We start from the raw sequence: 144,179 nt of genomic DNA, 5'->3' as shown, positions 1-144,179 counted from the left end.
TGAAAAGAAACTTTGTGTTCCCTTCAAGCTAGGTGAAGGACGGCTTTCACACACACTTATCTCTCAGAACTGAGCATGTGGAGAGACGTTCGTTCATCCAGCACAAAGGGAACGGGTTGCAGGAGAAACCCTTACTCTGCTTTCTCAGTCTGTTTCCTAGTGCCGGTTTGAAGTGCCTGCCGTTTTCACTGTAAAACCGAGTTGGAGCTTGTTCCTCCCCATATATATGTATGGAGTGGAGTTGGCAACTGAAAAGAAACTTTGTGTTCCCTTCAAGCTAGGTGAAGGACGGCTTTCACACACCCTTATCTCTCAGAACTGAGCATGTGGAGAGACGTTCGTTCATCCAGCACAAAGGGAACGGGTTGCAGGAGAAACCCTTACTCTGGTTTCTCAGTCTGTTTCCTAGTGCCGGTTTGAAGTGCCTGCCGTTTTCACTGTAAAACCGAGTTGGAGCTTGTACCTCCCCATATATATGTATGGAGTGGAGTTGGCAACTGAAAAGAAACTTTGTGTTCCCTTCAAGCTAGGTGAAGGACGGCTTTCACACACACTTATCTCTCAGAACTGAGCATGTGGAGAGACGTTCGTTCATCCAGCACAAAGGGAACGGGTTGCAGGAGAAACCCTTACTCTGGTTTCTCAGTCTGTTTCCTAGTGCCCCTTTGAAGTGCCTGCCGTTTTCACTGTAAAACCGAGTTGGAGCTTGTACCTCCCCATATATATGTATGGAGTGGAGTTGGCAACTGAAAAGAAACTTTGTGTTCCCTTCAAGCTAGGTGAAGGACGGCTTTCACACACACTTATCTCTCAGAACTGAGCATGTGGAGAGACGTTCGTTCATCCAGCACAAAGGGAACGGGTTGCAGGAGAAACCCTTACTCTGGTTTCTCAGTCTGTTTCCTAGTGCCGGTTTGAAGTGCCTGCCGTTTTCACTGTAAAACCGAGTTGGAGCTTGTACCTCCCCATATATATGTATGGAGTGGAGTTGGCAACTGAAAAGAAACTTTGTGTTTCCTTCAAGCTAGGTGAAGGACGGCTTTCACACACACTTATCTCTCAGAACTGAGCATGTGGAGAGACGTTCGTTCATCCAGCACAAAGGGAACGGGTTGCAGGAGAAACCCTTACTCTGGTTTCTCAGTCTGTTTCCTAGTGCCGGTTTGAAGTGCCTGCCGTTTTCACTGTAAAACCGAGTTGGAGCTTGTACCTCCCCATATATATGTGTGGATTGGATTTGGCAACTGAAAAGAAACTTTGTGTTCCCTTCAAGCTAGGTGAAGGACGGCTTTCACACACACTTATCTCTCAGAACTGAGCATGTGGAGAGACGTTCGTTCATCCAGCACAAAGGGAACGGGTTGCAGGAGAAACCCTTACTCTGGTTTCTCAGTCTGTTTCCTAGTGCCGGTTTGAAGTGCCTGCCGTTTTCACTGTAAAACCGAGTTGGAGCTTGTACCTCCCCATATATATGTATGGAGTGGATTTGGCAACTGAAAAGAAACTTTGTGTTCCCTTCAAGCTAGGTGAAGGACGGCTTTCACACACACTTATCTCTCAGAACTGAGCATGTGGAGAGACGTTCGTTCATCCAGCACAAAGGGAACGGGTTGCAGGAGAAACCCTTACTCTGGTTTCTCAGTCTGTTTTCTTGTGCCGGTTTGAAGTGCCTGCCGTTTTCACTGTAAAACCGGGTTGGAGCTTGTACCTCCCCATATATATGTATGGAGTGGAGTTGGCAACTGAAAAGAAACTTTGTGTTCCCTTCAAGCTAGGTGAAGGACGGCTTTCACACACACTTATCTCTCAGAACTGAGCATGTGGAGAGACGTTCGTTCATCCAGCACAAAGGGAACGGGTTGCAGGAGAAACCCTTACTCTGGTTTCTCAGTCTGTTTTCTTGTGCCGGTTTGAAGTGCCTGCCGTTTTCACTGTAAAACCGAGTTGGAGCTTGTACCTCCCCATATATATGTATGGAGTGGAGTTGGCTACTGAAAAGAAACTTTGTGTTCCCTTCAAGCTAGGTGAAGGACGGCTTTCACACACACTTATCTCTCAGAACTGAGCATGTGGAGAGACGTTCGTTCATCCAGCACAAAGGGAACGGGTTGCAGGAGAAACCCTTACTCTGGTTTCTCAGTCTGTTTCCTAGTGCCGGTTTGAAGTGCCTGCCGTTTTCACTGTAAAACCGAGTTGGAGCTTGTACCTCCCCATATATATGTATGGAGTGGAGTTGGCAACTGAAAAGAAACTTTGTGTTCCCTTCAAGCTAGGTGAAGGACGGCTTTCACACACACTTATCTCTCAGAACTGAGCATGTGGAGAGACGTTCGTTCATCCAGCACAAAGGGAACGGGTTGCAGGAGAAACCCTTACTCTGGTTTCTCAGTCTGTTTCCTAGTGCCCCTTTGAAGTGCCTGCCGTTTTCACTGTAAAACCGAGTTGGAGCTTGTACCTCCCCATATATATGTATGGAGTGGAGTTGGCAACTGAAAAGAAACTTTGTGTTCCCTTCAAGCTAGGTGAAGGACGGCTTTCACACACACTTATCTCTCAGAACTGAGCATGTGGAGAGACGTTCGTTCATCCAGCACAAAGGGAACGGGTTGCAGGAGAAACCCTTACTCTGGTTTCTCAGTCTGTTTCCTAGTGCCGGTTTGAAGTGCCTGCCGTTTTCACTGTAAAACCGAGTTGGAGCTTGTACCTCCCCATATATATGTATGGAGTGGAGTTGGCAACTGAAAAGAAACTTTGTGTTCCCTTCAAGCTAGGTGAAGGACGGCTTTCACACACACTTATCTCTCAGAACTGAGCATGTGGAGAGACGTTCGTTCATCCAGCACAAAGGGAACGGGTTGCAGGAGAAACCCTTACTCTGGTTTCTCAGTCTGTTTCCTAGTGCCGGTTTGAAGTGCCTGCCATTTTCACTGTAAAACCGAGTTGGAGCTTGTACCTCCCCATATATATGTATGGAGTGGAGTTGGCAACTGAAAAGAAACTTTGTGTTCCCTTCAAGCTAGGTGAAGGACGGCTTTCACACACACTTATCTCTCAGAACTGAGCATGTGGAGAGACGTTCGTTCATCCAGCACAAAGGGAACGGGTTGCAGGAGAAACCCTTACTCTGGTTTCTCAGTCTGTTTCCTAGTGCCGGTTTGAAGTGCCTGCCGTTTTCACTGTAAAACCGAGTTGGAGCTTGTACCTCCCCATATATATGTATGGAGTGGAGTTGGCAACTGAAAAGAAACTTTGTGTTCCCTTCAAGCTAGGTGAAGGACGGCTTTCACACACACTTATCTCTCAGAACTGAGCATGTGGAGAGACGTTCGTTCATCCAGCACAAAGGGAACGGGTTGCAGGAGAAACCCTTACTCTGGTTTCTCAGTCTGTTTCCTAGTGCCGGTTTGAAGTGCCTGCCATTTTCACTGTAAAACCGAGTTGGAGCTTGTACCTCCCCATATATATGTATGGAGTGGAGTTGGCAACTGAAAAGAAACTTTGTGTTCCCTTCAAGCTAGGTGAAGGACGGCTTTCACACACACTTATCTCTCAGAACTGAGCATGTGGAGAGACGTTCGTTCATCCAGCACAAAGGGAACGGGTTGCAGGAGAAACCCTTACTCTGGTTTCTCAGTCTGTTTCCTAGTGCCGGTTTGAAGTGCCTGCCGTTTTCACTGTAAAACCGAGTTGGAGCTTGTACCTCCCCATATATATGTATGGAGTGGAGTTGGCAACTGAAAAGAAACTTTGTGTTCCCTTCAAGCTAGGTGAAGGACGGCTTTCACACACACTTATCTCTCAGAACTGAGCATGTGGAGAGACGTTCGTTCATCCAGCACAAAGGGAACGGGTTGCAGGAGAAACCCTTACTCTGGTTTCTCAGTCTGTTTCCTAGTGCCGGTTTGAAGTGCCTGCCGTTTTCACTGTAAAACCGAGTTGGAGCTTGTACCTCCCCATATATATGTATGGAGTGGAGTTGGCAACTGAAAAGAAACTTTGTGTTCCCTTCAAGCTAGGTGAAGGACGGCTTTCACACACACTTATCTCTCAGAACTGAGCATGTGGAGAGACGTTCGTTCATCCAGCACAAAGGGAACGGGTTGCAGGAGAAACCCTTACTCTGCTTTCTCAGTCTGTTTCCTAGTGCCGGTTTGAAGTGCCTGCCGTTTTCACTGTAAAACCGAGTTGGAGCTTGTTCCTCCCCATATATATGTATGGAGTGGAGTTGGCAACTGAAAAGAAACTTTGTGTTCCCTTCAAGCTAGGTGAAGGACGGCTTTCACACACCCTTATCTCTCAGAACTGAGCATGTGGAGAGACGTTCGTTCATCCAGCACAAAGGGAACGGGTTGCAGGAGAAACCCTTACTCTGGTTTCTCAGTCTGTTTCCTAGTGCCGGTTTGAAGTGCCTGCCGTTTTCACTGTAAAACCGAGTTGGAGCTTGTACCTCCCCATATATATGTATGGAGTGGAGTTGGCAACTGAAAAGAAACTTTGTGTTCCCTTCAAGCTAGGTGAAGGACGGCTTTCACACACACTTATCTCTCAGAACTGAGCATGTGGAGAGACGTTCGTTCATCCAGCACAAAGGGAACGGGTTGCAGGAGAAACCCTTACTCTGGTTTCTCAGTCTGTTTCCTAGTGCCCCTTTGAAGTGCCTGCCGTTTTCACTGTAAAACCGAGTTGGAGCTTGTACCTCCCCATATATATGTATGGAGTGGAGTTGGCAACTGAAAAGAAACTTTGTGTTCCCTTCAAGCTAGGTGAAGGACGGCTTTCACACACACTTATCTCTCAGAACTGAGCATGTGGAGAGACGTTCGTTCATCCAGCACAAAGGGAACGGGTTGCAGGAGAAACCCTTACTCTGGTTTCTCAGTCTGTTTCCTAGTGCCGGTTTGAAGTGCCTGCCGTTTTCACTGTAAAACCGAGTTGGAGCTTGTACCTCCCCATATATATGTATGGAGTGGAGTTGGCAACTGAAAAGAAACTTTGTGTTTCCTTCAAGCTAGGTGAAGGACGGCTTTCACACACACTTATCTCTCAGAACTGAGCATGTGGAGAGACGTTCGTTCATCCAGCACAAAGGGAACGGGTTGCAGGAGAAACCCTTACTCTGGTTTCTCAGTCTGTTTCCTAGTGCCGGTTTGAAGTGCCTGCCGTTTTCACTGTAAAACCGAGTTGGAGCTTGTACCTCCCCATATATATGTGTGGATTGGATTTGGCAACTGAAAAGAAACTTTGTGTTCCCTTCAAGCTAGGTGAAGGACGGCTTTCACACACACTTATCTCTCAGAACTGAGCATGTGGAGAGACGTTCGTTCATCCAGCACAAAGGGAACGGGTTGCAGGAGAAACCCTTACTCTGGTTTCTCAGTCTGTTTCCTAGTGCCGGTTTGAAGTGCCTGCCGTTTTCACTGTAAAACCGAGTTGGAGCTTGTACCTCCCCATATATATGTATGGAGTGGATTTGGCAACTGAAAAGAAACTTTGTGTTCCCTTCAAGCTAGGTGAAGGACGGCTTTCACACACACTTATCTCTCAGAACTGAGCATGTGGAGAGACGTTCGTTCATCCAGCACAAAGGGAACGGGTTGCAGGAGAAACCCTTACTCTGGTTTCTCAGTCTGTTTTCTTGTGCCGGTTTGAAGTGCCTGCCGTTTTCACTGTAAAACCGGGTTGGAGCTTGTACCTCCCCATATATATGTATGGAGTGGAGTTGGCAACTGAAAAGAAACTTTGTGTTCCCTTCAAGCTAGGTGAAGGACGGCTTTCACACACACTTATCTCTCAGAACTGAGCATGTGGAGAGACGTTCGTTCATCCAGCACAAAGGGAACGGGTTGCAGGAGAAACCCTTACTCTGGTTTCTCAGTCTGTTTTCTTGTGCCGGTTTGAAGTGCCTGCCGTTTTCACTGTAAAACCGAGTTGGAGCTTGTACCTCCCCATATATATGTATGGAGTGGAGTTGGCTACTGAAAAGAAACTTTGTGTTCCCTTCAAGCTAGGTGAAGGACGGCTTTCACACACACTTATCTCTCAGAACTGAGCATGTGGAGAGACGTTCGTTCATCCAGCACAAAGGGAACGGGTTGCAGGAGAAACCCTTACTCTGGTTTCTCAGTCTGTTTCCTAGTGCCGGTTTGAAGTGCCTGCCGTTTTCACTGTAAAACCGAGTTGGAGCTTGTACCTCCCCATATATATGTATGGAGTGGAGTTGGCAACTGAAAAGAAACTTTGTGTTCCCTTCAAGCTAGGTGAAGGACGGCTTTCACACACCCTTATCTCTCAGAACTGAGCATGTGGAGAGACGTTCGTTCATCCAGCACAAAGGGAACGGGTTGCAGGAGAAACCCTTACTCTGGTTTCTCAGTCTGTTTCCTAGTGCCGGTTTGAAGTGCCTGCCGTTTTCACTGTAAAACCGAGTTGGAGCTTGTACCTCCCCATATATATGTATGGAGTGGAGTTGGCAACTGAAAAGAAACTTTGTGTTCCCTTCAAGCTAGGTGAAGGACGGCTTTCACACACACTTATCTCTCAGAACTGAGCATGTGGAGAGACGTTCGTTCATCCAGCACAAAGGGAACGGGTTGCAGGAGAAACCCTTACTCTGCTTTCTCAGTCTGTTTCCTAGTGCCGGTTTGAAGTGCCTGCCATTTTCACTGTAAAACCGAGTTGGAGCTTGTACCTCCCCATATATATGTATGGAGTGGAGTTGGCAACTGAAAAGAAACTTTGTGTTCCCTTCAAGCTAGGTGAAGGACGGCTTTCACACACACTTATCTCTCAGAACTGAGCATGTGGAGAGACGTTCGTTCATCCAGCACAAAGGGAACGGGTTGCAGGAGAAACCCTTACTCTGGTTTCTCAGTCTGTTTCCTAGTGCCCCTTTGAAGTGCCTGCCGTTTTCACTGTAAAACCGAGTTGGAGCTTGTACCTCCCCATATATATGTATGGAGTGGATTTGGCAACTGAAAAGAAACTTTGTGTTCATTTCAAGCTAGGTGAAGGACGGCTTTCACACACACTTATCTCTCAGAACTGAGCATGTGGAGAGACGTTCGTTCATCCAGCACAAAGGGAACGGGTTGCAGGAGAAACCCTTACTCTGCTTTCTCAGTCTGTTTCCTAGTGCCGGTTTGAAGTGCCTGCCGTTTTCACTGTAAAACCGAGTTGGAGCTTGTTCCTCCCCATATATATGTATGGAGTGGAGTTGGCAACTGAAAAGAAACTTTGTGTTCCCTTCAAGCTAGGTGAAGGACGGCTTTCACACACCCTTATCTCTCAGAACTGAGCATGTGGAGAGACGTTCGTTCATCCAGCACAAAGGGAACGGGTTGCAGGAGAAACCCTTACTCTGGTTTCTCAGTCTGTTTCCTAGTGCCGGTTTGAAGTGCCTGCCGTTTTCACTGTAAAACCGAGTTGGAGCTTGTACCTCCCCATATATATGTATGGAGTGGAGTTGGCAACTGAAAAGAAACTTTGTGTTCCCTTCAAGCTAGGTGAAGGACGGCTTTCACACACACTTATCTCTCAGAACTGAGCATGTGGAGAGACGTTCGTTCATCCAGCACAAAGGGAACGGGTTGCAGGAGAAACCCTTACTCTGGTTTCTCAGTCTGTTTTCTTGTGCCGGTTTGAAGTGCCTGCCGTTTTCACTGTAAAACCGAGTTGGAGCTTGTACCTCCCCATATATATGTATGGAGTGGAGTTGGCTACTGAAAAGAAACTTTGTGTTCCCTTCAAGCTAGGTGAAGGACGGCTTTCACACACACTTATCTCTCAGAACTGAGCATGTGGAGAGACGTTCGTTCATCCAGCACAAAGGGAACGGGTTGCAGGAGAAACCCTTACTCTGGTTTCTCAGTCTGTTTCCTAGTGCCGGTTTGAAGTGCCTGCCGTTTTCACTGTAAAACCGAGTTGGAGCTTGTACCTCCCCATATATATGTATGGAGTGGAGTTGGCAACTGAAAAGAAACTTTGTGTTCCCTTCAAGCTAGGTGAAGGACGGCTTTCACACACACTTATCTCTCAGAACTGAGCATGTGGAGAGACGTTCGTTCATCCAGCACAAAGGGAACGGGTTGCAGGAGAAACCCTTACTCTGGTTTCTCAGTCTGTTTCCTAGTGCCGGTTTGAAGTGCCTGCCGTTTTCACTGTAAAACCGAGTTGGAGCTTGTACCTCCCCATATATATGTATGGAGTGGAGTTGGCAACTGAAAAGAAACTTTGTGTTCCCTTCAAGCTAGGTGAAGGACGGCTTTCACACACACTTATCTCTCAGAACTGAGCATGTGGAGAGACGTTCGTTCATCCAGCACAAAGGGAACGGGTTGCAGGAGAAACCCTTACTCTGCTTTCTCAGTCTGTTTCCTAGTGCCGGTTTGAAGTGCCTGCCATTTTCACTGTAAAACCGAGTTGGAGCTTGTACCTCCCCATATATATGTATGGAGTGGAGTTGGCAACTGAAAAGAAACTTTGTGTTCCCTTCAAGCTAGGTGAAGGACGGCTTTCACACACACTTATCTCTCAGAACTGAGCATGTGGAGAGACGTTCGTTCATCCAGCACAAAGGGAACGGGTTGCAGGAGAAACCCTTACTCTGGTTTCTCAGTCTGTTTCCTAGTGCCCCTTTGAAGTGCCTGCCGTTTTCACTGTAAAACCGAGTTGGAGCTTGTACCTCCCCATATATATGTATGGAGTGGATTTGGCAACTGAAAAGAAACTTTGTGTTCATTTCAAGCTAGGTGAAGGACGGCTTTCACACACACTTATCTCTCAGAACTGAGCATGTGGAGAGACGTTCGTTCATCCAGCACAAAGGGAACGGGTTGCAGGAGAAACCCTTACTCTGCTTTCTCAGTCTGTTTCCTAGTGCCGGTTTGAAGTGCCTGCCGTTTTCACTGTAAAACCGAGTTGGAGCTTGTTCCTCCCCATATATATGTATGGAGTGGAGTTGGCAACTGAAAAGAAACTTTGTGTTCCCTTCAAGCTAGGTGAAGGACGGCTTTCACACACCCTTATCTCTCAGAACTGAGCATGTGGAGAGACGTTCGTTCATCCAGCACAAAGGGAACGGGTTGCAGGAGAAACCCTTACTCTGGTTTCTCAGTCTGTTTCCTAGTGCCGGTTTGAAGTGCCTGCCGTTTTCACTGTAAAACCGAGTTGGAGCTTGTACCTCCCCATATATATGTATGGAGTGGAGTTGGCAACTGAAAAGAAACTTTGTGTTCCCTTCAAGCTAGGTGAAGGACGGCTTTCACACACACTTATCTCTCAGAACTGAGCATGTGGAGAGACGTTCGTTCATCCAGCACAAAGGGAACGGGTTGCAGGAGAAACCCTTACTCTGGTTTCTCATTCTGTTTCCTAGTGCCCCTTTGAAGTGCCTGCCGTTTTCACTGTAAAACCGAGTTGGAGCTTGTACCTCCCCATATATATGTATGGAGTGGAGTTGGCAACTGAAAAGAAACTTTGTGTTCCCTTCAAGCTAGGTGAAGGACGGCTTTCACACACACTTATCTCTCAGAACTGAGCATGTGGAGAGACGTTCGTTCATCCAGCACAAAGGGAACGGGTTGCAGGAGAAACCCTTACTCTGGTTTCTCAGTCTGTTTCCTAGTGCCGGTTTGAAGTGCCTGCCGTTTTCACTGTAAAACCGAGTTGGAGCTTGTACCTCCCCATATATATGTATGGAGTGGAGTTGGCAACTGAAAAGAAACTTTGTGTTTCCTTCAAGCTAGGTGAAGGACGGCTTTCACACACACTTATCTCTCAGAACTGAGCATGTGGAGAGACGTTCGTTCATCCAGCACAAAGGGAACGGGTTGCAGGAGAAACCCTTACTCTGGTTTCTCAGTCTGTTTCCTAGTGCCGGTTTGAAGTGCCTGCCGTTTTCACTGTAAAACCGAGTTGGAGCTTGTACCTCCCCATATATATGTGTGGAGTGGATTTGGCAACTGAAAAGAAACTTTGTGTTCCCTTCAAGCTAGGTGAAGGACGGCTTTCACACACACTTATCTCTCAGAACTGAGCATGTGGAGAGACGTTCGTTCATCCAGCACAAAGGGAACGGGTTGCAGGAGAAACCCTTACTCTGGTTTCTCAGTCTGTTTCCTAGTGCCGGTTTGAAGTGCCTGCCGTTTTCACTGTAAAACCGAGTTGGAGCTTGTACCTCCCCATATATATGTATGGAGTGGATTTGGCAACTGAAAAGAAACTTTGTGTTCCCTTCAAGCTAGGTGAAGGACGGCTTTCACACACACTTATCTCTCAGAACTGAGCATGTGGAGAGACGTTCGTTCATCCAGCACAAAGGGAACGGGTTGCAGGAGAAACCCTTACTCTGGTTTCTCAGTCTGTTTTCTTGTGCCGGTTTGAAGTGCCTGCCGTTTTCACTGTAAAACCGGGTTGGAGCTTGTACCTCCCCATATATATGTATGGAGTGGAGTTGGCAACTGAAAAGAAACTTTGTGTTCCCTTCAAGCTAGGTGAAGGACGGCTTTCACACACCCTTATCTCTCAGAACTGAGCATGTGGAGAGACGTTCGTTCATCCAGCACAAAGGGAACGGGTTGCAGGAGAAACCCTTACTCTGGTTTCTCAGTCTGTTTCCTAGTGCCGGTTTGAAGTGCCTGCCGTTTTCACTGTAAAACCGAGTTGGAGCTTGTACCTCCCCATATATATGTATGGAGTGGAGTTGGCAACTGAAAAGAAACTTTGTGTTCCCTTCAAGCTAGGTGAAGGACGGCTTTCACACACACTTATCTCTCAGAACTGAGCATGTGGAGAGACGTTCGTTCATCCAGCACAAAGGGAACGGGTTGCAGGAGAAACCCTTACTCTGGTTTCTCAGTCTGTTTCCTAGTGCCCCTTTGAAGTGCCTGCCGTTTTCACTGTAAAACCGAGTTGGAGCTTGTACCTCCCCATATATATGTATGGAGTGGAGTTGGCAACTGAAAAGAAACTTTGTGTTCCCTTCAAGCTAGGTGAAGGACGGCTTTCACACACACTTATCTCTCAGAACTGAGCATGTGGAGAGACGTTCGTTCATCCAGCACAAAGGGAACGGGTTGCAGGAGAAACCCTTACTCTGGTTTCTCAGTCTGTTTCCTAGTGCCGGTTTGAAGTGCCTGCCGTTTTCACTGTAAAACCGAGTTGGAGCTTGTACCTCCCCATATATATGTATGGAGTGGAGTTGGCAACTGAAAAGAAACTTTGTGTTTCCTTCAAGCTAGGTGAAGGACGGCTTTCACACACACTTATCTCTCAGAACTGAGCATGTGGAGAGACGTTCGTTCATCCAGCACAAAGGGAACGGGTTGCAGGAGAAACCCTTACTCTGGTTTCTCAGTCTGTTTCCTAGTGCCGGTTTGAAGTGCCTGCCGTTTTCACTGTAAAACCGAGTTGGAGCTTGTACCTCCCCATATATATGTGTGGAGTGGATTTGGCAACTGAAAAGAAACTTTGTGTTCCCTTCAAGCTAGGTGAAGGACGGCTTTCACACACACTTATCTCTCAGAACTGAGCATGTGGAGAGACGTTCGTTCATCCAGCACAAAGGGAACGGGTTGCAGGAGAAACCCTTACTCTGGTTTCTCAGTCTGTTTCCTAGTGCCGGTTTGAAGTGCCTGCCGTTTTCACTGTAAAACCGAGTTGGAGCTTGTACCTCCCCATATATATGTATGGAGTGGATTTGGCAACTGAAAAGAAACTTTGTGTTCCCTTCAAGCTAGGTGAAGGACGGCTTTCACACACACTTATCTCTCAGAACTGAGCATGTGGAGAGACGTTCGTTCATCCAGCACAAAGGGAACGGGTTGCAGGAGAAACCCTTACTCTGGTTTCTCAGTCTGTTTTCTTGTGCCGGTTTGAAGTGCCTGCCGTTTTCACTGTAAAACCGGGTTGGAGCTTGTACCTCCCCATATATATGTATGGAGTGGAGTTGGCAACTGAAAAGAAACTTTGTGTTCCCTTCAAGCTAGGTGAAGGACGGCTTTCACACACACTTATCTCTCAGAACTGAGCATGTGGAGAGACGTTCGTTCATCCAGCACAAAGGGAACGGGTTGCAGGAGAAACCCTTACTCTGGTTTCTCAGTCTGTTTTCTTGTGCCGGTTTGAAGTGCCTGCCGTTTTCACTGTAAAACCGAGTTGGAGCTTGTACCTCCCCATATATATGTATGGAGTGGAGTTGGCTACTGAAAAGAAACTTTGTGTTCCCTTCAAGCTAGGTGAAGGACGGCTTTCACACACACTTATCTCTCAGAACTGAGCATGTGGAGAGACGTTCGTTCATCTAGCACAAAGGGAACGGGTTGCAGGAGAAACCCTTACTCTGGTTTCTCAGTCTGTTTCCTAGTGCCGGTTTGAAGTGCCTGCCGTTTTCACTGTAAAACCGAGTTGGAGCTTGTACCTCCCCATATATATGTATGGAGTGGAGTTGGCAACTGAAAAGAAACTTTGTGTTCCCTTCAAGCTAGGTGAAGGACGGCTTTCACACACACTTATCTCTCAGAACTGAGCATGTGGAGAGACGTTCGTTCATCCAGCACAAAGGGAACGGGTTGCAGGAGAAACCCTTACTCTGGTTTCTCAGTCTGTTTCCTAGTGCCGGTTTGAAGTGCCTGCCGTTTTCACTGTAAAACCGAGTTGGAGCTTGTACCTCCCCATATATATGTATGGAGTGGAGTTGGCAACTGAAAAGAAACTTTGTGTTCCCTTCAAGCTAGGTGAAGGACGGCTTTCACACACACTTATCTCTCAGAACTGAGCATGTGGAGAGACGTTCGTTCATCCAGCACAAAGGGAACGGGTTGCAGGAGAAACCCTTACTCTGGTTTCTCAGTCTGTTTCCTAGTGCCGGTTTGAAGTGCCTGCCGTTTTCACTGTAAAACCGAGTTGGAGCTTGTACCTCCCCATATATATGTATGGAGTGGAGTTGGCAACTGAAAAGAAACTTTGTGTTCCCTTCAAGCTAGGTGAAGGACGGCTTTCACACACACTTATCTCTCAGAACTGAGCATGTGGAGAGACGTTCGTTCATCCAGCACAAAGGGAAAGGGTTACAGGGGAAACCCTGACTCTGGTTTCTCAGTCTGTTTCCTAGTGCCGGTTTGAAGTGCCTGCCGTTTTCACTGTAAAACCGAGTTGGAGCTTGTACCTCCCCATATGTATGTATGGAGTGGATTTGGCAACTGAAAAGAAACTTTGTGTTCCCTTCAAGCTAGGTGAAGGACGGCTTTCACACACACTTATCTCTCAGAACTGAGCATGTGGAGAGACGTTCGTTCATCCAGCACAAAGGGAACGGGTTGCAGGAGAAACCCTTACTCTGGTTTCTCAGTCTGTTTTCTTGTGCCGGTTTGAAGTGCCTGCCGTTTTCACTGTAAAACCGGGTTGGAGCTTGTACCTCCCCATATATATGTATGGAGTGGATTTGGCAACTGAAAAGAAACTTTGTGTTCATTTCAAGCTAGGTGAAGGACGGCTTTCACACACACTTATCTCTCAGAACTGAGCATGTGGAGAGACGTTCGTTCATCCAGCACAAAGGGAACAGGTTGCAGGAGAAACCCTTACTCTGCTTTCTCAGTCTGTTTCCTAGTGCCGGTTTGAAGTGCCTGCCGTTTTCACTGTAAAACCGAGTTGGAGCTTGTACCTCCCCATATATATGTATGGAGTGGAGTTGGCAACTGAAAAGAAACTTTGTGTTCCCTTCAAGCTAGGTGAAGGACGGCTTTCACACACACTTATCTCTCAGAACTGAGCATGTGGAGAGACGTTCGTTCATCCAGCACAAAGGGAACGGGTTGCAGGAGAAACCCTTACTCTGGTTTCTCAGTCTGTTTCCTAGTGCCGGTTTGAAGTGCCTGCCGTTTTCACTGTAAAACCGAGTTGGAGCTTGTACCTCCCCATATATATGTATGGAGTGGAGTTGGCAACTGAAAAGAAACTTTGTGTTCCCTTCAAGCTAGGTGAAGGACGGCTTTCACACACACTTATCTCTCAGAACTGAGCATGTGGAGAGACGTTCGTTCATCCAGCACAAAGGGAACGGGTTGCAGGGGAAACCCTTACTCTGGTTTCTCAGTCTGTTTCCTAGTGCCGGTTTGAAGTGCCTGCCGTTTTCACTGTAAAACCGAGTTGGAGCTTGTACCTCCCCATATATATGTATGGAGTGGAGTTGGCAACTGAAAAGAAACTTTGTGTTCCCTTCAAGCTAGGTGAAGGACGGCTTTCACACACACTTATCTCTCAGAACTGAGCATGTGGAGAGACGTTCGTTCATCCAGCACAAAGGGAACGGGTTGCAGGAGAAACCCTTACTCTGGTTTCTCAGTCTGTTTCCTAGTGCCGGTTTGAAGTGCCTGCCGTTTTCACTGTAAAACCGAGTTGGAGCTTGTACCTCCCCATATATATGTATGGAGTGGAGTTGGCAACTGAAAAGAAACTTTGTGTTCCCTTCAAGCTAGGTGAAGGACGGCTTTCACACACACTTATCTCTCAGAACTGAGCATGTGGAGAGACGTTCGTTCATCCAGCACAAAGGGAACGGGTTGCAGGAGAAACCCTTACTCTGGTTTCTCAGTCTGTTTTCTTGTGCCGGTTTGAAGTGCCTGCCGTTTTCACTGTAAAACCGATTTGGAGCTTGTACCTCCCCATATATATGTATGGAGTGGAGTTGGCTACTGAAAAGAAACTTTGTGTTCCCTTCAAGCTAGGTGAAGGACGGCTTTCACACACACTTATCTCTCAGAACTGAGCATGTGGAGAGACGTTCGTTCATCCAGCACAAAGGGAACGGGTTGCAGGGGAAACCCTTACTCTGGTTTCTCAGTCTGTTTCCTAGTGCCGGTTTGAAGTGCCTGCCGTTTTCACTGTAAAACCGAGTTGGAGCTTGTACCTCCCCATATATATGTATGGAGTGGAGTTGGCAACTGAAAAGAAACTTTGTGTTCCCTTCAAGCTAGGTGAAGGACGGCTTTCACACACACTTATCTCTCAGAACTGAGCATGTGGAGAGACGTTCGTTCATCCAGCACAAAGGGAACGGGTTGCAGGAGAAACCCTTACTCTGGTTTCTCAGTCTGTTTTCTTGTGCCGGTTTGAAGTGCCTGCCGTTTTCACTGTAAAACCGAGTTGGAGCTTGTACCTCCCCATATATATGTATGGAGTGGAGTTGGCTACTAAAAAGAAACTTTGTGTTCCCTTCAAGCTAGGTGAAGGACGGCTTTCACACACACTTATCTCTCAGAACTGAGCATGTGGAGAGACGTTCGTTCATCCAGCACAAAGGGAACGGGTTGCAGGAGAAACCCTTACTCTGGTTTCTCAGTCTGTTTCCTAGTGCCCCTTTGAAGTGCCTGCCGTTTTCACTGTAAAACCGAGTTGGAGCTTGTACCTCCCCATATATATGTATGGAGTGGAGTTGGCAACTGAAAAGAAACTTTGTGTTCCCTTCAAGCTAGGTGAAGGACGGCTTTCACACACACTTATCTCTCAGAACTGAGCATGTGGAGAGACGTTCGTTCATCCAGCACAAAGGGAACGGGTTGCAGGAGAAACCCTTACTCTGGTTTCTCAGTCTGTTTTCTTGTGCCGGTTTGAAGTGCCTGCCGTTTTCACTGTAAAACCGGGTTGGAGCTTGTACCTCCCCATATATATGTATGGAGTGGTGTTGGCAACTGAAAAGAAACTTTGTGTTCCCTTCAAGCTAGGTGAAGGACGGCTTTCACACACACTTATCTCTCAGAACTGAGCATGTGGAGAGACGTTCGTTCATCCAGCACAAAGGGAACGGGTTGCAGGAGAAACCCTTACTCTGGTTTCTCAGTCTGTTTCCTAGTGCCCCTTTGAAGTGCCTGCCGTTTTCACTGTAAAACCGAGTTGGAGCTTGTACCTCCCCATATATATGTATGGAGTGGAGTTGGCTACTGAAAAGAAACTTTGTGTTCCCTTCAAGCTAGGTGAAGGACGGCTTTCACACACACTTATCTCTCAGAACTGAGCATGTGGAGAGACGTTCGTTCATCCAGCACAAAGGGAACGGGTTGCAGGAGAAACCCTTACTCTGGTTTCTCAGTCTGTTTCCTAGTGCCGGTTTGAAGTGCCTGCCGTTTTCACTGTAAAACCGAGTTGGAGCTTGTACCTCCCCATATATATGTATGGAGTGGAGTTGGCAACTGAAAAGAAACTTTGTGTTCCCTTCAAGCTAGGTGAAGGACGGCTTTCACACACACTTATCTCTCAGAACTGAGCATGTGGAGAGACGTTCGTTCATCCAGCACAAAGGGAACGGGTTGCAGGAGAAACCCTTACTCTGGTTTCTCAGTCTGTTTTCTTGTGCCGGTTTGAAGTGCCTGCCGTTTTCACTGTAAAACCGAGTTGGAGCTTGTACCTCCCCATATATATGTATGGAGTGGAGTTGGCTACTAAAAAGAAACTTTGTGTTCCCTTCAAGCTAGGTGAAGGACGGCTTTCACACACACTTATCTCTCAGAACTGAGCATGTGGAGAGACGTTCGTTCATCCAGCACAAAGGGAACGGGTTGCAGGAGAAACCCTTACTCTGGTTTCTCAGTCTGTTTCCTAGTGCCGGTTTGAAGTGCCTGCCGTTTTCACTGTAAAACCGAGTTGGAGCTTGTACCTCCCCATATATATGTATGGAGTGGAGTTGGCAACTGAAAAGAAACTTTGTGTTCCCTTCAAGCTAGGTGAAGGACGGCTTTCACACACACTTATCTCTCAGAACTGAGCATGTGGAGAGACGTTCGTTCATCCAGCACAAAGGGAACGGGTTGCAGGAGAAACCCTTACTCTGGTTTCTCAGTCTGTTTCCTAGTGCCGGTTTGAAGTGCCTGCCGTTTTCACTGTAAAACCGAGTTGGAGCTTGTACCTCCCCATATATATGTATGGAGTGGAGTTGGCAACTGAAAAGAAACTTTGTGTTCCCTTCAAGCTAGGTGAAGGACGGCTTTCACACACACTTATCTCTCAGAACTGAGCATGTGGAGAGACGTTCGTTCATCCAGCACAAAGGGAACGGGTTGCAGGAGAAACCCTTACTCTGGTTTCTCAGTCTGTTTCCTAGTGCCGGTTTGAAGTGCCTGCCGTTTTCACTGTAAAACCGAGTTGGAGCTTGTACCTCCCCATATATATGTATGGAGTGGAGTTGGCAACTGAAAAGAAACTTTGTGTTCCCTTCAAGCTAGGTGAAGGACGGCTTTCACACACACTTATCTCTCAGAACTGAGCATGTGGAGAGACGTTCGTTCATCCAGCACAAAGGGAACGGGTTGCAGGAGAAACCCTTACTCTGGTTTCTCAGTCTGTTTCCTAGTGCCGGTTTGAAGTGCCTGCCGTTTTCACTGTAAAACCGAGTTGGAGCTTGTACCTCCCCATATATATGTATGGAGTGGAGTTGGCAACTGAAAAGAAACTTTGTGTTCCCTTCAAGCTAGGTGAAGGACGGCTTTCACACACACTTATCTCTCAGAACTGAGCATGTGGAGAGACGTTCGTTCATCCAGCACAAAGGGAAAGGGTTACAGGGGAAACCCTGACTCTGGTTTCTCAGTCTGTTTCCTAGTGCCGGTTTGAAGTGCCTGCCGTTTTCACTGTAAAACCGAGTTGGAGCTTGTACCTCCCCATATATATGTATGGAGTGGATTTGGCAACTGAAAAGAAACTTTGTGTTCCCTTCAAGCTAGGTGAAGGACGGCTTTCACACACACTTATCTCTCAGAACTGAGCATGTGGAGAGACGTTCGTTCATCCAGCACAAAGGGAACGGGTTGCAGGAGAAACCCTTACTCTGGTTTCTCAGTCTGTTTTCTTGTGCCGGTTTGAAGTGCCTGCCGTTTTCACTGTAAAACCGGGTTGGAGCTTGTACCTCCCCATATATATGTATGGAGTGGATTTGGCAACTGAAAAGAAACTTTGTGTTCATTTCAAGCTAGGTGAAGGACGGCTTTCACACACACTTATCTCTCAGAACTGAGCATGTGGAGAGACGGTCGTTCATCCAGCACAAAGGGAACGGGTTGCAGGAGAAACCCTTACTCTGCTTTCTCAGTCTGTTTCCTAGTGCCGGTTTGAAGTGCCTGCCGTTTTCACTGTAAAACCGAGTTGGAGCTTGTACCTCCCCATATATATGTATGGAGTGGAGTTGGCAACTGAAAAGAAACTTTGTGTTCCCTTCAAGCTAGGTGAAGGACGGCTTTCACACACACTTATCTCTCAGAACTGAGCATGTGGAGAGACGTTCGTTCATCCAGCACAAAGGGAACGGGTTGCAGGAGAAACCCTTACTCTGGTTTCTCAGTCTGTTTCCTAGTGCCGGTTTGAAGTGCCTGCCGTTTTCACTGTAAAACCGAGTTGGAGCTTGTACCTCCCCATATATATGTATGGAGTGGAGTTGGCAACTGAAAAGAAACTTTGTGTTCCCTTCAAGCTAGGTGAAGGACGGCTTTCACACACACTTATCTCTCAGAACTGAGCATGTGGAGAGACGTTCGTTCATCCAGCACAAAGGGAACGGGTTGCAGGAGAAACCCTTACTCTGGTTTCTCAGTCTGTTTCCTAGTGCCCCTTTGAAGTGCCTGCCGTTTTCACTGTAAAACCGAGTTGGAGCTTGTACCTCCCCATATATATGTATGGAGTGGAGTTGGCAACTGAAAAGAAACTTTGTGTTCCCTTCAAGCTAGGTGAAGGACGGCTTTCACACACACTTATCTCTCAGAACTGAGCATGTGGAGAGACGTTCGTTCATCCAGCACAAAGGGAACGGGTTGCAGGAGAAACCCTTACTCTGGTTTCTCAGTCTGTTTCCTAGTGCCGGTTTGAAGTGCCTGCCGTTTTCACTGTAAAACCGAGTTGGAGCTTGTACCTCCCCATATATATGTATGGAGTGGAGTTGGCAACTGAAAAGAAACTTTGTGTTCCCTTCAAGCTAGGTGAAGGACGGCTTTCACACACACTTATCTCTCAGAACTGAGCATGTGGAGAGACGTTCGTTCATCCAGCACAAAGGGAACGGGTTGCAGGAGAAACCCTTACTCTGGATTCTCAGTCGGTTTCCTAGTGCCGGTTTGAAGTGCCTGCCGTTTTCACTGTAAAACCGAGTTGGAGTTTGTACCTCCCCATATATATGTATGGAGTGGAGTTGGCAACTGAAAAGAAACTTTGTGTTCCCTTCAAGCTAGGTGAAGGACGGCTTTCACACACACTTATCTCTCAGAACTGAGCATGTGGAGAGACGTTCGTTCATCCAGCACAAAGGGAACGGGTTGCAGGAGAAACCTTTACTCTGGATTCTCAATCAGTTTCCTAGTGCCGGTTTGAAGTGCCTGCCGTTTTCACTGTAAAACCGAGTTGGAGCTTGTACCTCCCCATATATATGTATGGAGTGGGGTTGGCAACTGAAAAGAAACTTTGTGTTCCCTTCAAGCTAGGTGAAGGACGGCTTTCACACACACTTATCTCTCAGAACTGAGCATGTGGAGAGACGTTCGTTCATCCAGCACAAAGGGAACGGGTTGCAGGAGAAACCCTTACTCTGGATTCTCAGTCGGTTTCCTAGTGCCGGTTTGAAGTGCCTGCCGTTTTCATTGTAAAACCGAGTTGGAGCTTGTACCTCCCCATATATATGTATGGAGTGGAGTTGGCAACTGAAAAGAAACTTTGTGTTCCCTTCAAGCTAGGTGAAGGACGGCTTTCACACACACTTATCTCTCAGAACTGAGCATGTGGAGAGACGTTCGTTCATCCAGCACAAAGGGAACGGGTTGCAGGAGAGACCTTTACTCTGGATTCTCAGTCGGTTTCCTAGTGCCGGTTTGAAGTGCCTGCCGTTTTCACTGTAAAACCGAGTTGGAGCTTGTACCTCCCCATATATATGTATGGAGTGGAGTTGGCAACTGAAAAGAAACTTTGTGTTCCCTTCAAGCTAGGTGAAGGACGGCTTTCACACACACTTATCTCTCAGAACTGAGCATGTGGAGAGACGTTCGTTCATCCAGCACAAAGGGAACGGGTTGCAGGAGAAACCCTTACTCTGGATTCTCAGTCGGTTTCCTAGTGCCGGTTTGAAGTGCCTGCCGTTTTCACTGTAAAACCGAGTTGGAGCTTGTACCTCCCCATATATATGTATGGAGTGGAGTTGGCAACTGAAAAGAAACTTTGTGTTCCCTTCATGCTAGGTGAAGGACGGCTTTCACACACAATTATCTCTCAGAACTGAGCATGTGGAGAGACGTTCGTTCATCCAGCACAAAGGGAACGGGTTGCAGGAGAAACCCATACTCTGGATTCTCAGTCTGTTTCCTAGTGCCGGTTTGAAGTGCCTGCCGTTTTCACTGTAAAACCGAGTTGGAGCTTGTACCTCCCCATATATATGTATGGAGTGGAGTTGGCAACTGAAAAGAAACTTTGTGTTCCCTTCAAGCTAGGTGAAGGACGGCTTTCACACACACTTATCTCTCAGAACTGAGCATGTGGAGAGACTTTCGTTCATCCAGCACAAAGGGAACGGGTTGCAGGTGAAACCCTTACTCTGGTTTCTCAGTCTGTTTCCTAGTGCCGGTTTGAAGTGCCTGCCGTTTTCACTGTAAAACCGAGTTGGAGCTTGTACCTCCCCATATATATGTATGGATTGGAGTTGGCAACTGAAAAGAAACTTTGTGTTCCCTTCATGCTAGGTGAAGGACGGTTTTCACACACACTTATCTCTCAGAACTGAGCATGTGGAGAGACGTTCGTTCATCCAGCACAAAAGGAACGGGTTGCAGGAGAAACCCATACTCTGGATTCTCAGTCGGTTTCCTAGTGCCGGTTTGAAGTGCCTGCCGTTTTCACTGTAAAACCGAGTTGGAGCTTGTACCTCCCCATATATATGTATGGAGTGGAGTTGGCAACTGAAAAGAAACTTTGTGTTCCCTTCAAGCTAGGTGAAAGACGGCTTTCACACACACTTATCTCTCAGAACTGAGCATGTGGAGAGACGTTCGTTCATCCAGCACAAAGGGAACGGGTTGCAGGAGAAACCCATATTCTGGATTCTCAGTCTGTTTCCTAGTGCCGGTTTGAAGTGCCTGCCGTTTTCACTGTAAAACCGAGTTGGAGCTTGTACCTCCCCATATATATGTATGGAGTGGAGTTGGCAACTGAAAAGAAACTTTGTGTTCCCTTCAAGCTAGGTGAAGGACGGCTTTCACACACACTTTTCTCTCAGAACTGAGCATGTGGAGAGACGTTCGTTCATCCAGCACAAAGGGAACGGGTTGCAGGAGAAACCCTTACTCTGGTTTCTCAGTCTGTTTCCTAGTGCCGGTTTGAAGTGCCTGCCGTTTTCACTGTAAAACCGAGTTGGAGCTTGTACCTCCCCATATATATGTATGGATTGGAGTTGGCAACTGAAAAGAAACTTTGTGTTCCCTTCAAGCTAGGTGAAGGACGGCTTTCACACACACTTATCTCTGAGAACTGAGCATGTGGACAGACGTTCGTTCATCCAGCACAAAGGGAACGGGTTGCAAGAGAAACCCTTACTCTGGTTTCTCAGCCTGTTTCCTAGTGCCGGTTTGAAGTGCATGCCGTTTTCACTGTAAAACCGAGTTGGAGCTTGTACCTCCCCATATATATGTATGGAGTGGAGTTGGCAACTGAAAAGAAACTTTGTGTTCCCTTCAAGCTAGGTGAAGGACGGCTTTCACACACACTTATCTCTCAGAACTGAGCATGTGGAGAGACGTTCGTTCATCCAGCACATAGGGAACGGGTTGCAGGAGAAACCCTTACTCTGGTTTCTCAGTCTGTTTCCTAGTGCCGGTTTGAAGTGCCTGCCGTTTTCACTGTAAAACCGAGTTGGAGCTTGTACCTCCCCATATATATGTATGCAGTGGAGTTGGCAACTGAAAAGAAACATTGTGTTCACTTCAAGCTAGGTGAAGGACGGCTTTCACACACACTTATCTCTCAGAACTGAGCATGTGGAGAGACGTTCGTTCATCCAGCACAAAGGGAACGGGTTGCAGGAGAAACCCTTACTCTGGTTTCTCAGTCTGTTTCCTAGTGCCGGTTTGAAGTGCCTGCCGTTTTCACTGTAAAACCGAGTTGGAGCTTGTACCTCCCCGTATATATGTATGGATTGGAGTTGGCAACTGAAAAGAAACTTTGTGTTCCCTTCAAGCTAGGTGAAGGACGGCTTTCACACACACTTATCTCTCAGAACTGAGCATGTGGAGAGACGTTCGTTCATCCAGCACAAAGGGAACGGGATGCAGGAGAAACCCTTACTCTGGTTTCTCAGTCTGTTTCCTAGTGCCGGTTTGAAGTGCCTGCCGTTTTCACTGTAAAACCGAGTTGGAGCTTGTACCTCCCCATATATATGTATGGAGTGGAGTTGGCAACTGAAAAGAAACTTTGTGTTCCCTTCAAGCTAGGTGAAGGACGGCTTTCACACACACTTATCTCTCAGAACTGAGCATGTGGAGAGACGTTCGTTCATCCAGCACAAAGGGAACGGGTTGCATGAGAAACCTTTACTCTGGATTCTCAATCAGTTTCCTAGTGCCGGTTTGAAGTGCCTGCCGTTTTCACTGTAAAACCGAGTTGGAGCTTGTACCTCCCCATATATATGTATGGAGTGGAGTTGGCAACTGAAAAGAAACTTTGTGTTCCCTTCAAGCTAGGTGAAGGACGGCTTTCACACACACTTATCTCTCAGAACTGAGCATGTGGAGAGACGTTCGTTCATCCAGCACAAAGGGAACGGGTTGCAGGAGAAACCCTTACTCTGGATTCTCAGTCGGTTTCCTAGTGCCGGTGTGAAGTGCCTGCCGTTTTCATTGTAAAACCGAGTTGGAGCTTGTACCTCCCCATATATATGTATGGAGTGGAGTTGGCAACTGAAAAGAAACTTTGTGTTCCCTTCAAGCTAGGTGAAGGACGGCTTTCACACACACTTATCTCTCAGAACTGAGCATGTGGAGAGACGTTCGTTCATCCAGCACAAAGGGAACGGGTTGCAGGAGAGACCTTTACTCTGGATTCTCAGTCGGTTTCCTAGTGCCGGTTTGAAGTGCCTGCCGTTTTCACTGTAAAACCGAGTTGGAGTTTGTACCTCCCCATATATATGTATGGAGTGGAGTTGGCAACTGAAAAGAAACTTTGTGTTCCCTTCAAGCTAGGTGAAGGACGGCTTTCACACACACTTATCTCTCAGAACTGAGCATGTGGAGAGACGTTCGTTCATCCAGCACAAAGGGAACGGGTTGCAGGAGAAACCCTTACTCTGGATTCTCAGTCTGTTTCCTAGTGCCGGTTTGAAGTGCCTGCCGTTTTCACTGTAAAACCGAGTTGGAGCTTGTACCTCCCCATATATATGTATGGAGTGGAGTTGGCAACTGAAAAGAAACTTTGTGTTCCCTTCAAGCTAGGTGAAGGACGGCTTTCACACACACTTATCTCTCAGAACTGAGCATGTGGAGAGACGTTCGTTCATCCAGCACAAAGGGAACGGGTTGCGGGAGAAACCCTTACTATGGATTCTCAGTCGGTTTCCTAGTGCCGGTTTGAAGTGCCTGCCGTTTTCACTGTAAAACCGAGTTGGAGCTTGTACCTCCCCATATATATGTATGGAGTGGAGTTGGCAACTGAAAAGAAACTTTGTGTTCCCTTCAAGCTAGGTGAAGGACGGCTTTCACACACACTTATCTCTCAGAACTGAGCATGTGGAGAGACGTTCGTTCATCCAGCACAAAGGGAACGGGTTGCAGGAGAAACCCTTACTCTGGATTCTCAGTCGGTTTCCTAGTGCCGGTTTGAAGTGCCTGCCGTTTTCACTGTAAAACCGAGTTGGAGCTTGTACCTCCCCATATATATGTATGGAGTGGAGTTGGCAACTGAAAAGAAACTTTGTGTTCCCTTCAAGCTAGGTGAAGGACGGCTTTCACACACACTTATCTCTCAGAACTGAGCATGTGGAGAGACGTTCGTTCATCCAGCACAAATGGAACGGGTTGCAGGAGAAACCCTTACTCTGGATTCTCAGTCTGTTTCCTAGTGCCGGTTTGAAGTGCCTGCCGTTTTCACTGTAAAACCGAGTTGGAGCTTGTACCTCCCCATATATATGTATGGAGTGGAGTTGGCAACTGAAAAGAAACTTTGTGTTCCCTTCAAGCTAGGTGAAGGACGGCTTTCACACACACTTATCTCTCAGAACTGAGCATGTGGAGAGACGTTCGTTCATCCAGCACAAAGGGAACGGGTTGCAGGAGAAACCCTTACTCTCGATTCTCAGTCGGTTTCCTAGTGCCGGTTTGAAGTGCCTGCCGTTTTCACTGTAAAACCGAGTTGGAGCTTGTACCTCCCCATATATATGTATGGAGTGGAGTTGGCAACTGAAAAGAAACTTTGTGTTCCCTTCAAGCTAGGTGAAGGACGGCTTTCACACACACTTATCTCTCAGAACTGAGCATGTGGAGAGACGTTCGTTCATCCAGCACAAAGGGAACGGGTTGCAGGAGAAACCCTTACTCTGGTTTCTCAGTCTGTTTCCTAGTGCCGGTTTGAAGTGCCTGCCGTTTTCACTGTAAAACCGAGTTGGAGCTTGTACCTCCCCATATATATGTATGGAGTGGAGTTGGCAACTGAAAAGAAACTTTGTGTTCCCTTCAAGCTAGGTGAAGGACGGCTTTCACACACACTTATCTCTCAGAACTGAGCATGTGGAGAGACGTTCGTTCATCCAGCACAAAGGGAACGGGTTGCAGGAGAAACCCTTACTCTGGATTCTCAGTCGGTTTCCTAGTGCCGGTGTGAAGTGCCTGCCGTTTTCATTGTAAAACCGAGTTGGAGCTTGTACCTCCCCATATATATGTATGGAGTGGAGTTGGCAACTGAAAAGAAACTTTGTGTTCCCTTCAAGCTAGGTGAAGGACGGCTTTCACACACACTTATCTCTCAGAACTGAGCATGTGGAGAGACGTTCGTTCATCCAGCACAAAGGGAACGGGTTGCAGGAGAGACCTTTACTCTGGATTCTCAGTCGGTTTCCTAGTGTCGGTTTGAAGTGCCTGCCGTTTTCACTGTAAAACCGAGTTGGAGTTTGTACCTCCCCATATATATGTATGGAGTGGAGTTGGCAACTGAAAAGAAACTTTGTGTTCCCTTCAAGCTAGGTGAAGGACGGCTTTCACACACACTTATCTCTCAGAACTGAGCATGTGGAGAGACGTTCGTTCATCCAGCACAAAGGGAACGGGTTGCAGGAGAAACCCTTACTCTGGATTCTCAGTCTGTTTCCTAGTGCCGGTTTGAAGTGCCTGCCGTTTTCACTGTAAAACCGAGTTGGAGCTTGTACCTCCCCATATATATGTATGGAGTGGAGTTGGCAACTGAAAAGAAACTTTGTGTTCCCTTCAAGCTAGGTGAAGGACGGCTTTCACACACACTTATCTCTCAGAACTGAGCATGTGGAGAGACGTTCGTTCATCCAGCACAAAGGGAACGGGTTGCGGGAGAAACCCTTACTATGGATTCTCAGTCGGTTTCCTAGTGCCGGTTTGAAGTGCCTGCCGTTTTCACTGTAAAACCGAGTTGGAGCTTGTACCTCCCCATATATATGTATGGAGTGGAGTTGGCAACTGAAAAGAAACTTTGTGTTCCCTTCAAGCTAGGTGAAGGACGGCTTTCACACACACTTATCTCTCAGAACTGAGCATGTGGAGAGACGTTCGTTCATCCAGCACAAAGGGAACGGGTTGCAGGAGAAACCCTTACTCTGGATTCTCAGTCTGTTTCCTAGTGCCGGTGTGAAGTGCCTGCCGTTTTCATTGTAAAACCGAGTTGGAGCTTGTACCTCCCCATATATATGTATGGAGTGGAGTTGGCAACTGAAAAGAAACTTTGTGTTCCCTTCAAGCTAGGTGAAGGACGGCTTTCACACACACTTATCTCTCAGAACTGAGCATGTGGAGAGACGTTCGTTCATCCAGCACAAAGGGAACGGGTTGCAGGAGAGACCTTTACTCTGGATTCTCAGTCGGTTTCCTAGTGTCGGTTTGAAGTGCCTGCCGTTTTCACTGTAAAACCGAGTTGGAGTTTGTACCTCCCCATATATATGTATGGAGTGGTGTTGGCAACTGAAAAGAAACTTTGTGTTCCCTTCAAGCTAGGTGAAGGACGGCTTTCACACACACTTATCTCTCAGAACTGAGCATGTGGAGAGACGTTCGTTCATCCAGCACAAAGGGAACGGGTTGCAGGAGAAACCCTTACTCTGGATTCTCAGTCTGTTTCCTAGTGCCGGTTTGAAGTGCCTGCCGTTTTCACTGTAAAACCGAGTTGGAGCTTGTACCTCCCCATATATATGTATGGAGTGGAGTTGGCAACTGAAAAGAAACTTTGTGTTCCCTTCAAGCTAGGTGAAGGACGGCTTTCACACACACTTATCTCTCAGAACTGAGCATGTGGAGAGACGTTCGTTCATCCAGCACAAAGGGAACGGGTTGCGGGAGAAACCCTTACTATGGATTCTCAGTCGGTTTCCTAGTGCCGGTTTGAAGTGCCTGCCGTTTTCACTGTAAAACCGAGTTGGAGCTTGTACCTCCCCATATATATGTATGGAGTGGAGTTGGCAACTGAAAAGAAACTTTGTGTTCCCTTCAAGCTAGGTGAAGGACGGCTTTCACACACACTTATCTCTCAGAACTGAGCATGTGGAGAGACGTTCGTTCATCCAGCACAAAGGGAACGGGTTGCAGGAGAAACCCTTACTCTGGATTCTCAGTCGGTTTCCTAGTGCCGGTTTGAAGTGCCTGCCGTTTTCACTGTAAAACCGAGTTGGAGCTTGTACCTCCCCATATATATGTATGGAGTGGAGTTGGCAACTGAAAAGAAACTTTGTGTTCCCTTCAAGCTAGGTGAAGGACGGCTTTCACACACACTTATCTCTCAGAACTGAGCATGTGGAGAGACGTTCGTTCATCCAGCACAAAGGGAACGGGTTGCAGGAGAAACCCTTACTCTGGTTTCTCAGTCTGTTTCCTAGTGCCGGTTTGAAGTGCCTGCCGTTTTCACTGTAAAACCGAGTTGGAGCTTGTACCTCCCCATATATATGTATGGAGTGGATTTGGCAACTGAAAAGAAACTTTGTGTTCCCTTCAAGCTAGGTGAAGGACGGCTTTCACACACACTTATCTCTCAGAACTGAGCATGTGGAGAGACGTTCGTTCATCCAGCACAAAGGGAACGGGTTGCAGGAGAAACCCTTACTCTGCTTTCTCAGTCTGTTTCCTAGTGCCGGTTTGAAGTGCCTGCCGTTTTCACTGTAAAACCGAGTTGGAGCTTGTACCTCCCCATATATATGTATGGATTGGAGTTGGCAACTGAAAAGAAACTTTGTGTTCCCTTCATGCTAGTTGAAGGACGGCTTTCACACACACTTATCTCTCAGAACTGAGCATGTGGAGAGACGTTCGTTCATCCAGCACAAAGGGAACGGGTTGCAGGAGAAACCCATACTCTGGATTCTCAGTCTGTTTCCTAGTGCCGGTTTGAAGTGCCTGCCGTTTTCACTGTAAAACCGAGTTGGAGCTTGTACCTACCCATATATATGTATGGAGTGGAGTTTGCAACTGAAAGGAAACTTTGTGTTCCCTTCAAGCTAGGTGAAGGGCGGCTTTCACACACACTTATCTCTCAGAACTGAGCATGTGGAGAGACGTTCGTTCATCCAGCACAAAGGGAACGGGTTGCAGGAGAAACCCTTACTCTGGTTTCTCAGTCTGTTTCCTAGTGCCGGTTTGAAGTGCCTGCCGTTTTCACTGTAAAACCGAGTTGGAGCTTGTACCTCCCCATATATATGTATGGAGTGGAGTTGGCAACTGAAAAGAAACTTTGTGTTCCCTTCAAGCTAGGTGAAGGACGGCTTTCACACACACTTATCTCTCAGAACTGAGCATGTGGAGAGACGTTCGTTCATCCAGCACAAAGGGAACGGGTTGCAGGAGAAACCCTTACTCTGGATTCTCAGTCTGTTTCCTAGTGCCGGTTTGAAGTGCCTGCCGTTTTCACTGTAAAACCGAGTTGGAGCTTGTACCTCCCCATATATATGTATGGAGTGGAGTTGGCAACTGAAAAGAAACTTTGTGTTCCCTTCAAGCTAGGTGATGGACGGCTTTCACACACACTTATCTCTCAGAACTGAGCATGTGGAGAGACGTTCGTTCATCCAGCACAAAGGGAACGGGTTGCAGGAGAAACCCTTACTCTGGATTCTCAGTCGGTTTCCTAGTGCCGGTTTGAAGTGCCTGCCGTTTTCACTGTAAAACCGAGTTGGAGCTTGTACCTCCCCATATATATGTTTGGAGTGGAGTTGGCAACTGAAAAGAAACTTTGTGTTCCCTTCAAGCTAGGTGAAGGACGGCTTTCACACACACTTATCTCTCAGAACTGAGCATGTGGAGAGACGTTCGTTCATCCAGCACAAAGGGAACGGGTTGCAGGAGAAACCCTTACTCTGGTTTCTCAGTCTGTTTCCTAGTGCCGGTTTGAAGTGCCTGCCGTTTTCAATGTAAAACCGAGTTGGAGCTTGTACCTCCCCATATATATGTATGGAGTGGAGTTGGCAACTGAAAAGAAACTTTGTGTTCCCTTCAAGCTAGGTGAAGGACGGCTTTCACACACACTTATCTCTCAGAACTGAGCATGTGGAGAGACGTTCGTTCATCCAGCACAAAGGGAACGGGTTGCAGGAGAAACCCTTACTCTGGTTTCTCAGTCTGTTTCCTAGTGCCGGTTTGAAGTGCCTGCCGTTTTCACTGTAAAACCGAGTTGGAGATTGTACCTCCCCATATATATGTATGGATTGGGGTTTGAAACTGAAAAGAGACTTTGTGTTCCCTTCAAGCTAGTTGAAGGACGGCTTTCACACACACTTATCTCTCAGAACTGAGCATGTGGAGAGACGTTCGTTCATCCAGCACAAAGGGAACAGGTTGCAGGAGAAACCCTTACTCTGGTTTCTCAGTCTGTTTCCTAGTGCCGGTTTGAAGTGCCTGCCGTTTTCACTGTAAAACCGAGTTGGAGCTTGTACCTCCCCATATATATGTATGGAGTGGAGTTGGCAACTGAAAAGAAACTTTGTGTTCCCTTCAAGCTAGGTGAAGGACGGCTTTCACACACACTTATCTCTCAGAACTAAGCATGTGGAGAGACGTTCGTTCATCCAGCACAAAGGGAACGGGTTGCAGGAGAAACCCTTACTCTGGTTTCTCAGTCGGCTTCCTAGTGCCGGTTTGAAGTGCCTGCCGTTTTCACTGTAAAACCGAGTTGGAGCTTGTACCTCCCCATATATATGTATGGAGTGGAGTTGGCAACTGAAAAGCAACTTTGTGTTCCCTTCAAGCTAGGTGAAGGACGGCTTTCACACACACTTATCTCTCAGAACTGAGCATGTGGAGAGACGTTCATTCATCCAGCACAAAGGGAACGGGTTGCAGGGGAAACCCTTACTCTGGTTTCTCAGTCTGTTTCCTAGTGCCAGTTTGAAGTGCCTGCCGTTTTCACTGTAAAACCGAGTTGGAGCTTGTACCTCCCCATATATATGTATGGAGTGGAGTTGGCAACTGAAAAGAAACTTTGTGTTCCCTTCAAGCTAGGTGAAGGACGGCTTTCACACACACTTATCTCTCAGAACTGAGCATGTGGAGAGACGTTCGTTCATCCAGCACAATGGGAACTGGTTGCAGGAGAAACCCTTACTCTGGTTTCTCATTCTGTTTCCTAGTGCCGGTTTGAAGTGCCTGCCGTTTTCACTGTAAAACCGAGTTGGAGCTTGTACCTCCCCATATATATATATGGAGTGGGGTTTGCAACTGAAAAGAAACTTTGTGTTCCCTTCAAGCTAGGTGAAGTTCGGCTTTCACACTCATTTATCTCTCAGACCTGAGTATGTGGAGAGACCTTCGTTCATCCAGCACAAAGGCAACGGGTTGCAGGAGATACCCTTACTCTGGTTTCTCAGTCTGTTTCCTAGTGCCGGTTTGAAGTGCCTGCCGTTTTCACTGTAAAACCGAGTTGGAGCTTGTACCTCCCCATATATATGTATGGAGTGGAGTTTGCAACTGAAAAGAAACTTTGTGTTCCCTTCAAGCTAGGTGAAGGACGGCTTTCACACACACTTATCTCTCAGAACTGAGCATGTATAGAGACGTTCGTTCATCCAGCACAAAGGGAACGGGTTGCAGGAGAAACCCTTACTGTGGTTTCTCAGTTTGTTTCCTAGTGCCGGTTTGAATTTCCTGCGGTTTGCACTGTAAAACCGAGTTGGAGGTTGTTCCTCCCCATATTTATGTATGGACCATATGCCGACACAAAAGAAGAGATTGTAGTAAATATAAAGTGGCTGAAATCAATGTCCGGAAAACCTAGCTAAGTTTCCTAAATGTCCCAACTTAACTAGCCACAGGACTGCCGCATCAAGAATGGGGCAAGTAGCACCTTCTGAATTTTTTTTAATAAATAAATAATGATCCACTTCCTACCACCGGCAATTATGATAAGACTGAGTATAAGTTCTTACAACAAATAGTGTAGAAATCATAATTTCAACTTGATTCAAACCACTTCTTCTATAAAATTTGAATCTTTTTTCTTCAGACGAATTTGTGCCATTTGACCTAGTGATAAAATTTTCAACTTGCTTTTATTAAAATTATTCACCATAGTGAGAGTTTATTATATCCACTATTCCTTTATGGGAAACCCTTGTGCCTTGTCACTCTGTTTCATAATATTTCCTGTGGAAAATTCAATCCTTCATTCAGGAAAAGTCTGAGCAATATTTCTCATGGAAATCCGTCCTAAACTGCAACCCAAGAAAATGAAATTGACACTGAGCAGCCCGTGAAGCCGGCAGACACATGCAGTGCACTGTTGTGTTCCCGCCTCGTATTTCTGTAACCAGCAGGGAAATTTGTATCTCAAGAAATAGACATAAACAATTTTCAGGACCTGAGCACACAGTTTCCCTTTCAGGGTTTAGTGGGCTTCCATTTAATTCTATGAGAAATGTTTAAAACAACAGGACAACAGCTGAGATAGGGTTTAAAATAACTTTTATTTCAGTGAAAATAAAGCCAACTGACTGTTATCATTTTTACTTTATTTGATCTCACTCTCTTACTTTACCTTCCCAACCTCCTCCACAAAATGATGGTGAACATCCCCTCCTGGGTCAGAAATCTAAGTAGAAATTACCAATCACATTGAGGTGTGCTTTGTTGTTTTATTTTTCAAAACAACCAAGTTTCATTCATATGATTTAATAATTAAGATCAGAAACAAAGTCTACTCAATAAATGGTAGACAACACATGTCGTCATAGCTGCTCATCAGGTTTGGCCCCACGTTACACACTTTTACATGGACATGTGCCATGTGCTGTCATGGGAAACGGTGAGTGGGGACAGGGCCTCTGCTCTCACAGGGCACACAGCCTGGTGGGGCAGGCGGTGTTCAATCATTGCCCTTTTGTCTTTAATATACTTACAAATTATGGGAAATGCTATTTAAAAAGAACAAAATGAGTCACTGAAAGTGAAAAATACAAGGACAGTATTTAGGCTGAGGGAAGACAGGGAATCTCTTTGAAGATCTGACACTCCACTGAGACCCAAAGGACAACTCTGGCACTGAAGGTGAAGGGCAGGGACACACTGATAAAGGGCTGAAATCCAGAATATACCAAAATTTCTTTACACTCAACAAGAAGGATGAATAACCTGATTAAAAAATGAGCAAAATGCCTGAACACACACCTCATCAAAGAAGAAATCTGGATGCCAAAGAAGCCTTTGGAAAGATGCTCCACAGCACCTGTCATCAAGGGGATGCAGACCGAAACAGCGAGATACCACTGCACACCTGTCAGAACTGCCAAAATGCAGAACACTGACAGCACCGAATGCTGGTGAGGATGTGGAGCACCAGAAATTATAATGCATTGTTGGTGGGAATGAAAAATGGCCCAGGTACTTTGGAAGACGGTCTGGCAATTTTTTACAGAGCTAGACGTAATTCTAACATATGATCCGGCAACTGTGCTCCTTGGTGTTTACTCGATGAAATGGAAACTTATGTTCACACACAAATCTGCATACAGATGTTAATAGCAGCTTTATTCATACTCAACAGCATTCAGAAGCAACTAAGCTCTTCTTCAGTAGGTGAATGGATAAATAAACTGTGGTCCCGCCAGAAAATGGACTATTATTTGGTGCTAAAATGAAATGAGTTATCAAGGAATGAAAAGACATGGAGGAACCTTAAATGCATATTACCAAGTGAAAGAAGCCAATCTGGGAAGTTTCAGCAACTGTCTGATTCCAACTGTATGGTGTTCTGGGAAAGGGAAAAACACAGAGACTGAAAGATCAGTGGCTGCCAGAGGCTAGAGGGGAAAGAGCAATGAATGAGGTGCAGCACGGAGCATTTTAAGGTCACTAAGACACACGACTCTGTATGATGCTGTGATGGTGGATACATGTCATTGTACATCTGTCCAAACCCACAGAGTGCACAACACAATGTGTAAATCCTAGTGTCAACTATGGGCTATGGGTGATGATGACATGTCAGTGTAGGTTCACCCATTGTCACAAATGTACACTCTGGTGCAGGTGTCAATATTGAGGAGGCTGTGGGGGCAAACTGCAGTTCATACACCCAATCCAGCCCCAGCCACCGCTGTTAATAAAGCTCTATGGGTGTGTGGACTATCTGGCTGTTCTGGCATCTAAACAGTAGAGCTGAGCAGCTGCACCAGAGATCAGGAGGTTTTCAGACCCTGAAATATTTACCCCCAAGCCCTTGAAAGGAAAAGTCGGCTGAGCCCTGTTCTAAATGAATCAAGATTCACCCTGATGAGGCAGGACAGCAGGGCCCAAACCAGGCATGGTTAATGGGGCTGAAGCAATGTTTTAGTTCCAACACATTTGCTGAAGTCCTGCAAGTCCAGTGACAGACTGTAGCCAGGAAGCGTCTGCAGGAGGAGTCGGGAGCAGGCCTTCCCGCCAGGCTCCGGGATGCCGGGGGCCGCGTGCCGCACGGGGGCCACCCGCTTGAAGAAGGTGGACTTGCAGTGGAAGCCGATCAACTCGTAGAGCTCGGAGAGGATGCTGCACGGCTGAATTTTCTCCTCGGAACGCTGAAGCACAGGGAGAAAAGCAACAAGCATCTGAATGAAACACGTAAGTGAAAAAAGACCCATAAAAATGGTTTTCCCTTAAAACAGAGACCCGATGACACAGGAAGGAAGAGGAAGGCTGACTTAGTGCACTGATGGGACCAGATGCAGAAACGCAGGGAAGCAGCACTGTGCAGACACTCCAGACCCCCTCTGGGCCCCACCTCTCCGCATTCCACCTGTCCCTTTACTAGAAAAGCCCGTATTCCCTGAAATAGAGGAATCTGCTACCTAAACATGGGACACAGAGAAGGGAAAGAGGAAAAGGAAGGGAAAGTAAAGGAACAACAGTTCATCTAGACCCTAGGGTCTGGGCGGGACTTTCACCAAACACACAACTTCTCAAAGCACAGAGCGCACAGGGAGAGGCTGACAGAGTGATTGCGACTTCTGCTCCTAAAGCACCCAGCTACTTGTCAGCACACGCTGCACCCATTACTGAATCATTACAATCATCTCAGAAACAACTACTACCCCGGCTCACAGGCAAGGAAATCTGAAACTCGGGGAGGAATTATTATCATCCTGGACAAAGTCCCACAGCCCAGTAGTCTCAGAGCCTCCGGCAGACCCTGGGCTAAAATGCTCCTCATCACCACGGGCCCTGAGACTCAGGCTGAGGCCACGTCAGGTCTGCACGGGCCCAGAGCACAGTCTGTGGGACAGGGAATGCTCCCACTCGAAGTGCCAGGTCAAGGCCCTCAGGAACTTGTGTAATGAAACCAAATCCCCAAACTCATTTCCAACCCACTGCCCTGTCCGGGAGGACTGCTCGGCACAACTGCGCTGTCACCTGTGCACAGGCTGAGCAAGGGGCCCAGACAGTGATGTGACATCCCAGTGGAAGTGGCTCGGAGACCACTTCATCACAGGACAGATTCTCCCGGCTTCCAACGTTAACTCTCCATTCCATTTCCAACTGGAAAGTAAGTTTAGACTTGTTTTCCTCTCTTAGAAACAAAGAGAGCGGTAACATCAGAGGGAAACTCAAGACAGAGGAAGAGTCTCCTGGTCATTTGCAAGGATAGGCCGGGGAGGGAACAGAGACAGGGATCAGAAAGACCCGTGTTCCAGTCCAAAGTCTGCACGTCACTCGCTTTGGCAGTTTCCTTTTTAATACAGGTGATAAAATCTAATTATGATTTTTGGGAAAACTAAATGAAATAACGTATTCCACTAGCATAGGTGTAAAATCCTCCATGAGTGTTCCAGAAATGGACGTGATCGTGGTTAGTTACTGTCTGCCAATTCTTGTGTTCTCAGCTCACATCACCCAACCAGAGATGTGCGAGAGATTGCCTCACCAGCCAGCAGCCTTCTCCAACTTGGAAACTTACAGTGTCCGAAGAGCAGGCAGTGTTGGATGCTTTGCGGCACTCTGGAGGTAGCACTCCAGTGATGACTTTAAAAAGCTGGGGAGAATTTAGGGGACCATACAGTTCAAATACAGAGTACTCATTCCATGTCTACAAATATTCATCTCTAGCCATGATGAGTAAGAGAGGAAATACATATTCAAACATACATCATTTTCCCACATAAGTGCATCAAAACAATTTGGAAAGAGTGTAACTTTCTTCTCTAGATCACACAGCGGGGATTACAAGGTTTGTACTGACAGCCCTACTTGTAAATCATCTGCAAACGTAACTGGGTCCACTATCAGTCATCATAATTTGAAGGGAATGTTAGAAAAGAAAAAAGCCAAGCTAATACTCTCCAATCTTTTGTTTGGTTACAATGTCACAGAGGAGATGGACAGCTCAATAAGGAACCACTCTGCCGTGATCACGGAGCCGGGGAGCGGGATGTGCGGCAAGATGTATGACGCAGCCGCAACTGTGCCCATGATTCTAGGCAGGTACCCAAAGTCACCTTGACAAGGTGTGAAACGTTTATGCCCACGTCCTCATAACCTGACATGTATTAAGGAGAAATGGAAACTTATAAACGGCCAATACCCTTGGTGGATACACCGTCCAAAGAGCAAAGTCACAGTTTGACAACTGGCCATCCCGGTACCTTGGGATTCATTCTTGAAGAACCTTAAAAACCACTCCTCTGTCCTCAAGAAGTGCTGCCTACTAGTCCTATCTTTGGCTCATGGATACCACATGTTGAAGTGAACTTCAATGTCTGCACAGATTTGACTGTCTTTCTCCAGGTTCACTTGTCCATTCTGAAGAGGCCTGAGCTAAGTCCAAATTCCTTAAGATTAATTCCCTCCAGTGACAACTCAACGAGCCTGTAATTACAAGCCAACAGAACAGGACTGTCCTCAGCGAAAAATGTCACCAACCCTTCACTGCTTTCTTAAACTCCTCTCCTGGTTAATTGCAACATACTAACACCACCCTCCACCAAGTTCCCCAACTATGTCAAATAGAAAGTAAGGTCCATAAAAGAGGAGACAACTCCATAGTCACCTTTGAATTCCTAGCATAAAGTAATGTCAATAAATAGAACTATGATTATGGCTTCTTTCCTTTAAAACCTTTCTGGTTATTTAAATGAGACCATGGAAGGGAGGTGTTTGAGTCCAGTATCTTGATCCAGAAGACTCTGGAGGCCTTTTTCAGAATGGCTGTCCACTGATTCATTCAAAACACACCTTCTCTTTCCGGGAGGAGCTGTGATTTTCTGCCATGGGTTTGTGGTCACTCTCATGCCAGAACAGCTTTAAACTAAATCCTTACTTTGGATATGTTATTTTTCCCGCTTCCAAAAAATTTTACTTTCCTTACTTCCTTGCCTTGAGGAATGCTTTTATTCTTTTCTTTCTAATTCAACCTTTTATAAAGCAGGATTCTCAGGATGTGTTTGGCCTTATATAAGAACAGCCATCCAACTCCCAGTGTGAGAGGCCACAGGCTCACCTCCTGCCCTCCTGCCAGGGCAACTGAAACTCAGTTCAGGAGCCAACCGGCACCCCAGGGCTTCTAAGGCTCACGTATCTCCCAGAATCCCTGCTTTCTGGTTTGTCTTGGCTTCTGAGAATTTCCCCTCACTTTCTTGACAATTAGCTGTGCAGCTTGAAAGATGAGGAAGGAAGGTTTTATTTCTTAATCAGAATTTAAAGGAACTTATGTAATGAAGCTTTTCACGAGTTTCTAGAACCCTCCATTGCTGAGACAGAAAACACACAAGATATTTTCTAAATTTAGCTATCATGTGCATTTTTTCTTTGCTTTTGTTTTGTTAACTGCTAATAGACATTTTTTAATTAAAAAATAAAATAAGGTCCCAAATAAGATAGAAAATTGAAGGGGCAAACAAAATTAAAGAGCAAAGACAGAAAAATGATAAGTACTCTACAAAGTTAATAGAATAAATACACTATGGATCAGACCAGCAATTCTCAGTAACAGCTAATTGAAACCTGACCATGAGGTAAAACGTCTCTCCTGTCAGGAGATGACCAACAGAAAATAGAATTAAATCAACAACCTAAAATTCTAAGTCTGGCGAGGTATAGAAGTCTACCAGCTAAGTGTGTCTTCTTCTGGAAAAGAGGGAGACTCACCAGCTCTTTTCTGTGGAGCCTGAGCCCAGGGGAGGACAGTGAAGTGTGTTCTGTAAGTACCCAATTAGCAAAGTGAGTGATGAATAAAGAGATGTGAGCTTTGATGAGAGATGATACTACTATTCACTTGTCCTGTAAAGTATGTCTTCGCGTTCAGAGATCAATATCTCAGCAGAAAAATGCACAGCCCGGGACCAGACCACTTCTGTGATTGTGACACTGCACTTAGATGTCTCAAGGGCACCTCCAACTCCACCTGCAAAGAGCTAACTTCACGGTGTTCCTCCCATAGCCATCCTGCCCAGGGCCCTTGGTCGGGGGCAAGGTCTCCCTGCCTCTCCCAGCTCAGGCCAATCACTCACAGATGTGACAAGACCCCTCCTTCAGGGGCAAATTTCCTCAGTCAACGAGATCCACCACCCACACCTGTCCTACCAGTTACTCACTGGCACTCCCTCAGCACTGACTCTGTGCTGGGGACCATGCTGCACACTGTGCACACGTTATCTCACTGGATCTACACAGCAGTCCTGGGAGTTCGGTACATCACTGCTTCTATTGATTAGATAAATTGTTTCACTTCCTTGGGTGTGTCATCCAAAGTGACACGGCTACTGAGCCACAAACCTGGGACTGAAAATCACTTGAAAATTGAACACTGCTACACCTCGCAGCCACCCTACTCTGACTCATCACATCACCTCCTGCCGAGCCTTCTAAATGTTTCTAAGCATTCTACAAGACAAAAGTGATCTACGAGAGCATCGCACTAGCCTACTTAAAATCTGTCAATGACGGTCCACTGCTCTTAGGAGAAAGCCCCACCGGGCCTGAGCACAGCCCAACGGCCCGGCATCCGCTTTCCCTGCGCGGCCGCGCCGCCTCACCCACCACGCAGCTCTACACGTGCAGCGTCCAGGACAGGGATGCTGACTCCGTACAACCCGGGGCTCGTCTCACTCAAACAATGATCACCCTCTTCAGTGGTTACCTTCTTCAATACTGAATCTCAGAAAAATATTTTCTCTGGATGAATCAATATCTTTTTCCTTACAACTTCCCATCATTGATAATGAGCTCCCCCCAAAAGAGAGAAGACCTAATCCTCAGTCTCCTTATCTGTAAAGTGCAAATAACAGGGAAATATGAGAGGTTTTATTAGAAGTAATATTCATGTGAGGCTGAGGGACAATTCCCAACATACAGTAAGTACTCAATATGTGCTTACTTAATATTAATAAGAATAGATTACATTCCAGCAACCTTAAATCAATGCTTTATGGCTTTGTCTAAAAGACTACCGACAAACTGTTGGACGAACTGTTTTGAGCAGATCAGCACAAGTGTACTGGGCGAGGTAAGCGCTGACTCCAGTTACAGCTGCAACCAACCAGCACTACGGGGCGGGAGCAGTTTGCTCAAACTCTTACATGTTGCTTGAGCATTTAGTTGTAGTTATTGAATAAAGACAGGTATTATTTACTCAAAGCTCCTGAAACATAAATCTTCAAAGATTGATGCAAATTATGTTTCAAGTACAACACTCTCACTAGAAATTACTTGAAAATTATAGTCTTAGCTCCTCCGCACATCAAAACAGCATTTTCCTAATGTATCTGACTATGTACTCTGAAAGGATTGTTTAAAAGAAATTAAGATGAAGCCATCCTGAATAAGATCTCAGTATCATCTACACAAACCCCACCCAAAGGTCTCATTTCTCACTTCCACATAGGTGTTCAGATGGCTTAAGCTGGGTCTTGGTTTCTTATGACACGGGGGTGGGAAGAATTGTGGATAGATCAATGTAGCAAATATAAACCTAGTGTATTTGCTATGTAGGAATCCTAGAAATAAATAAATTGATATATATAGTCCCACCCTTATGAAGCTAAGCCATTCCATTTACAACTGCATAAAAAATAAAATGAGAGATACATTTAACAAAAGTTTACAAGATTTGTACATTGAATATTTTGAAGTATCACCAAAAAAATTTTAAAATATCTTCATATATGGAAGGCATCCCATGATCATGCAATGGTAGAAAATATTGTTAAAAATGTTAAGACTTCCCAAAGTAATCTACATATTTAATGGAATCCCTATCAAAATTCCAGCTGACTTCTTTGCAAAAATTGAAAAACTGATCCCAAAATTCATATTGAAAGCAAGGGACCCAGGTCAGCCAAAACAATCTTGAAAAAGAAGAGCAAATTTGGAGGACTCACTCAAAGGTTACAGCAAATCTAGAGCACTCAAGTCATTATGCTTCTGTCATAAGTTTGGATGCAGAAATCTATGAGACACAATAAAAAATCCTGGGGGGAAACTTACATTTACAGTCAGTTTTCCAGATATGTGCCAACAACACTCCATTGAAAGTATAGTCTATCCAACAAATGGAGCAGAGACACCTGGGTATCTGAAGGCAAAAGAATTAATCTGGAATCTGGACCCCGTATTTTATATAACAAATATTAATTCAAAATGGATCACAGACAGAAACGTAAAAACTAAATATATGAACTTTCTAAAAGAAGACATAGTATGAATCTTTGTGGTCATAGGATAGGCTATGGCTTCCTAGATACAATACCAAGAGCACAAGTGATAAAACAAAATAGATAAAATGGACTTCATCAAATTAAAATCATTTGTTACAAAGGACAACATCAAGAGTGTGAAATGAAAGGGGAAAGGGGTAGCTCAAATGATAGAGTGCGTGCTAAGGAAGAAAAACAAAATGAATAAATCTAATTACCTCCCCTATAAAGAAATTGTTTTAATGTTTAAAAAAATTAAAGTGAAATGACAATCTGCAGAATAGGAGAAAAATCTTGCAAAGCATATATCTAATAAGAGACTAGTATCCAGGATATAAAACAAATGCTTACAACTGAACAATACAAAGAAAATCGACCCAATTTTTTAATTTGCCAAGGATTTAAATAGATACACAATTGGCCAATAAGCATCTGAAAAGATGGTCAGCATCACTAGCGAAATCAAAATCAAAATGAGATCTCATTTTAAACTCACTAGGATGGTTATAATCAAAACATGGACAATAACAAGTGTCAATCAGGAGGCAGAGAAATGGATACCCTCAATATGCAGCCGTTGGAAAGGGGCAATGGTGCAGCTTCTTTGGAAGAGCCCGATGTTTCCTCAAAAGGTTAGAGTTATGTGGCTGAGCAATTCCACTCCTACATGTAGAGTCATCCTTCAGTGTCCTCGGGGGGTTGGTTTCAGGAACCCCCACCCTGGATACCATAATCCAAGGATGATCAAGTCCCTTTGCAATCAGCCATCTGGATCCATGAAGTGGAAACTACAGATATGGTGGGCCAACTGTACAGCCAACAGAATGGAAATGTATTCTCACAAAAACTTGCACATCAATATTCATAGCAGTATCATTCAGAGTAGCTAAAAGTCACTAAAAATATCCATCCATCAATGAATGGATAAACAAAATTACCAAGAATAGTCCCACAAACTTTTGGTAATTGAATCTTTGACAAAGGAGGTGAGAACATACAATTGAGCAAAGACAGCCTCTTCATCAAATGGTGCAGGGAAAACTGCACAGCTGCATGTAAATCAATGAAGTTAGACTACCCCCTCACAACATACAAAAAAATGAATTCAAAATGGCTTAAAGACTAAAAATTGTAGACAAGACACTATAAACCTCTTAGAAGAAGACATAGGCAAAACATCTGACATATATCTCAACAATATTTTCCAAGAGCAGTCTACTATAGCAATAGAAATACAAGCAAAAATATACAAGTGGGTTCTAATTAAACTTACAAGCTTTTGCACAGAAAAGAAAACAAAAATTAAAGCAAAAAGACAACCTATGGAGTGGGAGAAAATAGTTGCATTAAATGAAAGTGACAAGGGCTTAATTCCCAGAATATGTAAACAGCTTTTACACTTGATAAAAAAGAAAAACAAACAATTCAATCCAAAAATGGGCAGAAGACCTAAAGAAACATTTCTCCAATGAAGACATACAAATGGCCAATAGGCACATGAAAAAATGCTCAATATCATTATCAGAGAAATGCAAATCAAAACTGCAAACAAGTATCACCTTTCACCAGTCAGAATAGCCATCATTCAGAAGTTCATAGACACTAAATGCTGGAGAGGCTGTGGAGAATTGGGAACACTCCTACACTGTGGTGGGAATGCAGTTTGGTGGAGCCATTGTGGAAAACTGTATAGAGGTTCCTCAAAAGACAAAACCTTGGGGGCCCAGATGACACAGCAATCCCACTCCAGGGCATATATCCGAAAGGAAACGTAATTCAAAAAGACAGTTTCACCCCAATGTTCACAGCAGCATTATTTACAATATCAAGACATGGAAACAACCTAAATGTCCACTGACAGACGACTGGATAAAGAGGTTGTAGTACATATGTCCAATAGACTACTATTCAGCAATAAAATAATAATAAAATAATGCCATTTGCAGCAATATGAATGGACCAGGAGAATGACATTCTAAGTGAAATAAGCCAGAAAGAGAAAGAAAAATACCATATGAGATCACTCACATGTGGAATCTAAAACAAAAAAAAAAAAACAAAAACAAAGGAACAAAAAGATAAACTTATCTACAGAACAGAAACAGACACAGAGACATAGAAACCAAACTATGGTTACCAGAGGGGAGAGGGTGTGGAATGAATAAATTGGGAGTTCAAGATTTGCAGATGCTGAGTATGTATACAATAAACAGCAAGTATATACTGTATAGCACAGGAGAATATATTTAATAACTTATAGTAACTTATGTTTAAAAAGAATATGAAAATGAATGCAGGTATGTTCCTATTTAAATGAAGTTTTGTGCTGTACACAAGAAACTGATGCAACACTATAAACTGACTAGACTTCAATGAAAATATTTTTAAATAGACCAAAAACGAAAAAAAAGGAAAAGGATATTATCAAACAAAAAGAATAATGTACTGATTCAGGCTACAATATGAATGAACTTTGAAAATTTATGCTAAAATAAGCCCGTCACAAAAGGGCAAATAGTGCCCTTTAAGGTGAACTGTATCTAAGCATTTATTGTACTACTCCTGTAAATTTTCCGGAGTTTTGAAGTCTATCAATATCAAAATAAAATGTATTATTCATTAAAAACTTAAAACCCTTCCTCACAGGAGGGCTTTAATTATTAAATGCAGAAAAGCATGTAAAACTCTTGGAACAACAATTTTCACGTCCACACACAGTCACTGCTGTCACTGCCACTCAGAGTGTGGTGCCAGCGCTGATGAGAGCTGCCTCCACTCGCTCCCCTGCAGAAAGGAGTGAAGGCCTGAGCTCTGACAGGCAGGGTGAGCGTGAACCTGAGTCATACACAGCCACGTTCCAGACTCTGCGTTACCCAACTTTCTTATACAAACTGCAACATGTAATGTAAACACTCTAGAGGGATGTATCTTACAACACAGGGAATACAGACAATGTTTTACAGTAACTATAAATGGAGCATCTATTGTACACCTGAAACATATATTTTAAATCAGCTATGTCTTTATAAAAAATTAAAAAATAATTTAAAAATGTTATCCCTTTAATATTCAATTTGGTTTTTAATTAACTACTAAACAGCTTAGAATATATAAAAGCATTTAAGTGTGATGTTTGTTTACATATTTATTTACTTCAGCCTCCTGCTAAAAGAGAAATTAAACAATTTTTTAAACACAGCTTAACAACCATAACAACAAAAAGGCAAAACTGAGAGTGAAGAGAAAATGGAGATTCAATACTTAAATGAAACCAGGGGGAGGTAAACTCATAAAAATGGATTCCATGAAGTCAGGGCAAGTGTTAAAGGCCGACTAGAAATTCAGCTGTAAGATTCTTGGCAGCTAAAGCAAAAAGAAAAAGATGATGGGGCAGGTGGTAGAGCGTGTGCTTAGTGTGAACAGGGTCCTGGGTTCAAGCCCCAGGGCCTCCACTAACAGATAAATATACCTAATTACCTACCCCCCAAAAGAGCCCCAAAGAAAAGAAAAAGAGAAATTTCTTTCCAAAAAAATCCTGATATTAAATTTGGATTAAATACTTTAAAAATAAAAGGAAAATAGAAAAGATGAGTGACACTGTGAACAAAAACCCCAGCTGGGCTAACAAGCTAAGTCACAAATCTAAGTGTGATAAGTGTCGGTTTACTGATCTAAGTTTTGCTGGGCTAACTCGTAAATCTGAAGTTCAGTGTCAGTTTACTGGGCTAACAAGCTAACTCGTAAATCCAAGGTCAACAATTGTCAGTAACGTGATCTGTTCCAAATTGATAAGCTTCAGTGTACTGATTCCTTGCTTTTTGTTGTTCGAGCCTTATTGGCTAAAAGCCCCATACTTGTAATTAACCCTATAAAACCTCATGTGCACGTCTTGGATGTGCTCAGGGCTTGGGAACAGAAGCCCCTCTGAGCCCGCTGGCATAATAAATCTCAGTACTCCCACCCTCTGAGTGCTGCTTATTTCTTGGCTGGCCTGTTGTTTCCGTAACAACACAAGCGATAATGCCCGTGAGATAAATCTGCAATGGCTGCTGGCAGGTCCCCATGTCTCATGTGGGAAAATCTGAAACATATTTCTCACCACTCAGAGTCATCCTCAGCCCACCCCACATCTCCCGCTGTTAAATGCAGGAACACACGCAGGGCCCGGCCTTTGCTCTCTCTGTGTCATCACAGTGAGACAGGATGGAAGGGGGCAGAGCAAGCCATTCAAGAAAGACCACAGCAATTAACATCAAAATGGTGGAGAATTCAACCCCCAAGAGGTCTTGAGGCTCAGGATGAAGAGATTTAACTTCTAGTAGATCCTGAGCTTCATTATACACCCATTGTAATAGTAACATGGTGAATAACACGGCCCCAGGCACCATGGCCGTCACAAGGCTAGCCACAAAAGGTCAAAGGGTGGAAAATGGCCAACTCCCTGGAATCCCAGCCCCTTGCCCTAAGGCTGGTCCTTCTACTTATTAGCATATGAAACCACGAAGCCCAAGAAAAGGAGCAACACAGAGCCACATCCCAGGAACCCCTCTCTCTACCTCTTCGGAGAAGGCCCACACTATTTCTGTGGAGTGTGTGCCTACTTTTAATCTGAGCATCAAACCCCCATACTTCGTGACGTTTCTCATGCCTGTCAATGTATCTCTCTGAATAAATCTACCTTTACTCAACACTGGCTTGTTCTTGAATTCTTTACTGCATGAAGCCAAGGAACAAAATCTGGTGGGGCACATCCCAGGGGCTCAACGGAAGCCTGGGACACAGCCCTTCTCATGCCCCACATATTTTTTCTTGTATCAACAGGACTGGGATGTGAAGTGAGGTCTGAGGCCCCAGCTAAGGGACAGAAGCAGCCTCCAGGTCTCCAATTGGTGGGCAGCCTCTCCCCCATCAGGGGCCATGGGGTCTGCCTGGTTCTGTGTGTTTTTTTGTTGTGCTGACTCCCCAGTCAGAGAGATTTCTCCTTAGGCCTGGCTCCACAAAACCCTTCTCTCCAAAATACAAGCACATCATGTCACAATCCTCTTGTTCAACCATGAATTGTTCAGCCAAATTTTTCCTTCCCCAGTTAAGTACCTAAATGTCCTCCCTGCCATCCCACCACTTCTTTCTTTTTGAGAACTCTGCACTCCCCACACACCATCCTGAACGCAGGTGCCTTGCTGGCTGGGACCGAGATGTTTCAGTCTCAAACATCCTGAGTCCTTTCTCTTTCCACTTGCTAACTTAAAAAGGCCTTCCTGTGTCTCCCACCGCTCTGATTCTGAACGTCAAAAAATGCTCAGGTTACATTCACTCTGTGAATACCTCCCAGGTTTTGGCTAGGTTTCCTTCCCAAGATCTTCATTAAGGAGCTGCATCAAGAAGTTTAAAGGGGCTATTCTTACATTTGAGTGGAGGAGCCTGCAAGAAATTTAAATGGCTTTGAAGAGAGAGTTAACCAGGGACAGAGAGGTCGCAGGTCCTAGTCAACAGTGTCATGAGGCAAAATGTTCTTCAAAGGCTCAGAGTGGCTTCTGAACACGGAGTCGGCAGGGAGGAGGTGACAGGCAGTGAGTGGGGTGAGAGACACAGGGTACGGTCCCCCAGCAGGGGAAGAATTGGTTATTTTCTAGTTTTCCAATTTCTTACTACCTTTTTCTCTTATTGCCACATACCATTTCCTACGAATTAAGCATATCAATGTCAGTCATTTGGGCCACTTGGGAGAAGCTGCACGATGCCATTCACAGGGCTGGGACATGACAGCCACACCAGTCTAGGTTGAAAGACCAGTGGGGGTATTTCCATGGTAATCACGGGCATGCAGCAAACTCCCCAGCTTCAATGACCTCCTCTCAAAGTTGGCGCCAATAAAACTACCAAGCAAAATGCGTGATGATTCTGGCCAACATCTGTTTATTAGTTAAGTGCCTGTGACACCTGCCACTTAATAGGGAATGAGTACGATCAACGAGGCCCTGTCTACCTGGCCACACGCGCCCTGCCTTCCTGCCTTGGTGCAGCAGCACAGCTTGTTTAGCTGAGATGAGCGCCCCCAGAGCAGCCCCGATGGGAAAGCTCCCAGCTCTGCACGGCCAGACGTGTTCCTTTCCTTCTCAGAGCTGATCACAATTTGCTGTCGTCTGTTTTTATGTTTATCCCTTTTGTAACTGCCTCTCCTCCGGAGATTTTGCTCAAGCAGCACAGGACCAGGTGTGTCTTGTGGCCTGCCGGATATTCTGGGCTGGGAAACAGCCGAGCCCACATCTGGCTCTGGTGCTGAACGGAGAGAGCAGAAGGCCCAGGAGCCCATGCTGAACCGAGGCCCCTGCACACAAAATTATGGTCTGACTTTGGGCAAATTACACAGTCTTTTTTACCCTGAGATTCCTCATCTGTCCATAAAAATAACTGCCCATGGCACACAGAGTTACAAGTATTAAAGGAAATCACCAAATTCACAAAGTAGCCAAGGGGCTACCAGTGCATCCTAAACAGACACATGCTGCCTTTAAGGCTCTGACACACACCAAGCGTGGTGGTCGAACAAAGTGTACACTGCTAAGTGTCAGTGTGTTAAGTGCTTCATGTGTGCTATAATAATCTTCAGAACTTACAACAAGCCCAGGAAGTAACGAATATTATCATGCCCATTTCACAGACTCACCATCAGTTTAAGAGAGGTTACATTCAAGTCCAAGGCGCTATGGTGAGTAAATGGCGATTTCAACCTGAATATGGGCCCAGGCCTGGGCTCCATCTCTGTCCCATCCACCTGACCACTGCCTATGAATTCCACCTGTCCAATACCCAAGTTGAAGCCAGCCAGCTCTTAAATGCAATGTGTGTCACCGTTTGTCAATGTTGGTTCATTACCATAAACAGTTCTCAGAAAGCACTTCAGAAAGGAAAGTTGGACTCACATACCTGCCCACAAAGAAGAAGAATTCTGCCTTGCCTTCTCCTGTAACGTGCAGAAACCCTTCCCATTCACCACCGAATCCTTTTGTATGCTTCCTCCGTGTTCATGTTTACACATGGCTTATTAAAGTAGAAGTTACCTGCAGTAATTCCATCTCGGTTCCATTCCAAGCTTCCAGATTATCCATAATCAGGGTAATACCATAATTTTCTGTGAATGAAAACACTACAAATTGAATGAAAATATTGCAACCATGTCACTAAACAAAGAATGCTGAAAACAAGTCATCAGCGGCTGCCGCCACCCCCCAGTGAAGACAGGCCTGCAGCCATTCACAACGGTGCCCTCTGAGCAGACTCAGAATAAGAAAGGACAGATTACTGGCCCTAGATAGCTAGGTGCTTGTCTAAAGTATATATTCAGTCAGCCCAAATGTTGGCTTCCTCCCATATATTGAAAAGCATTAAATTCATGAACTTGAGATACCTGGCTTTCTTTAGATAACAAGCAATGTTTTATTGTTCTGACTACCTGGTCTTTGTTGTAAAGCTCCTATATAATCCTAGCTTCTCCCCTACTCTTGCGAGCAGTCCCTCAGAGTGTTCTGAGAGGCGGTCATCCTGGCTCGAGTCCTTCTGACAAATAAAACATAACTCTTAATATTCAGGCTGCACGTTTATTTCAATCAAGTCCCAGAATAGACACAACTCATCAATTGTGTAATGGGACACACTGGATCAGGAACCAAAAGAGTGGAGTAGTCCCTAAGAACTACGGCTCCCTCTTTCTTCCTGTCATTATACAATCCCACCAGAACTCATTACTTTGCTGTCTGCTCCTCTGGCAACCAAACTCAGAGAAGAGTCAACTCAGCAGAGCGTTCTGCTGGGGAGAACCCCTGCAGCAGCACTGCAGGCTGCCTGCCCTCCCGCACGCTCTGACGACTGCTAGTGTCCTCCGTGGAAACCAGGCCAACAGAGCTGTTCCCTACAGCTACAAAGTCCCAAATATTAAATAAAACCTTTCATTTTATACTATATGTTACATATATACCCATCTCTGAAAACAGCTTTGCCAGAAGCCCAAATCTTCAACATTAATCTGCAAAGGCAAATCAGGTCCCCAAGGGAAAACAAGTCTTAAGACGATGCTAAGACCTCCAAAGTCCTCTCCACGACCATAAACCAAACTGCCTCTAGGTCTGCAGCTGCAGGAGGCTACATGTCTGCTTTTAAAGCAACCCCTTCTTGCCCTCGGGTGCTACAATGCCCTTCTACGCCCTCCCATCTCAGGGTAAGAGCACCCACTGCAGAACCTTGCAGGGCAGCACTGACAGGACTGGACAATGAGGATCAGAGCTAAACTAAGCCTTCTGATGACACGAGTTGTCACTCGGTCACTTTACAGATGAAGATATATATAGAGAGAGGTGGGGTGTTATTGTTCAAAGTCACACAGATAAAAAGTGACAAAGTCTATAACTCTGCTCCTCCCTCTGGTGTGACGCCCCAACTGGGACAACCACAGGGTTCTTTCGTGCCTGCCTGACCAGTTCTTTCCTATCACTCATGACCCACCACAGGGTCTGAAATTAGCCTGCATTTGCAGCATCTTTTCCCTCCAGTTTCTCAGGAACAAGGCTGTTCGGGCCACTTTATGACTTCCAGGTCCCCGAAATCTCCGTGCTCAGGCTGGTCTTGCCTGTGCATCCGGCCCGCTGCTCAGAGGCTCTTCCTCCCCTGCAGGAGGACGTTTCTACTCTTCACAGGGACACCCCCTTAGGGGATCCCTCCTCTCGCCCTCAGCATGGCAGGTGTCCCAGGCCACATCGCGAGATGCCCCAATAGGACTGCATCTGCCCAGGTCTGCTAGTCAGACCAGCAGCCTCAGAGCCAGGGATTATGCCCAGGTCACACTGCAAACCTACTGCCCGCCTCACAGACCCCAGCCAGCAGGTCACCTGGAAGTCACAGCAAGTGCCCCACCCAATCCAGAAGCCTCTTCATTTCCCAGCACCACTGATGACTGGTTTCCAAACTTTGGTCAGTTTCGCACAAAACAACACCTTCTACTGTGTAGTGGGTGGTTTTTGCTTCTGCACCCCATTCTTACTGAAAACGTTAAGGGAAACCAAAAAGCCTCTTCTCAACCCTTTTCTGATGATACCCTCCCACCCACAATATACATATGCTCAAGAGATTTGGATCCACGTGATTTTGTTTCCCTTACGATAAGTGGCTCAAAACACTGCGGGATTATTTTTCCTTTGAGGGTATTAGTACTCAGTTTCTCGGCTTTAATCTGTTTTTGTCTTTGTCTTCTTTGTTCCTAGCAGTTGCCACCTCTTACGCCCTTCAGCAGCCTCCCTCCCAACTTCTAGTCTAGGAAATCAGCTGTGATGAGGGGCACGGGGGCATTCACAGAAGATGCAACAAAGGCAAAAAGAGGCTATATAATTTGCCAAAGATATCACCTTCAACCCCCAACAGAGTGTGTCATGTCCCTGTGTTTAACTCTTATTCTAAGCAAGTTAACTTTTTGTAGATTATGTTTATAAAGATGAGAAATCAAAATACATACAAGGACACACATCAACTCTAAGATATTCATTAACTCCACTATTTTGTTTCTATTTATTTTATTTGTATTAAAAAATTAAGAACCCCTGCAACCAATATAACAAAATGTTACTGGGTTTTAAATACAGAATATAGAGGGGTTAAGTGTGTCATTACTCATCCTTATATGTATGTTCACAAGATAAAATTATTTGAAAGTCTCTCTCCCCTCTCCCTACTCACTACTGGCTCTCACCTGAGATCCCAGACCACACATCTAACAACCTTTCACTTTACCCACAGCTGAACTCATCAGTTTTCCCCCAGAAATCCCTCTGCAGCTTTCCCTCCTCAGAGCACAGCAGGACCATCATTTAACTCATTAATCCACCCAGAAACCTGGGCCTTACTCCATCCTACCTTCACAGACAGCTTTAAATCTTTCTTTTTACCATCTAAACATGCCTTCAATCTGTTCGCTTTTACCCACTATCCTACCGCTCAAGTGGAAGCCACCAACACTGCCCACCTGGACTCACGAGTCTCCCAAGTGGCCCCACAGCCACTCTCCCCTACTTGAGACAAATGGGATTGTGTCACTCCCATGCTTTTTGGGCTCTTTTCAGACCCACTGTTCATAGAAGAAACCCCAATTTCTTCACCTTGTGAAGGTGTTTGCCATGAAACTGTCAGCTCATGGAGGGCAGGGCACGCCCTCTCCCCTCAACCCCACTCTCTGGCAGAGCATCAGCTTGGGAGGACCCGCTGAGCTACATCAGCCTGTATCCTAAACCTGGTCTTGGGTTCTTAGCAAACTGCTTCACTTATCCATACATATCCAAGGTAGATAAGAAAGATTTTAGATGTTGAGCTAGACTATTCATTTGGGGATTTTGCACTGGCAACCTGCAAGTATATGTTCTAATGTTTGTGTCTTGTTAAAACCACACCCAGATTAAAGGAGTATTTGTGGAATGTCTTCGGAGTAAAAGGGTTCTGTACTTTTACAGATTTTATGTTTTATAAAATGAATAACCCGGACAGGGTCACAAATGGAACCGCCTCACAAGTGACAGAAGACAGGTGAGATGCATATAGCAACAGGTCACAAAGATGGTAAGAGCAAAGTTGTTTCTCCAAACCCCAAAAAAATTCCTCCAAGAACAGAAAACTCAGAATTTTGAAAGTAAAATACTATCATATAAGGAAAGAAAATAAATAATCCTCTTCATCAGGGTTTCAAGATCTGACTGCAGAGTTATTAGCAGGCTATACTGAATCCTAGCACAGAAAATTCAGATGGACTAGTGGTGAGTAAGTTCCAGGAAAATGGCAGTAATTCCTCCACTTGAAAGAGGACACACACTCACTTGTTCAAGGTGATTGCAAACAACATTCTGCAGAAATTCAGAATATTCAGGCACCGCTTCTAGATGGTGATGACACGGAAGGATGGCTTGGATGCATGCTTCTAACTGAGTCACCGGCATTCTTACACTGCAGGGGGAAACGGAGGCCCTCAGCCAAGAGCAGAGATGTTCCTGTCATGTATCCCAGGTCGTGCCTCGGGGACTCAGTGTCCTGTAGCAGTCCGGCCCCAGGCGAGGACCAGCAGCGTGGCCCACCCAAGCAGGAAGGGCACTGTGCTTGAGAAAGCCCACACCAGATGGGAGCAAGAGTGGCTGGTGGGGTTTTGTGAACCTATGAATGCTCATAGAAAAACACCTGCATACATTCAAGTGATACAATTAACAGTAGCATTCTTTTTAACAAAATTTCAAATGTCAGTGGTAATTTTACCATTCCTTTTCTCTTGTCCCCTGCACTCTGAGACAGGCTTAGGTTCTCTCACACTTGCAGCTCTGATGCAATAGTTGTGAAGATATTTTACTTTACTGCAAGTGTCTTCGCTCCACGTGTCACTGTGACTGTCGTCTCTTAACACAGTCAGATATCTTCCTGGATCTCTCCATGAGTTCCTTGCTCCTGCTTCTCAGATCCTGAGATAAAGAACAGGTGAAGGCACATGACTGGAAAAGTCAATGTGGACTTGAGCAAAGTCCTCAGTGACCCCCTAGGTGAGTGTTGACCACCCCTTAGCTTCGATTCTCAAAGTTCTGCCCAGGGTGACATCCAGAAAGGAGGGAGTCCTGGGCCCAATTAAAAGCTGTGTGGCTTGGGTGCGGGGAAAGGTGCAGGAGCTAGTTCCGTAGCCGGGACCCTCCACACCTCTGCTCCTCTCTCTCCCGAGGCCCCGCTGCCAAGCCCCCACGTTCCCTGATATTCTGTCCTTCTCTTCTACTCTACTTCAAGCCCTTTTCCTCTTCCTTTATTCCCTGATTATCTGCAGCTGGAGAGATTTTTCCATCACAAAATCTGAAAAAATTTCCTGCAGCTGAAAAAGAGGTCTCCAGGGGTCAATGCCCATATGGTGGTTCCCGAAGAGAGCCCCTGGTTAGGGGGACCCTCACCAACACTCACGGGACATCCGGTATGTTACAGGGTCGACCACCCCCAACAAGAGTTTGCTGTGACCCCAAGGCACGCACAGCATCCCTGCTCACTAAAGTGTAGTTGTAATCCGTTATTAAGAAGCAAAAATAAAAAAAAAATTTCTCATGTTTCTTACTAAAATTATTTATGAGTTAGAAAAAGAAATTGTAAAAGAAAAGAACAAATTTGACTCCATGTTAGCTGTGTTCGTTTGGCTTTAAACCTGTACCTTGTTTTCTAGGCTCCGACTTGCTATCTCTGCACCTTTTGTAAAAAAAAGTTGCCTTTAGCCTGAAATATCCAGGACAGCCTATTCTCCGGGCTCTGATCTTTAAGGATATTAGCTCTTCTACACTTATGTACAGATGGCAAGTTGCAAAATAGATAATAACCTTTCTTTCATTTGGAGGTTTTATGGGGGCACCTTAATTTGACCCACCATGGACAGCTGCAGGAACAAAGGATTCCAAGGACAAACAATTCGTACAGCGAGAAGTTTGCAACAACCAACCACATCCCCGCCGCTTTTTAGTATAAAAGGAGACTGAATTCTGCTTTGGGGAAGAGAGTTCTACTGGATATCAATATGCCATTTTCTGGGTCTGCCAGATTTTCAAATGAAGTCACTATTCCTTACTCCAACATCTCATCTCCCCATTTATTGGCCTGTCATGCAGCAAGCAGAACGAGTTTGGACTTGGTAACAAAATGACTGCATTAGAGGTAGTATGTCTCCACTGTTTCCTCATTTCCAGTATGTCACAGCCTATCAATTTTATATGCTGTTTAACAACATGACAAAGACCTATTATACGGAATTGATTCCACAGAAATAAAATTATTTCTACTCCCTCAAGACTTTTTTCTTTTCTATTTTATTTTGTTTTGCTTATTGAAAAGAAAATAAAACTCAAATCATTTTATTTCATGTATTTTTATAGCTACATAATGTAAATACTACAAAAATATTTAAATTGCAATAAAACTTGTTAATATATTTGTATAAAGATATATAAACAATCAATGCAGATTAGGAAAGGAGTAGATATTTACTAAAAATCTACTGCACATCCAGTCTTTTACAAGCATATCCTGGAATATAAGCTCTATTATCCAGGGGTCCCCCACCCCCATTCTCACTGCCAATTCCCTTAGTAATCAACTACCAAGGCACCAGCATAGAACCACGCGATCGCTATTTTAGGTATAAATGAATGAATTAGCTCATTCAATTCTAAAACAGAAACCTTAAAATAAATACTGAACTTATTTACAGATAAACAAATTTGGACACAAAAAAGTACAGTTTCTCCCCCAAGACACAAAGATAATAATTGGTAAAGGCAAGATTTGAACTAATCTGCCTGATTATAAAGCTAAGGTGGAAATCCCCTTCGACTGTGTAGGTCCAGCAGCACAGCCCATCACCCTATCTTTGTTCAGATCTGGCTTTAGACAGCCTGAGACAGCACCCCATTCCTATGGAACTCGAGGGGAAACGATAACAATAAGGATTTTATATTCAGTAGTTTCTTAGGTCTCAATTATATAAAGTGTCAGCAGGTCAGCAGAAAACTCTGGGAAATATGAGTGGGTCCAGAGCTTTTCGCTGATAAGAAACTCAATCTATCAGGACAGAGTGACCTTCCCATGAGTGGCCTCATGAACATAAACTAAAGGCAGCTGAAATGAAAACTAGCAAGAACATGGAAGTGAAGCAGGAAGGATCCCTACTATCCCCTGCCCAGTTGCCTCTTCACCCGCGTGGACAAGATGGCAGAAGACCCAGGTTCTTGTCTAAGTTACAACATCATGGATTCTCACCCATAAAATGTTGCGACTCTATGCTGTCTTAAGTCCTTTACAACTAAAATATGATGACACCAATATCTCAGCGGAATGTCTATGTCTCCACTTTCTCTCTTCTATTAGGAGACTATATCTATGGCCACAAAGCCGAAATTCAATTAAAAACACCATGCACGAAGCCTGGTGAAAGTCTGTGTAAGAGACATTGTTCTCACTCTCTGTGAATGAAAACTCAGAAAAAGTGGACCTTCTCCCTCTGTAAGTGGGAGGTAGACTGATTTTGTGTGTGTGTGTGTTTGCACACACATGTGTGTGTGTAAATCATATAAAATATATTCTGGGATTTGCACAGTTTTTTTTATGATACTATCATTTCATGAGGATGAGCCAACCTTTAAAGTAATTTGAATCTATTTTTCTGAGAGGCTCTTTTGGTGGAGGATGGGAAAGGGGAAAGGAAAGGAGGAAAGAAGTAAATGAAGCAAAGCTGTAAGAATACTGCTAGGGAAAGGCAAGACATTAATTTTGTTCCTACTTGCATCACACACAAATTAGGGACTGGCTTTCCCCCATGTCTTGTCAAGCACTGAGCTGCAGAAGAACAGGCGACAGCCCATTTCTCACTGAGCTTGTGACTGTATGTGACATCTTATAGACACAAATTATTTAACCTGATCAAACACTCTAGCAGCAGGATGTAATTCTCCTAATTTGAGAGACAAGAAAACAGGAAGTGAAAGACGGTATATAGCTTGACAAAAGTCAGAGGACAAGTAAACTAAAGAGGATGAATTCAAACTCAGATCTGAGTGCAGAGTCTGATATTCCCACTCCCAGGGCTGGAAAATCCTTAACACAAGGTTCCCCAGCTCCTCTGCATTGTTCCTGGCACCAAGCATTTCCCATGGCGATGGTCTCCAATTCTCAGACACAGTGCTCTGTGCAGCCAATAACCTCCATTCGACCTTGATCATCTACCTGCCACGCCTACCAGGCTTCACCATACAGGCAGGAAAGCTGGATTTCAAGTGCATACAAAGCCACCCTGGTTTAAGCTGGACTGTTTATCAGCTTTTCCAGCATAAAGGCAGCCATGAAAGTGCTCACAGTTTGTACATGAGCCACACTACCTCTCTCCATCTGTCTCCCCACCTATACTACTTAGCTATGACCATTTTGAGAATCTTGGAAACAAATTTTTAAAAACAGAAAAGAAAGGATTCTGTAACAAGTACTTAATACTTACAATTTTAAATGAGAAGTTACAAAGTGAGTATTTACAAACCGAATCTGCCTTCCTAGGTGTCAGTTTTAACAGTTAAAAAATATAATAGCAAAAATTTCTCACTTAAAAAATTAACAAAAACATCAACAATAATCTGGAATAAACTCAAAAACAATGCCCATGTTGTACATGGAGAAAGTACAGGACTGTACTGAGGGGTAAAGTAAAAGTGTGAAAGTAGAGACATCAACCTTTTGTATGGAGGAAAGCAGTTTTAAAGATGTACGTTCTCCTAAAGATAATTCAAAATTACTAAAAAATCCCATGACAACACTTATCTTTTTTTTTTAACTTGAAAAAATTATATTAGAATTCTTCAGGAATAATAAAGTCATAATACAAGCCAAGAAATTTAGGGATCGAAAAAAGAATCAAAAAATTCACACTGTAATATATTAAATAAATTTTTACAATATGTAAGATATAGTGCTAGAGTAAGAAAGTAAGATTGACAGAAATAAATCATGAGCTCAAAAAGAGACTCTAGTATACATAAGTATTTTTTTTACAGGTGGGATTTCAAATTAAAAAGCAAAGTATGAATTTAATAATTGTCTTGTTACAATCAGAGAATACCTGGAAAAAACAAATTCTATTCCCGTCAAAATGACCACAAGAAAAATTACAGAAAATGATGTAAATATTAGAAAGTAATAATAAGAGCAAATACAACTCTTTGCTCATATCAATTCAGCTTCTCCTCACTGTAACAAGTACCATTATCATCTCCATCTTAGAGATTAAAAAAACCTACAGAAGAAATTTATACCATTATAAGAAAGCATTTCTAAGAATAAAACCCAAAAAGAAGACATTTACTATCTTAAGATTATTTTGGGCCACAACAATAATGAACCTACTGAACAAAATGAAAGGCAAGAAATGACAAGTAAAAGCTCTCTGATACATGTTGATGAAGACAAGGGGTTAATGTTCATAATACACATTGAGCTGTCACAAAGCAGCAAGAAGCTCCCCCACTTAAATGTTTGCAAAGGACAAAAGGGATCATTCACTTTTTAAAAGTCAGATGGCTAATGAGTGAAAAATGCTCAAAACCTCACTGGTCATCAAGTGCAAACTAAAATAATGAAAATCATTTTGCTCGTCATATTGGCAAATATGTTTAAAAGATATTATAGCTAGTGTCCATCTTTGAGACAACAAACTGTGAGCGATCTTTTGGAGGATGACATGTCAATGGATATGTAAACTCTGAAAAACGTGTGTGCACACAGGCTGAACTCCACTTTTAGGAATCGTTACATTTAGAAAAAATCAGTTCAAAAAGATGTACTCATCAGAACATTTGCACAGCACTGTTTACAATGGTGGGAAGAAATGCTGAAGTGAAATCATATCCAGCGATAGAGAATTGGTTACATAAGTTATTCTACATCTTTTCATGCCCCACAGGAGAAGGAATTTCAAGATTCACTTGAAAGCATCCTGTGATGTATGAAGTTGTCACATCCAAGGACTAAATTTTCAGAAACCTTAGCTAAAGGAATACTCATACAAGATCACAGGAATGTTTGTACAAGAAGGATGCCAGTCAAACACCCTTTCTGACAGTGGAAAATGGAGAAAACTTAAGTGTTCACCATCAAGACAATGATGCGGTAAATCACGGAGAGCTGTGGGCACTAAAGTTGCAGCGTTTCAGCGTGGTCCAAGGCCTTGTCCACAGTACTCTCCCACGAAAGGTGTCGTTACACAAGAGACCAAACCTGCACATCAGGAGACCCCTTTACTCTATCTGAAAGGACCGGGTGAGTCTGGAGTGGGAGGAGGTCTATGATATATACGTTAGTGAATAAACCGAGCTACAGAAAACATATAGTATGGCCTTATTTTTCAATAAAGCATATATACACACACATATACATAGATTTCTCATATACGTGTATGTATGTGTGTATATATATATGACAAAGGCATAAAGGTCATGAAATATATACTCCACATTGTCAGCAGCTTTTACTCTCAGGAAAAAAGGGGAAGGGAAGTAGGGGACTTTCGGTACCACCACAGTTCTCTTTTCAGAATTTCAATTAAGTATACTTGGAATTTAAAAGTTTACTTAAGTACAAAGTAAAATGGACGATGCCTCCACAAAACAGAATGCTATACTGGTCATTAAAAATCATGTCAGGGGAGATAGAATATTGTAGAAAAATGTGTAATAAGCCGAATGGAAAATGGAGGTCTCCACACAGTAAACAGGCACACAGTGCTCACTGGTTTTTATGACAGAGCTGATACACACTGATGAAAAGAACAGAAAATAGATGTTAAAGTGTTAATTATTATCTTTGAGTACTGGGACCAGGATAGACCCTTTTGACTCTTTTTTCAGACTTTTATATTAAATACACATTATTTTTCATCTGAAAAATGCATTTTTAGATGTCTAGTACCACACATTGGAAAAAATACATGAGTAGTTACAGAAACAAATAACTAGGAGACACTGCAGCACCGTCACACAGTGTAGAAAGGGCGATCCTGAATAACACCACGCAGTTACATAAGGACCCACAAAGTGAGAGCACCCGCTGTAACAGGACGCGGCTCCCTTCCATTTGTCAGTTGTGTCTTCAGGGCTGAGGCATTTCTGAGCACGGCCAGTGTCAGTGCTGGTGTCTGGATGGATGCCACTGGAGGTGAGGGCACCTGCAAGCCGAGAGGAAGAACAGAAGTAATCCTCTGCTTTTTCTGTCTTGTTTCTTTGTTACTTTTAAAGAGAGGCGTAAATAAGATAAACTGAATCTTCCTTACTGAAATTTCACTAATGAAGCCATTTTTAAAGTGTTCACAACTTATATTCTGCCTATAACTGTCTTTTCAAAAAAGCCTCATATTTATTAAATGTTAATTAACTCAGTTAATTAACTACATGTTGAAACCTTTTAAAAAACATGAAATGCACTACGTGAAAGCACCACACATGCAGTGACTAGCTCAGCTGTCTTTACGGCAGTGCAGTCAGCCCCCACCATCCCGAGACCCTGAACTCCTGATGCTGGGAAGAGAGCACGCTGCTTCCTCAGATGGAGAGAAACGGTAAAAGCATTTTCTGAAATCTACAGCACTGACAAAACATAACTGCTTAATCCCAGGCTCCTTGGAGGCTGTCATTTTCCGTTTCTGGCCAACACCCGTCAATGAGCAGAACCACCCCATTCCCGAGTCATGGGACTCACGTGGGCAGCAGTTTTGGAGAAATTTCCAGTTATAGAATGTTAACCAACTATACATAAAACTCTGAAAAAGAAAAGATGCAATACTCAGATTTTGGAAGACACTCAAAATATTCTCCTAAGTCTTAGTATTTGGAAAGGCTGGGCTTCTCCTAAGCCACTTATTTATTTCACAGCCAGTGAGCATCTCCCACAAACCCTGCTTCCCTGTGTGTGCTGGGAGCCTCAGGAACATTGATGCTGTCTATCTTATAAGTCACAAGGCAGAGGCGTGTGTCTCACGCCTGCAACTCTCAAACAGGCTCAACTCCGAGCCTCAATTTGTGAACTTGGCCCCATTTTCTCACTTGTTTATTTGGTATCTGTTCTTCTGTAAGCTGCCTGAAGTGCTTCTTGGAACAAGTCAGAAGAATGAGTGGGTAGAGAAATGGACAGATGGACAGGTGAGAGATGGGCAGACAAACAGGGAGACTCCAAGAGAAGGGGAGCAAACAAAATTTCCTATGCAAAACCCTCTTCTAGTCAAGGAAGAAAACCATCACGAAGAAGTGTGAAGAGGCAGGTGGCTTAGGACTGTTTCCTGGATTCCATCAAAAGTCACACAACGTGATGAGAGGGTAGAAGTATAAATAATAAAAGAAAAAAAGCATGCATGTTTGAAAAATATATCTACATTATGTACTTTCTAAAGAATAGATTTATATCAGCAAGGCTCAATAACACAATCTTTGGGTATTTACAGAAGTGAGAATCCCATCTCCAATCCGCAAGACATCCCTTCGGAGCACTGAGGGTCTACACAGTGCGATCATAAAGCCGTAACCGCAAAAGCTGTGCTATCCTGCACTTACGAGGAACGAGCAGCTGTGCTTGGCCTGCCCACGTGCGTCGTTTACAACCCACAGCACCTCTACGGGGGAGGGATGACTAGCGAGCCCTGTCTCTGCAGGAAAGAAAAAAGTCCGGGAGAGGCTAAGCCGACCTACAAGTTCTCCATTTCACAGGACTTGTCACTCCAGAGCAGGACTCGAACTCGGCCCACGTTTGTAACCACAGTACTACCGTAATTTATGTGCTTTTTGTGTGTATAATACATTTGTTTCTGGCATGAAAGTGTATTTAATAAATGATCGGTTGTCTTGTATATTTCATTAGCTCACAATCTTTATATTTTTGAATTGTACTCTTCCCCTGGAGAAATGAACGGAAAGAGCAGTGGTCAGAATGAGGTGGGGCTTCATTCTTTATCTGTTACCTCATCTCATCCAAGTCCCCAAGCAGGGAGAAGGAGCAAATGTTCTCTTCATCTTTTAAAGAGAGGGCTCCAGTGATGGTGATTTACTCAACTCCAAAACTAAGTCTGGGGGAAGGGCACATGCAGCAACGAGAGCAGTATCACCTGTAGGAAGGCAAAAAGAGCTCAGGGGATGGCTCAATGGGTCAGCCTGCTTTAATTTCAATTGATAATTCAATAACACACTCTAAAAATACTAGCATGCAATGGATTTGCTCTTTCTTGACATCTAGCAAGTTTCCACAGCCGACATGTAACATTATCATGAACTAGTGAAAAGAAGAGTCCACAGACAAGGAAAATCAATGCCACAGGCAGGCTGAAACCCAGGCTGGAGGAAAGGAAGAGAAAGGGCATATTTAAGAAGAGGGGAAAGTCTGGGAAAAAGACATCATCACAAGGACTCTCAAGCATCATCCAGCAATCATATAATCATTCTTTCAAGAGAGAGTTACTTAGGTCCTATTTTGTGTGAGATTTTACAAAGGGCAAAGAGAGACCACAGCGTCCATGGTGGCAGCAAGTTGCAGGGCTATAATACAATTCTAATCTTGGTACCTTGCACAATTGTCCTCAGTATAAAGGCAAAAATTAAAGTAAAATAATACTATGTAAACCATACACATTGCTGAAATAAATTAAAGAAGACCTAAATACCTGGAAAGACAAACCACGCAAATTCCTGGATCACATGACAATATTCTTGGGATGGCAGTGCTCCCCAGAGTGAAGCACACATACAACGTGGTCTTGATCACAATCCCAGCGGGCTCCTCAGCAATAACTGACTAGCTTCTGCTACAATTCATATGGGAATTCGAGGGTCTCAGTAACCAAAACGTACCTGAAAGAGTAGAACAAAGTGAGAGGACTTGTAATTCTCAATTTCAAACATTACAACTGTATCTACAAGTGAGATTAGAGGCCATTTTTAAGGTATTATTGTGTTTATCCTTATTTTCTAAATTCTGTACAACGAATATACCTGTTAGAATAAGAAAAATAAAAACTAAAGTATCTTTTAAAACATGCACACCGATTCATTCATTGGGGAAAATTATTTTAACTATAAAGAGGTAAACAAATATCTAGTGAAAAAGGACTACTTAAAAACAAGTCTGCATTTACAATTTTCATAAATTGAAAACTGAAAAGCACAAACACATCAAATTTCTAGGAAGACTGGTGAAACATATTAATAATTATTTTCAAAAATTCTAATTGCACAATGAAAACACAAGAAAGAGAAAATCGTGATTGACAGGAAACTGCGAACACGTGGAGAGCAAAGGCCTTGAAATCACTGTTCCTTTAACTCTGCTACTAGCTCAATAGGAGAGGAAATTCCTCACTGAGGGGACAGTGGAATCCCATGCATAAGATAGGATACACAGTACAAACTGCAGTAGTATCGGGAGTGAATATGTTAGAAGAATTCTGAAGTTACAACATTGCTGAAAAACTATAAAAACACTGACAGACAGATTAAAACACACAGTCATACATATTATATAGAAACATGAACTCTGCTCCCATGTTGCATAGAAATACAAACATATTTGTTCATTTATGGGCACTGATTACTTTATCCCAGGTAGAATATTTCAACTAAAACAAATAATCAATATTACACTCCTATTGTCAAATGTACTTGATAACTTACTCTGCTATGTAACCATATGTGTCTAAGATAGATCTAAAATTAGTGAAAAAGAGCTTTGTATGGTTTCTTGAATTCTTCTCAAAATTCCAAGCTTAATTTTAAAATAAATCTGAGCAGTATTTCTATATTATCTTTTCCCTTGTGAAATGAACAACACAGTCTGTTGTCAAAATTCTGTCCTTACAATGATTCACGAGCACCATATCCTCACAAAACTGCTGGACAGCAAGTCACTATCCAGACACTGTGACCAAATAAATGAAACAGAAGGAAGACAGTGATCCTATTCTGGAGGGCTTATAGTCTGTGTCAACACTGGGGTTTTTACTTGATTGGTTTGATTGGGTAGCAAAATAAAATCAATCAAGTACTTTCTTTGAGCATTCTATAAGTCATGACTGTTTTTAGTGTCATTAGCAGGAAAGACTTAAGCATGACTTGGTTAGGTCAACTAGCAACAATCATCACTGGAGAGTGAGTAATAAAGAAGTTAACTGATAGCAATGCTTCTGCCTACATGAGACCTAAAATAAATCTACACTGATATCCGAAAGGAAAATAAGGAGATGAGGTCCCCAATGAGAAAACAAACTAACAAGAAATCAAAAAATGAAAGTCATTTTCATTAACGATTCCAGGCAGTAGTGGAGCATGGTGGTGAAGATCACAAATGCTGGGGACAAACATGAGGGTCTGAAATCCCACAGCACTAGGTAGATGTGACACTGATATTTCAGTGAAATTTTCTGCATCTCAGTCTCCTATCCATAGACTGGGGACAACAACTGCACCCATCTCCTATAACGGTCCTAAGAATTAAGTTATTTTATATATAAAAGCTTAAATAAAATACCTCAGAGTTTAAATAATACCCCAAAAGCACAAGAAACAAAGAAAACAGAGACAAATTGCAGTTCATCAAAATTTAAAACTTTGCTTCAAAGGGCACCATCCAGAAAGTGAAACAACAACACAGAGGAGAAAATTTTTTCAAATCACTTATCTGGTAAGGAATTTGTATCTCAAAATGAAGAAAAAAAAGCCCTACAACTCAACAATAAAAAGGCAACTCAATTAAAAGGTTAATAAAGTATCTGAAAAGGTATTTTTCAAGGAAAATATACAAATGTCCATAAAGCACAATGTAATGATGTTCAATACCATTAGCTGTAAGGGAAATCAAGTCAAAACCACTAGGAGAAACCGCTTCACACTCACTACAATAGGGTATAATAAAAAAAAAAGCGTAACAAGCACTAAAGAGGACACAGAGGAAGCGGAGCACGCAGCCCTTGCTGGTGAGGATGTAACACAGCGTGGCCACTTTGGAAAACAGCCTGGCAGGGCCTCAGAGAGTTGAACATTTCGTTTCTGACTTACCCAGCAATTCTGCTCTCTGGGCACACACGTAAGAGAACTGAAAACAAATATCCACATAAATAATACCACATGAGTGTTCACGGCGACATTACTCATCACAGCCAAAAACAGAAACAACCCAAATGCGTATCACCTGATGAATGGGTAAACAGTGGGGCCCAGCCATAGAGTGGAATGTTATTCAGCAATAGCATAGCATAGAATAGTGACTAAGGCCACAACATGAGCAAATATTGAAAACGTTACTCAGTGTGAAAGAAGTCAGTCACAATAGACGTTTCCACTTATATGAAGTGACTCGATTTACATGAAATGTCCAGCACAGGCAAATCCACAGAGAGAAAAGTGGCTCCTTGGGGCTGGGGGAGGATGGGGAAGATGGGAATGTCTGTTTATGCATACAGGGCTTCCTGTTGGGGGGATGAAAATATTCTAAGATTGAATGGGATGCACAATTCTGGGCATAGAGTAAAAACCGATGTACATTTTAATGGGTGAATTGTATTAAAACTCTTAAGAACAAAAGGACCTTGGGCCAGTATCTTCCATAGTAAATGCAAATTGCTAACTTTTATTAGAGGAAAAAGAAACTGCTCTCAGCATGAAAGCAGGAGATCAGCAAATGTGAGTTAACCGAAATTGGACAAGAGCATTTCACTTGAAACAGTTGCTGAGTGTACACGAAATATTCAGAAATAGGAAAATCACCTTGACATCACGAGGAAGCATTCTGTTTCAAATACAGATCAAGGATTCGGCAAGCCCAGCTGCCAGAAATGACCAGAGAAGAAACCTGGTTTATAAAACTAGCACCAGAGACAACAAGGAATGGTGATGAGGAAAGCAGGCGGCAAATATCTGGAACAGTTCACTACAAATAATTTCTCCACCAAAAATTGAAAAATAAAATGAAAGTGATGAAATGCTCTGTTGACATCTCGAGAATGGGCTTCCTTCTGTGCTCGACTGCTCCGTAACCCTGATTGAGAGACTAAGGAGAATCAGCATGGCTCCTGGGGGTCCCCAAAGGACTGCCCACCAGCACGCTGACCACCATCACATCTGCCAGGTTTGAATTGCAGAGAAGAGACCAAGTTCTGAAAGGCACAGGAAATATTGACAAGGGAAGAAAACGCTGAGGTCAGTCCTGGGACAGAGGCCCTCTGAGCAGAGGCCAGAAGGCTGCAGGTGAACTGCAGTAGACCTGGGGCAGGAAGGGATCACGGGGGAGCATATCTCAATTCTCTTCTGTCTCTGCCTCCGGTAGGAGAGATAAAGCCTGCATCCTTCTCACCTGGAACTGTGGGTTCTGGCTGGAAGAAGTCTTACTGACAAGGAATGATTATTCAAGACTCTGTGGAAAAAGTCAAGAAATCGAGAGGGATTAGGGAGCCATCTCCATAAGCCTCTCAAATGCTCCCATATTTATAGGGTATAATCAAAGGAAAACTTCGTTAACAGTTGTGAGATAGTAAGGAGGAAATTCGGGAAAGACAGGATGAGGCAGAGATTGTAGAATACACAATGAGTACAAAGGATTAGTGTATCTTTAGGGAAGTCATGGGGTGAGGGGAACAAGATACATTTTTAGATATGTTCATTAAAAAGCAGACCACCAGACCAGCCAGGTCCTTGTTTTGGGGATAATACATTATCTAACAACACACAAGCCCAGCGTTTATAGCTGAGGGTCTCGGTCCTTGCTTTACAACCAGCAGAGTGCTGTCTAAAACCTCAACTACACAAGCAAAGCATTGTCTCTGCTTTTTAAGGCAAGGCGTCTGGAGTGAGGATGCACAGGAACTTGCTTGTAAAGCAGTATCAAAGCATATTTTTTCTTCTTAAAATTCAGAGGCGACTGGGGTGTGTTACAATTTGTTAACCCAATCATCTGCTTCCACATGGAACCATTATGGAGGACACCCTAGGATGAAAATCCTGGATGTGGGTCTCTTCCTGCCATCTTCAGCCACTCTATCAGGGTCTAGGCACATCTGTGAATAACGATCCTACAGTACCACTCACTCTCTTAACTCCTGGTGATTGAAACTTAATTTTAGCTCTACACAACTTAACGTAGAAAAGTTTCAGCAATAAAAGATATAATATTCCATTTATATCTCATCATATTACTGATTTTCTGATTGCTCTAAGCTGCTTCTACTTGGTAAAGCACCTCATTCTGAAGCTGAATTCAGTAATTTCCATTGTGCATTTCTAGCCAGTTTGGGCTCGCTAACTTCTTTTGGTCAAATATCGATATACTTAATTGATTTCTTTGTTTATCAATTTCAACCAGGAGGAGAGGGAGTGTCACTCTTTTCCTCAGCCCACCCTCAACTCTTTTCCCATCAACTCAGGCCTCCTGAAAACAAAACAAAGTATTTTTTTCCCTTCTACTCTTTCCACAAACCCAACAGGAAACATCAGCCTGGAGAAAGAATTCAACACAAATGTTAAAACAAAAATCTATAAACCTGAAACAATACCATCTCCGAATCATGATACACAATGACATGAGATTAAGTGTGTCAGGCACAAAGCATGAGGGAGCCTGACTACCTGATTTCTATTCTTCAAAGGAAGGAAGGTTTTCGTATTTTTTATTATCATTCTTGGTCATTGTTTCTGATTATGCCAAAAAATAATTTATGAAATATTTATGCACTGCAATAACTGATTTTTATTGTATCAATTTTAGAAGGCATTCAGAGGGGATAGGAAAACCCACCTCTGTAAAAAATGCAAAATTTCTTCCCCTGTAAAGAACACGTATACAAAATGCAACAGAGAATTCAAATTCTTGTGGAGAGGAGCAAAAGACACAGAATCAAATCAAAGTCATTACAATGAGTCAATTTAAAATTCACTGGACAAACATGCTCAATGCATACAAATAATTTTAAAGGCACACTGCAAACCATTCACTTAATGATCTGCAGGCTAGAGGAAGAATTTCACTCTTTAACAGACAACAGAAATCAATAGGGTGCCCCACCAAACAAAGAGCAGTGAACAATCAGGTTTTTAACAGTTCTGAGAAATCAGCATGTTCTAAAGATCAAAATACAGAAATTTTAAACATTCATTCAAACCACAATGAAAAAAGCACTTAAAGAAAAAAAAAAAAAGAAAGTAAGCACATAGATCATTGCAACAGAACAATGAGAATTTCTTGTACCGCTAGAAGAAAGAACAGGCTATAGCCTTTTACTTGAAAAGAGACTACTTTTAAAAATAACTGCTAAAACACATTTCATCATTCATGTTGCATTTAAAAATCTGAGGTACATGTATCTGATCAGAAAAGCAATTCTGAGTAATAGTATGTTACAATTCAGTGCCAGTTTGCTTTAGAAGAAAAGAGAAAAGTTACTGTTTCTAATTCTGCACAAAGTTTAAAGAACCTCCCTGCCTCTATCTCCTCCCATTTCCTAAGCTCATGCTCCCTAATCCTTCTGAAACAAGTATGAGAAAGTCTTATTCCCAATATGCCAAATGACAACTGAATATCAATTTATTAGTGTAAATATATGCCAACACCTTGAAATGGAGGAGAAAGGTATCAGAAGTCTATATGGAATTTCTTTCTACCTTCCTGAAATCACACACACCAACGTTCACACAGACACAGACACAGACACAGACACATACCCCCTGGATTACTGGGCACTTCACAAGCTTAGTACTTACAACTTGTAGAAGGTAACTTTGTAGTTACTTTAAAATACAAAACTGTCAGCTTTTGAAAGCCTTCATCATCTGCTAAACCATCTAAATATCAAAGAGACCCAATTAGCCTTCTCTGAAGAATGTAATTTCCCTTGATGGCAAAACAGTCTCTAAGAAGTACTGGATCAAAGATTCGTGTTTATCACTACCTATGATCGTTTTTAAGCACATTAACAGATTCAGAAATGTATGTCTCAAAAACATTTATTCCTATTGAAATAGTATACGTGTTCAATTGTCTATACAGTGACTAGGTCCCATGATGGTGTTTAAGAGCTATTTTGTGTATAGCAATATTTACCTTCAAGTGCAGAAAAGGAGGGTGTGTATTACTCAGTTGTAGAGCACCTGCTTAGCATGCACAATGTCCTGGCTTCAGTCCCCAGTACCTCCAAAAAAAATAAATAAAAATAAGTGCATATTTAAAAATAAGAATAAAGTTATAAAAAATGCAGACTAAAAACCACTGCAATCTAGGTGCTACAATTATACTAAAAAAACAAGTGTTTCTATCAAATATTAACTATATGCCAATCACAGAGACAACCAAAAGTCACACCTGAAGCATCACGTGTGATTCTCAGCAACCCTACTAAGTAGACACGGATGAGAAACCCAGCTCTGCGGATGAGGAGACGGAGCTCGGAGGAGCCGGGGACGCTGACTGTCCTGCTCCCCGTGACACCGCGTCAGCCCAGGGCAAGCGCTGACAGAGCTGCACTGAGGGGACACCCAGCTGCATGGAACCTTGGGGCACTGGGGAGTCCCAGAAAACACTAAAAACTTTTCAGTGAAAAACCAGCTAAAATATATTACACTGTGCTGCATCCTTTAAACAGGGAAAGTGACTGAGACCTTTTTGATGCCTCCGTGTCCTTTCTGCCATTATCAGTTACTTGCCCTCACAGTGCGACCAGTGATGATCTGGACCCCATATGAAGTGCACTCAGATGGAAGAGCTTTTAAAGCTGGTTTATGAAGTTTGTAAGACTGTCTATGACTCACAAAGGCGGTCATTCATCACTTCTCACCGGTGTGGACGTACCACCTGAAATCACTCCTTTCTGCTTTTTAAAATCCCTTCATCTACTCCAGACTTTTCAACAGCAAAGAAGTAGCTCAACCACAGACAGTGGACAGCTTTTCACCAAATGGACTCGAACAGCCCATCTGACAACCTGGAAGCCCTTGTCTTCTATTAAACCCACTTCCAGGTACTTCATCATTTTCTGATTGGTGGACTCGGCCTCTGACTGGCCTACTCAGAGAGCTCCCAACCTCACATCCAGGGGTGGGAGAGGACCATGCTGTTGGGGGAAATCAGTGAGGAAGCTGGACATCCTCCAGCCACGTCTGCACGGGTAGAAGTGCCTCAACGTGCTCAGAAATTATACCGTCATCATCCCTGGGCTCCCATGGACTGGTTTCACATTAACCAAGCTCATGAGACACTGATGCAAGGAAACCAGAAACTTAAATTTTTAATGTAACAGAAGACGTGAATCTATGAACCAGACTGAAATATCAGAGTTCAACCATGAGTACATTTTCTCCTCCACGGCCCAATCACGGGCAGGCAGTCACATGGCAAGCATGGACAGAAACGGAGCAGGAAGGGTTTCTAGATTAATTCAATGGACTATATTTCTATTATACGAACAGATCTACTGCCCAGAAGTCAATTAACGCCAATCACGGTGCACTCTCCGTGGACAGCGGCCAAGAAATGACTATGAGCTCCTGTGTAACACTCCTTTCCCTGTCCTTTCTAGGCTAACTGATGCACAGAGGTATAAAGATTCAGGGATGTCGATAATGCTAAACACCCAAAGCCCATCTCTGGGAACCTCAAAACCAGACAGCCAGGGTTTAAATACCAGCTCTGCCAATTACTAGTTCTGTGACTTTGCCAACTTAATTACCCTCTGTGTGCCTCAATTTCCACACTGTAAAACTGGGATAACAATCAAACCTTCCTTACTCGCTTGTTGAGAAGATTGAAGGATTCATTTCTGTAAAATGCTCAGAAAAGAATGTAGCACATTTTGGGTGTTCAACAAATGTCAACTTAATATCAAATTGTTTTACAAGTGTCCCCTCTAATCATCTTATCTGTTTCCTGGCTAGCCTAAGTCCCAAATAAAATCCTTATTTCTCCTTTTACACACTCTTGGGGAGCACCCTTATGTTCCATCCAACCACCTGTTTAAACTGAGGGAGTGGATGTCTCCTAACCACTCCTCTGGGCCATGGAGGGTGCTTCTCCCTTCACACCCCTGGCCCCTGGCCCACAGCTAGCACTCATTACACTAACAGAGTGAGGTGTGAGTCCGGGGAGACAAGCAGGGCATGTGAAACCCTTCCTTTCACTCCAGTGTTGGTCACCATTGGGAAGCACGCGGGATGCTCAGCTCCATGTCAGGAAAGCCCTGTGCATGAAAGGGCAGGTCTTCTCAAGGGAAGGCTCGCTGTGGCCCAGAGCTACATGGGACAGGGTGAGTCTGTATTTCTGGGACACAGTATCATGACACGCATTTTCCCACAGCCTTGAAGTTCATGGAGAACGTGGCTTCATCAGTAACAAAGAAGACATTTATTGCCTGTCTACTCTTTTGTGTCATCTCTCAGTAGGCTGCTGGAGACAACATATGTATAAGTATTGGATCTCCTTAAACCCCAAAATATATGAAGTAACAAATAATTCTGTGGCTTAACGTTGGTTTAGGGCGACTGTGTAACAGTTCTGACTCTGCTGATGCTAAATTATGGGTATAGGAACTATGGAACCTCCTCAAATATCTTTCATCATAAAACCATCTCTTCTTATTTTCCTGTTTCTTAGTAATTGCCAAAGACTCTCAAATGATGGCTTCACACAAAACAACAGCTAAAGTTTAAGAGCCCTCTTGACATACACACTGTGGTAAACACTGCACATAATTTCTAATTCTCACAATTCTACAAATCAGATACGAATGTCCCCATCTCACAGACGAGGGAAAAACTCAAAACGAACTGACTCAGGCTCAAGTGGCTCAGTGGCAGCGCGTGCAGGCAAACCATATCAAAAACTACACCTCTTCGTATATGTACCAAATCTCCTACCACCAATTAACACACAGCGGCGGGGTCAAAACTCAGGGAACTCAATACACTTTTCACCTTTAAGGTCCTCCAGATGCCGCTTCTAGCTGTTTTATAAAATCCCGGCTCACTGGTTTCTAACACTAGAAGAAAAGCCCGATTTTGCTATTGTTTGCACAGCAAGTCTGAAATGTTCACAGTGAGATGACAGAATAAATCTAAGATATAAGCAGAATAACTTTTCCAGTTAGACAGACATAATGGACATTGGGCTATTCTGAAGCATTAAGTAAAGTAATCAAAATAAAATAACGTTGTTTAAGCCTCCTTTTACAAACAGGAAAGTTAAGACTGTAAGTAGGTGCAACAGTGCCACCTATGGGTAAAATGACCTTCCAGGTTACCAGGAAAGATGCAACACAAAAATTGCCTGTAGGATCAGTAACGAGAATCAGATAAATAAAACTTATATAGCACATGCTGCACTTTGATTCGGGGGAAAGGAGGGATATTCAGTATTTAATCTGATATTGCTAATACTCCTGAATATAAACAGAAGATATAGGCTCATGGAAACTCATCTTAGAAGAGGAAAGAATCCAGTTCAGCCACTTCATTTTACAGGAGGGGAAACTGAGACATGGGATCTGTCCTCCTGGCAATCAGCAGCAAAGTTCTCCTATGCCTCATGTCTTGCACTGTAGCAAAAACCAACAGATCTGTACTAGGCCTATATTCATAAAATTCACGTTTGTATTTTTCCAACAGTAGGTTATCTAAGTATCTTGCAAAATACTAAAAGAGCCAGGATATCATACAATTTTGTTGCCATACAAAAACATTTATTTACATAATAAAACAGCATGAGCTTTATTCTCTCTATTAAAAAAGTGACATGTCAAATCAATGTTTTGATATTTTAAACCTGTTAAGAATGTAGAAAAAAATCAAAATTTTCTTTAATCACAAAATAGAGGAGTTTATTCCCTGAAAATGATCAATATGGATTTTACTAAACTTAACGGATCTGGTCAGAATCCCACGAATTTAAATGTCTGAGTGGATGGTTACACGGCAACATAAATTCTGATTTGTAACAATACATATTCTGTGTAAATAATCTTCAAGGTCATCTGATTAAGGCAATTTAACTAGTCCCTGTCTCACTAGAATGATACAGATTTCATTAAAACTTCATACTACACCAAAAAAAAAAAATGAATCCTTGTTACTTTAAACCATATTCAAATATATCATACAAATACATATTGAATATGTATCAGAAATAAGCGACACTCTTTAGTATTCAGAGTTGATCCTTCTAAAATATCTGTCATTGTGACAGCACACTTTTATTAAGCACCTCTTGGGTTCTTTGTATACAAGGCATCTACCTCTCACAGTCAGACAAATTAAACGATATTACTCAAATTTCACAAATGAGGAAATGTACTTAAGCCATGAAAATAAAGTACATATTCATCAACAGGAAAGAAAAGAGTAAAGACTTTTCTTACAATATTCACTGACAATCTTTTCTTCCATATTAAAACTACATAAAACCAATTCAGTCTTTGTAGGTATTTCTGTCAAAAAGGGCCACAAGAGGAAAACAAGCAACATCATTAGCAGTGGTTGGACTTTAAGAGCTCACTTCTCTTTTGCACTATAATTATTTTTAATGTTTTGTTTTTAGTGCTTACAGAGCACTAAAATAAAAAAAATAACTTTTTATGTAATTACCTGAGAATTAAAAATTTGTGAAAATGAACAATTTTAATTTCTGCCACTCTGTCTCAACTTCTCAATGGTGTCTCTCCTTTCAAGGCCTCATCAGTCTGAGGTCACTAAACTCGGCCGTTTATGGAGTCACAGGTGTTCGGGTAACCACTTAACGGGAGGCTGATAAGAGGAGCAATTAAGAATGCATTCTGTGCAGCCTGGGTTCCAGCACCGAGCTAGCCACAGCCTGCTGCGTGTAATTGGGACAAGCTGCTCCATCTCTCAATCCCTCAGCTGAAAAAAAGGAGACACTGATACCTACAATCAAACACCTGCTATGAATTAAAACATGAGGAAAACATTTTAGCCTTAGGTAGGTGTCCACTCACAGTGAGTTTGGTCATTATGATGATGAGGATGGCTGTTAACAAATTAAGCTAGACCAAACAGGAGAAATCCCCTTAAAGGAGAAACATTTTAAGTCAATGAGCATTTCTTTTTGGATGAATTGCAGAATATTCTAATGATTTTTTAATAAACCAAATTTTGTCCATTAATTATAGATTTACAGGTTCATGGACAAGTCTCCAGAAAAAGAATTAGAGGCCTCTTACTTCTGTAAACTAAGAAAGTAAATTTTAACAAAAATCACGGAGGAGATTATACCTCATTTGGGAGAGTAAGTGCTTAACATGCATGAGGCACTCAGTTCAGTCCCCATTAACTCCATTTAAAAACATGGTTTTTTAGGAAATGGAAAATTAAAGCAAAAAGATGGAGGAATACAGAATTTTTTAGAGACTCATCTCAGATTTAAGATGGGGAAGAAACCATCCATTTCTCAGAAGAAATCTTGAGGACTATGTAAACTGGATCTGAGATGTCTAGTCCTTTAACATTATTCAAGAATTCATATTACCAAGTCTTAAAATTACCTGATAACGCACAGTGGTGATACTGATCATAACAGCTTCCATCACGGATCGAGCTCCGGCTAGGACTGCTCTGTTCTGACATCTCTGCCCCTCAGGCCTCACCAGGCTGAGAGCACTAAATTCGGTCATTCAAGAGCATCTTTTGTAAGTCCTCCATTTGTGCTTCTGACTCTCCCCTCACCAGCTCCTCTGAGGGAAGCACTGTTATCATCTTTCCCACTCACAGATAAGGCCACTGAGGCACAGAGACTAAACTCGTTCCAGGTCACATTGGCATTAAAGGAATTCTGTATTTCTGCTGTTTGCTTTTGACAAAGGAATCTGAGATATCAATTCAAGGCAGACTGTTAAATAATCAAGTCTGTCAGGTCTTCACCTCAAAGAGCAGATAGTATAAATTCCTGATGTAGGATGAGGCTGCCGCCACAAACTGACTCAGCTTGAAATTAATATCCAAGATGAAGCAGCGGATACACGTAAATATTCACGATTGTCAAGTCTGCTCACGGGTCTGGGCCCTTCACTGCCTGAACGGGGGTGAAATCCCCACCCGTGTCTGGGAGAGATGCACGGTGCTTCCCAGGCTCAAACAGGCTTCACGGGCTATTTCCTCCCACAGACTGGCCTCAACGATTAAAAGCTCTCAAGGTTTTTACACCATGCAAAACAAAAAGACATTTCTGCAGATGGAGCACTTTCTTAGGCTTAAATCTTTTTTTGCCTACACTCACCCAGGGGGAAAAAAGAAACATGACTCTGCAAAGTCTCTGACCCTCACCACTCACAGGAGTAGAACAGCCACAGCAGAAGATGGCTCTTCACATTGCAGGATGAGAACAAAATAAAGATGCCCCAACAACAGGCACTCCCAGACACAGCGCTCAGCAGTCTTCTGCAAACTCACGGTTGTGTAGCACCCATCACCTTCTATTTCCAGAACACTTCATCACCCCTAAAGAATCCGCCTATCACTAGCAGTCACTCCCTAATCCCCCTCCAACCAGCCCCTTCCAGCCATCACCTGCTCTCTGCCTCTGCATGTGCCTTTTCTGGGCATTTCAGATCACTGAAATCAACAATATTTGACCGTTTGTGTCTGCTTCCTTTCAATTAACAAGCTGTTATCAAGGCTTGTATATTTTGAAGTGGTATCAGCATCTCTTTCTTTTTTTTTTTTTGAAAACGTTAAAGATTATTAGAAGGTGGTAAGCACTATCAAAAAGAGTAGAGTGGAGCATAAGTGATTGGGTTTCAAAGGGAAAAGTGTGGGTTGAACAGTCAGGGTGGACTTCCAAAAACAGGTGGCCTTTTTCATTTTCCTCTTTTTTTTTTCTTTTTTATTCACTCTTACGTGTGAATAATCTTCCACTACATGGAGATACTACATTCTGTTCATCCATTCAGCAGCTATTTATGGACGAGTTCCAGAAAAATGAGTGTAAGAGTTGACTAGCATGGATGGCATTTAAGCAAAGGGCAAAATGTGCTTTCAAAAAAAAGCCAACAAACAGAGGCACAAGGAAATTCAGTGCGTTTCTGAGCAAAGTGCTTGCTTGCTTCGGCAGGACTACCGTGCAGGACTGTGGCGGATATTGGCAGGAGTCACGGTGTGGGAGAAACATGAGAAGACTCCCCACTGCAAGTAGCTCAGACAATTCTCCTCCCTCATCCTGTATTGTTAGAGCAATGTTTCTAGGTTACTCTTATTTCAAGTAATAGCACTTTAACTGCACATCTGATCATCTCCATCAGACCACCTTTCCTCCAAGCAACAGAAAAGCATTCAATGACCTGAGCAGCTCCAGGACATAATGGTGATGGATTAGGGAGTCCTGCAGCATTCCAGCCTGCAGGCACAAACCCCACATGTGCCCTGGTGATGTCCAGAAAATAAAATGCATGGAAATATCTCACTGTTTTTACACGACATCTGCCCTCAATTTGCCCCAAAATCATGCTCGCAAAGCACTAATCAACCCTCTCAATACAAAAATAAAAAAGCTAAGAAGGCAAATTTAGGCTCTTTCATTGAAAACCAGCAACCATCACTGCCAGTATCTGAGCTGGAATGCTCCTGACTTTGAAAACCACTGCGCAGTTACTTTTCAAGCGTAAAACTCATATATGTATTCCATGTAGATGATATTGCAGTAGGATTTTTCTTTTCAAAATTTCCACTTGCAACATTAGCACAAGAAAGTTTATGTATAGGCTTTAAAAAAATCAATTATCCTCCACTTTCTTAATTTTGAACTAATTATTATTTTATAAATGTGGCTATGCTGCGTATTATAAACCGTTTGATTTCTGAAAACAAGACCTTTATGACCTCACTATTTCAGAGAAAACTTTAACGATTCTTTGAGAGGTGGGGCCTGGGGCGCCCACTATCAGCTCTTTAAATACTGACAAGGATGTGCTATGAAGTAATGCAAAGGCTCTAACTCCACATTAGCTCAGAAAGCAAAGAAACTACACCAAAGACTTCCTTAAATATTTTATATATTTCTATTCTTTTGAATATTAAAGTTCTTAAATGATATGATTTTTTTGAAAAAGACAACAGCTGTATTAAATTTCCTCTCACCAAGAAAGCAATCTTTATGAAGTAAAAAACCCCTATGGAAATCGAAATGACAGGACGTTTCTAGCTAAGTGAACATCCAGATCTGAACACAAACCTAAATCCGATCAGATCTCACTCGAAGGAGCTCTACAAAGTCCTGGGCAACCCTGGAAATTAGCTCTTTTGTTCCAAATGTTGGCTGAGCTAAGATCATCACACTAGGCAGGGAAGGAGAGAAGAGGAAAATCCACCTGGCGGCCTACATCAGTTTTCTTCCAGCCACAAAATGCCTCTAGGTCGGCCCGCTAACAAGTCCCCCAATAAGGAAAGCCGGCATCCACACTGCCCCTGCCATCCCCAAGTAGCCCCGATGCCCATATCCCAGCCTGTGAATGGTCTTCTAATGATCCCCCAGTTGGTGGCACCCACCCCCTCTTTCCCGCTATACAAACACAGAGAGCCACGGCAGCCTTCCCAAATCACAAATTTGATTACATCAACCCCCACTTCAAACAGTTCAGAGGCTCCCTGGTAGAGTTCTAGCCCCACCCCAGACCCTGCTCGCCCATCCTCACCTAAGTACACAGGTCCCCAGTGACCACAGGGGCCCCTGACCTGCTCCTACTTCCCACTTGCTCCAGTCTCATTTTGACTGTTTCCCAAGGAAGCCTTCCCTCCCTCCAACCTCCACAATTTGTTCCTCTCTTCCTAGAACATTCTAGGCTAAGTCAACTTCTGACAATGCTAAGCTCTCAAGAATCAAATACATTTTGCTTACTAAAGTGGCTACACGCTCTCTCCCCTAGACTCACAGAAGTGCACGTGTAATGTATAAATGAATGACCGGTTGGGTCTCAAAGGGACAGACATACCTGCTCTCGCCCGTCCCGATCCTTCGGTCTGTAGAATATCAGAAGCAAAACCAGAAGTACCTTTCCTGAGGGTCACTTCTGTTGACACCCTTCACTGCCTACTGTGTCAGTTCTAGTAAAACTCAACTTCTTCCAAAGCCCTACATCCCGGACTCTCTCCAGTGTCCTCCCCAGCAGGGGCTCCCTCCACCCTGGACTGCACAGGGCACTCTCCCCGGGTGCCCACGCCAAAAGCCTCCAGGCCTCTGCCCGGGCTGCACCTGCGATCTGAGACACATTCTTGACTCCTTCTCCTGGCTGACTCTTACTCTGTCCTCACAACTGAATGTAGAGCCCATTTCTTCCAGGAATTCCTCTCCGATAATGTCCTTTAGGTCTTGTCTGGTCTCTATCTATAGCAGCAGTACATGGTGACCAACTGGGTGTTTGCCCGCTCCTTTGAGACCACGAACACTTGGGAACCACGTGGGAAGGAGTGAGAGATTACAAGACAGGTGGGGGAATCAAAAAGCAGAAATCACAGCCCAAGTCCCAAATTCAAGGATACTTTCTCAGAAAAAAGTATAAACTATTTCACACGTGTGCCATTTGGCTACTATTTTTGTGGCTTGTGGACAGCAAGAACTTGGTGTTCTAGCCCAAAACCCAGGTTACATGCAAAGAAATGTATATATTCTTATCCAAAGGAAACCAGAGCTGCTCAACAACAGTTTTCATTTAGAACTGAAAGGAAATTTGATAAAGGCAATCTCTCTCTCTCTCTGCTTTCTTTTCTGGAATCATATAATTTTAGAAGTATTTGCGTGACTAACAGACGGCTACAGCCCGTGATTCTGCACTGAAGTGTTTGAGGCTGAGGAAGCCTAGATTACATTCACTCTGTAAATGCAATCACACCAACACACTGATAGGTGCCGTGAGTGGTGGAGCTGATGTTCCAAAGCAGGCAACATTATTCTGTAAGAGAACTCTAAATAGAAAGTAAGAAATGCAATGTCCTGTACTCAATTTCATTTGCTATATGGGCCATTAACTGATAGTATATCTTGACTAATGAAACCCAAAAATAAATTGTCAACTTCGATTTTCTTCATCTGACCGTTTTATGCTAACATCGGATATTAAACTCTCACTCCATATGGAAAGCTCAGGCCTACGCTGCAGCACAGTTACATCCCGTGGAAGAAAGCCGACCAAGGGAGAACTGGAGAGTTTCCCTTCAGAAGCTGCAAAGTCTGGTTTTGCACCTGTACACCATTTGCAACCACGTCATCATCAAAGGAGTTAGACGTTACCTCTCTGGGACGAAAATCACTGCGTGCTTCAGAACCATCAAAGAATGCTGAGCTTTGTGAAACAGTCCAGAGGCGCTTAAATCATACTTTTTCTGAAAGGCTCCAAAACTGACCCACTTCACCATTCCAGGTATAACAGGGAAGTACTGGAAACAGTAGAGAGAACATGCCCTTGAATTCTGACAAGGCTCTGCTTGAATCCTGCTACAGCATTTACTAGTCGCTAAATGGACCAATTCTTTAACCCCTCTGAGAAGGCTTCCCAATCCCCAAAAGGGGGCTGCCACCGCCCACCTGGGAGGCATGGATGTGAATGAAACACGCAAGTGGGGCGGCCAACTGGTACCTGACACGGGGCCTGGCTAGTTTCCCTCCGCTGCCCTTCTCCCCCTTTAAACATGCACTGATCCCCTGGTAACGATCAAGCCCCCGGAACAGACTGCCCGTATCTTCTGTGTATCCCTGGATACATGCCTTACCCTTAGGAGGCCAGAAAAACAACTGCCTCCTCCCAAGTCACTAACAATGTTCTTAAGAGTCTGGGTATTTTTAACTCTATTTTTCAGGGAGACTATTCCAGAATTTTGCAAGCACCATTCTCCAGGTTGGCTCCCCTCCCAGTGCCCATCCCTTCTCACCTCAGATCCTCTGTCTGACTGCCTTGTGTTCATGGGAAAGCGAGTCCGGTAAGGTGGGGCTCCCTAGACCTCCCTCCCTCCCTCACAGGTGATTGTGACTAACTTCTCCCCACTCCTCACTGCAACTCTAGCTTCTGAGGAGTCTACCCTCCCGTACCCTGCAGCCTCTGCACCTTCCCAAGACGCACACGTGGCCACGACCCTCCCTTCAGATTTCTTCCTGGCTGGCCCTGCCCAGCCCCTGGCCCCTTAAGGATAACTGGCATTGCTTTGAAAATGGCAAACGCCACTGACTGACACACCAGAGCTGTATGGTCTGGGCTTTCCTCCAACCAAGACACAGCCCTGCCCCCCTCAGTCTCAGTCTGCAGCTCTCGAGATGATCTAATTCACATGCAAGGCTGTGAACACCAGCTAAGAATGACGACTCCCAACGTGTATCTCTAGTCCGGCTCCTTCACCTGAGCCCCAGGCTCATCGACCCGAGTGCCTCTTTGAAGTCCTAATTTGGATGACAAATGGCATCTTAAAAATGCCTCATGTCCACCATTTACTCTGGAATTCCATTCCTGTCAGGTATCTCCCAGACTCCCCATTTTAGTAACAGCCCCAGCACCCACCGAGGTGTCTGAGGTCACATTCAATTTCCACTGTTCCCTCCCCCAGGCCCTGCCCTGGAATCAGTCCTGTTATCTCCATCAATAAGCCCATCTCAAGTGTAGTTCTGTAGGGACCATGGCCGGAAACACACAAGCTCACAGCATGGTGCACTAACAGTCCTCCGTAGGGTGCTCCCTGGATGGGGAGGCATCTCCTGCCGCTGTTCACCTCAGAAGGCAGTGGATTCTCACACAGGAGGCCCAGGAGAAGGGACTCAAGGTTCTCCCATGGTCTGAGCTTTGAAGGGCCCGAGGTCTGGGGGAGCTCCTAATTAGCAGACACACTTGCCAATGAGCAGATGAGGATGGGGGAACCCACGCAAGGCTGTTATCACTTCAACTCATGGGCTCTCAGGAGCCATGGGAAAGGCCTGTGTCCAGTGTACAGCCCAGCCATCACAGATCCCAGCCTGCATTTGCCAACCCGGACAGCCTAGACTCCATCTACTTGCGACACTTACTTCTGTTCTGTTCCCCACCCAGAATGTGATGGACTCATTCAGATATTCTGGCCTGTCTCAAGCGAGACAAATTCAGTGAAAAATGAAGTGTCCACATTTGGACCAGAGCATGAAAGGAGAAACAAGGCCTCATGGTCAGCATGATGGTGGTGGCCAAACAATTCCACCAGGTGAGATGAACCAGGGTAGGGTTGAGAATCCAAGGTCCTGGGTTGGACAAATCATCTTCCTTCATTGTTGACTGGGGTGTTGGGGACTGACTACCACAAACTAACGACACGTTAGGGGGCCCACGTGGTGGGCGTCAGCTGCAACAGAAACGGATTCAGCTCTTTACTGCCAACATGGGTTAAAAGTAAAGGCCGAGGCAGGAAGGTCTGCACGGCTGCTGAGGCAAACCACAGACCCAGCTCTGAATGCCCACTGGCTGGAGCAGAGAGGAAGCTACGGCCCTTTTAGCAGTCCCTTTGCCCAACAGATCCAGGTAAGCCAGCTACTTAGGAGAAGGCCATGTTGTCCTGATACTCAGAAAAACCAGCCTCGTAAAGGGAAAAAATAGTGGCATGGATTTTAGACCCAATTCTGCCCATTTATGAAGGCAAAGTAAAGTAAATGGCACGGGGAAGTTGAATGCAAAAAAAAAAAATTAAAGAATCAAACGGTGACCGCTTCCTCCAACAGCGTCCCCTGCAGCTGTCACCTCCGTGGCGGCCACATCCTCACCAGTGACCGCCGGCCAGGAAGCGACGTCACGCACGTCACACAGCGACAGCCAGGAACCGCGTGCTGAGCACGTTTGTGTAAAAGCAGGAATCGAGCAAAATGCTGCAGAGTTTGACCTTACAAGTTTAAATACTCCATGAAAAGAATCCCTGAGCAGCCGACTAAATCAATTCACATCTTACTTCTTCAAAACAATGAAACAAATTTAATAAGGGCGCATTTGTCACCAAATAAAAGGAGGACCAAACATGTTCCTCAAAAGCAAGGATTTCAACAGGTATCAAACACCAGTGGGTGATGAGCTAACAAAGCAAATATTCCAAAAAATTAGAGAATAAAAAATGACTAAGATAATAGATGGATCAAAACAGCTGTTAAGTTGTTGCTTTTTAAAGCGATGGAGACTGTACGGAGGGCAATCTGGCTATTTCAAATGCAGGGTGTGCACAGCCCACATTTTCAGAAGCAACAACATGCTCACTGGGCAGTACAAGTGAAAAAGGAGTAAAGAAAAAGGAAAAGAGGAACAAGAGAAAATTAGAATCACACAAGAACAAAAATAATTTTGACTGCATGTACAAGAATTTATGTGAGTGTGTGAGGCCAGGGACGCGGGGATGGTGAGGCCCAACCTCACCTCCTGCTCAAGGGAAAGCAGGGGCCTGAGGGGAGCGGCGCTGCCGGGGGACCACAACGTGTTCAGCTCCCCTAACCAAAATTCGACCTACAAGCGACTAGGCAGCTTTTGAGCTACAAATTATTGTCGCATTTCAGTCTGGACCGTTTTACTCACTTCCACCAAGAGTAGCAGGAGAGAATGAGGCTCTGCTCCTGCACCAAAGCATTGTTTAAAAAATTAATGACTGTGGAATAGTAAAAGAAACAATGGAGTAAAAGTGACTGGAGGAGAATGTGCTTGACCCGAGCTCACTGGCCGCGTTATCTCAATGACGTTCAGATGCTGGCTGAGCCCTTATGGTACCAGAATAGACAGACCCACAAGGAGGCAGGTTTAATGCGCTGAACCACTGTGGGCTAAGTACACATCCGGCTACTCCGCCAAGTCCCAAGGGCAGACTTCAAAAGGCAAAAACAAGCTGGCATTCTCTGGTGGGTCTGCAGACTCAGAGACAAGCATTTGTTGAGCAAAAATGTCACCAGTGCCTCCTATGACAAAAGAAGTGGCACTGGCGTGGGGGCTGGGGCAGGGCTCCAGGCTTCCACTGCTCACTCACCAGTCTGTCCAGGGGGAGAAGGTGGTCCCTGCTTAGGTTTCGCTGATGCACCTACTCGACTAATGTCTGGGGCCTCAGCAGGAGTTGACAGATGAGGTGAACGGAGCGAGACTCTGTGTAGCACGGTGCTGGGAGCTATGCCCTCAGCAGTGCCCAGGCTCCTAAACATGCCAGCTCATCTCCAAGAAGCAGATGGGGAGTGCGGGCATGTAGATCACAGGGCCCTGTGAGGACAAGTACAGATCATGGCCACGACATGCCTCTCCTCTTCCTTAAGCCATAGAGGTATTTCTGGGGAGGAACAGAAAATTCATCCAGAGCCTGCTAGGTGGGCTCTCGCAGGTGGGACTAGTTTCCCCTGTGCTTCTCACTCACAGGGCTGGTCTAGACATTCTTTTTATTAATTCCCTAGCATCTTCTCCTCCAACTTACCAACAACCAGAAAGTAGGATCTGATCTTAGGTAAGTTCAAGAATCACAGAGCACCACCTCCAAAGCGGGCCCGGTAGCACATGCCAGGTCTTCTGACCGCCACCTGTGGGACCACCATGAGCCCTCTCCAGACTCAAGGACCGAGGCCGTAGGCCGGGGGGACACAGCTTCCCTCACTCACCCCCGCAAAGGGGGACCACGTCTCGGCAAAGGCATCTCACCCTCTTCAGCCTGAGGGAAAACATGATAGATATACGGGGAAACAGAGCAGAAGGTGGGGGGTAGGCAGCCCAGAAGAGCTCATCTGTACTTCCGAGGCAAAGTGGGGCCATTGACTTAATCACAGGGACAAAGTGGGAATGAACATTTCCCTGCTCTGTCCCATACACCGTGATACGCCTTTCCCTGCATAAGGAGTTCATTCGGAAGTCCCTGGCGGTGTTTCTGATGTCCTAACTTGGCATGGTGGCTGTCGGGCAGGAAGAGACGGCCTGAGCTGAAAAGGTGCTGGGCCTGGGAGGCAGGTGACAGCGGCTCCAGCCGCAGCTCAACCAGCGCCTCGTTCTGCCTCTCGGGGCTCAGCATTTCATCTATAAGCAAAGGGATGAGCATGTACCAGGACAGGCTGCCCAACAGAAATGAAATGAGAGCCATGTAAAGAAAGTTTCCCAGTTGCCACGTTTAAAATTTGAAACAAAGAAACAAACCAACAAACAAAAAACAAATACTAGAATGTGATTTTAAGAACAGATCTTACTTAATCTACTGTATGTAAAATACTATTATTTTGACATGTAATCAATATAGGAAGTAGAGAGATAGTTTATGTACTTTTACTAGACAAGCCTCAGCGTCTGATGTGCATTTGACCTACAGTACATCTCAGCTGAGTCCAGCCTCCTCCCCAGTGCTCCTAGCATCAGTGGCTTTGGCTACTTTATTGGACAGCAACTCCAGGGGTCCCACCATGTTCCTGGCTGTAAAGCGGGAGTAAGTGTCCACACTAACCCTAAAAGGATCTCTCTGAAATAAAGGCGGATTCACTTTGAAATGTCTGGAAACCGGCGGGCTGCACCTCCCTCCCCCCTTGGCTACAAGATTGACTTCTTCCTTGCTGATTCCTTTCTGGATGTAGGGAAGCAATCCAGCACACAGCCAAGGTGGACTGGATTCCAGGTAAACTTACCTGCTGTCTGTGTCCAGTCCCATGAAGTCCTCCTTCTCAAACGGGATGCAGGGGAGGGGGATCTTGTCCCCAGAATTCTTGGGGCCACCATCCAGCCACTTGGACTTGAGCAAGATGAAGAGTGACTTAGTGAAGTCCTCGATCCTCTTCTCCACCACCCTGCAGTACTCTTAGATTGAAGGCAACGTCGGTGCGCGTCTGCTCGGCTACCTCCCCATGCTGCACAAAGACAAAAAGCTGAGAGTCATTAAGCGATGCGCCATACAGCTCCTCTGCATGTGGAGCTTCTCGAAGGCCTTGGCAGAGAGACATTCGGTAATGGTGACAAGGCCCACGACCTTGCAGTGTTTCTGGAAGACGCTCCACCGATTCTCGGGCACATAGCGGTGCCTGTAGTGGATACAGAGTGTCCACTGGGAGCCACAAGGGCTGATATGGCTAACCGAGGTGAGTAGCTGATAGATGCAAAAGAAATTCTCCTCTGAGATGATCTCTATGGATTGGACCACAACGGGACGAGTCTGGTGGTCCTCAGCACACTGCACGTAGTCAGGGATGCTCATGTTGCAGGCCCTGCCGAGAGGGGAGAGGAGATCGAGGTACATTCTCTGCTGTGTGCTACGGGCCCATCTGGGTTGCGGTGACCTGGTGTGTACCAGCCAGAAGACAAGGGAAGCCAAAGCAAATCCAAGGGTACAGTTTGTCCTCAGAGTCTGCATATGGCTACTGTAGCTCGGATCACATTACCCAGCTTTTGGTCTAGGCTTCCTGCCTCTGCAGAGAAAGGTCATTTCTTATTTTCTATTTCCAAGCACCTAGCAAGGCCCTGATGCAAAGTCACTGCTCAAAAATGCTGAATAAAGAAATGAACAAAGGAAATGCTTCCCCAACCCCCTTCAGCAGAATATAAAGAGAAGGACCACAGTAGGATCAAAAGATCTGGATTCCTATTCAATTTATTTGAACTCCTAAGCTTCATAATAATGGATAAGAAAACTTGCCTTGGGGTAGAGGGTACTGTTCATTGGTGGAGCACATGCTTAGCATGTACGAGGTCCTGGGTTCAAACCCCAGTACCTCATTTTAAAAAATCAAACAAATAAATACACCTAATTTCCCTCCTGAAAAAGTATTTTTTAATTCAAAAGTCAAAAAACACCTTGCAATTGACACAACATTGTAAACTTGACTATACTTCAATTAAAAAAAAAAGCCTTGCCTTACAAGAATATATCTGGATTACGGATGTTTGAAAATGTAAAATGCATAGGGTACCACCTGCATAAAAGGAGGTGACTGTACACATGTTCTATCCCTCCTTTATGAGTTATACTTCCTTTGGGGAGGTTATAACCTCTCAGAGCTAATTTTCTCAGATTAAAAAATATAAATATTACCTGATTCTCAGTACTGCTGAAGAATCAGATAACTCTATGAAAGCATCTGACCCACAGAGTTTACTCAATAAATGTTTGTTGAATGAATGAATAAACAAGCAAAGTGAATGCTGCTCCCTGCCACAAACCATCATAATGGTACTGCCTGGAAATCCCAAGCCCACGTTCACCCGACTCTGCATTAACAATGTGGGTGACCTGGACAGGCCTGCATGCTTCACGAAGCCCCAGTTTAATCGTGAATAGAAATAAGGGCAATAACACAAACCTCAAATTGTTAGTGAGTCAGTAATGAATTGTACCCCAACACTGCATGATGGAACCATTAAGAAAACTGGGCAAAGGGTCCATAGGCCCTCTCCATATAATCTCTTACTACCACATGGGAATCTACATTACATCTCAAAATTAAAAGTCTAATATTTTAAAGAGGTTATCGAGGTTAGGTGAGCTCACTGTCTCAAATAAGGAACACACAGTACAAATAGGACAATGCCCAGCCCATGAGATACACTCAGTTAACATTCCCACTGAGCCCACTAGTCCCTCCAACTTCAGAGCAAGAGGATGGGTCCTCGTGGCAACAGGCCACAGCACCTGAAGCTAACAAAGCTAATGGTGTCCACTTAAAAGAGCCCCTGTCACCACCCTTGTTCTAATTTTCTATTTGTAATTTTTTTCTTTTCATTAAATTGGAACTCCAAATTGCATAGAATTCTTACCAGATATCATGATGGCAGCCCTTCAAAACCTGACCACAGAGATCATGATGGCAGCCCTTCTTGGTGAAACAATAAAATGAAAAGCCATTTCCACAAGACCTCTGTGTAAATCTACTAGGGAACTTCATCCTGGACTGAGGAAGAGGACTGGGGAGTAGGGGGTAAACTGGGACACGGAGAAATATGGGCCACCTGTCCCACAATGGACTTTAGACTCACCCTCACCCTTCAGGAACTTCTAAATACACACAGACAGAGTGCTATGGACAAGAATTTTTTTTATACAAATCCCTGAATCCCTAGCAGATCTTGTTTCTACCGAGACACAAATATCTTATTTGTATAATGTTTCACAGAAGCCTTAAAATATTATCACCCCAACTTGACACATCAAGAAACTGAGGTAGAGAAGTTTATCACATTCTACAAGATTAGAGAGAGGCCACGTCAGACACCGTATTTAAATCCAAGTCCCTGCTCCGTTGCTCACACTAGAAAGTGTCACATACTGCCTCTTTCCTGCCCTCTCCCTGCAATAAATCTCTGAAGAGTCTTTTCTGTGTCACCTGCAATCAAAATCACATCAATTTTTCATAAAGAGCTATGTCACTCCTTGGAGGACATACCAAAATCTAAAGGGTTGGGTTGAGAGGAGATATTTGCATTTTCTGTTTCTCAAAGGAAACATGGCTTTAAAAGAAACTGAAAAGTATTTATCTAGTCTAAGCGCTCATTGTGCACAGAAAGAAACGGAGGCTCAGAGGAGAAGAGGAAAGGGCGTTATTAACAAATATTGCCTCAGCGCAGCACTAAGCCAGCCCTGGGCACTTCTGGGGGAGGATCTGGAAGGCCCAGGAAAATGAGTGTTAGAAAATAGAAAGAGAAGAAGAATATAAGGTCCAGTCTCTACACCACCATACCATGAATTTCCACCAAATTACCCAGTATGGGTGCAGCCAATAGTAAGGTTGTCTAAACAGGTTATTGAAACCTGGAATTCTCAACCATAGTGGAAATTCCAGCATTTACTGTGCTTTTTTCCCAGTTCAATCATCAATTCAGTGGGCATTCTGTACCAGGGACTACACGAGACCTGGAGTTCTCCCAAATAAAGATCTCTATTACCACGTGTGCAAACCACATAAAGACCACCAGAAGAAAAGCGCCCACAGATAAGATGGAATTACTGAAACTGAAAGCAGCCAAAGAGCATATATTACTAGGAAAAATGGTGCTCCTATAAATGGACTCATGGACATAGAAAGCAAACTGTATTTAGCAGGCAGGAAAGGAGGGATTAACAGATACAAATTAGTAAATATAAAATAAATGACAAGGACCTGCTATATAACACAGGGAACTATATTCAATTTCTTGTAATGAGTTATACTAAAAACAATCTAAAACATATGTATATACATATGCATATGTTTATAACTGAATCTCTGCTGTACACCTGAAACTAACATTGTAAATTGACTACACTTAAATAAAAAATAATTTAAAAAATAAGTAAAAATAAAAGCAACGCCATTAAGAAAAAATAAAAGAACACTCTAATCCCCTTAGCTGTAGGTGGTGGAGAATTCTGGTTGAAAACACCAAGTCCACTGGATCACTCCAGCAATGGCTGTCACTCTTTCTGACCATCAGAGAGTCACTTGCTTCACTGAGGTTTCTTTTCTCTTCTGTGAAAGGCTACAGCTGCAACTAACGATGTATAGAATCTCATCATTCACAAGCCCAACAAGTAGTGAGGACTTCCCATGGGCCAGGCTCTGGACAGAGGAAAATATAGGGTCCGAAATATATTCATGGGTAGAAGAAGTTTGTGCCATAAAGACGTTAATTCTTCCTGTTTTGATAGACAGATTCATTGCAATTCTGATTAGAATTCCTACCAGATTTTTCTTGGAATATAACAAGTGAATTTATGGTCAAGATTAGCCAAGAAATTTCTTTAGAACCACCACTGGGGAGGGGTGGATAGGTCATTAATTTCCACTGCTCTTTCTGAAGTGATAAAAACGTTCTGGAATAATAATGGTTGCACAACTGTGAATATGCTAAAAGCTGCTGAATTTTACCATTTAAATGGATGGAATTCATGGTGTGTGAACTATATCACAATAACGCTGTTATATGAAAAAATATTTCTTGACAAATATTTTTCTTTTTATACCACTAGTCTGTCCCACAATTTAAGAAAAAAAAAAACCAATACAAACAAAACGGTGCCAGGAGTTCTTTAGGACTGCAATATCCCTGGGTCTCCAAGGCCTCTAGTGATGCTGTTCCTGTTAACACACACTCGCTGGGCTGGGCTAGTTAGGGACTGTAACTGTCTTTTTAAAATCGACGGTCACACGTTTCACCCTTGGAGAGGGAAGGAAGGAGGATATCACAGCTTCATGCCTTCAGCTCATTTTTAACAGAACCAAGCCCTGCTTTCACCACTGTTAATCCCTCTCACTATAAAAACACGTGACATCAACAAGCACCGCCATCATAACACCTGAAAGTGTTCAAGATACTTACCTGTGGCAGAAACACTGAGGGAGGAGACAGAAGCTTGCTCAGCACTGATGCTCCCTTTTCCCGACTCCACCAGGTGAAGCTGGGCGCTACAGCCAGAGGCTCTCAGTCCGGGGAGCAGCACACACGCCACTGAGCTGGTCCTGAGGGAGGGTGAAAGGGAAAGGAGGGCAGCCCTAGGGGGGAGGGAAAGGGGGGGTGCGGGCTGCAGCCCCGCTCGGAGGCCAGCCCCAGCACCAGCATAAGCCGCCCCCTCCCGTCCAGGTCCGCAGACCACGCCCACCCGGGAAACAGCCCGCCCATTGGTGGGGACGGGCAGGCGGCCGAGGAGAGGAAGCCCGGGAGGAGAGGACTCGCGGGCGGGAGAGGGTAAGGGGACGCCAGCCGTGGACTGAGGGGATCCCGGCTGCGTGAGAGGTGGCAGGCGCACACCTGGACCTGGACAGCTGTGGCCGGGGCGCCGGGGCAGGTGGTGCTGTCAGAAGGGTCTGGCCAGAGAAATTCAGCTGAACACGGGCTGACTGGCGCCCTTGGGGGCTGTGAAAGGCGGATCACCCTCCCGAAGCCGCCTGAACCCTTTCCCGGGAGCCCCCCACCTTGCACTTCCACAGCCAGAAGCCCCGGCCCCAGGCAGGAACCAAAGGCCTAACGGGCGACAGAGTTGAGAAGCATTTGGGGCCAATCCCCGGCTCGGACATGGAGCTTCGAACCAGGGGACCACCAGGCACCGACAGCGCATGCGCAGGAGGGACATGGATCCTCTCTGGATTCTGCGAGAGAAGGTGGGACAGCGAGGGAGGGAGAAGATGGGAGCGGGTGGAGAAGAGGGGAAAAGTGGAGGGATACAGATGGACAGGAAGAGCAGAGAAGGGATGGGTCTGGATAGGGGAGTGTCGTAGCGGAGTTGGAGAGAAAAAGCTTTACCTCTAGGGCACCCTGAGATGGCAGACCTACCTCTGTACCCTTCTGTAACCGTTCAAGTCCCGCAGCTCATGTTTTACCTCCCTGATCCAGCCCTCCATCAGATGCTTCTGCAGAAACACTACGGGGATCACACCCGTTGCCCCCATGCGGAGCTGGGTTTTCTGTTGCTCTGAGAACCAAGCACCCACAGGTGTTGTCGCTCAGAACTTCCTTGGGAAGAGTACATATTCCCCTTTTACACGCTGGGAAACAGGCAGGAAGGATCACTGCCTTAGCTCCACTGTCCCAGGTGTTGGGCTGGCGGGGAGAGGTGTGGTACAAGATCAGAGCCCCAGACAGAGCAGACTGCCTGAGTGTTGGTGCATAGTCCCCATCCCTCCTGGGTAAACCATACCCCAACCTAGTGGAAACATCAAGGGCTCACAGTGGTTTCCTGGGGGTGGGAGAGCTGTCCTCATGTGAAGGAAAAGTCCAGCTGGGCTAACAAGCTAAGTCACAAATCTAAGTGTGATAAGTGTCGGTTTACTGATCTAAGTTCTGCTGGGCTATCTCGTAAATCTGAAGTTTAGTGTCAGTTTATTGGGCTAACAACCTAACTCGTAATTCCAAGCTCAACAAGTGTCAGTAATGTGAACTATTACAAATTGATAAGCTCCAGTGTACTGATTCCTTGCATTTTGTTCTTTGAGTCTTATTGGCTAATATCCCCTTACTTGTATTGAAGTCTTTAAAACCTCATGTGCACGTCTTGGAGGTGCTCAGAAATTCGGAGCAGAAGCCCCTCTGAGCCCGCCGGCATAATAATTCTGAGTACTCCAGCACTCCGATTGGTGCTTGTTTCTTGGCTGGCCTGTTTCCATAACACTCAGCTCCAGTGCCCTGCTTTCTAGGTAGATAGGAGTGTTACCAAGTCCAAATTCATTCTCCTCAGTGCAGGACAGGCCAATAAGTTTGGAAACCAGATGTTGGGGCTTGGAATAGCAAGTTTCTGTAGACCTAGTTGGCAAACTAATGTTCTGGAAAACCATCTCCCCAAGTCACAATTCAGGCTCCTTTCCTACGCGCTTGGTTGTTGCAAACTTCTTAGTGTAGGAATTCCTTCTTGTTAGAATCCTTTGTTCTTACAGCTATCTGCGTGGGTCAGATCCCTGTAAATCTCCAACAAAACAAATGTTATTTTCTATTCTGCAATTTGCTATCTTTTAATGAATGAAAAAATGTTAAATAACCTTAAAGGTCAGAGCTTCAGAATAAGCTCTCCTGTGTATTTCAGGCTCTAGGCAACAATTTTTTACAAGCAAGATGAAGCCTAGGAGACAGAGCATAGGGTTAAATTCAAAGGAACAGATCTAATATGGAGTCAGATTTGTTCTGTTCTATTACCCGGGCAGAAGCCACTTGAGGATTTAAATCTCTTTAAGTTAAAAATAACTAAAATTTTAAAGGAATTTACATACATAGGTGGGAATGTGCAAAGCATATCTGGAAAAGCACCCAAAAGATAGTAAACAGTGGCATCTCCAGACAGGGCTGAAAGAACAGAGGATGAGGGAAGACTTCTTTCACTTGTGTATTTTTGTGCTCTGTTTGAGTTTTTTTTTTTAACCTTTTGCTTGCATTTCTTTTTCAGTTAAAATAATGTGTAATGGAGCAAAGGAGTAACTAGCTTAGCAAATACAGCAGCCATGGAATCACTAAGTCATCACTTTTGATTTAAGCCAGAAAGCATTTATTGACTCTCTCCAATGTGCTCAGTCCTGTTTTAAGACTTCTTTTATTATAATAATAATAATAATAATAATAATTATTATTATTATTATTATTATACTATTATTATTTCTAGTACTATTACTATTACTATTATTACTATTATTTTATGAAATAATAACATGGTATACCTCACCCCTGCCCATGACTGGTGGAAAACCAACTGAGTTTTTCTTGTGTTGTTTTCCAAGGAGTAGAGATGAGTTTATAAACAGAACACATCTTCAGGGCAAAACAGGCAGTGTGCATTACCAGCAGGCCAGACAGCAATGAAGGGTTTTCAATTGAGGCGCAAAGAAGCTGAGAGAGAAAGCCTCAAGGACACTACAAAAAGCTGCCCAAACTGCCATCTCCATGGTACTACTGAAATAGGAAAGAACAAATCTGACTCCACATTTGATCTGTTTCTTTGACTTTAACAAAGCCAAGTTAATATGCTCCGGTCTTTTCATGGGTTATGATGTCACAGAGGAAACGGACAGGTCAACAAGGAACCACTCTGCCGTGATCACGGAGCCGGAGAAAGGGATGGGTTGCAAGATGTATGAAGCAGCCGCAACTGTGCCCGTGCTTCTAGGCAGGTATCCAAAATCGCCTCGACAAGGTGTCAAACATTTGTGCCCACGTCCTCATCAACAGACATGTATTAAAGACAAATGGAAACATATAAAAGGCCAATACCCTTGCTGGGTACACCGTCCAAAGAACAAAGTCTCAGTTTGACAACTGGCCATCTCGGTTCCATGGGATTCATTCTTGGAGAACCTTAAAAACCACTCTTCTGTCCTCAAGAATTGCTGCATATTTGTCCTATCTTTGGCTCAGGGATGCAGCACGTTCAAGTGAACTTTAATGTCTGCACAGATTTGACTGTCTTTCTCCAGGTTCATTTGTCCATTCCAATGAGGCCTGAGCTATGTCCATCCTCCGTAAGATCTATTCCCTCCAGTGACAGTTCATTGAGCCTGCAATTAAAAGCCAAGTGAACAAGACTGTCCTCAGCTAAAAATTTCACCCACCCATCACTGTTTTCTTAATCTCCTCTCCTGGCTAAGTGCAACAGACTAACACCTCCCTCCACCAAGATTACCAACTATGTCATTTTGTCTCCCCAAAGAGAAAGTAAGGTCCATAATAGAGGAGACAACTACATAGTCACCTCTGAATTCGTAGCATATAGAACTGTTAATAAATAGATCTATGATTATGGCTTCTTTCCTTTAAAACCTTTCTGGTTATTTGAATGAGACCTTGGAAGGGAGGTGTTTGCTGTCCAGTATCTTGATCCACAAGACTCTGGAGGCCTTTTTCAGAATGGCTGTTCACTGATTCATTCAAAACACAACTTATCAATCAAGGAGTATCTGTGCTTTTCTGCCAGGTGTTTGTGGTCACTCTAATGCCAGAACAACTTTAAATTATATCCTTACTTTGGATTTGTTATTTTTCCCCTCTTCCAACAAAATTGACTTTCCTTAATTTCTTGCCTTGAGGAATTTTTTTTTTCCTATTTCACCCTTTAGTAAACCAAGATCCTCAGGATGGGCTTGGCCCATAATATGATCCCCCATCCAACTCCTAGTGTCAGAGGCCTGGGGCTCACATCCTGCCCTCCTGTCAAGGCAACTGAAAATCAGTTCAGGATCAAACCAGCACCCCAGGGATTCTAAGGCTCGCATATCTCCCAGAAACCCTGCTTTCTCATTTGTCTTGGCTTCTGAGAATTTTCCCTCACTTTCTTGATAATTAGTTGTGCAGCTTGAAAGATGAGGAAGGAAGGTTTTATTTCTTAATCAGCATTTTAAGGAACTTGTGTAATGAAAGTTTTCACGAGTTTCTAGAACCCTCCATTGCCGAGATAGAAAACACACTAGACATTTTCTAAATTTAGCTCCCATGTGCATTTTTTCTTTGTTTTTGTTTTCTTAACTGTTAACAGACATTTTTTTAATTAAAAAAAAATAAGGCCCCAAAAAGGATAGAACACTGAAGGGGCAATCAAAATTAAAGGGCAAAGACAGAAAAATGATAACTACTCTACAAAGTTAATATAATACATACACTATGTATCAGATCAGCAATTCTCAGTAACAGCTAATTGAAACATGACCATGAGGTAAAATTTCTCTCCTGTCAGGACATGGCCAACAGAAAATACAATTAAAGCAACAAACTAATATCCTAAGTCTGGCGAGGTACAGAAGTCTACAAGCTAAATGTGTCTTCTTCTGGAAAAGAGGAAGACACACCAGCTCTTTTCTGTGGAGCCTGAGCCCACGGGAGGACGGTGAAGTGAGCTCTGTAAGTACCCAATTAGCAAACTGAGTGATGAATAAATAGACGTGAGCTTTGATGACAGAGGTGATACTACTATTCATTTGTCCTGTAAAGTATGACTTCCGTTCAGTGATCAATACTTCGGTGTCCTCAGGAGTTGACATTATTCGAAAATGCACAGCCTGGGCGCAGACCTCCACTTTCAGCTCGTGACACTGCACTTAGATGTCACAAGGGCACCTCCAACTCCACCTGCAAAGAGCTGACTTCACGGTGCTCCTCCAATAGCCGTCCTGCCCAGGGCCTCTGGTCGGGGGCTAAGTTCTCCGTGCCTCTCCCAACTCAGACCCATCACTCACAGATGTGAATGGACCCCTCCTTCAGGGCCCAGATATCCTCAGACACCGAGTCCCACCACCCACACCTGACCTACCAGATACTCACTGGCACTCACTCAGCACTGACTCTGTGCTGGGACCATGCTGCACACTGCAAACGTTATCTCACTGGATCTCCACAACAGTCCTGGGAATTGGGTACATCGCTGCTTCAATTGATTAGATAAATTGTTTCACTTCCTTGAGTGCGTCATTCAAACTGACACGGCTACTGAGCCACAAGCCTGGGCCTGAAAACCACTTGAAAATTGAACACTGCTACACCTCGCAGCCACCCTACTCTGACCCATCACATCACCTCCTGCCAAGCCTTCTAAATGTTTCCAAGCATTCTACAAGACAAAAGTGAACTACGAGAGCACCCCACTCTCCAACATAAAATCTGTCAATGATGGTACGCTGCCCTTAGGAGAAAGCCCCACCAGGCCTGAGCACAGCCCAACGGCCCAGCATCCGCGTTCCCTGCGCGGCCACGCCGCCTCACCCAGTACGCAGCTCTACACGTGCCTTCTCTAGGACAGGGATGCAGACTCCGCACAACCCAGGGCTTGTCTCACTTGAACAATGATCACCTTCTTCAGTGTTCATCTTCTTCTTTGCTGACCCTCAGAAAAATGTTTTCTCATGATGAATAAATATCTTTTTCCTTATAACTTCCCATCATTGATAATGAGCTCCCCCGAAAGAGAGAAGACCTAATTGTCAGTCTCCTTATCTGTAAAGTGAGATTAACAAGGAAATATGTGAGGTTTTATGAGAAATAATATTCATGTGAGGCTGAGGGACAATTCCATCATACAATAAGCACTCAATATGTGCTTAATTAATATTAATAAGAATATATTGCATTCCAGCAACCTTCAATCAATTTTTAATGACTTTGTCCAACAGACTGCTGACAAACTGTTGGACGAACCACTTTGAGCAGATCAGCACAAGCGTACTGGGATAGGTAAGCGCTGACTCCAGTTGCAGCTGCAGCCACCCAGCACTATGGGGTGGGGGCAGTTTGCTCAAGCTCTTACATGTTGCTTGAGCATTTAGTTGTCGTTATTGATTAAAGACAGGTGGGGGTTCTTTAGTCAAAGCCCCTGAAACATAAATCTTCAAAGATTGATGCAAATTAGGTTTCAAGAACAACACTCTCATTAGAAATTATTTGAAAATCATAGTCTTAGCTACTCCGCACATCAAAAGGGCATGTTCTTAATGTATCTGACTAAATACACCGGAAGGTTTGTTTAAAAGAAATTACGATGAAGCCATCCTGAATAAGCTCCAGTATCATCTGCACAAAGCCCCACCCAAGGGTCTCATTTCACATTTCCACATAGGTGTTCAGGTAGCTTAACTTGGGTCTTGGTTTCTTATAACACGGGGCGGGGAATAGTTGTGGATAGATTTAAGTAGCAAATATATAACTAGGGTAATTGCTGTTAAGGAATTCTAGAAATAAGAAGATTGATATATAGTCCCACCCATAAGAAACTCAGCATGTCCAATTACAGCAGCATTAAAAATAAAATGAGGGATACATTTAACAAAAGTTTACAAGATTTGTACATTGAACTTTTTGAAGTATCACCAAAATAAATTTTAAAAGATCTACATATATGGAAGACATCCCATTTCCATGGAATGATAGACAGTATTATTAAAAATATTAAGACTCCTCAAAATGATCTACATATACAGTGGAATCCCTATCAAAATTCCAGCTGACTTCTTTGCAAAAATTGAAAAACTGAACCCAAAATTAATATGGACGTGCAAGGGGCCCAGGATAGGCAAAACAACCTTGCAAAAGAAGAGTAAAGTTGGAGGACTCACTTTAAAAGGTACTAAAATGCTATAGTAATAAGTCAGTATGATGCTGGCATAAGTTTGGATAAATAAATCTATGAGACACAATAAAAACCCACGGGGAAAAACTTACATTTACAGACAGTTTTCCACTACGGGGCCAAAAACACCCCATTGAAAGAATAGTCTATTCAACAAATTGTGCAGGGACAGCTGGGTATCTGCAGGCAAAAGAATCAATCTGGAATCTGAACACCCATATTTTATATAACAAATAAAAATTAAAACAAAGTAGATCACAGACAGAAATGTAAAAATTAAACCTATAAACTTTCTAAAAGAAGACACAGTATAAATCTTTGTGGTCCTAGGATAGGCTTTGGTTTCCTGGATACAATACCAAGAGCACAAGTGATAGAAGAAAAAAGCAGATAAACTGGACTTCATCAAAATTAAAACCCTTTTCTTACAAAAGACATCATCAAGAAAGTCAAATGACAGGGGAAATGGGTATCTCAAGTCAGAGAGTGCGTGCTTAGCAAGAAAAATAAAATAAATCATTACATCTAACTACCTCCCCTGTAAAGAAATTGTTTTAATGTTTAAAAAAAATAAAGTGAAAGACAATGTGTAGAATAGAAGAACAATTTTGCAAAACATTTATCTAATAAGAGAGTAGCATCGAGGATATATAACGAATTCTTACAACTGAACAATACAATAAAACAGACCCAATTTTTAAATTTACCACGAATTTAGATACATATACAAATGGCCAATAAGCATATGAAAAGATGCTCAACATCACTAGACAAATCAAAATCAAAATGAGATCTCATTTTACACCCACTAGGATGGTTATTACCAAATCATGGACAATAACAAATGTCATTCAGGAGGCAGAGAAACCTCATATGCGGCCAGGGGAAAGGGACAATTGTGCAACTTCTTTGGAGAAGTCTGGTATTTCCTCAAAAGCTTAGAGTTATATGGCTCAGCAATTCCACTCCTATATGTAGAGTCATCCCTCAATACCCTTGGGTGGTTGGTTTCAGGAACCCCACACCCTGGATACCATAATCCAAGGATGTTCGAGTCCCTTTACAATCAGCCATCTGGATCCATGTAGTGGAAACTACAGATATGGAGGGCCAACTGTACAGCCAACAGAATCAAAACATATTCTCATAAAAATTTCACATCAATATTCATAGCAGTATCATTCAGAGTAGCCAAAAGTTACTAACAATATCCATCCATCAATGAACGGATAAACACATTTACCAAGAATAGGCCCACAAACTTTTGGTCATTGAAACTTTGACAAAGGAGGTGAGAACATACAATGGAGTAAAGACAGCCTCTTCAGCAAATGGTGCAGGGAAAACTGCACAGCTGCATGTAAATCATTGAAGTTAGACTACTCCCTCACAGCATACACAAAAATGAATTCAAAATGTATTAAAGAATTAAACATGTAGACAAGACACTATAAACCTCTTAGAAGCAACCATAGGCAAAACATGTGACATACATCTCAGCAATGTTTTCCTAGAGCAGTCTACTCAAGCAATAGAAAAACAACCAAAAATATACAAGAGGGCTCTAATTAAACTTACAAACATTTGCACAGCTATGGAAACAGTAAGCAAAACAAAAAGACAACCAACCTATGGAATGGGAGAAAATATTTGCAATAAATGAAACTGCTAGGGGCTTAATTCCCAGAATATGTAAACAGCTTTTACACTTAATAAGAAAGAAAAACAAACAATTCAATTCAAAAATTGGCAGAAGTCCTAAAGAAACATTTCTCCAATGAAGACGCACAAATGGCCAGTAGGCACATGAAAAAATGTTCAATATCATTATCAGAGAAATGCAAATCAAAACTGCAATCAAATATCACCTCTCACCAGTCAGAATAGCCATCATTCAGAAGTTCACAGACAATAAATACTGGAGAGGCTTCGGAGAATTGGGAACCCTCCTACACTGTGGTGGGAATGCAGTTTGGTGGAGCCATTGTGGAAAAATTATAGAGGTTCATCAAAGACAAAACCTTGACCTCCCAGATGACCCAGCAATCCCACTCCTGGGCATATATCCAGAAGGAACCCTAATTAAAAAAGACACCTACACCCCAATGTTCACAGCAGCACTATTTACAATAGCAAGACATGGAAACAACCGAAATGTCCACTGACAGATGGCTGGATAAAGAGGTTGTAGCATATTTGTCCAATAGACTACTATTCAGCCATAAAATAATAATAAAATAATGCCATTTGCAGCAACATCAATGGACCTGGAGAATGTCATTCTAAGTGAAGTAAGCCAGAAAGAGAAAGGAAAATACCACATGAGATTGCTGACATGTGGAATCAAAAAAAAAAAAAAGAAAGAAACAAAAAGATAAATTTCTCTACAGAACAGAAACAGACAGAGTCACAGGAACCAAACTGTGGTTACCAGAGGGGGGAGGGTGTGGGAAGGAATAAATTGGGAGTTCAAGATTTGCAGTTACTGAGTATGTAAAGAATAAACAGCAAGTTTATACTGTATAGCACAGGAGAATATATTTAATATCTTATAGTAACTTATGTTTAAAAACAGTATGAAAATGAATGCCGGTATGTTCCTTTTTAACTGAAGTCTTGTGCTGTAGACCAGAAACTGACACAACATTATAAACTGACTAGACTTCAATGAAAATATTTTTAAATAGACTAAAACCAAAAAAAATGGAAAAGGATATTATCAAACAAAAAGAATAAAGTACTGATTCAGGCTACAATATGGAAGAACCTTGAAATTTTATGCTAAAATAAGCCAGACACAGAAAGCCAAATAGTGCCCTTTAAGGTGAACTGTATCTAAGCGTTTATTGTACTACTCCTGTAAATTTTCCAGAGGTTTGAAATCTATCAATATCAAAATAAAATGTATTATGCATTAAAAACTTAAAACGCTTCCTCACAGGAGGGCTTTGATTATTAAATGCAGAAACGCATATAAAGCTCTTGGAAAAACAATTTGCACGTCCACACACAGTCACTGCTGTCACTGCCACTCAGAGGGTGGTGCCAGCGCTGATGAGAGCTGCCTCCACTCGCTCCCCTGCAGAAAGGAGTGAAGGCCTGAGCTCTGACAGGCAGGGTGAGCGTGAACCTGAGTCATACACAGCCACGTTCCAGACTCTGCGTTACCCAACTTTCTTATACAAACTGCAACATGTAATGTAAACACGCTAGAGGGATGTATCTTACAACACAGGGAATACAGACAATGTTTTACAGTAACTATAAATGGAGCATCTATTGTAAACCTGAAACTAATATCATATTTTAAATCAGCTATATCTCTATAAAAAATTAAAAAATATTTTTAAAATGTTATCACTTTAATATTCAAATCGGTTTTTAAGTAAATACTAAACAGCTTAGAATATATAAAAGCATTTAATTGTGCTGTTTGTTTGCATATTTACATTCAGCCTCTTGCTAAAAGAGAATTTAAACAATTTTTTTAAACACAGCTTAACAACCATAACAACAAAAGGCAAAACGGAGAGTGAAGAGAAAATGGAGATTCAATACTTAAATGAAACCAGGGGGAGATAAACTCATAAAAATGGATTCCATGAAGTCAGGGCAAGTGTTAAAGGCCGACTACAAATTCAGCTGTAAGATTCTTGGCAGCTAAAGCAAAAAGAATATGATGAAGGGGCGGGTGGTAGAGCATGTGCTTAGCGTGCACGGGGTCCTGGGTTCAAGCCCCAGGGCCTCCACTAACAGATAAATACATCTAATTACCTTCCCACCAAAAGAACCCCAAAGAAAAGATAAAGAGAAATTTCTTTCCCAAAAAACCCTGATATTAAATTTGGGTTAAATACTTAAAAACAGATAAAAAGAAAAATAAAAAAGATAAGTGACACTGTGAAGGAAAACCCCAGCTGGGCTAACAAGCTAAGTCACAAATCTAAGTGTGATAATGTCGGTTTACTGATCTAAGTTTTGCTGAGCTACTTGGTAAACCTGAAGTTTAGTGTCAGTTTAATGGGCTAATAAGCTAACACGTAAATCCAAGGTCAACAGTTGTCAGTAACGGGATCTGTTCCAAATTGATAAGTTTCAGTGTACTGATTCCTTGCTTTTTGTTGTTTGAGCCTTATTGGCTAATAGCCCCATACTTGTAATTAACCCTATAAAACCTCATGTGCACGTCTTGGAGGTGCTCAGAGCTTTGGAAAAGAAGCCCCTCTGAGCATGCCAGCATAATAAATCTCAGTACTACAACCCTGTGAGTTATACTTGTTTCTTGGCTTGCCTGTTGTTTCTATAACAACACAAGCGATAATGCCCGTGAGATAAATCTGCGGAGGTTGCTGTCAGGTCCCCATGTCTCACGTAGGAAAATCTGAAACATTTTTCTCACCATTCAGGGTCATCATAAGCCCACCTCACACCTCCCGCAGTTAAATGCAAGAGCACAGGTAGGGCCAGACCTTTGCTGTCTCTGTGTCATCACAGTGAGACAGGATGGAAGGGGGAAGAGCACAGCCATTCAAGGAAGGCCACAGCAATTAACATCAAAATGTTAAAGGATTCAACCCCCAATAGGCCTTGAGGCTCAGGATGAAGAGATTTAACTTCTAGCAGATCTTGAGCTTCAGTAAACATCCATTGTATTAGTAACTTGCTCAATAACATGCCCCAGGCAACATGGCAGTCCCAATGATAGCCACAAAAGGTCAAAGGGTGGGAAATGGCCAACTCCCTGGGAATCCCAGCGCCTTACTCTAAGGCTGGTCCTTCTACTTATTAGCATATGAAACCACCAAGCCCAAGAAAACAAGCAACACAGTGCCACCTCGCGGTCACCACTCTCTCTCCCTCTTTGGGGAAGGCCCTCAATCTGTGGAGTGTGTACCTACTTCTAATATGAGCATCAAACCCCCACACCTCGTGACGTTTCTCTTGCATTTCAATGTATCTCTCTGAATAAATCTACCTTTACTCAACACTGGCTTGCTCTTGAATTCTTTACTGCATGAAGTTAAGGAACAAAATCTGGTGGGGCACATCCCAGGGGCTCAATGAAAGCCTGGGACACAGCCCTTCTCATGCCCAACGTTTTTTATTCTTGTATCAACAGGACTGGGCTGTGAAGGGAGGTCTGAGGCCACAGCTAAGGGACAGAAGCAGCCTCCAGGGCTCCAATTGGTGGGCAGTCTCTCCCCCAGCATGGGTCTTGGGGTCTGCCCGGTTCTCTGTGTTTCTCTGTTGTGCTGACTCCCCAGACATACAGCGTACTCCTAGGCTTGTCCCCACAAAACCCTTCTCTCCAAAATACAAGCACATCATGTCACAATCCTCTTGTTCAACAAGGAAATGTTCAGCCCACTTTTTTTCCTCGCCAATAAAGTACCCAACTGTCCTCGCTCCCATCACACCACTATTTTTTGTGAGAACTCTGCACTCGCCACACCCCATCCTGAACACAGGTGCCTTACTGGCTGTGATTGAGATGTTTCTTTCTCACACAGCCTGCGTCCTTTCACTTTCCCCTTGTTACCTTAAAAAAGCATTTCCTGAGTCACTCACCCCTCTGATTCTGAACTAACAAAGTGCTGAGGTTGCAGTCACTATATGCATACATCCCAGTTTTGGCTAGGTTTCCATCACAAGATCTTCATTAAGGAGCTGCATCAAGAAGTTTAAAGAGGCTATTCTTACATCTGAGTGGAGGAGCCTGCAAAAAGTTGAATGGCTTTGAAGAGAGAGTTAACTAGGGACAAAGAAGTTGCAGGTCCTAGTCAAAAGTGTCATGAGGCAAAATGTTCTCCCAAGGCTCAGTGTGGCTTATGAACACGGAGTCGGCGGGGAGGAGGTGACAGGCAGTGAGTAGGGTGAGTGATACGGGTTACGCTCCCCCAGCTGGGGAAGAAAAGGTTTTTTCCAGTTTTCCAAACAATTTCTTACTACCTTTTTCTATTATTGTCACATACTATTTCCAACGAATTAAGCATATCAATGTCAGTCATTTGGGCCACTTGGGAGAAGCTACACGATGCCATTCACAGGGCTGGGACATGACAGCCACACCAGTCTAGATTGAAAGAACAGTCGGGGTATTTGCAAGGTAATCACGGGCATGCAGCAAACTCCCCAACTTCAATGACCTCATCTCAATGCTGGGGCCAAGAAAACTACCAAGCAAAGTGCGTGATGATTATGGCCAACATCTGTTTACTAGGTAAGTGCCCGTGAAAGCTGCCGCTTAATGGGGAATGAGTACGATCAACGAGGCCCTGTCTACCTGGCCACACGCGCCCTGCCTTCCTGCCTTGGTGCAGCAGCAGAAATTGTTTAGCTGAGATGAACACCCCCAGAGCAGCCTCGACGGGAAAGCTCCCAGCTCTGCACGGCGAGACGTGTTCCTTTCCTTCTCAGAGCTGATCACAATTTGCTGTCGTCTGTTTTTATGTTTATCCCTTTTGTAACTGTCTCTCCTTCGGAGTTTTTGCTCAAGCAGCACAGGGCCAGATGTGTCTTGCGGCCTGCCGGATATTCTGGGCAGGGAAACAGCCGACTCCATATCTGGCTCTGGTGCTGAACAGAGAGGGCAGAAGGCCCAGGGGGCCATGCTGAACCGAGGCCTCTGCACCCAAAATTATGGTCTGATTTTGGGCAAATTATACAGTCTTTTTACCATGAGATTCCTCATCTGTCCATGAAAATAACTGTCCATGGCACATAGAATTACAAGGATTATAGGAAATCACCAAATTCATAACCTAGCCAAGGGGCTACAAGTGCATCCTCAACAGACAAATGCTGCCTTTACGGCTCTGACACATGCTAAGCGGGGCGGCCCCACACAGTGAACACTGCTAAGTGCCAGTGGGTTAAGTGCTTCATGTGTGCTATAATACTCTTTAGATCTTACAACAATCCCAGGGTGAAACGAATGTTATGCCCATTTCACAGATTCACCAACAGGTTAAGAGATTTTGAATTCTATTTCAAGGCCCTATGGTGAAGAAATGGCAATTTAAACCGGAATCTGGGCCCAGGCCTTGGCTCCATCTCTCTCCAATCCACCTGACCACTTGCCTTTGAATTCCACCTCCCCAATACACAAGTTTCAGCCGGCCAGCTCTTAAATGCAATTTGTGCAGTTTGTCAATGTTGGTTAATTACCATAAACTGTTCTCAGAAACCACTACAGTAAAGAAAGGTGGACTTAAGGAATTCTGCATTGCGTTCTCCTGCAATGTGCAGGATCCCTTTCCTACACCTCCAAATCCAAGTGTATGCTTCCTCCCTGTTTATGTTTGCACACGGCTTATTAAAGCAGAAGGTACCTGCAGTAATTCCATCTCGGTTGCTTTCCAAGGTTGCAGATTATCCATAATCAGTCTGTGAACGAAAATACTACAATGTGAATGAGAATACTGCAACCATGACAGTAAACAAAGAATACTGAAACCAAGTCATTAAAGGCTGCCGCCACCCCCCAGCTAGGACAGGCCTGCAGCCCAGCTGCTACAGCAACTCACAATGGTGTCGTCTGAGCAGACTCAGAATAAGAAAGGACAGGCTACTGGCCCGAGATAGCTAGGTGCTTGTCTAAAAAATGAATTCAGTGAGTCCAAATATTTGCTTCCTCTCACACATACAAAAGTACTAAATTCTTGAACTTGAGATACCTGGCTTTCTTTAGATAACAAGCAATCTTTTATTGTTCCAACAACCTGGTCTTTGTTGTAATATATCCTAGCTCTGCCTCAACCTCTTGGGAGCAGTCCCTCAGAGAGTTCTGACAGGCTGTCATCCCGGCTCGAGTCCTCCCGCCAAATGAAACATAACTCTTAACTTTTAGGCTGCACATGTATTTCAGTCAACAGTTTTGGACACCATGAAGCACCAGAGCAGATTTCTCTCCACCTGAACTCTCCAAGTAACCGGAGCCTTGGTACCAGCAGTGGCCCTTTGTGCCCATCCACCTCCTTGGGGAGTCCAGATGAATTTGGGTGAGTCTCTCTTGGTTCTCGGATCTCACATATTGGTTGATGATCCTAAGTTTATCTGGCGGTGTATCCAGGTACGAGGCCCTCCAGTTGAAAGAACCTGAGGTGAATTACCCACCCAGTGGAGACATATTGGGTGGGGCCTAGTTGAAAGATAACAGGAAATATCCACCATGAGGATATGTCCAAAGTGGGGCTGGTGGAAACATATGAGGAAAATACTCACCCAGTGGAGACATCCTGAGTGAGTCCAAGTTGAAAGACACTGGGTTCAGGACTGAGTGGTTAGGTAAGAGGCTGGTCTAATATTTTCCTCAATTTGGTTACCTACATTGAATTTTTCAGGATAAAAGTAAAACTCTTATGAGGAAACTTTCAACTCCAAAATTCGGACCATCCTCCTGGCTGGTAACAGCTTTCTCGGGTGACAGAGAATCTTCCAGGAGTGGTAGACACAAAGACTTCATGACACAGAGTTGTCCCTGTGGGAAATCTTACTAGCAGATTTATTCTGAGAACCCGACCTTACAATGGGGAATAGAACTTTCAAAAAAAAAAAATAAAGAACAGAAAAGAAAAGAAAAAGAAATGACAGATTGCCAGTCTCCAACTATTACCCCAGCCATGTTTATGTACATACAAAATTTACAACATTAATTGGGAATAAGAAAAAAAAAACTCACTCTGAAAATAACTAACCAAGCCTGATAAAAACATTTTTTGGCATTCTGAACTTATAAAAACAAAATCCCCTTTAGGGGTAACTTGGATTTCTCTTCCTGTGTCCTTGAAATGTAAATGTTTTATCTTTCTCTGGGTGTTTTAAGTGTGTGTATGTATGTATATGTATATTTAGTTTATTTTTTAAAGGAAACCTTGGACTCCACCATACAAAAGTTTCAAGTATTGTGTACATATGGTGGCCACGCAAATAAATTGGGATTCTAAGCAATTCTTTGATTATACCAATTTTCAGATATTTTGCCATCTTAAACTTTGTTGCATCAGCCTGGACCACAAAGGCTTTTAGCTTTTGGAGAGTAAACCTTTGAATTTTATTTAGGCAACACCCCGACTCTCATGTGGAAGGGCCTCTTCATCTTATTGGTTTAAAATCACTATATATATATTATATTTGTATATAAATTGACGGCCATATGATGGATTTTTTAATTTGGAAAACTTTTTAATTGGTGAAAGTTTAAAGAGATCTCATTATAAACAGTTGTTTTATGGTTTCTATTAAAATCAAGTTTAAATGTAGAAAAATATATCTAATGGTTAACCTAAGAACTTAGTTAAAAAAATAAAACTGGTTTGAAAAGCTACGTTTGTGTTTTTCCTTTCTAATAAATGTTTCTAGATATGCTAATAAAAACTTAAAATTATTAATGTTAATTAGGTTGAATAACTGGAAAAATGATTGTAAAAATGTCGAAAAAAAAATTAAGTGGCTTATCCCAAAAGGATAAATATTTTTATATGGTTATTTTGAATCAAATACATAAAATGGACATTTTTGGATTTACATACAGGGTTTTGATACTACACAACGTAAAGTTAAAAAAAAAAGGGCCAAAGAGTTCACCTACTCCCCCCCAAGACTAAAGTTCAAACAAGCCCATTTTACTTACCACAGTTTGAAATATATGTATATATAGACTGAAATACTTGATCAATAATTGGGATAACAGACCAATTAATGAAATTAAAAACTGAGAAGTGCCTAAGCTCTTTGGCTGAAACTTGGGCATCCTAGAGACTTCTATAAAATTATATACAATGCACACACACACAAAAAAAGGTTTCTGGCACTCCTTCTAGAAATAAGAATTATTGATTAAACTTAATAAATATAAAAATTAAAGGTATAAGATTTAATAAAATTGAGATAAAAATTTGTGAAATTGGTATATTTAAATGGTCTTTATACAAAACTTTTGCTTATGTTGTGGGATACATATGTTTAAGAGGAAAAACACTTCCCCTTCTTGGTATTATAAGGCTAGGCACATATCTGTCCCTCTGAAAATATTAATTGAACAAATTAAAATAAACCAATATAGTTACATAAGCTGTCCAATATAATGTAAAACTAAAAACTAATTTGAGTGGCTAATAAAAAAATACAGGTTTACCCTGGGTTTAACTTATAACACAAGGAAAAGAGATCTTACTAAATGCCTTATGCAAGTTTTCGAAGACATATTTAAGTAAGCCTTAATGTTTTAAAACATGGAATTCTTTGTTTACAGCTCTTCTCACTGATACAAAAATGCCATTTAAGGAGATAAAATACGGCATGGGTGAGAGAGCAGTTCTCTGGGGACCTGGAAGACAGTGTCTTTGTCTTGCACATCAGAAATATAAATACAACAAACAGTGACCTAGGACTGAGTCTAATTAGCTCAACGAAATAAACCTTAAGGCCAAGAAATTTTTGGCATATTAGAACTCAGAACTCTGAAGGGTCCTTCAGCCTTTGTGAAGAAATTTTAACTGTCTGTTTCATAAATAGTAAGCCTTAGTGATTTGAGCAAGCAAATTCAGCTTACTCCAACTATTATTATACCTATCTTATAAGTAAGTTTTAAAGTGAAGCTATGAGATCTCTAGCATTTTTCTGATTATAAGCCTGTGTACACATTATAGAAGTGAGATATTTCTACTGCTAAAGAAAAAAAATTCAAAGTCATAGAGCTCTGCTTAATTGACGTAAAAATATAAGAGCTTAAACATTAAGTATTTTTAAAATAACAACTGAACAAATTGACTTTCAGCGTCATGTGAAATGGAAAATATTCAATATTAAGATAATATTTGATATTGTTTAGTTTAAGTATGTTCTAATTAATATAGACATCTTTAAAGTCATCAATATTATGTATAATACCTTTACTGTACCTAGGTTTAATGGAAGTCAAATAAGATCCTGTTATATCTGTTGCAGATTTGTCAAAAAAAAATAAAAGTAATGTGCTGTGGTAAAATTTTAATTAAATTAAATGCAAATGAGATGAGAGCTTTGGGTAAATATTTAAAATATATTTTTAAAATGTATGTTTAAGATAATCTCTAAGTGTTTGGTATCTTTAAATTCTAGTGGTGTGCTAAATTAAGTTAAATGACAAGATTTTATTAAATAGCTATGCCATTTTCAGATAAAATAACATTGAAATACGAATTACTTAACATTTAACTTCCTCTTACAGTGAAACTAAAGGTATATAGAAATATTAATAAATGGTTGGTGCCACACTGAAATAGTCTCTATTAGTAAGGGAATGATCTCAGTATCCTAGGAAAGTAATATAAATGCGTAAAGGAAGATATAAGAATGGAATTATATTTTGTTAATGAAAAATAGTGACTTTCTCCTGAACCTGGTTACTTCTGAATAGAAGAAAAATAAGGGACACACTAATATAAGTATAGAAAGCTGTGGAAGGCTTGTGGAAAAGGAACCCTGAGGGAAGAGTTTTGTACATGGTCAGAATTGGCTAAGTTTAGAAACAAATTGGGCAACGTAAATGAATCTTAGAAGTAAGCTGGTACAAGATTAGAATTGTTTTTCTCTCTGTTAAGAGGAAAAAATTTTCTTAAAATGTTAATCCTCCTTCAGTAACAGATTGTAAAACTTCTTATACCACTTAGCTGATCTGTTCTGCCTTTACTTTTGACGTATTTTCTTGTTAATGAATTAGTACTACTTTACAGTGATCTATATGTTTATCTGATCAAGTGTTCTGAAATCTTTCAAAAAGCTCCCCAAATATAAAATTCTAATTAATTAAATAAAAATTAATTTAATTAATTAAAATTCTTTTAATCTCCAGTTAAGTTTGGGATGCTACAGAAGGCCCCTGAAACATCCCAAAGAGAGATTTTTAACTATAAAGTTTCATTTGGCATTTTAAATAACATGGAATTGTCAAATGAATCATAAAACTTCTAAGGTTATATTGAATGAGACAATATTATTAATATAGATATTGTAGAAATTATATGGACTCCCTAAAATTCTGGTATATCTGAAATGTTACCAGTGATAATTATGGGTATAGTGAACAGATTTCTTTATTGATTATAGTGTAACGGTGTTTAACCATGCTTTTAAATTTTTGTCATTTATAGACAGTTAATTGTTTTCTTCTGATGGTTTTGCAAAATGCTTTCTCTTCAAGGAGATTTACTGATTCCTAATAAATTTCACACTATAGCACTGAACTAAACTGGGTAAGACATTTTAAAGTTCTAATGAAAACTCTCATTAAAAGAATTAGTTACAAGGGACTGATTAACCTGCTGAATATGGTTATAATTTTTGATATTGTTTGAAATACTACTGGCTTTTAACCTGTTTCCCAGACGTAAAGAATCTCTTCTCCTTAAGCTAGTTATGGTTCACAGCAATTTGATAAATTATACCTATGTAATCACACTTGGAACACTTATCTTTTCTCTCTATCTGATCCCTCAAGAGACTAAAAACACTTAGGTTCCCAGTGGCTCTATCAAACAAATTAGGGAGATCATCTCCTAACAGATATAAGAGTATAAAGATATTTTAAGGATTTTAAAGAGAAAAGAATTTACCTAAATCTGTAAGGCAGAAACCCATGAAAAGCCTTGACGTGTCTTTCTTGGCCTTAGCAAACCTTAACATTCTACCCTGAGACTCCGTATTAAAACTTCCAACACAGCCAATTTAAAAAAGCCTATATGATCAAATAATCAGACTTAACTTGTAAAAAATTAATCTTGATTTGGCTATATTTGAGAAAACTGAGGGTAACTTAAGAGAGAAAATAAATTATATTTTAGTGGATATTAAATTCTAGTTTTGTTAATTGAGGTCCATATTTACTAAGACACTTCCCAGATTATTCCTTGCTGTTATGTCACATTACTGTACGGTTTAATTGAATTATGAAAAAGATACTCTAGGTTTGTTTCTGAAGCTCAGAAATCTATCCTTGGGTAAAGTTCCAATGCCCCATGACCTGCAGCCAGGGGATTATACATACTGCAACAGGCATGACTTAAATAACTGTCTCCAACCTGAATGGAAGGACCCTTTTTCAGGTACTCTTTACCAGACCATACACACCAAAGCTGAAGGAAACGGAGTCTCGGATTCATTTCCTATCTGAAACATCCCCTGCAGTGCACTGGCCTATCGAGTGCTGCTCACCTTAAAACAATGCCCAAATGGAGAAAAAGCTTCCATACCAGGATGAGAAGAAGACGACATCTGAGCTAGACAGCTGACCCAAGACACCGGACCAGGACTGTATACCAATTACTTTGATAATTTCTCCAACCTTTGATTATGATCTACTCCACTTGTTAAGTTTATGATAAATTACCTATGTCTAGTACTTCTGTGTTACCTTGGTGGGTTTCCCTACTCCAAGGCTCTAATTAGATAGCCCTCAGAAACGTTATTCTAAAAAGAATTTATAGTTCTGTTTAGGCCACTGTTGATCTTACAAGGTGGGAGATTTCAACTGGCCAATTAATACCTGCTCTGACCCTGACCATAAATATGAACTTTCTCATAGGATCAAACTCAGAAACACAAGCAAAATTTTAACCCAAAAATACAACTTCTCGACTATTAAATTCTTACTCGTGACTTTATTAACGTTACTAGCTGTATTACTTATATCCTGTCTATTTTATAAAATTGTTGTCTGTTACATTTCCCAATGTGTAACTAGGCCCACAAGATGGATGATGGCTAAACATCTTGAAGAAACAGATAAAATTTATAACCCTGAATAAAATAAATATAATAGTGTGATTCTATTTATGGGAATGAGCAAAGATGCGTAAACACTTTCTGTATCATAATAGACTAGTAAGACAGGTGATCCAGAGAACTTTTAGTATCAACAGGGCCTGACAAAAAAAAACTTACACCTTGAATGGCAACTTAGAAGATTCTTCACCTGAACTAGGAATGAGCCATCCTAGCAACGTGGGACAAAATTGGTCATGAAATTTCTCTCAAAATATTGGTCAAATTTAGGACCAAGTGGGAGCACTGTGAATGAAAATACTACAATGTGCATGAAAATACTGCAACCATGACAGTAAACAAAGAATGCTGAATCCGAGTCATCAGCGGCTGCTGCCAACCCCCAGCGAGTACATGCCTACAGCCCGGCCTCTCAGCCACTCACAGTGGTGCCCTCTGAGCAGACTCAGAGTAAGAAAGGACAGGATACTGGCCCTAGATAGCCAGGGGCTTGCCAAAGGAATGAATTCAATGACTCAAATGTTTGCTTCTCACCATACATAGAAAAGCAGTAAATACTTTAACTTGAGATATCTGGTTTTCTTTAGATAACAAGCAATATTTTATTGTTCCAATTACCTGGTCTTTGTTGTAAGCTTCTATATATCCTAGCTCCTCCCCTACCTCTTGGGAGCAGTCCCTCAGAGTGATCTGAGAGGCTGTCATCCCGGCTCGAGTCCTCCAGCCAAATAAAACAAAGCCCTTAACATATAGGCTGAACGTTTATTTCAATGACGTTCCAGAATAGACACAACTCATCAATTCTGTAATGGAACACACTGAATCAGGAACCAAAGCGTGTTTTAGTCCAGAAAATCTCCGGGTTCCTATTTCTTCCTGTCATTATACAATCCCTCTAGAACTCATTAATTTGCTGTCTGCTCCTCTGGCAACAAAACTCGTAGAAGACTCAACTCAGCAGAGCACCCTGCTGGGGAGAACACCCCGCAGAAGCACTGCAGGCTGCCTGCCCTCCTGCACGCTCTGCTGACCCTTGGTGTCCTCCGTGGAGACCAGGCCAACAGAGCTGTTCCTAACAGCTACAAATTCGCACACGTTAAATAAATCATTTTATTTTATATGATATTTTACGTATATACACATCTCTGAAAACAACTTTGCAGAAGCTCAAATCTTCAACATCAATCCCCAAAGGCAAATCCGGTCCCCAAGGGGAAACAAGACTTAAGACGACGCTAAGGCCTCCAAAGTCCTCTCAAGGACCGTCAACCAAACTGCCTGCAGGTCTGCAGCTGCAGGCTGTTACATGTCTGCTTTTAAAGCAACCCCTTCCTTCCCTCGGGTATTACAGTGTCCCTCTATGCCCTCCCGTCTCAGGGTAAAAGCAGCCGTTGCAGAACCTTGCAGGGAAGCACTGACAGGAGTCGACAAAGAGGATCAGAGCTAAGCTAATACTTCTGATGACACGACCTTGTCACTGTGTCACTTTACAGATGAAGATATATATAGAGAGAGGTGGGGTGATATTGCTTAAAGTCACACAGCTAATAAGTGGCAAAGTCTATAACTCTGCTCTTCCCTTCGGCGTGACGCCCCAGCTGGGACGCCCACAGGGTTGTCTCATGCCTGCCTGAACAATCCTCTCCTGTCACTCATAACCCACCACAGGGTCTGACCCTAGCCTGCCTTTTCAGCATCTATTCCCTCCAGTCTCTCAGGAACAAGGCCGTTTGGGCCACTGTATGACTTCCGGCTCCCGGAAACATCAGTGCTCATGCTGGTCTTGCCTGTGCATCCGGCCCGCTGCTCAGAGGCTCTTCCTCCCCTGCAGGAGGACGTTTCCAGTCTCTGCAGGAACACCTCCTCAGGGGAGCCCTCTTCTCGCTCTCAGCACGGCAGGGCCACATCCCGAGCTGCCCCATTAGGACAGTGTGCGCCCAGGTCTGTTAATCAGACCAGCAGCATCAGAGCTAGGGATTATGCCCGGGCTACCCTGCAAAACTACTGCCCGCCACACAGCCCCCAGCCAGCAGGTCACCTGGAAGTCACAGCAAGTGCCCCACCCAATCCAGAAGCCTCTTCATTTGCCAGCATCGCTGATGACTGGTTTCCAAACTTTGGTCAGTTTCGCACAAAACAGCACCTTCAACTGTGAAGCAGAGGGTTTCTCTTCTGCTCCCCATCCTTACTGGTAATGTCAAGGAAAACAAAGAGGCCTTTTCTCAACACTTTTATAATGACACCCTCCCACCCACAATATTCATATGCTCAAGAGCTTTGGATCCACGTGATTTTCTTTCCCTTATGATAAGCGGCTCAAAACACTGCGGGATTCCTTCTATTTAGAGGGTATTTGTACTCAGTTTATCGGCTTTAATCTGTTTTTGTCTCTCTTCAATATCCCTAGCAGTTGCCACCTCTTACTCCCTTCAGCAGCCTCCCTCCCAACATCTACTCTAGGAAATCAGCTGTGATGAGGGGCCCTGGGGCAGTCACAGACGATGCAACTAAGGCAAAGAGAGGGTCCATAATTTGCCCGAGAAGATCAGCTTCAACCCCCAACAATGTGTGTCACGTCCCTGTGTTTAACTCTTATGCTAAGCAAGATAACTTTTTGTAGATTATGGTTATAAACAGATGAGGTATAAAAATACATACAAGGACACACATATACTCTAAGATGCTCACTAACTCCACTATTTTGTTTCTACTTATTTCTATTAAAAAATATTAAGAACCTCTGCAGTCAGTATAGCAAAATGTTACTGGGCTTTAAATCCAGAATATAGAGGTGTTAAATGTGTCATTACTCATACTTATTTGTATGTTCACAATACAAAATTATTTGAAAGTCCCTCTCACCTCCCCCTACTCACTACTGGCTCTCACCTGAGCTCCCAGACCACACATCTAACAACCTTTCACTTTACCCACAGCTGAACTCATCAGTTTTCCGCAGAACTCCCTCTGCAGCTTTCCCTCCTCAGAGCACAGAAGGACCATCATTTACCTCATTAATCCACCCAGAAACCTGGGCCTTACTCCATCCTACATTCACAGACAGCCTTCATCCTTTCCTTTTTACCATCTAAACATGCCTTCAATATGTTCGCTTTTAAACACTGACCGTCCCACCGCTCAAGTGGAAGCCACCAACACTGCCCACCTGGACTCACGAGTCTCCTACGTGGCCCCACAGCCACTCTCCCCTACTTGAGACAAATGGGACTTTGTCACTCCCGCGCTTTTTGGACTCTTTTCAGACCCACTCTTCTTAGAAGAAACTCCAAGTTCTTCACCAGGTGAAAGTCTTTGCCATGAAATTGTCACCTCAGGGAGGGCAGGACCCGCCCTCTCCCCTCGGCCCCGCCCTCTCCCCTCGGCCCCGCCCTCTGGCAGAGCATCAGCTTGGGAGGACCTGCTGAGCTACACCAGCCTGTATTCTAAACCTGGTCTGAGTTCTTAGCAAACTGCTTCAATTATCCATACAATTCCAAGGTAAATTAGAAAGATTTTAGATGTTGAGCTAGACTATTGATTTTGGGATTTTGCACTAGCAACCTGCAAGGACATGTTCTAAAGATTCTGTCTTCTTAAAACCACACCCAGGTTAAAGGAGTATTTGTGGAATGTCTTCGGAGGAAAAGGGACTGTACTTTTACAGGCTTTATGTTTTATAACATGAACAACCCGGACAGGGTCACAAATGGAACCGCCTCACAAGTGACAGAAGACAGGTGAGAGGCACAAAGCAACAGGTTGCAAAGATGGTAAGAGCAAACATGATTCTCCAACCCCCCCAAAAATTTTTGAAACAACCAAAAATTCTGAATTTTAAAAGTAAGAGAGTATCATATAGAGAAATGAAATAAATAATGCTCTTCATCAGGGTTTCAAGATCTCACTCCAGAGTTTTTAGCAGGCCATACTGAATCCTAGCACAGAAAAATCAAATGGACTTGTAGTGAGAAAGTTCCAGGAAAACTGCAGTAATTCCTCCACTTGTGTAAGGACATACACTCACCTGCTGAAGGTGAATGTAAACCGCATTCTGGATAAATTCGAAAGCTTCCAGGCTCCGCTTCTGGATGCCAAGGACATGGACAGCTTGGAAGCATGCTTCTAACTCAGTCATCGGCATTTTTACACTGCAGGGGAAACGGAGGCACCCAGTCAAGAGCAGAGATGTTCCTGTCGTGTCTCACAGGCCGTGCCTCGGGGATTCAGTGCCCTGCAGCAGCCCGGCCCCAGGCAAGGACCAGCAGCGTTTTCCACCCAAGCAGGAGGGGCACTGTGCTTGAGAAAGCCCATCTCCGATGGGGGCAAGAGGGGCTGGTAGGGTTCAGTGAACCTATAAATGCCCACAGAAATATGCCTGCATTCATTCAAGTGATGCAAACAACTGTAGCAGGCTATTTAACAAAATTTCAATTATCAGTGGAAATTTTGCCATTCCTTTCCGCTTGTCCCCTGCACTCTGAGACAGGCTTAGGCTCTCTTACACCTGCAGCTCTGTGCAATAGTTGTGAAGTCATTTTACTTTACAGATACCACGGTTCTGCCCAGGGTGATATCCAGCCCAGAGAGGTGGCCCAGGCCAATTTAAAGCTATGTGGCTTGCGTGCGGGGGCAATTACAGGAGCTGGTTCTGGAGCCAGGCCCCTCCCCACCTCTGCTCCCCTCTCTCCCAAGGCCCCGCTGTCAAGCACTCAGGCTCCGTGATCTTATGTCCTACTCTTCTACTCTACTCCAAACCCTTTTCCTTTTGTTTTTTTCCCTAATTATTCCCAGCTGGAATGATTTTTCAATCTCAATATCTGAAAAAAATTCCTGCAGCCGAAAAAGAGGTCTCCAGAGGTCAATGCCCATATGCTGGTTCCTGAAGAGAGCCCCTGGCTACGGGGACCCTCACCAACACTCACGGGGCATCAGAGATGTTGCAGGGTCGGCCACCCCCTACAAGAGTTTGCTGTCACCCCAATGCCTGCACAGCATCCCTGCTCACAAAATATAGTTGGTACACTTATCGGTTATTAAGAAGCAAAAATACAAAATTGCTCGTATTTCTTACTAATATTATCTATGAAGCTGGAAACGGAATTGTAATAAAATGTACAGTTTTTACCCTATGTTAAATCTGTTCCTTTGAGTTTAAACCTGTGCCCTGTTTCCTAGGCTCAGACTTGGTAGCTCTGCACCATTTGAAAAAGAAAGTTGCCTTTAGCCTGAAATCTGCAGGAAAGCCTATTCTCCTGGCCCTGATCTTTAAAAATGTTAGCTCATCTGCACTTCTGTAGAGATGGCAAGTTGCATAATAGAGAATAGCCTTTGTTTTTTTGGAGGTTTTACAGGGGTACCATGATTTGATCCACATGGACAGCTGCAAGAACAGCGGATTCAAAGGACAAACAATTCATAAAGCAAGAAGTATGCAACAACCAACCACAACCCCCCCCTTTTTAGTATAAAAGGAGACTGAATTCTTACTTGGGGAAGATAGTTCTCCAGGACATCAGTCTGCCGTCTTCTGGGTCTGCCAGCATTGCAAGTGAAGTCACTATTCCTTGCTCCAACACCTCATCTCCCGGTTTATTGGCCTGTCATGTGGCGAGCAGAACGAGTTTGGACTCAGTAACAAAATGACTGCATTGGAGGTAGTATGTCTCCAATGTTTCCTCATTTCCAATATGTAACATGCACATCATTTATGATCTAGTGCAAATAATTCATCAAAGACAACCACAAAAAGAAACTATACTCACCTAGCTATCAACACTGAAGTCACAACCTGTCAATTTTATATGATGTTGAACAACACAATGGAAAAACCTAACATAGGGAGTTGATTCCACGGAAATAAAATTATTTCTACTCCTTCAATACTTTTTCTTTTCTTTTCTATTTTGTTTTGTTTTGCTTATTGAAAGGAAAATAAAAGTCAAGTCATTTTATTTCACGTATTTTTGTTATAGCTACATTCTTTAAATACTACAAAGAGATTTAAACTGCAAAAAATTGTTCATATATTAGTATAAAGATATATACACAATCAATGGGGATTAGGAAAGGAATGGACATTTACTAAAAATCCACTGCAATCTTGTCTTTTACAAGCATATCCTGGAATATAAGCTATATGATCCAGGGGGCTCCACCCCCATTCTCACTGTTGAGTCCCTTAGCAATCAACTACTAAGGCACCAGCATAGAACCATGTGATCAGTATTTTAGGAATAAATTAGGGAATTAGCACATTCAATTCTAAAACAAAAACCCTAAAATAAATACTGAACTTATTTACAGATAAAGAAAATTGGAACCAAAAAAGTAGTTATTTCCCCAAGGTCACAAAGCTAATAACTGGTAAAGACAAGATTTGAACTCATCTGCCTGATTCTAAAAACTAAGGTGGAAATCCCATTTGACTGGGGAGGGTCCAGCAGCAGAGCCTATCACCCTATCTTTGTTCAGATCTAGCCTTAGACAGCCTGAGACAGCACCCCATTCCTATGGAACTCGAGGGCAAATGATAACAATAAGGATTTTATATCCAGTAGTTTGTTAGGTCTCATTTATATAAAGTGTCAGCAGGTCAGCAGAAAAACTCTGGAAAATATGAGTGGGTCCAGAGCTTTCTGCTGATTAGTAACTCAGTCTCTCAGGACATAGTGACCTTCCCATGAGAGGCCTCATGGACATAAACTAAAGGCAGCTGGGCAATGAAAACTAACAAGAACCTGGAACTCAAGCAAGAAGGTTCCCTGCCATCCCCCACCCAGTTGCCTCTTCACCCGCGTGGACACGATGGCAGGAGACCCAGATTCTTGTCTAAGTTACATCATCATGGATTCTCATCCATAATAATGTATGACTCTATGCCGCCTTATGTCCATTAAAACTCAAATATGATAACACCAATATCTCAGCAGAATATCTATGTCTCCACTTCCTGTCTTCTAATAGGAGAATATTTTTATGGACAAAAAGCAGAAATCCAATTTAAAAAACCATGCACGAAGCCAGGTGAAATTCTGCTTAAGAGACTGCTCTCACGCTGAGTAAATGAAAACTCAGAAAAAGTGGCCCTTCTCCCTCAGTAAATGGGAGGTAGCCTGATGTGTGTGTGTGTGTGTGTGCACGTGTGTGTGTGTGTAAATCAAATACAATGAATTCTGGGATGTGTACAGTTTTTTTAAGTCACTGTCATTTCATGGGAATGAGCCAACATTTAAATAATTTGAATCTAGTGTTCTGAGAGAGTCTCGGGCTCTTGGTGGAGGAGGTGAAAGGGGAGAGTGAAGGAGGAAAGAGGTACATGAAGCAAAGAAGTAAGAATACTGCCAGGGAAAGGCAAGACGTTAGTTTTGTTCTTCCTTGCACCACATACAAATTAGGGACTCGCTTTCTGCTGATGACTTATCGAGCACTGAGTTGCAGGAGAAGAGGGGACAGCTCATTGCTCACTGAGCTTGTGACTGTACGTGGCATCTTATAGACACAAATCATTTACCCTGATCAAACACTCTAGCAGCAGGCTGTAATTCTTCTGTTTTGAGAGACAACAAAGCAGGAGTTCAAACAGGATGCATAACTTGACAAAAGTCAGAGGTCCAGTAAACTAAAGAGGATTAATTCAAACTCAGATCTGAATGCAGAGTCTTATCTTCCCACTCCCAGGACTGGAAAATCCTTAACACAGGCTCCCCAGCTCCCCTGCATTGTTCCTGGCACCAAGCATTTGCCATGGCAATGGTCACCATTTCTCACAGACACAGCGCTCTGTGCAGCAAATGACCTTGATCAGACCTTGATCATCTACCTGCCACGCCCACCAGGCTTCACCATACAGGCAGGAAAGCTGGCTTTCAAGTGCATACAAAGCCATTCCTTGTCTAACCTGGGCTCTTCTGTGGTTTCTCCAGCCTAAAGGCAGCCATGAAACTGCTCACAGTTTGTACATGAGCCACACTACCTCTCTCCATCTGTCTCCCCACCTATACTACTTAGCTATGAACATTTTGAGAATCTTCGACACAAATTTTTAAAAACAAAAAAGAAAGGATTCTGGAACAACTACTTAATACTTACAATTTTAAATGACAAAATACAAAGTGAGTATTTACAAACCGAATCTTCCTTTCTAAATTTCAGTTTTAAGCGTTTAAAAATATAATAGCAAAAAATTTTCACTTACAAAATTGACAAAAACATAAACAATAATCTGGAATAAGTTAAAAAATAATGCCCATGTTCTAAATGGAGAAACTTCAGGGCTGTACTGAGTGGTAAAGTAAGAGGTGAGAATGTAGAGACATCAACAAATTGCATGGAGGAAAGCAGTTTTGTAAAGATGTAAGTTCTCATCAGAATAATTCAAAACTTACTGAAAACTCCCATGACAACTCCAATCTGATTTTTTTTAACTTGAACAAAATATTTTGGAATTCTTCAGGAATAATAAAATCATAATACTAGACAAGAAAATTTGGGATGGAAGAAAAGAATGAAAAAAATTCAGACTGCCAATTATTAAATAAATTTTTACAATATGTAAGTTATGGTGCTGGAGTAAGAAAGGCAGATTGACAGAAGGGAACCATGAGCTCAAAAAGAGACTCTAGTGTACACAAGTATATTGTAAAGGTGGGATTTCAAATCAAAGAGAAAAGTATGACTTCAGTAATTGTCCTGAGACAATCAGACAATCACCTAGAAAGAATAAATACTATTCCTCTCATAAGGACCACAAGATAATTTACAGACAGTGATGTAAATATAAAAAAGTACTAATAACAGCAAATACAACACTTTGCTCTTATTAACTCAACTTACCCTTACATTAACAAGTACTATTATCATCTCCATCTTAGAGATTAAAAAAAACCTACAGAGGAGATTTATTCCAGTATAAGAAATTATTTTTAAGAATAATTTCAAAGATAAAACACATAAGGAATACATTTATTATCATAAGAATATTTTGAGACACTACCAAAATAAAAATCCTCCTAAACAAAATGAAAGGAAAGAAATGACAAGAAAAAGCTCTGTGATACATGTTGTTGAAGACAAGAAGTTAATGTTCATAACATACAAAGAGCTGTCACAAACCAACAAGAAGCTCCCCCACTTAAATGTGTGCAAAGGATAAAAGGAATCATTCATTTTAAAAAAGTCAAATGGCTAATGAGTGAAAAATGCTCAATACCTCACTGGTCATCAAATGCAAACTAAAACAATGAAAAAGCACTTTTGCTCATCATATTGGCAAATATTTTTAAAAGATATTCTATCTAGTGTCCATCTGTGGGAGAAGAAACCATGAGCGACATTTTCAGAGGACGACATGTCAATGGATATGTAAACTCTGAAAAACGTACGTACACAATGACTCAACACCACTTCTAGGAATCGTTTCCTTTAGGAAAAAACAAATTAGGTCCAAAAAGATGTACCCATCAGGGCATTTACACAGCACTGTTTACAATGGTGGGAAGAAAAACTGAAGTGAAATCATATCCAGCAATAGAGAATTGGTTACATAAGTAATTGTGCATCTTTTCATTCCCCTATGGAAGGAATTTCTAGAGTTACTTGAATGGAGTCTGTGATGAATGTAAATGTCACATCCAGGGACTAAATTTCCAGAAGCCTTAACTAAGGGAATACTCATAAAAGATCACAGGAATGTCTGTACAAGAAGGATGCCAGTCAAATATCCTTTCTGACAGTGGAAAATGGAGAAAATTTAACTGTCCACCATCAAGACAATGATGCGGTAAATCACGACGAGCTGCGAGCAATGAGGGAGCCAGCGTTTCGCCGTGGTCCAGGGCCTTGTCCACAGCATTCTCTCACCAAAGGTGTGCGTGGGAAAGAGACCACACCCGCAAATCAGGAGACCCCTCCACTCTATCTGAAAGGACCGGGTGAGTCTGGAGTGGGAGGACGTCTATGATATACACCTGAGTGATTAAAGCGAGCTGCAGAAAAACATATAGTATGGTCTCATTTTTAAATAAAGCATATATACACACACGTATACATGGAATTCTCATATGTGTGTATATATGTATGTCATAGGCATAAAGGTCATGAAACATATATATCAAATTTTCAACAGTTTTTACTCTTCGGAAATAAGGGGAAGGGAGGTAGGGCCTTCCTGTACCACCACAGTTCTCTTTTCAGTATTTCAGTTAAGTATACTTGGAATTTAAAAGTTTATTTAAGTCTGAAGTAAAATGGACAATGCCTCCACAAGACAGAATGCTATACTGGTCATCAAAAATCATGCCAGAGGAGATAGAATATTGTAGAAAAACATATAAAAAGCCAAATGGAAAATGGAGGTGTCCACACAGTAAACAGTCACAGAGTGCTCTCTGGTTTTTTATGACAGAGGTGATCCACACTGATGAAAATATACGTTAACGTCTTAATTATTATCTTTGAATAGCGGGACAAGGATAGCCTCTTTTGCCCCCTTTTTCAGAGTTATTATTTTAAATGCACATTCGTTTTCATCTGAAAAAAGCATTTTTGGGTGTGTAGTACTATGCATTGGAGAATAATACAAGAATACTTAGAGAAACAAGTAACTAGGAGACAAAGCAGCAGCATCACACAATGTAGGACGGGCGATCCTGATTAACACCACGCAGTTACATAAGGACCCACAAAGTGAGAGCACCTGCTGTAACAGGGCGTGGCCAACTTCTATTTGTCAGCAGTGTCTTCAGGGCTGAGGCAGTTCTGAGCACGGCCAGTGTCAGTGCTGGTGTCTTGATTGATGCTACTGGGGGTGAGGGCACCTGCAAGCCGAGAGGAAGAACAGAAATCATCCTCTGCCTTTTCTGTCTTGTTTCTTTGTTACTTTAAAAGAGAGCCATATATAAGATAAACCGTGTATCTCCCCAAATGAAATTTCAGTAATGAAACCGTTTTTAAAGACTTCACAGCTTATATTCTGCCTATAACTGTCTTTTCAACAAAGATCATATTTATTAAATGTTAATTAACTCAGTTAATTAACTCCCTGTTGAAACATTCTAGTAAAGAACATGAAATGCAGTATGTAAAAGAACCACACCTGCAGTGACTAGCTCAGCTGTCTTGACGGCAGTGCAGTCAGCCCCCACCATCCCGTGGCCCTGAGCTCCTGATGCTGGTAAGAGATTACGCTGCCGCCTCAGATGGAGAGAAACGGTGAAAGCATTTCTTGAACCCTACAGCACTGACAAAACATAACTGACAAATCCCAGGCCCCTTTGAGGCTCTCATTTTCTGTTTCTGGCCAACCCCCATCAATGAGCAGAACCACCCAATCCCCGAGCCATGGGACTCACGTGGGAAGCAGTTTTGGAGAAATTTCCAGGTATAGAATGTAACCAACTATACATAGAACTCTGAAAAAGAAAAGATGCCATACTCTGATTTTGGAAGACACTCAAAATATTCTCCTAAGCCTTAGTAGCTGGAAAGGCTGGGCTTCTCCTAAGTCACTTATTTATTTCACAGCCAGTAAGCATCTCCCTCAAATCCTGCTTCCCTGTGTCTGCTGGGAGCTTGAAGCACACTGCTGCTGTCGATCTTATAAGTCACATGGCAGAGAAATGTGTCTCACGCCTGCAATCCTCACACAGGCTCGCCTCCTAGCCTCACTGTCTGAACTGGGCCCCATTTTCTCACCTGTTTATTTGGTATCTGTTCTTCTGTAAGCTACCTGAAATGCGTTTTGGAACATGTCAGAAGAAGCAGTGGGTTGAGAAATGGACAGATTGAGAGGTGAGAGATGGGCAGACAGAGAGAGAGACTCCAAGAAAAGGGGAACAAATAAAATTTCCTATGCAAAACCCTCTTCTAATCAGGGAAGGAAACCACCACGGAAAAGTGTGAAGAGGCAGGTAGCTTAGGACTGTTTCCTGGATTCCATGAAAAGTAATACCAAGAGATGAGAGGGTAGAACTTTAAATAGTAAAAGAAAAAAAGCACGCATGCTTGAAAAATATATCTACAATATGTACTTTCTAAAGAATAGACTGAAATCAGCAGGGCCCAATAACACTACACTTGGGTATTTACAGAAGTGAGAATCCCATCTCCAAACCACAAGGCATCCCTTCAGAGCACTGACAGTCTACATGGGGCGGTCATAAAGCCATCACCGCAAAAGCTATGCTACCCTGCACTTACGAGGAATGAGCAGCTGTGCTCAGGCTGCCCATGCGCATCATTTACACCCCACAGCACCTCTACGGGGGGGACGCCTAGCGAGCCCCGTCTCTGCAGGACAGAAAACCAGTTCTGGAGAGGCTAAGCCGACTTACCAGTTCTCCATCTCACAGGACTGGTCTCTCCAGAGCAGGACACGAACTCGGACCCACGATTGTAACCATGGTACTACAGTGCTTTGTGTGCTGTTTGTGTGTATAATACATTTGTTTCTATCATGAAAGGTTACTTAATAAATGATCGGTTGTCTTGTCTATCTCATTAGCTCACAATCAATCTTTATACTGTTGAATTGTACTCTTTTCCCCTGAAGAAAGGAACGGAAACAGCGGGGGTCAGAAAGAGGTGGGGCTCCATTCTTTATCTGGGATCTCATCTCATCGAAGTCTCCAAACAGGGAAAAGGAGCAAATGTTCTCTTTATCTTTTAAAGAGAGGGCTCCAGTGATGGTGACTTATTCAATTACAAAATCAAGGCTGGGGAAAGGGCACATGCAGCAACTAGAGCAGTATCAGCTGTAGGAAGGTCAAAAGTGCTCACGGGAGGGCTCAGGGGGCAGCCTCATTTAATTTCAATCAATAAAACAATAACAAACTCTAAAAATACTGGCCTACAATGGATTAGCTCTTTCTTGACATCTAGCAAGTTTCCACAGCCCACATGTAACATTATCGGGAACCAGTGAAAGGAAGAGTCCACAGACAAGGAAAATCAATGCCACAGGCAGGCTGAAACCCAGGCTGGAGTTTAGGAAGAGAAAGGGCATAGTTAAGAACTGGGGAAAGGCTGGGGAAAAAAATCATCACAAGGACTCTCAAGCATCATCCAACAATCATATAATCATTCATTCAAGAGAGAGTTACTGAGGTCGTATTCTGTGCAAGATTGTACAGCGGGTGAAGCAAGAGCGCAGCGTCCATGGTGGCAGCAAGTTGCGGGGCTCAAATACACTTCTGATCCCGGTACCTTGCACACTTGTCCTCAATATAAAGGCAAAGATAATTAAAGTAAAATAATACTCTGTAAACTCAAAGCATTGTTGAAAATAAAAAGTTAAAGAAGACCTAAATACCAGGACAGACACTCCACACACATTCCCCTATCAAAAGAAAGTGCTCTTGGAATGGCAGTGCTCCCCAGAGCGATCCGTATATTCAACGTGGTCTCGATCACAATCCCAGCGGGCTCCTCTGCAGAAACTGACTATCTGCTGCTACAATTCATATGGGAATTCAAGGATCTCAGTAACCAATACGTACTTGAAAAAGAAAAATTTGAGAGGACTTATAATTCTCAATTTCAAACCTTACAACTGTATCTCCAGGTGAGATTAGAGGCCATTGTGAAGTTATTACTGTGTTAATCCTTATTTACTAAATTCTCTACAATGAATATTACTGTTACAATAAGAAAAATAAAAAGTAAGTTATCCTTTAAAACATGCACACCGATTCATTCATTGGGAAAAAATTATTCTATCAATTAAGAGATAAATATCTATTGAAAAAGGACAACTTAAAAACAAGAGTGCATTTGCATTTTTCATAAATTGAAAACTGAAAAGCACAAAGACGTCAAGTTTCTAGGGAGACCAATGCAACATATTAATAGTTATTTTCAGAAATTCTAATTTAACAATAAAAACTCTGGAAAGGGAAAATCGTGACTGAGAGCCAACTGCAAACACATGGAGAGCAAAGGCCTAGAAATCACAGTTCCTTTAACTCTGCTCCTAACACAATAGGAGAGGAAATTCCTCACTGAGGGGACAGTGGAATCCCATGCATAAGACAGGATACACAGTACAAACTGCACTAGAATTGGGGGTGATTTCCATAGAAGAATTCTAAAGTTACAAAATTGCTGAAAAACTATTAAAACACTGACAGAAAGATTAAAACACACAGTCATATATATTATATAGAAACATATGTAGTCTGCTCCCATGTTGCATTTAAATACAAATATATTTGTTCATTTATGGGCACTTATGACTTTATCCCTGGTAGAATATTTCAACTAAAACAAATAATCAATATAACACTCCTTTTGTCAAATCTACTTGATAAGTTACTCTGCTATGTAAACATAATGTGTCTAAGATAGATGTAAAATTAGTGAAAAAGAGCTTTGTATGGCTTCTTGAACTATTCTCAAAATTCAAAGCTTAATTTTAAAACAGATCTGAACAGTAATTCTATATTACCTTTCCCGTCGTGAAATGAACAACACAGTCTGTTGTCAAAATTCTGTCCTTACAATGATTCACGAGCACCGTATCCTCACAAAACTGCTGGACAGCAAGGCACTATCCAGACACTGTGACCCAACAAATGAAACACAATGAAGACAGTGACCCTATTCTGGAGGGCTTATAGTCTGTGTCAACACCAGGGTTTTATTTGATTGGTTTGATTGGTTGGCAAAATAAAATCAATCAAGTACTTTCTTCTTTGAGCATTCTATAAGTCATGACTCTGCTGTTAGTGTCATGAGCAGGAAAGACTTAAGCATGACTTGATTAGATCAACTAGCAACAATCATCACTGGAGAGTGAGTAATAAAGAAGTTAACTGATAGCAATGCTTCTCCCTACATGAGACCTAAAATAAATCGACACTGATATCCGAAAAGAAAATGAGAATTTGAGGTCCCCAATAAGAAAAAAATCTAACAAGAAATCAAAAAAGTAAAGATTGTTTCATTAACGTTTCCTGGAAAGATTGGAGCATGGTGGTGTTGAGCTCAGATGCTAGGGAAAAACATGAGGGTCTGAATTCCCACAGCACTGGGTAGCTTTGACACTAATATGTCAGTCAAATTCTCTGCATCTCAGTCTCCGATGCATAGACTGGGGAAAACAACCGCACCCATCTCCTAGAACGGTCCTAAGAATTAAGTTATTTTATATATACAAGTTTTAATAAAATACATCAGATATTAAATATTACCCCAAAAGCACAAGGAAAAATGAAAACAGAGATAAATTGGAGTTCATTAAACTTTAAAACTTTGCTTCAAAAGACACCATCCAGAAAGTGAAAAAACAACACTCAGGAGAAAATTTTTTCAAATCATTTATCTGATAAGGAATTTGTGTATCAAAAAAAAAATTCCACAGCTCAACAATAAAAAGGCAACTCAATTAAAAAATGAAAAAAGAATCTGAAAAGATATTTTTCAAGGAAAATATACAAATGGCCAATAAGCACAATGAAACGGTGTTCAATAAAATTAGCTCTAAAGGAAATCAAGTCAAAACAACTAGGAGAAACCGCTTCACATTCACTACAATAGGTTAAAATCAAAAAAAGATTAACAAGCACTAATGAGGACACAGAGGAAGCAGAGCCCGCAGCCATTGCTGGTGAGGATGTAACACAGCGTGACCACTTTGGAAAACATCCTGGCACGTCCTCAGAGAGTTGAACATTTGGCTTCTGAATGATCCAGCAATTCTGCTTCCTGGGCACACAAGTAAGAGAACTGAAAACAAATGTTAACATAAAAACTCCTACAGGAATATTCACCATTACTTTTCGCCATTAATTTTCAGAGCCAAAAAACAGAAACAACCCAAATGACTATCACGTGATGAATGGGTAAATAAAGGGGCCCAGCCATACAGTGAAATATTATTCAGCAATAGCAAAGCATAGAGTACTGACCCAGGCCACAACGTGGACAAACATTGAAAACGTTACTCAGTGTGAAAGATGTCAGTCAAAATAGACGGTTCCACTTACATGAAGTGACTCGATTTGCATGAAATGTTCAGCACAGGCAAATCCACAGAGACAGAAGAGTGGCTCCCTGGGGCTTGGGGAGGATGGGGAAGTTGATAATGTCTGCTTATGCGTACTGGGTTTCCTGTTGGGGGGAAGAAAATATTCTAAGATTGACTGGGATGCACATTTCTGGGCATAGAGTAAAATCCGCTGTACATTTTAATGGGTGATTTGTATTAAAACTGTTAAGAACAAAAGCACCTCGGATTAGTACCTTCCATAGTAAATGCAAATTGCTAACATTTATTACAGGAAGAAGAAACTGCCCTCAGCATGAAAGCAGGAGATCAGCAAATATTAGTTAACCGAAATTGGACAAGAGCATTTCACTTGAAACTGTTGCTGAGTGTACAAGAAATATTCAGACATGACAAGGAAAATCAGTTTGACATCACGAAGAAGCATTCTGCTTCAAATGCAAATCAAGGATTCGGCAAGCCCAGCTGCTACAAATGACCAGAGAAGAAACCTGGTTCTTAAAACAAGCACCAGAGCCAACAAGGAAATGGTGGTGAGGAAAGCAGGCGGCCTAAAATCTGGAACAGTGTGCTACAAATAATTTCTCCACTGAAAATTCAAAAATAAAATGAAAGTGATGTAATGCTGTGTTGAACTCACGTGAATGGGCTTCCTGCAGTGCTTGACAGTTCTGTAACCCCGAATGACTCAGGAGAATCAGCATGGCTCCTGGGAGTCCCCAAGTAACTGCCCATCAGCACGCTGACCACCATCACACGTGCCAGGGTTGAATTGCAGAGAAGAGAGCAACCTCTGAAAGGCACAGGGAATGTTGACAAGGGAATAAAAGGCTGCGGTCAATCCTGGGACAGAGGCCCTGTGAGCAGAGGCCAGAAGGCTGCAGGTGAACTGGAGTGGCCCTGGGGCAGGAAGGGACCACAGGGGAGCATATCTCAATTATCTCCTCTCTCTCCCTCGGGTAGGAGGGATAAAGCCTGCATCCTTCTCACCTGGAACTGTGGGTTCTGGCTGGCGGAAGTCTTACCGACACGGAATGAATTTCTCAAGACTGCGGAAAAAGGAAAGAAAGCGAGAGGGATTAGGGAGCCAAATCCACGAGTCTCTCAAATGCTCCCATATTTATTGTGTATAATCAAAGTAAAAAGTCAATAACAGTTGTGAGATAGTAGGCAGGAACTTGGGGAAAGAAGGGATGAGACAGAGATTGTAGACTCCACCATGAGTACTAAGGCTTAGTTTACCTTTAGGGAAGTCATGGGCTGAGGGGAACAAGATACATTTTTTAGACATGTTCATTACAAAGCAGACCACCAGACCAGCCTGGTCCCTGTTTTGGGGATAATAGACTATCTAACACCACGCAGGCCTGGCGTTTATAGCTGAGGGCCTGGGTCATTGCTGTGCAATAAGCAGTGTGCTATCTATAACCTCAAATATGCAAGCAAGGCATTGTCTCTGCTTTTTATGGCAAGGAGACAGGAGTGAGGATGCACAGGTGTTTGCTTTAAAGCAGTTAATAAGCACATTTTTTTTCTTAAAGTTGACAGGCGGCTGCGATGTGTTACAACTTGTTAACTCAATCATGGGCTCCCACATGGAACCATTATAGAGGACATCCTAGGATGACAAATCCTGGCTCTGGATCTTTTCCTGCCAGCTTCGGCCACTCCAGCAGGGTCTAGACACATCCCTGAATAACGATCCCACAGAACCACCTAAACTCTTAACTCCTGGTGCTTGAAACTTAATTTTAGCTCTACACAACTTAATGTAGAAAAGTTTCAGAAATAAAAGATATTATATTCTTTTTATATCTCATCATAAGACTGATTTTTCTGATTGCTCTAAGCTGCTTCTACATGGTAAAGCACCTAATTCTGCAGGTGAATTCAGTACTTTCCTTTGGGCATAACTAGACAGTCTGGGCTGTCTGACTTCTATTAGTCAAATACCAATACACTTAATTGATTTCTTTGTTCATCAATTTCAGCCTGGAGGTGAGGGTCTATCACTATTTTCCTCAGCCCACCCTCTACTCTTTTCTCATCAGCATCTCAGGCCTCCTGAAAACAAAACAAAGCATTTGTTTCCCTTCATCTACACTTTCCACAAAGGCAACAGGAATCATCATGCCTAGAGAATGAATTCAACACAAATGTTAAAACAAAAATCTATAAACCTGAAGCAACTCCATCTCCGACTCATGATACACAATGACATGAGAGTAAGTGTGTCAGGTACAAAGAATGCGTGAGCCTGACCACCTCATTTCTATTCTTCAAAGGAAGGAAGGATTTCGTATTTTTTATTATCATTCTTTGTCATTGTTTCTGATTAAGCCAAAAAAATTTTTATGAAATAATTAAGCACTGCAATAACAGATTTTCGCTGTATCAATTACAGAAGGAATTCAGAGGGGATAGGAAAACCCACCTCTGTAAAAAATGCAAAATTCCTTCCCCTGTTAAGAACACGAATACAAAATGCAACAGAATTCAAATTCTTGTGGAGAGGACAAAAGCCACAGAATCAAAGCAAAGTCATTATTATGACTCAATCCAAAATTCACTGGACAAACATGCTCAATGCATTCAAATAATTTTTAAGGCACACTGCAAAACATTCACTTAATTATCTACAGGCTAGAGGAAGAATTTCCCTCTATAACAGACAACATAAATCAATAGGTTGCCCCACCAAACAAGGAACAAACATCAGGTTTTTTGCAGTTCTGATAAATCAGCAAGTTTTAAAGATCAAAATCCAGAAATTTTAAACATTCATTCACACCAGAATGAATCAAGCACTTAAAAAAAATAAATAACCCAAAGAAACTAAACACATTGATCACGTACCTGGATCAATGAGAAATTCTTGTACAGCTGGAAAAAAAGAACAGTCTATAGACTTATACTTGAAAAATAAAACTACTTTTAAAGATAACTGCTAAAACACATTTCATCATTCATGTTGCCTTGAAAAATCTGAGGCACTTGTCTCTGATCAGAAAAGCAATTCTGAGTATTAGTATGTTACAATTCAGTGCCAGTTTGCTTTAGAAGAAAAAAGAAAAGCTACTGTTTCTCATCTTGCACAAAGTTTAAAGAACCTCCCTGCCTCTATCTCCTCCCATTTTCTAAGCTCATGCTCCCCAACCCTTCTGAAACAATTATGAGAACCTCTTATTCCCACCAATATGCCAAATCACAAAAGAGTATCAATTTATTTGTGTAAATATATACCTACACCTTGAACTGGAGGAGAAAGATTTCAGAAGGCTATATGGAACTTATTGCTACATTCCTGAAATCACACACATACACGTTCACAGAGACACAGACATATACAAACTGAATTACTGGGCACTTCACAAGCTAAGGACTTACAACTTCTAGAAGATAACTTTGTAGTTAGTTTAAAATACAAAACGGTCAACTTTTGAAAGCCTTGAACATTGCAAAATCATCCAAATATCAATGAGATCCAATTAGCCTTCTCTGTAGAATGTAATTCCCCATGATGGCAAAGCAGACCCTAAGAAGTAGTGGATCCAAGACTCGTGTTTTTCACTAGCTATGATCGTTTTAAAACATGTAAACAGATTTAGAAAGGTATGTCCCTATGACATTTATTCTTATTGAGATGGCATATGTATTCAATTGTCTATGCAGAAAATAGGACCCATGATGGTGTTTAAGAAATATTTTGTGTATTGAAATATTTATTTTTAAGTGCAGACAAGGAGGGTGGGTATTACTCCATTGTAGAGCACCTGTTGTGCACGCACATGTTCCTGGCTTCAATCCCCAGTACCTTCATGAAAATAAATAAATACAAGTGCTTACTTAAAAATAAGAATAAATTTATATAAAAAAATAAATGCAGACTAAAAACCACTGCAATCTAGGAGCCACAATTATAATAAAAAACAAGTGTTTCTATCAAATATTGACTATACGCCAATCACAGAGACAACCACAAATCACACCTGACAACCATCACGTGTGATTCTCAGCAATCCTACTAAGTAGACACGGATGAGAAACCCGGCTCTGCGGATGAGGAGACGGAGCTCGGAGGAGCCGGGGACACTGACCGTCCTGCTCCCTGTGACACCGCATCAGCCCAGGGCAAGCGCTGACAGAGCTGCACTGAGGGGACACCCAGCTGCATGGAACCATGGGGGATTGGGGAGTCCTAGAAAATACTCAAAAGTGTTCAATGAAAAACCATCTCAAATATATTACTCTGTGCCCCATCCTCTAAACACAGAACATGTCTGGGACCTTTTTGATGCCTCCGTGTCCTTTCTGCCATCATCAGTTACGTGCCCTCTCAGCGCGACCAGTCATGAACTGGACCCCATACGAAGTGCACTCAGATGGAAGAGCTTTAAAAGCTGTTTTATGAAGTTTGTAAGACTCTGTCTATTCCTCACACAGGCGGTCATCCAGCACTACTCACCGGTGCGGATGTACCACCTGAAATCACACCTTTCTGCTTTTTAAAATCCCTTCATGTAATACAGACTTTTAAACAGCAAAGAAGCAGCTCAACCACAGACAGTGGACAGCTTTTCACCAAATGGACTCGGACAGCACATCTGACAACCTGGAAGCCCTTGTCTTCTATTAAACCCACTTCCAGGTACTTCATCATTTTCGGATTGGTGGACTCGGCCTCTGAATGGCCTACTCAGAGAGATCCCATCCTCACATCCGGGGGTGGGAGAGGACCCTGCTGCTGGGAGAAATCAGTGAGGAAGGTGGACATCCTCCAGCCATTTCTGCACGGGTAGAAATGCCACATGCTCAGAAATTATACCGTCAGCACCCCTGGGCTCCCATGGACTGGTTTCACATTAAGCAAACTTATGACACACTGATGCAAGAAAACCAGAAATTTAATTTATTAATGTAACAGGAGATGTGAAACTACAAACCAGATTGAAATATCAGAGTTCAACCATGAGTACAGATTCTCCTCCACGGCCCAATCTCGGGCAGGCAGTCACATGGCAAGCGTGGACAGAAGCAGAGCAGGAAGGGTTTCTAGATTAACTCAATGGACTAAATTTCTGTTATAAGAACAGATCTACTGCCTGGAAAACAATTAATGCCAATCACGGGGCACACTCCATGGACAGTGGCTGAGACACGACTGTGAGCACCTGTATAACTCCACTTTCCCTGTCCTTTCTGGTCTAACTGATGCAGAGGTACAGAGATCCAGGGATGCAGATACCTGTAAACACCCAAAGCCCATCCCTGGGAGCCTGGAAACCAGATAGCCAGGATTTAAATCCCAGCTCTGCCACTTACTAGCTCTGTTACCTTGGCCAAATTACTTACCCTCTGTGTGCCTCAATTTCCACACTGTAAACCTGGGATAACAATCAAATCTTTCTTACTCACTTGTTGTGAAAATTGGAGGATTCATTTCTGTAAAACTCTCAGAAAAGAATGTAGCACATTTTTGGTGCCCAACAAATTTCAATTTAATAAGAAAGTGATTTACAAGTCTCCCATCTAATCATCTTCTGTGTTTCATGACTATTCTGAGTCCCAAAGGAAATACTTATTTCCCCTCTTATAAACTCTTGAGGAGCACCCTTCTGTTTCAAGCCACCACCTGTTTAAACTGAGGGGGGATTCCCTCCTCCCCACTCCTCTGGTCCATGGGAGACTGCTTCTCCCTTCACACTCCTGACCACTGGCCCACGGCTAGCCCTCCTCACACTAACAGATTGAGGTGTGAGTCCGGGGAGACAAGCAGGGCATATGAAAGCTTTCCTTCCCCTCCAGTGTTGGCCACCCTTAGGAAGCAGCCGGGATGCTCAGTTCCATGGCAAGACAGTCCTGTGCATTATGGGTCAGAATCTCTCAAGGGAATGCTCGCTGTGGACCAGAGTTACCTGGGACTGCGTAAGTCTCTAATTCTGGGACATAGTGTCATGACACTCACTCTCCCACAGCCCTGAATTTCATGGAGAACGTGGCTTCATCAGTAATAAAGGAGACACTTATCGCCTGCCTGTTCTTCTTTGTCATCTCTCAGTTGGCTGCTGGACACAACATGTGTATAAGTATTGGGTCCCCTTAAGCCCCAACATATATGAAGTAACAAAAATTCTGTGGCTTAACATTGGTTCAGGGCGACTGTGTAACTGTCCTGACTCTGCTGGTGCTAAATTATGTGTATAGGAACTATGGAACCTCCTCAAATATCTTTCATCATAAAACCAGCTTTTCTTATTTTCCTGTTTCTCAGTAATTGCCAAAGACTATCAAATGATGGCTTCACACCAAATAGCAGTTAAGATTATGAGCCCTCTTGTCATACACACTGTGCTAAACACTTTACATAATTTCTAATTCTCACAATTCTACAAAGCAGAAATGAGTGTCCCCATCTCACAGACGAGGGAAAAACTCAGAACAAACTGACTCAGGATCACGTAGCTCAGTGGCAGCGCATGCACACAAACCCAAGTCAAAATACCACACCCCTTTCTATATGTACCAAATCTCCTACCACCCATTGACACACAGCGGTGGGGATAATACTTAGGGAACTCAGTACACTTTTCAGCTTTAAGGTGCTCCAGAGGCCGCTTCTAGCTCTTTTATAAAATCCCGGCTCACTGGTTTCTAACACTGCAAGAAAAGTCCGATGTTGCAACTGTTTGCACAGGAAGTCTGAAATGTTCACAGCGAGATGATAGAATAAAACTAAGACATAAGCAGAATAATATTTCCAGGTAGTCAGACATAATGGACATTGTGCTACCCTGAAGCACTAAGCAAAGGAATCCAAAAAAAAAAAAAACACGTTTAAGACTTCCTTTACAAACAGGAAAGTTAAGACTGTAAGAAGGTGCAACAGCGCCACCTATGGCTTAAAAGGCCTTCCTGGTTGCCTGGAAAGGTGCAACACAAAAATTGCCTGTGGATCAGAAACAAGAATCAGATAACTAAAAGCTTATATAGTACATACTGCTCTCCTAGTCTTCATGTCTTGCACTGTAGCAAAAACCAACAGACCTGTACTAGGCCTATATTCATAAAAGTCATGTCTGTATTTTTCAACAGGAGGTAATCTAAGTATCTTGCAAAATACTTCTCAAAGAGCCAGGAAATCATAGAAGTGTATTGAAATACAAAAACATTTATTTACATATTAAAACAGCATGAGCTTTTTCCTATTAAAAAAAGCTGACATGTCAAATCTAATGTTTTGATATTTAAAAACCTATTAAAGAGTGCAAGAAAAAATAAAATCAAAATTTTCTTTAATCACAAAAGAGAGAAGCTTATTCCCTGAAAATGATCAATGTGGATTTTTCTAAACTTAATGCTTCTGGTCAGAGTCCTACGAATTAAAATGTCTGAGTGTATAGTTACACGGCAGCATGAACACTGAGTTGTAACAATACACATTCTGTGTAAATAATCTTCAAGGTCGTCTGCTTAAGTCAATTTAACTAGTCCCTGTCTCAATAGAATGATACAGATTTCATTAAAACTTCATACTGCACGCACACACACACACAAAACCCTGAATCCTTGTTACTTTAAGCCCATATTCATATATATCCATATTGAATATGCATCAGAAACAAGCCACCCTCTTTAGTATTCACAGTTGATCCTTCTAAACTATCTGTCATTGTGACAGCCACATTTTTACTAAGCAGCTCTTGGATGCTTTGTATACAAGGCGTCTACCTCTCACAGTCAGACATGGTAAACGGCATCACTCAAATTTCACAAATGAGAAATATACTTAAGCCATGGAAACAACGTACATATTTATCATCAGGAAAGAAAAGAGTAAAGAATTTTACTTTTCAATATGCACTGACAAACTTTTCCTCCATACTAAGACTACATACATAAAACAAATTCAGTCATTGTAAATTATTCTGTCAATAAGCACCACTAGAGAAAAACAAGCAACATCATTAGCAATGATTGGACTTTCAAAGCCCCACTCCTATTTTGCACTATAATCATTTTTAATGTTTTGTTTTTAGTGCTTACATAGCACTAATATAAAGAAAACATAAACTATTTAAGTCATTACCTGAGAATGCAACATTTGTGAAAATGTACAATTTTAATTTATGCCACTCTGTCTCACATTCTCACTGGTGTCTCTCCTTTGAAGGCCTCATCAGGCTGAGATCGCCAAAATCGGTCATTTATGGACTCACAGGAGTTCGGGAAACCACTCAACGGGAGGCTGATCAGAGGAGAAATTGAGAATGCATCCTGTGCAGCCTGGGTTCCAGCACCGAGCTAGGCACCGCCAGCTGCGTTTGATTTGGGACAAGCTGCCCACCTCTCAATCCCTCAGCTGCAAAAATGAGACATTGATACCTACCGTCAAACACCTGCTTTGAAGTAAAACATGAGAAAAACAGTTTAGCCTTTGGTAGGTGTCCACTCACAGCAAGCTTGGTCATTATGATGATGAGGATTACTTTTAATAAGTTAAGCTAGACCAAAAATTAGAAATCACCATAAAGGAGAAACATTTTAACTCAATAAGCATTTCCTTTTGAATGGATTGATAAAAGTTCTAATGATTTTTTTAATAAACCAAATTTTGTCCATTAATTTTAGATTTACCGGTTTATGGACAAGTCTCCAAAAAAAGAATTAGAGGCCTCTAACCTCTGAATACTAAGAAAGTAAAGTTTAAAAAAATTATGGGGGAGAGTATACCTCAGTTGAGAGAGTATGTGCTCAGCACGCATGAGGCCCTCAGTTCAGTCCCCAGTAACTCCATTTAAAAACTTTTATTTAAAGAAAAGGAGAATTAAAGGAAAAAGATGGAGGACTACAGAATTTTTTTAGAGAATCCACTCAGATTTAAGATGGGGAAAAATTATCCATTTCTCACAGGAAATCTTGAGAACTATGTAAACTGGATCTGAGTTGTCTAGTCTTTAACATTATTCATGAATTCATATTACCAAGTCTTAAAACTACCTGATAACCCACAGTGGTGATAGTGATCATAAAACCTGACAATGCGGATCGAACTCCGGCTAGGACTGCTCTGTTCTGACATCTCTGCCCCTGAGGCCTCACCAGGCGGAGAGCACTAAATTTTGTCATTCATGAGCATCTCGTGTAAGTCTTCCATTTATGCTTCTCAGTCTCCTCTCACCAGCCCCTCTGAGGGAAGCACTGTTATCATCTTCCCCACACGCAGATAAGGTCACTGAGGTACAGAAACTAAACCTGCTCCAGGTCACATCGGCATTAAAGGACGTCTGTATTTCTGCTGTTTTGCGATTGACAAAGGAATCTGAGATATCAATACAAGATAGACTGTTAAATAATCAAGTCTGTCAGCTCTTCACCTCAAAGAGCAGATACTATAAATTCCTGATGTAGGATGAGGCTGCCGCCACAAAATGACTCAGCTAGAAATTAATATCCAAGATGAAGCAGCGGATACACATAAATATTCATGACTGTCAACTCCTCTCACGGGTCTTGGCCCTTCACTGCCTGAATGGGGGTGAAATCCCCACCCGTGTCTGGGAGGGTAGCGCGGCTCTTCCAAGTCTCACCCAGGCTTCACAGGCTGTTTCCCCCTACAGACTGTCCTAAATGATTAAAAAGCTCACAAGATTTTTACACCAGCCAAAACTGAAAGACATTTCTGCATATGGAGCACTTTCTCAGGCTTAAACCATTTTTGCCTACACTCAGCAAGGGGGAAAAAAGAAACATGACTCTGCAAAGTCTCTTAGCCTTACCACTCACAGGAGTTGAATGGTCTCAGCACAAGATGACCCTTCACATTACAGGATGAGAACAAAATAAAGCCGCCCCAACAACAAGCACTCCCAGAGACAGCGCTCAGCAGTCTTCTGCACACTCACGGTTGTGCAGCCCTCACCACCATCTATTTCCAGAACACTTCATCACCCCAATAGAACACCCCTGTCACTAGCAGTCACTCCACAACCCCCCTCCACCCAGCCCCTTGCAACCATCATCTGCTCTCTGCCACTGCATGAGCCAATTCTGGGCATTTCTAAGATCACTGAAATCAACAATATGTGGCTGTTTGTGTCTGGTTCCTTTCAGTTAACGTGCTGTTATCAAGGCTTTCCCATGTTGAAGTGGTATCAGCATGTCTCTTTTTTTTTGAAAATGTTAAACTTTATTAGAAGGTGGTAAATACTATCAAAAATAGTAGAGTGGTGTATAAGGGGTGGGGTTTCAAAGGGAAAAGGCCGGGTTGAGCAGTCAGGGTGGACTACCCAGAGCAGATGGCTTTTTTCATATTCCCCTTTATTTATTTTTTCTTTTTTATTCACTCTTATGTCTGAATAATATTCCACTAAATGGAGATACTACATTTTGTTCTTTCATTCAGCAGCTATATATGGATGAGGTCCAGAAGAATGAGTGTAAGTGGTGGCTAGCATGGATGGCATTTAAGCAAAGGGCAAGATGTGCTTTCAAAAAAAAAAGTGAACAATCAGAGGCACAAGGAAATTCAGCGCGTTTCTGAGAAAGTGCATGGTTGCTTCAGTAGGACTGCCATGCAGGGCTGTGGGGGATAGTGACAGGAGACACAGTGAGGGAGTCACCTAAGAATATCCCCACTGCAAGCAGCTCAGCCAATTCTCCTCCCTCATCCTGTATTTTAGAGACATTTTTGCTAGCTTTTCTCTTATTTCAAGTAACAGTACTTTAGTTACACATCTGATCATCTGCATCAGACCACATTAGCTCCAAGCCACAGAAAATCATTCACTGACCGGAGCAGCTCCAAGACATAACATTGATGGACCAGGGAGTCCTGCAGCATCCCATCCTGCAGGCACAAACCACACATGTTCCCTGGTGATGTCCGGAAAGTAAAATGCATGGAAATATCTCACTGCTGCTGCACGACATCTGCCCACAAATTGCCCCCAAATCATGCTGGCACAGCACTACTCAACCCTCGCACTACCCCCCCCAAAAAAAAAAAGAGAGAGAGAGAAAAGAAAAGAAAAGAGAAGAAAAGAAAAGAAAAGAAAATATAAGAAAAGAAAAGAATAAAGCTAAGAAAGCAAATTTAGGCTCTTCCATTGAAAACCAGCAACCATCACTGCCAGTATCTGAGCTGGAATGATCCTGACTTCAAAAACCACTGTGCAGTTACTATTCAAATGTGACAGACATATATGTATTTCACTTAGATGATATTACAATAGGATTTTTCTTTTCAAAATTTCCAGTTGCAACAATAGCACAAGAAAGTTTATGTTTCATTTTTTTAAAAAAATCAATTATTTTCCACTTTGTTAATTTTGAATCTATTATTATTTTATAAAGGGAGCTATGCTGCAGATTATAAACCAAATATCTGGCTTCTGCAAACAAGACCTATATGACTTCACTATTTCAGAGCAAGCTTTAATGATGCTTTCAAATTGGGGGCGCTCATTAACAGCTCTTTAAATACTGTCAAAGATGTGCTATTATGTAATGCAAAGGGTCTACCTACACATCAACTCAGAAACCAAAGAAACTACACGAAAGCCTTAGTTTATCATTTTAAAATATTCCTATTATTTTGAATATTAAATTTCTTAAAAGATAAGATATTTTTTGAGAAAGACATCAGTTGTATTAAATTTCCTCTCACCAAGAAAGCAATCTTTATCAAGAATTACTACCCCTATGAAAATCCAAAAGACAGGACGTTTCTAGCTAAGTTAACTTACAGATCTCAACACAAGCCTAAATCCTATCTGCTCTCACTTGAACGAGCCCAGCAAAGTCCTGGGCTACTCTGGAACTTAGCTCTTCTGTTCCATATGTTGGCAGAGCTAAGATCATCACACAAGGCAGGGAAGGAGAGAAGAGGTAAGTCCACCTGGCGGCCTCCATCTGTTTACTTCCAGCCACAAGGTGTCGCTAGAGCGACCCCGCTAACAAGCCCTCCACACAAGGAAACCCGGCATCCACTCTGCCCCTGCGGTCCCCAAGCAGTCCCGACGCCCCTCTCCCACTGGTGGCCTCCGAGCCTGTGAATGGTCTTCTAATGACCCTCCCAGTTGGTGACACCCTCCCCCTCTTCCCCGCTACACACACACACACACACACACACACACACACACACAGCCAAGGCAGCCTTCCCAAAGCACAAATTTGATTACATCTCCCCCACTTCAAACCCATCAGAGGCTCCCTGGTAGAGTTCTAGCCCCACCCCCGACCCTGCTTGTCCATCCTCACCTCAGTACCAGGTCCCCAGTGACCTCAGGGGCCCCGTGACCTGCTGCTACTTCCCACTAGCCTCCAGGCTCATTTTAACTGTTTGTCAAGGAAGTCTTCCTTCCCTCCAATCTCCGCACTTTGGATTAGGTGCCCTGCTGTGTTAATAAAACATTTTAATCTAAGTCAACTTCTGACACTGCTAAGCTCTCAAGAAGCAAGTACATTTTGCTTACTACTGTAGGTCCACCCCCTCTCCCCTAGACACTCAGAATTGCGTGTGTTGTGAATAAAAGAATGAAGGGGTGGGACTCAAAAGGACAGGCAGAGCTGCTCTCCTAAGGGTCACTTCCTGCTGACACCCTTCACTGCCTCTTCTGTGTCAGTTCTAGTAAAAACCAAGCTCCTCCAAAGCCCTCCACCCCTAGGCCCTCTCCAGTGTCCTTCAAAGCAGGGTCACCCACCACCCTGGACCACACAGGGCAGTCTCCCCGAGTCCTCACCCCACAAGCCTCCAGGCCTCTACCCAGGCTGCTCCTGCCACCTGAGTCACCCTCTTGATTCCTTCCCCTGGCTGACTCTTACTCTGTCCTCAGAACTGAATGTAGAGCCAATTTCTTCCAGGAAGTCCTCCCTGATGATGTCCTTTAGCTCTTGGCTGGCTCCATCTACAGCAGCACTGCTTGGCGACCAACTGGTATTTGTCCACCTGCTCCTATGAGACCATGACCTCTTGGAGGCCACGTGGGAAAAAGGAGTGAGGTGACAAGAGGGGTGGGAAGAGCAAACAGGAAAGTCGCAGCTCAAGTCCCAAATTCAAGGATTCTGTCTCAGATAAAAAGAATAAACTGTTTCATACGTGTGTCATTTGGCTATGATTTTTGTGGCTCATGGAAAACAAGAGCTTGGTGTTCAAGCCTGAAATCCAAGTTACATGCAAAGAAATGTATATATTCATATCCAAAGGAAACCAGAGCTGCTCAACAACACTTTGCAGTTAAAATCCAAAGGAACTTTGATAAAGGCAATCTCCCTCTCTCTCTTTATTTTTATTTATTTATTTTTTTTGGTATCATATAGTTTTAGAAGTATTTGTATAACTAAGTGATGGCTACAGCCTATGATTCTGCACTGGAGTGTTTGGGGCTAAGGAAGCCCAGATTACATGCACTGTGTAAATGCAATCACACCAACACAATGACAGGCGCCCTAGTGGCTGAGCTGAAGTTCCAAAGCAGAGAACCTTATGTTGGAAGACAGCTCTCAGTAGAAAGTAAGAAATGAAATGTTCTGTACTCAATCTCATTAGCTTTATGAGCCATTAACAGATAGTATGTCTTGTCTAATGAAACCCCAAAATATATTGTCATCTTCGATTTTCTCCATCTGACTGTTTTATGCTAAATTTGGATATCAAACCCTCACTCCATACGGAAAGCTCAGGCCTTAGCTGCAGCACAGTTACATCCCGTGGAAGAAAGCCGATCAAGGGAGAACAGGAGAGTTTCCCTTCAGAAGCTGCTAAGTGTGGTTTTGCACCTGTATGTCATTTACAACCACGCCATCGTCAAAGGAGTAAGACCTTACATCTGTGGGGCAAAAAGCACTGCGGTGGTTCTGAACCATGAAAGAACACTGAGCTTTGTGCAACAGTCCTGAGGCACTTAAAGCGTACTTTCTCTGAAAGGCTCCGAAACTGACTCACTTCACCATTTCAGGTACAACCGGAATTAGTAGAGAGAACATGCCCTTGAAGTCTGACAAGGCCCTGCTGGAATCCTGCTACAGCATTTACTAGCTGCTAAATGAACCAATTCCTTAAACCTCTGAGGAGGCTTCCCAATCTTCAAAACGGGGCTGCCACCGCCCACTTGGGAGGCATGGATGTGAATGCAACACGCAAGTAGGGCGGCCGACTGGTACGTGACACGGGGCCTGGCTAGTTTCCCTCCGCTGCCCTTCTCCCCCTTTAAACTTGCACTGTTCCCCCTGGTAAGGGTGAAGCCCCAGGAACAGACTGCCCGATTCTTCTGTATATCCCCGGATACATACCTTACCCTTAGGAGGTCAGAAAAACAACTGCCTCCTCCCCAGTCACTATCAATATTCTTAAGAGTCTGGGTTTTTTTAACTCTATGTTTCAGGGAGACTATTCAAGAATTGTTCAACCACCGTTCTCCAGGTTGGCTCCTCTCCCAACGCCCATCCCTTCTTACCTCAAATCTTCTGTCTGATTGCCTTTTGTTCGTGGGAAAGAGAGTCCGCTAGGGTGCGGACTCCCTAGGCCTCCCTCCCTTCATCACAGGAGAGTGTGACTACATTCTCCCAACTCCCCACTCCGACTCCAGCTTCTGAGGAGTTTCCCCTTCTGGACCCTGCAGCCTCTGGATCGTCCCAAGACGCGCACACGTGGCCAAAACCCTCTCTTCAGATTTCCTCCTGGGTGGGCCTGCCCACCCCCCAGAACCTTAAGGATAAATGCCATTGCTCTGAAAATCACAAACGCCGCTGTCTGACACACCAAAGCTGCATGGTCCGGGCTTTCCTCCAAACCAGACACAGCCCTGCCCCCCCTCAGACACAGTCTGCACCTCTTGAGATGAGCTGATCCACTTGCACGGCTGTGAACACCAGCTAAGAATGACGAATCCCAATGTGTATCTCTAGTCCAGCTCCTTCACCTGAGCCCCAGGCTCATAGACACGAGTGCCTCTTGGAAGTCCTAACTTGGATGACAAATGGCATCTTAAAAATGCCATATGTCAAAAAAAAAAGGCCTTATGTCCACCATTTACTCTAGACTTCGATTCCTGGCAGGTACCTCCCAGGCTCCCCATTTTAGTAACAGCCCCAGCACCCACCTAGGTGTTTGAGGTCACATTCAATTTCCACTGTTCCCTCCACCTGGCCCTGCCCTGGAATCAGTCTTGTTATTTCTGTCGCTAAGCCAGTCTCAAGTCTGGTTCTGCAGGGAGCACGATGGAAACCCACAAGCTCACAGCAAGGTGCACTGAGTCACAGTCCTCCGAAGGGAGTTCCCTGGAGGGGGAGGCATCTCCTGCTGCCAGTCACCTCAGAAGGCACTGGATTCTCACAAAGAAGGACCAGAAGAAGGGACTCAAGGATCTCCCGTGATCTGAGGTTTGAAGGGCCCGAGGTCTGGGGGAGCTCCTAGTTAGCTGACACTCCTGTCAGTGAGCAGATGAGGATGGTAGGAACCCAGGCAAGTCTGTTCTCGCTCCGACCCCTTTTCTCTCGGGAGCCACGGGAAAGGCCAGTTTCCAGGGCACAGACCGGCCATCACAGATCCCAGCCTGCATTTGCCAACCCAGACAGCCTAGACTCCTACTTGCGACCCTTACTTCTGTTCTGTTCCCCCCCAGAATGTGATGGACTCTTTCAGAAAGTCTGGACTGTCTCAAGCGAGACCAAGTCAGTGAAGGATGAAGTGTCCACATTTGGACCAGAGCATGAAAGGAGAAACAAGGCCTCATGTCCAGCATGACGGTGGTGGCCAAGCCCTTTCCCTGGGTGAGATGAACCAGGGTCGGGGTGAGAATGCAAGGTCCCTTCACGGCTGACAGGGGTGTTGGAGACTCACTACCGCAAAATAACCACACGGCCGTCAGTGGTGGACATCAGCTGCAACAGACACAGAGTCAGCTATTTACTGCCAAAAAGGGGTAAAAGTAAAGGCCGGTGCAGGGAGGCCTGCACGGCTGCTGAGGCAAACCACAGACCCGGCTCTGAATGCCCACTGGCTGAAGCAGAGAGGAAGCTATGGTCCCATTTAGGGGTCCCTGTGTCCACCAGATCCAAGTGAACCAGCTCCTTAGGACAAGGCAATGTTTTCCTGATACTTAGAAAAACCAGCCTCATAAAGGGAACAAAAGAGTGGCATGGTTTTAGGCCCGCTCCTGCCCCTCTATGAATGCAAAGTAAAGTAAATGGCACTGGGAAGGTGAATGCAAAAAAAAAAACCAAAAAACAAAAAACCGGTGACTGCTTCCTCCAACAGCGTCCCCTGCAGCTGCTCACCCCCGAGCCGGCCACTTCCTCACCAGTGACCGCCGGCCAGGAAGCGCCGTCACGCACGTCACACAGCGACAGCCAGGAACCGTGTGCCGAGCACGTTTGTGTAAAAGCCAGAATCAAGCAAGGTGCTGCAGAATTTGACTTTCCAAGTTTAAATACTCCATGAAAAAAATCCCTCAGCAGCCGCCTAAATCAATTCGCATCTCACTTCTTCAAAACAAATAAACAAAATTAGTAAGAGAGCATTTGTTACCAAATATAAGGACGAACTAATAGGTTCCTCAAAGCAAGGACTTTAACATATATCAAACTCCAGTGGGTGATGTGCTAACATAGCAAAAATTCCAAAAAAGTAGAAAATAAGATGACTAGGATAATATACGAATCATGGCAACTGTTAAGTTTTTGCTTTTTATAGCGATGGAGACGGCACAGAGGGCGATCTGGCTATTCCAATGCAGGGTGTGCACAGCCCACATTTTCAGACCGAACAACATGCTCACGGGGTGGTATAAGGGATAAAGGAAAATAGAAAAAGGAATAGAGGAACAGCCAAAATTAGAAACACACGAGAACAAAAATGACTTTGACAGCATTTACAAGAAATTACGTGAGTGTGATGAGGACAGGGACGCGGGGACGGTGAGACCCACCCTCACCTCCTGATCCAGGGAAGGCAGGGGCCTGAGGGGAGCGATGCTGCCGGGGGACCCCAACGTGGTCAGCGCCCCAAACCAAAACTTCACCTAGATGCGTGTAGACAGCTTTTGAGCTACAAAATGTGGTCGCATTTCAAGCTGGACAACTTTACTCACTCCCACCAAGAGGAACAGGGGAGAATTAGGTTCTGCTCCTGAACCAAAGCATTGTTTAAAAAATTAATGACTGTGTAATAGTAAAAGCAACAATGGAGTAAAAGTCACTGGAGGAGAACGTGCTTGACCCGAGCTCACTGGCCACGTTATCTCACTGACGTTCAGATGCTGGCTGAGCCCTTATGGTACCAGAACAGACAGACCCACCAGGAGGGAGGTTTAATGTGCTGCTGTATTTTGATGCCGGCAGGCATGCCTGGTACACGAGGTTCTGGGTAAACAATGGTGACAGGGTCAACCACTATGGGCTAAGCACACATCCAGCTACTCCGCCAAATCCCAAGGGCAGACTTCAAAAGGCAAAAACAAGCTGGCATTCTCTGTTGGCTCTGCAGAATCAGAGCCAAGCAGTTGCTGAGCAAAAATGTCACCAGTGCCTCCTATGACAAAATAGGAGGCACTGGCGTGGGGCTGGGGCAGGGCTCCAGGCTTCCACTGATCACCCACCAGTCTGTCCAGGGGGTGAAGGAGGTCCCTGCTTTCATTGCACCGATGCACCTACCTTGAATGACGCCTTAGGACTCAACAGGAGGTGACAGGTGAGGTGAACGGAGCCAGCCTTGGTGTAGCACGGTTCTGGCAGCTATGCCCTCAGCAGTGCCCAGTTTCCTAAACCTGACACCTCATCTCCAAGGAGCAGAAGTGTAGTGTGGGCATGTAGATCACAGGGCCCTGTGAGGACAAGTACAGATCATGGCCACGACATGCCTCTCCCCTTAAGCCATAGAGGAATGTCCGGGGAGGAAGTGAAAATTATTCCAGAGCCTGCCAGGCACCACACGCAGGTGGGACACGGATCCCCTGTGTCTGTCATTCACAGGACTGGTGTGGATTTTCTTTTTATCAATTCTCTGGCATCTTCTCCTCCATCTTACCAACAACAAGAAAGTAGAATCTGACCTTAGAATCACAGAGAATCACAGAGCCCCTCCTGCACAGCGGGCCCGGCAGCACGTGCCATGTCCTCCGACCGTCACCTGTGGGACCGCCATGAGCGCTCTCCAGACTCAAGGCCCGAGGCCGTAGGCCGGGGGGACACAGCTCACCTCACTCTCCCCAGTAAAGGGGGACCACCTCTCGGCAAAGACGTCTCACCCTCTTCTGCCCGAGGGACAGCTTGAAAGATACACAGGGAAACATAGTAGAGGGTGAGGGGTTAGGCAGCCCAGAAGAGATCATCTGCACTTCCAAGGCAGAGTGGGGTCTTTGACCTAATCACAGGGACAAAGTGAGGACGAATTTTTCCCTGCTGGGTCCCATACACCGTGACATGCCTTTCCCTGCGTAAGGAGCTAATTCGGAAGCCCCTGGCAGTGTTTCTGATGCCCTAACTTGGCATGGTGGCTGTCAGGCAGGGGAGAGGGCCTGAGCCGTGCTGGTGCTGGGCCTGGGAGGCAGGAGACATCGGCTCCACCCTGAGCTCAACCAGCACCTCGTTCTGCGTCTCGGGATTCAGAGTCTCATTTATAAGCAAAGGGATGAAACTGTCCCAGGACAGGCTGTCCAACAGGAATGAAATGAGAGTCATGTAAATAATGTTTCTCAGTTGCCACGTTTAAAATGTAACAACAACAAAAAAAACCAAGTAACTGATTTTAAGAACAGACCTTACTTATTCTACTGTATGTAAAATACTATCATTTTGACGTGTAATCAATATAGAAAGTAACAAGATAGTTTATATTCTTTTTACTAGACAAGTTTCAGCGTCTGATGTGCATTTGACTTACAGCACATCTCAGCTCAGACCGGCCTCCTCCCCAGCACTACTAACAACAGTAGCTGTGGCTACTCTATTGGACAGCAACTCCAGGGGTCCCCCCAAGTGTCCTGGCTGAAAGAGGGGAGTAAGTGTCCACACTAACCCTAAAAGGATCTCTCTGAAACAAAGGCGGATTTAGTTTTAAACGTCTGAAAACCGGCGGGCTACACCTCCTTCCCGCCTTGGCTACAAGAAAGCCCTCCTCCTTGATGATCCCATTCTGGATGTAGGGAAGCAATCTGTCACACAGCCAGGGTGGCCCGGCCTTCAGGTTGACTTGCCTGCTGTCTGTGTCCAGTCCCACGAAGTCCTCCTTCTCAAATAGGATGTAGAGGAGGGGGGTCTTCTCCCCAGAATTTTCGGGGTCCCCATCCAGCCACTTGGACTTGGGCAAGATGAAGAGTGACTCAGTGAAGTCGTCGATCCTCTTCTCCACCACCCTGCAGTCCTCGTAGATTGAAGGCCACGTCGGTGTGCGGCTGCTCGGCCACCTCCCCATACAGCACAAAGACAAAGAGCTGAGAGTCGTAGAGCGTGGTGCCATACAGCTCCTCTGTGCGTGGAGCTTCTAGAAGGTCTTGGCCAAGAGGCAGTCAGTAATGGTGACAAGGCCCATGACATTGCGGTGGGTCTGGAAGTCACTCCATCCATTCTCGGGCGCATAGAGATAGCTATAGTAGATACAGAGTGCCCACTGGGAGCCGCACGCTCTGATCTGGCTCACCAAGGAGATTCCATTATAGATGCAAAAGAAATTCTCTAAGATGATCCCCACAGGTTGGACCACAATCGGGAGAGTCTGGCGGTCCTCAGCGCACTGCATGTAGTCAGGGGCGTTCATGTTGCAGGCGCTGCCGAGAAGGGAGGGTAAATCGATGTACATACTGTGCTGTGGGCTGCGGGCCTCACTGGGATGTGGCGACCTGGTGTGCACCAGCCAGAAGGCAAGGGAAGTCCAAGCAAATCGGGGATAAGTTTGTCCTCAGCGTCTGCACATGGCTACTGAAGCTCAGATCACATTACCCAGCTTTTGGTCTAGGCTTCCATCCCCTGCAGAAAAGGATCATTTCTTGTTTTCTGTTTCCAAGCACCTAGGCAGGCCCTGATGCAAAGTCGGTGCTCAAAACTGCTGAATAAATGAATGAATAAAGGAACTGCTTCCCCACCCCTCAGCAGGATATAATGCAAAGAACCATAGTAGGATCAAAATATCTGGATTTCAACGCCAATTTATTTGAACTCCTAAGGTGCAGAATAATGGGTAAGAAAACTTGCTTTGGGGAGGAGGGTACAGTTCAGTGGTAGAGCACGTGCTTAGCATGTTCAAGGACCTAGGCTCAATCCTCAGTACCTCATTTTAGAAAAATGAAACAAATAAATAAACTTAATTAACCCCCTCAAAAAATATTTTCTCCATTCAAAATTCAAAAAAAAACCACCTTGCAATTGACACAACATTGTAAACTTGACTATACTTCAATTAAAAAAAAACTACTTGCCTTACAAGAATATATCTGGATTATGGAAGTTTGCAAATGTAAAATGCCTAGGGTACCATTTGCATAAGAAGAAGGAACTGTACAAATGTACTATCCCTCATTTATGAGCTATTTTTCCTTTGGGGAGATTATAACCTCTCAGAGATATTTTTCTCATATTAAAACAAAAAAAAAGAAAACATTACCTGATTCTCCATACTGCTGAAGAATCAGATAACCCTATGAAAGTATCTGACCCACAGAGTTTATTCAATAAATGTTTGTTGAATGAATGAATAAACAAGCAAAGTGAATGCTGCTCCCTGCCACAGACCATCATAATGGTACTGCTTGGAAATGCCATGCCCACGTTCCACCCAAATCTTCACTAACCACGTGGGTGACCTGGGCAGACCTGTGTGCTTCTCTCAACACCAGTTTATTCATAAATAGAAATGAGGGCAATAACACAAACCTAAAAGGGTTAGTGAGTCACGAATGAATAGTACCCCAACTTTGCAAGATGGAACTATTAAAGAAAATTGGGCAAAGAGTCCATAGGCCCTCTCCATATTATCTCTTACAACTACATGGGAATCTACCTTACATCTAAAAATAAAAAGTCTATTATTTTAAAGAGGCTATTGAGTTTAAATCAGCTCACCGTCTCAAATAAGGAACACACAGTACAAATAAGAGAA

The 144,179-nt window shown here is 43.3% G+C and overlaps 1 protein-coding gene across 3 annotated transcripts; it reads right to left on the bottom strand.

The window, feature by feature from the left end:
* Positions 1-32,684: 32,684 nt before the first annotated feature.
* Positions 32,685-142,550, bottom strand: LOC140694866 (trafficking protein particle complex subunit 9-like). 3 transcript variants are annotated; one of them, XM_072957891.1, is made up of 14 exons: positions 142,282-142,550; positions 140,741-140,910; positions 124,082-124,140; positions 123,732-123,884; positions 123,072-123,195; positions 118,440-118,499; positions 118,184-118,341; positions 117,785-117,905; positions 112,579-112,688; positions 111,116-111,239; positions 86,124-86,263; positions 81,467-81,685; positions 56,929-57,062; positions 32,685-33,211 (listed from the first exon to the last, which is right to left on the bottom strand). In XM_072957891.1, the coding sequence occupies exons 10-14, from the start codon at positions 111,190-111,192 to the stop codon at positions 32,963-32,965; spliced, it is 819 nt and encodes a 272-aa protein (XP_072813992.1). In that variant the 5' UTR covers positions 111,193-111,239; positions 112,579-112,688; positions 117,785-117,905; positions 118,184-118,341; positions 118,440-118,499; positions 123,072-123,195; positions 123,732-123,884; positions 124,082-124,140; positions 140,741-140,910; positions 142,282-142,550; the 3' UTR covers positions 32,685-32,962. The 3 variants fall into 3 exon arrangements, with proteins under 3 accessions (XP_072813992.1, XP_072813993.1, XP_072813994.1); XM_072957892.1 differs by lacking the exons at positions 56,929-57,062; positions 81,467-81,685; positions 86,124-86,263; ... (8 more) ...; positions 140,741-140,910; positions 142,282-142,550 and adding exons at positions 46,381-46,451; positions 50,170-50,296; positions 50,600-50,799; XM_072957893.1 differs by lacking the exons at positions 56,929-57,062; positions 81,467-81,685; positions 86,124-86,263; ... (8 more) ...; positions 140,741-140,910; positions 142,282-142,550 and adding exons at positions 46,381-46,451; positions 50,170-50,420.
* Positions 142,551-144,179: the final 1,629 nt, after the last annotated feature.

Source organism: Vicugna pacos, unplaced genomic scaffold (assembly GCF_048564905.1).
Source record: "Vicugna pacos unplaced genomic scaffold, VicPac4 scaffold_106, whole genome shotgun sequence".
In the NCBI taxonomy this organism is placed as follows: Eukaryota; Metazoa; Chordata; class Mammalia; order Artiodactyla; family Camelidae; genus Vicugna; species Vicugna pacos.
This window is presented reverse-complemented; position numbering and strand designations above follow the sequence as displayed.

What these genes read in the sequence shown, in the direction of transcription:
- LOC140694866 (XM_072957891.1), bottom strand. Translation starts at nt 111,192, where the DNA reads ATGTCCTTGGCATCCAGAAGCGGAGCCTGGAAGCTTTCGAATTTATCC. An exon ending in CCTCAGTGTTTCTGCCACAG is followed by an intron (nt 81,686 to 86,123) that starts GTAAGTATCTTG and finishes GTCTTTGTGCAG; the next exon opens with CATGGGGAGGTAGCCGAGCA. An exon ending in GGACTGGACACAGACAGCAG is followed by an intron (nt 57,063 to 81,466) that starts GTAAGTTTACCT and finishes CTCGGCTTGCAG; the next exon opens with GTGCCCTCACCTCCAGTGGC.